The sequence below is a fragment of the Dendrobates tinctorius genome, unplaced genomic scaffold, assembly GCF_039654945.1.
Source record: "Dendrobates tinctorius isolate UK_male_01 unplaced genomic scaffold, ASM3965494v1 ptg000055l, whole genome shotgun sequence".
Taxonomy (NCBI): Eukaryota; Metazoa; Chordata; class Amphibia; order Anura; family Dendrobatidae; genus Dendrobates; species Dendrobates tinctorius.
The window spans coordinates 2,642,752-2,786,930 of record NW_027361723.1 but is presented as its reverse complement, the minus strand read 5'-3'; the positions used below and the strand labels follow the sequence as shown (position 1 = coordinate 2,786,930).

General features: G+C 48.7%; 8 protein-coding genes, 1 long non-coding RNA gene and 1 pseudogene across 9 annotated transcripts; 3 read left to right on the top strand and 7 right to left on the bottom strand.

The window, feature by feature from the left end:
* Positions 1-2,715: 2,715 nt before the first annotated feature.
* Positions 2,716-3,058, bottom strand: LOC141091722 (histone H4-like). The gene has a single exon (XM_073577412.1). The coding sequence runs from the start codon at positions 3,025-3,027 to the stop codon at positions 2,716-2,718; it is 312 nt and encodes a 103-aa protein (XP_073433513.1). The 5' UTR covers positions 3,028-3,058.
* A 54,745-nt stretch (positions 3,059-57,803) lies between these two features.
* LOC141091620 (histone H2A type 1-like) lies at positions 57,804-59,122 on the bottom strand. The gene is made up of 2 exons (XM_073577305.1): positions 59,019-59,122; positions 57,804-58,260 (listed from the first exon to the last, which is right to left on the bottom strand). Exon 2 carries the CDS (start codon positions 58,247-58,249, stop codon positions 57,857-57,859), a length of 393 nt encoding a protein of 130 aa, XP_073433406.1. The 5' UTR covers positions 58,250-58,260; positions 59,019-59,122; the 3' UTR covers positions 57,804-57,856.
* On the top strand, positions 58,550-59,007 carry LOC141091621 (histone H2B 1.1). The gene has a single exon (XM_073577306.1). The coding sequence runs from the start codon at positions 58,584-58,586 to the stop codon at positions 58,962-58,964; it is 381 nt and encodes a 126-aa protein (XP_073433407.1). The 5' UTR covers positions 58,550-58,583; the 3' UTR covers positions 58,965-59,007.
* Positions 59,123-60,488: 1,366 nt separating the features above from the next.
* On the top strand, positions 60,489-60,875 carry LOC141091622 (histone H4-like; annotated as a pseudogene).
* A 437-nt stretch (positions 60,876-61,312) lies between these two features.
* On the bottom strand, positions 61,313-61,807 carry LOC141091619 (histone H3). Its single transcript, XM_073577303.1, has one exon. It carries the CDS (start codon positions 61,771-61,773, stop codon positions 61,363-61,365), a length of 411 nt encoding a protein of 136 aa, XP_073433404.1. The 5' UTR covers positions 61,774-61,807; the 3' UTR covers positions 61,313-61,362.
* A 1,399-nt stretch (positions 61,808-63,206) lies between these two features.
* On the bottom strand, positions 63,207-63,934 carry LOC141091618 (histone H1.5-like). The gene has a single exon (XM_073577302.1). It carries the CDS (start codon positions 63,877-63,879, stop codon positions 63,256-63,258), a length of 624 nt encoding a protein of 207 aa, XP_073433403.1. The 5' UTR covers positions 63,880-63,934; the 3' UTR covers positions 63,207-63,255.
* A 17,484-nt stretch (positions 63,935-81,418) lies between these two features.
* On the top strand, positions 81,419-111,950 carry LOC141091721 (uncharacterized). The gene is made up of 2 exons (XR_012232558.1): positions 81,419-81,667; positions 111,747-111,950. It is a non-coding gene; the product is annotated as an uncharacterized lncRNA (long non-coding RNA).
* A 147-nt stretch (positions 111,951-112,097) lies between these two features.
* On the bottom strand, positions 112,098-114,061 carry LOC141091615 (histone H4-like). Its single transcript, XM_073577300.1, has one exon. It carries the CDS (start codon positions 112,684-112,686, stop codon positions 112,306-112,308), a length of 381 nt encoding a protein of 126 aa, XP_073433401.1. The 5' UTR covers positions 112,687-114,061; the 3' UTR covers positions 112,098-112,305.
* Positions 114,062-114,194: 133 nt separating this feature from the next.
* LOC141091617 (histone H2B 1.1-like) lies at positions 114,195-114,647 on the bottom strand. Its single transcript, XM_073577301.1, has one exon. It carries the CDS (start codon positions 114,613-114,615, stop codon positions 114,238-114,240), a length of 378 nt encoding a protein of 125 aa, XP_073433402.1. The 5' UTR covers positions 114,616-114,647; the 3' UTR covers positions 114,195-114,237.
* Positions 114,648-123,721: 9,074 nt separating this feature from the next.
* Positions 123,722-124,033, bottom strand: LOC141091720 (histone H4-like). The gene has a single exon (XM_073577410.1). It carries the CDS (start codon positions 124,031-124,033, stop codon positions 123,722-123,724), a length of 312 nt encoding a protein of 103 aa, XP_073433511.1.
* Positions 124,034-144,179: the final 20,146 nt, after the last annotated feature.

Sequence of the window (144,179 nt, the reverse complement as noted above, 5' to 3'; positions counted from 1 at the left end):
TTTCCAATCTTCTACTGTCCAATTTCGATGAGCTTGTGCAAATTGTAGCCTCAGTTTCCTGTTCTTAGCTGAGAGGAGTGGTACCCAGTGTGGTCTTCTGCTGCTGTAGCCCATCTGCCTCAAAGTTCGACGCACTGTGCGTTCAGAGATGCTCTTCTGCCTACCTTGGTTGTAACGGGTGGCAATTTGAGTCACTGTTGCCTTTCTATCAGCTCGAACCAGTCTGCCCATTCTCCTCTGACCTCTGGCATCAACATGGCATTTCCGGCCACAGAACTGCCGCTCACTGGATTATTTTTTCTTTTTCGGACCATTCTCTGTAAACCCTAGAGATGGTTGTGCGTGAAAATCCCAGTAGATCAGCAGTTTCTGAAATTCTCAGACCAGCCCTTCTGGCACCAACAATCATGCCACGTTCAAAGGCACTCAAATCACCTTTCTTCCCCATACTGATGCTCGGTTTGAACTGCAGGAGATTGTCTTGACCATGTCTACATGCCTAAATGCACTGAGTTGCCGCCATGTGATTGGCTGATTAGAAATTAAGTCTTAACACACAGTTGGACAGGTGTACCTAATAAAGTGGCCAGTGAGTGTATGTCTTCTGTAGGGAAAGGCCAAATTAAGAATAAATGCCCAAGGGAGACCTTGCTGGAGGCAATACCTTCCCTACAGAAGGCAGCGGAATTCCTGGCGGACGCCGCAGTAGACTCCGTCCATGGTGCCGCCCGTGCATGCGTCCTTTGAAATTCAGGCCGCAGAGCACTTTGGTTAAAAAAACTGGTCGGCAGACTTCCAGTCAAAAGTTAAACTCTGTGCCGTTCCTTGTGAGGGTCCATACTTGTTTGGGAAAGCATTGGATGAAATTTTAGAAAAAGCGTCAGATAAGAAAAAACGGTTTCCACCCCCCTTCCCTAGGCGCCGGTGGACTGAAGCTCGCTCATCCTTTCGTGGGAACAGGGAACAGAGGGAGCCGAGGGCAGCCATACGATAGGACCACGCGGGGCAGACCCTGGAGGGGAAGAGAGAAGGGATTCCTCTTTAGTAAAACCACCCCGAGACCCGATACTAAGCAATGACGCCAGGGCGTTCGGAGGAAGGCTTCGGTTCTTTTTGTCCATCAGTGGGTAGCATTGCTCACCTCAAAGTGGGTAACCGACCTGTTAGCCGGGGGCCTACGACTCAGTTTTCTAAGCCTTCCACCCCAAAGACTAAAAGTGACCCGGGTAGCCAAAAAGAATCAGGCTACGCTAGAAAAGGAGATCCAGCTCCTCCTTCAAAAAGAGGTACTAATAAAAGTCCCGTCTCATCAAGAAGGGAAAGGGTACAGGACTCTGTTCCTCACGCCAAAACCAGATGGGTCACTAAGAACAATATTCAATCTCAAAGCCCTGAACCAATACATCAGAACAGATAAATTCAAAATGGAGACCTTGGGGTCAGCAGTTAAGCTACTCGACCCAGGTTGCTACATGGCAGTAATAGATCTTACCGACGCCTATTACCATGTCCCAATATGGGGAGAGCACCAACAATATCTAAGACTGGTGGTAGAGGAGAGCTCAAATTCCCACTCCACTACAGTACCAGTACCTACCCTTCGGGTTATCAGTGGCCCCTCATATTTACAAAAATCAGGGAAATAGCGTCCTTTATAAGAAGGGAGAATAACCTGCTAGTACCCTATCTAGACGATTTCCTGGTCATAGCAAATGACAAGCAAAATTGCGAAGATGCAGTTACAAAGGTACTGGAAATATTAACCAGGTTGGGCTGGATGATCAATCTGAGAAAATCCAAATTAACTCCAGTGCAGTCACAAGAATTCCTTGGAATTCAATTGGACTCATTAAAACAGCAGTGCATTCTTCCAGAAAGAAAAATTGGGGCTATCCAACAAAAAACACAACGGATACAATCCGGTCGAGCCATATCAGTAAGTGAGGCGATGTCGCTCCTGAGCATGTTAACAGCAACAATCCCAGCGGTCCGGTGGGCACAAGCCCATACGAGAGAGCTACAGTAGCAGATCCTATCCAAGCAGGAGAAGGGTCCTTCCAATTTAAACTGGGAGATCATTCTCTCCCCTCAAGTGCAGGAGTCGCTAAAATGGTGGCTGAGCACCGAAAATTTAACCAGATCAGTGCCCTTGACTACTCAAAACTCGGTGGTATTAACCACGGACGCAAGTCTGAGTGGTTGGGGGGGCACACACAGAGAAACGAACCCTACAGGGCCAGTGGGAACCCGGAATGAGGGATGCATCCTCAAATCTTAAAGAACTGGTGGCTGTAAGGCGAGCCCTTCCCCTGGTAAAGCAAGAAGTACAAGGGAGACATGTCACCATATTATCAGACAACAACACGGTCATAGCATACATAAACAGACAAGGGGGTACAAGGTCGGCAACCCTTATGGCAGAGGCCAGGGAATTATTCGCATGGGCGGAAAACAATCTTCTGTCCTTATCGGGTACACATTTTAAAGGGGGCAGACAATTATCTGGCCGATTATTTAAGCCGCCATGTACTACTCCAGGGAGAATGGACCCTAAGTCAAAAAATATTTGGAGAAATCTGCGCTGCCTGGGGCACACCAGAAGTAGACCTGTTTGCCACCACCAGGGAAAATCGGAAAGTGGACAGGTTCTACTCCCTAAATCCAAGAGCGCAACCAGAGGGGGTGGATTCGCTACTACACCGGTGCGGAGACGCATTAACCTCCGAAGCCGTAGAGAGTGCGGCCCTGGCGCTTGAGCGCGTACAACACGTCCATGGCGGTGACGGTCTTCCTCTTGACGTGCTCAGTGTAGGTGACGGCGTCACGGATCACGTTCTCCAGGAAGACTTTCAGGACGCCGCGAGTCTCCTCATAGATGAGGCCGGAGATGCGCGTGACTCCTCCCCTGCGAGCGAGACGGCGGATAGCAGGCTTGGTGATGCCCTGGATGTTATCACGGAGAACCTTCCTGTGCCTCTTGGCGCCACCCTTCCCGGGACCTTTCCCTCCTTTACCGCGACCAGACATCTTCCCGTAGTCAGAAGAACACGATGACTGATGAGCGCAGAGTCCTTTACTAAAAAACACTCGGTGTGGCAGAACTAACTGGAGAGGCGGCACCAGGACCCAGTGGATAAAAATAAGAATCAGCTGAAAAGGAGTCCATGAATTCCCTCTCTTCATCAGTTGGAGCATATGGATCTGAGAGTGACAGAGAATCCTCTTATAGACCGGGACCTGTTACAAGATATGCTTATCAAAATAATAAAAAATCAATTCAACCTTTTAAAAATCAAAGGAAAGAGAGAAATTATGAGAATGATAAGAGTAAGGTCATTAATTTGTCTTCTCATGTACTCACTTTGCCTCAAATTGAGGTATTAGAAAAAGGTTTAACCTTTTCACCATCCCGTTCTATAGATCTGCTTCTAACGATTAAGGACATCCACCTGTTTGAAACTTTTTCAAGAGAACTTTACGGGCATTGTAAAACGGTGGTGTTATGGTCGGCAGAACGCACCAGATATAAAATAATAAGAGGTGCGTTCGCCGCCCGGGGTCCACCGTGCGGTAGTTGGTAAGACCGCTGCTGGGTAATGGCAGATGCATCAGAAGGTGACGTAGTGCGCACGGGTTAACTTCACCCGAACGCTAGGAGCGGCTCTGTTCAGACAGAGTCGCTTGCCAGAAATATATGTAAAGGCGCTGGCCCTGTTAACGTCACAGGAGTCAGTGTGTGGCGTCGCAGCCGCGAACACCAATAGCTGCTGTTAATGCAGCGCAGCGGCAACTATAGCCGCAAGCGTCGGCGCCGAGAACCGGGCACCGACAGACGCTAGTGTAGGCGAGGAAGCACTGTGGCGTAGCTTGCCACTGCCTGGTGCTGACATAAGAACACACTGTCACCAATCGTATTATCCGAGGGAAGGGGTTTCATAATGAGTCAGCCACCGGTCCATGCATCCGTCACCATTAACACACATAGCAAGATAAATCTACACTAGCGCATCGCCGAGCCGCCCTGCGGGCTTTTTATAGCGATGCGCTTCCGGGACCTTCCATTAGATTGGGAAGGACCAATCAGATCCGACGCAGGACCTGAGCATGTGACCCCTGCTCTCCAGTGAGAGGTCAAGTTGCGGGTAAGCCCAGTAGCACGGCATGAGGACTTATCCTCAGGAGCGGTTCCCTGCAAAGCAGGTTGCGCTACCATTGCTGCACCAGAGGTGACAGCAACATCCAGGCTGTCAGAGCGAGTCTGAGCAGCAAGCCTGGCTCGCTGTGTTTGCTGAGCAACACCCGGAGCGGTCGAGGAAGAGTGGGAGACCGCAGGATGTCTGCCTCTGGATTCCTGCTGTGCAGTGCCAGGAATCCGACGCCTAACAGGTGGAGGGTCTTAACACTAGAGAGGAGCAGGAGGCCCTTCAAGTGTTGGAATCCTTGGCGGAGGAAAATGACAATTCGTCTGAGGTAAGCAATTTCCCTTAAAAATCTATTTTGTAAATCTAAAAAATTCCCTGCATTGAGTGAATCATAGAATCGTAGAGTTGGAAGGGGCCATCTGGTCCAACCCCCTGCTCAAAGCAAGATTCGCTAAATCATCCCAGTCAGATGTCTGTCCAGCCTCTGTTTGAAGACTTCCATTGAAGGAGAACTCACCACTTCTTGTGGCAGCCTGTTCCACTCATTGATCACTCTAACTGTCAAAAAGTTTTTTCTAATATCTAATCTGTCTCCTCCCATTCAGTTTCATCCCATTGCTTCTAGTCTTTCCTTGTGTTTGTCCTGCAGTGGAATTTTTTACAAAAATTGTGTCTAATGATATTGAGAAATTGTCTGAGGCCAAGAAGAAAAAATTTAATTTAACATATAAACAACAAAAAGCCTTAGAGGAGATGCAAAAATGGAAAGACGTTGTCTTTAAGGCTGCGGATAAGGGGGGCAACCTTGTGATATGGCCTAATGAGCTATATGAAAATCAGGCATATAGACTCTTGAATAGTGTTGAGCATTCCGATACCGCAAGTATCGGGTATCAGCCGATTTTAGCTGTATCAGAATTCCGATACTGACTTCCGATACTTTTTTCATATCGGATACCGTAATCGGAAGTTCCCATAATGCTAGGAGCTCGCTCGCTTTGATTCAGCCAATGGGAATCCTCAGAAGTGTGGGCACATCCTGTTAGGCATGTAGGCATGTTAACTATTGGCATGGCTGTGATTGGCTGCTGAAATGACGTCATGATGCACTATAAAAGCCACCGCCGCCGCCATTTCTGGTCACTCTGCTGTGAATTCAGTTAGGGACAGGCTGCTGTTGAAGACTGTGAGGGACAGTTAGAAATAGCGATTCTCAAAACAATATTGTGCTTTACCCAGGCTACATAAACCACCACTGTAGCCTTCTTTTCCCTAGCAGCAGTGTTCACAGCTGTCTGCAAGGGCTGTGTGAGTGCAGCTCACGCTGTGGAGTGGGTCCTGCAGCCATGTCTGGTTGTAGGCCGCCCAGCTTGCCTCACCGCTGCCTCATACATATTTTTCTTTTTGAGCTGCTTATTTTTAAAAAATTCTATCTAGTGTGCTTCCATCCGTATCCATATACGTTGGTTGCAAACACTAGTACCGTGTTTCCCCGAAAGTAAGACCCTGTCTTACATTAATTTTACCCCAAAAAGTCCCACCCTGTCTTACTTTCGGGGGAGGTCTTACATTAGCCGAAAAAAAATGACCATTTCTTTTTAACCAATAAATTAACATTTATTAACATGCTGAAGAGTCGGTCATCACCAAACAGTAGAATAAAACAAATGTAGCGTATCAAGAATATCTTGTTACTACCGTGTTACCGTATGACGGTATTTCCATGTATAACATGTAAAACAACAAACAGTCTGAATGAGTTATACTGGAAGATAAAACAAGATTTATTCCATCACAACCAGGTCATCATCTTCAGGAACATCATCATAAACATCAACACTCTGAGGTTCCTCTGGATTTTCTTGGGGCTCCATTTCCGCCTGGATCATTGGCCCATACCTGTCATGTGTTGCAACGGCACTGTCCTGAAATGAGCAGGTCTTGTCCAGGTAGCCAGCTCGCAGTGCATTAGCAACGCAAGTGTCAGTTATCTTTCCCCATGAGTTCTTCACCCAGTTAACTATCTCAGGCAGTTTTGGCTTAACAAAGTTCCCACGGACGTTCCTCTCCATACGGTTTTCAATGTAATCATTGATTTCTGCACGGAGATTGTCCTTGAAGGGCTTGTTAATGGCGATATCCAGAGTCTGGAGATAAGCCGTCATCCCTGCCGGAATCATGATCTGGTCGATTCTTCGCTCATGAAGGAAGTTCATGTCCTTGGCGCGGTGTGTGCTGGCTGCATCCCAGATCAGCATCCCTCTTTTGTTCCCGCGCATAACAAGCGGCAGCATTAAATCAAGCCACTTCCTTATAACCGCTTGTGTGGCCCAAGCTTTTTCAGTTTCCAGCACATAAATGCCAGACACCCTCTCAATCTTGTCCTTCTTGCCCTTCGCAATGAGTAAAGGTGGGACTTTACTACCATCCAAACGAATCGCCAAAATGCAGGTGACACGTGCACTTTCATAAGCGGTGGAGGGAACGTACACAGAGGAGGCACCTCGTTGGTCAATGGTGGTTTGAGCTGCTTGGCCCATGAACACTGCAGTTTCATCCATGGCAATCATGTTGGAGAGACCGTACTTTGAGAAGTCAGTGTCATCCACAAACTTCTTGTATGCAAATGCACGCTTAACAATCTCCGCATCTTCCAGCCTAAAGAGGGTCGTGGATCTTCTCAACGACAGGTCATTGCGCTCAAGAAAGTTATCCACCCAGTGCTGTGATGCCTTGAATTCCTCTGGGGAAATTTCAAACTCGGGTGCCACAGCAAGGGCATATTCCTGAATCTGAGCCCTGGTCACCACCAATGTCTTCGCTCTCCTGTCAGCAACCCACTCACAGACCAGGCTTTCCAGCTCGGTATACATTGGTTGCTGACCACATCCAACCTTGCGCTTTTTAGCCATGCCGCTCTCCACTTGCTCACTGAGGTGACCGTAATCTGCTCGCCATTTACGCACCAATCGTTCACTCAACATTTTTTCCTTGCAGAATTCTGCCATATTTTTGCCCCAAGACTCTTCCACTATTCCTTTTTTATACTCCACAGAGTAGCTCTTTCTTTTACCGCTCCCGGAAGCGCTCATGTCTAGGGGTAAAAATATACGGTACCGTATCAGCATTGTTTATCATTCAGTATCTCTTTTACAGTACAGTACTTAACGTTACACCGTTCAACTGGAAAGCAGACAACAAATCAAAGTACGGTAACAGTAACACAGTACGGTACGGTAATTGCCGTATACCCTCTGCCTGCATACCATAACAGTGCCGTATCCCACTGCACACGGCCCCATGCCCCATAACAGTGCCGTATCCCACTGCACACAGCCCCACACCCCATAACAGTGCCGTATCCCACTGCACACAGCCCCATACCCTATACAGTACATGTTTCCCTACTTGGTTTTTAAATGCTGGACGTTTTCCTCTGCGGTGCGGCTGTGGGTGCGGAAGGCGCTGCAGGGAACGCTGTGCCAATCAGCAGGGAAACAGCGGTGACGTGGGGCTGGGGCGGCCAATTACAGCCCGAGCTGCTGGACCAATCAGTGCTCGAGCCGGGGGCCGGCGGTGACGTGGGGAACAGGGGCGGCCAATGAGCTGTTGAGCTGGGTGGATTGCGGGGTTAACACGGCGAGTTAACCCCATGAGCGCTGGACCCGCCCAGCTGCACCTGAGGACACCTCTGGAGCCTGGGGACCCAATGGGGGACAGCGGCGGCCCAAAGGTAAGGGCCTTACATTTCTCAGCGGCCCCCAACCCTGCCTTACATTCGGGGGAGGCCTTACATTGAAGGACCCCCCCGTAACTCCCACCCTGTCTTACTTTCGGGGGGGTCCTACTTTCGGGGAAACACGGTAGTAGACAGCGGAGCCTTTCTGCAGCCTGTCAGTGCTAGTGCCCACTTAGCTGCACTGTTCACGGCTGTCTGAGAGGTCTCTGACTGTGTGTGAGTGCAGCTCACGCTGAGTAGTGTGTCCTGCAGCTACGTCTGGTTGTAGGCCGCTCAGCGTGCGTCACTGCCTCACACATTTTTCTTTTATTGCAGCTCATTTTTTCTTCTCCTATTAGTGTGCATCCATCCCTATCCATCTACATTGGTTGGTTGCAAACACTATATAGGAGTAGATAGAGGAGCCTTTTTTCTGGCTTGTGCCCTTCAGCTGCAGCCAGATTAGTATTACCCAATTTTTTTGGAGCCTCATCTTTTGCATTGTAGGTTACCTTCCTGCATTGTAATAGCTCCAGAAAATTGGTGATACTCTGACTTTCAAATCTTTGGTCACATCCTTTTAGTTTCCCCCCCCCCCCCCCCCCCAAAAAAAAAAAAAAAACAGCAAAGTTCAACAAACACTACATTTGAAAGTTGTGTAGGCCACATTAACTCCCATTAAAGTGTAGTCGACACACACACTTCATAAAATTAGTGTTTCTTATACCTGTAACCAGCTGTTCAGGAATAAGCACACTAAGGCCCCCCTTTGTACTTTTCTGCCTATCTTTATCAGTCTAGCAAGATGAAGAAGGCAGGGAGTAAGGAACGTTGGCGTGGAGATTCTGCAGGGAGAGGACGTGGGGATTCTGCAGGGAGAGGACGTGGGGATTCTGTGCCTGCTGCTGGCACCAGTGAGTCAGCATCCCCCAGTTTTAGCAGGCAACAGTCCTTTATGCGCAGCTTTTAGGACCTCGCCGTACCCCACTGCTACGGGAGGAACAAATTGAAGCCGTTGTCGGATGGATGGCAGCTAACGCATCGACTTCAATTACTTCGACATCCTCTCAGGGCCAGAGCATCGAAGAGCAACCATCTGACTCTTCACCACCTGCCAACGTGCCCAGGCAGTCAGAGAGCCCTGGACAGGAGCCATCACAGTCTCTACTTCTGTTCTCGGAATCTGTTGGTTTGGAAAGAGGGGGCCAGCCAAGCAGCATTCCAGAATGTGAAGAAGAGGGAGTATGCAGTGATGCGCAACTTCTTTGTCCCTCTGAATCTGAAGAGGCGGGTGGGCCAGTGCCTATGGTCAGCACACCTCAGTACGCATCAGATGATGACGAGACTCAGTTACCACTTTCTGGTGCGAACGGTGCTGGCAAGACAATCCAGGAGAAGCAGGTGTTTGAAGAGGGGAGTGTAGATGATGAGGTCCTTGACCCATCAAGGCGTGAGGAACAGGAAGGTGGTGGGAGCAGCTCTGAGGAAGAGATTCCCCGAAAGGCCAAAACCGGAGGGAGAGGGAGGGGGGCAGACTTGGTTGCCTGTAGCCTCCACTTCGGCACCCGTTAGGAGCATTCCAATTTCAAAAGGCAAGGATCGCCAAGGAAGAACCTCTGGCACTGTTGTCCGGTGACCCTGTGACATTCCACCCACAACACCACGTTCCAAGTCATCCTCACACTCCCAGGCCACTCGGCAGCCATCGGTAGCACAGGCATGGGAGAAAAGACGGCCATACTCGGCAAACCATCCCCGAGCACAGGCTTTGAATGCTGGCATTGCCAAACTACTGGCCCTTGAAATGCTGTCATTCAGGCTGGTGGAGACTGACACCTTCCGGGACTTCATGGTATTGGCAGTCCCACAATACACTGTGCCCAGCCGCTTTTATTTCAGCAGGCGAGCCGTCCCTGCCCTGCAGAAACATGTGGAGGCAAACATAAAACATGCGCTACTAAACGCCGTCAGTAGCAAGGTCCACCTGACCACTGATGCGTGGACCAGTAACCATGGACAGGGACGATACCTTTCCCTCACTGCCAATTGGGTCAATGTTGTGGAGCCGGGTACAGATCTGGAGAGTGGCGCTCTACGTGTTCTGCCAACTCCACGGATTGCAGGAATCCAGTCTGTACATATTGACTCCTCCTCCTACTCAAGTGAAACAGCGCAGCAGGAACCTGTTACGACCGATATGAGCACAGCCGCGGCCAAACGTCCACAGGCCGTACTGAATTTAATTTCTTTGGGGAATCGAAGCCACACAGCGCAGGAGCTCTGGAATGCCATCAAGCAGGAGAGCGACGTGTGGTTTGTGCCAGCGAATCTCCAGCCGGGCTTGGTAGTGTGTGACAATGGCCGAAATCTGGTGGCAGCTCTTGGCCTAGGCAACCTCACTCACATCCCATGTCTGGCACATGTGCTGAACTTGGTCGTGCAGAGCTTTCTGATGGACTATCCGGATCTTGATGCACTGCTGCACAAGGTCCGCATAGAGTGCGCTCACTTGCGTCGTTCCAGCACGGCAAGATCGCGCCTTGCTGCTCTGCAGCGCCGATTACGCCTTCCGGAACATCGCATCATATGTGACCTACCCACCAGGTGGAATTCAACGTTACATATGTTGGAGCGGTTGTGTGATAAGCAGGCAGCAGTCATGGAGTTCCAGCTGCATCAGGCGCAAACAAGTCGTAATGTAGGACATCTGCCTCATTTTGCATGCCTTCGATGATTCCACGCGGATGGCGAGTGCAGATGATGCACTAGTCAGCATGACTGTCCCCCTTATCTGCCTGCTTCAAAAAACACTGCAAGCACGAAGAGGTGGAGGATGAGGAGTCCCAAATGCCATCTGCTTCTGGACATTCTGCGCTACGTGCTTCCTCACCAAGGTCTAGGCAGGGGACACTTTGTGAGGAGGATGAGGAGGAGTCGATGAAGGAGGAAGACATCTCTCCACAGGAGGGGGGTACACAAAGCTCTAGTCAGTATGTACAGCGAGGGTGGGGTGATGCAGAGCAGGCAGAGATCACGCCTCAAGCAGGGGACAGCGGTTCTTTGGCAGTTGGGAGTCTGCAGCACATGGTTGACTTCATGCTGCAGTGCCTGAGAAACGACCGCCGCATCGCCCACATTCTCAACACGGCTGATTAATGGGTGTACACCCTCCTAGATCCTTGCTACCGGGACAACTTTCAAACCCTCATACCAACGTTGAACCAGGAGCGTAAAATGCGGGAGTACCAAGACACACTGGTGCATTCCATTATGTTCTCCATTCCACCCGAGAGCAGTGCTGCTAGTGCTTTACAAAGCAGCTCTGTGCGTCGAGGCAGTGGAGGAAGCTCTGCACAAAGAGGGAGCAGAGGCAGCGCCTCAGCACAAGGCAAGACCAGTATGGCCCAAATGTGGCAAAGTTTTGTGTGCCCGCCACAAATGTCTACACCATCACAGACGGCTCCAGTCAGCAGGAGGCAACGTTTCCGTCAGATGGTGACAGACTACTTGTCTTGCCCTGTCAGTGTACTCCCAGACGGCTCTTCCCCCTTCAAGTTTTGGGTCTCTAAGCTGGATACATGGCCAGAGCTTAGCCAGTATGCATTGGAGGTGCTGGCTTGCCCTGCTGCCAGTGTATTATTGGAACGTGTCTTTAGTGCCGCAGGTGGTGTACTAACAGACCGTCGCACGTGACTATCCTCCAATAACGTTGACGGGATTACTTTTCTGAAAATGAACAAGGCCTAGATCGCGCCGGAATTTGCCGGTCCTCTTCCAGATTAAATAATTGGTTGGCAAAAGTATCCAGGTCTCCTGTTGTGTTCATGTTTCTACCACCTGAACTGATTGACCCTGGGCTCCAACACCGCCAGTTGCTGCTCAGAAGTGCAGTCTGCACAAAGAAAAACACTAGCTCCTGTGTTAGTGGGGTTCAGTAACGCCAGCTGCTCCCCTGCTGTGTGTCCGGCAACATCTCCTGCTCCCTCCACATTCACACAACATCAGATATTAAACTTGTTCCATTTAGGCCTCAGCCTACAACCTGATTGACCCTGGGCTCCAACACCGCCAGTTGCTGCTCAGAAGTGCCGTCTACACAGAGAAAAACACTAGCTCCTGTGTTGGTGGGGTTCATTAATGTCAGCTGCTCCCCTGTTGTGTGTCCGGCAATATCTCCAGCTCCGTCCACATTTAAACAACATCATATATTAAACTTGCTCCAATTAGGCCTCAGCCTACACCCTGATTGACCCTGGGCTCCAACACCGCCAGTTGCTGCTCAGAAGTGCAGTCTGCACAGAGAAAAACACTAGCTTCTGTGTTAGTGGGGTTCAGTAACTCCAGCTGCTCCCCTGCTGTGTGTCCGGCAATGTCTCCTGCTCTGTCCACATTCACACTACTACTGATTTTAAACTTGCTCCAATTAGGCCTCTGTCTCTAGTATTTATACACATTGTATAACGGACTACATTAATTTCTGTGTAGACAACACGGTACCCACAAAAGTAGTGAGGTGCTTCTCTAACAATAAACCATGGATCAGCCCTGGAATAAAGGCTCTTCTCAAAGAGAAGTTGGCCTTCAGATCAGGTGACAAGGGCTGGCTGAGAGAGGTGCAGAAAGATCTGAAGAATCTAATCAGGCAGGGAAAGGCTAATTATAAGAGAAAGATTGAACTGAAATTGTCACAGAAAAGGATTCATGAAGTCTGGGAGGGTCTAAAGTCTATATCTGGGCATAGACAGACTGTCACCAGGATGGTTGTAGATAAAGAGGGGCTTAATGAACTTAATCTATTCTTTAACAGATTTAATCACACACTGGCTGCTCCTGCCCCTGCATACCATTCACACCTCTTTGCTACAATAACCTCACCCCCTGCTGCAACTTGTCAATTGAGCCAGAGTCTGTTCTTCACAAGTACCCAGTTTGCAAAAGAACTGGATAAGATCAAAGGTTTGAAGGCTTCAGGTCCTGACGGCATCAGTGCAAGGCTAATCAAAACCTGCGGGCACCAGCTGAGTGAGATCATTACATATCTGTTCAATATGAGCCTGAGAATAGATATAGTGCCACAACTGTGGAAATTTTCGTGTGTGGTACCAGTTCCGAAGAAACCTTATCCGAAAGACCTTAATGACTATAGACCTGTAGCATTGACTTCACACCTGATGAAGGTACTGGAGAGATTGGTTCTCGCACGTCTCCGTCCTCTAGTGAGCTTGGATATGGACCCTCTCCAGTTTGCCTACAGGCCGGGCATTGGTGTGGATGATGCCATTATCCACCTTCTAGATAGGACTCTCTCTCACCTAGAGAAACCTGGGAACACTGTGAGAATAATATTCTTCGATTTCTCTAGTGCTTTAAATACCATACAGCCAGGTCTACTGAGAGACAAGCTGGGCCTTGTTGGCGTGGACCTCCATCTCTTCACCTGGATCCTTAACTACCTCACGAACCGACCTCAGTTTGTAAAGGTTCGGGACAGTGTGTCAGACACGGTGATCTGCAATACAGGGGCACCTCAAGGTACAGTTCTTGCCCCTTTTCTCTTCACACTGTACACTGCGAATTTTAAGTGCAACTCATCTAGCTGCTACTTGCAGAAGTGTTCTGATGACTCTACAATAGTAGGCCTCATCACAGAAGGAGATGAAAGAGAGTACAGAGATACTAACCAAGCTTTTGTGGGGTGGTGTCAGAGGAACCACCTTAGGATTAATTCCGGGAAGACCAAGGAATTGGTGGTGGACTTTTGCAAGGGAAAAAATCCACCAGTAGTGGTGAACATTCAGGGAAATGACATTGAGATAGTCGACACCTATAAGTACCTTGGTGTCATCCTCAAAAATAAGCTTGACTGGGCCCATCACTTGGATGCAGTGTACAGGAAGGGCCAAAGTAGGCTTTTTCTGCTCAGAAGGCTGAGAGCCTTCGGAGTTAGGGGGGCACTCCTTGCATCCTTCTTCAACTCTGTTGTGGCATCAGTCATCTTCTTTGGTGTGGCGTGCTGGGGTAGTGGCATATCAACAAGGGATAGGAATAGGCTGGACAAACTGATTAGAAGGGCCAGCTTCAGTTCAGGAAGTAGGCGACAGGAGGATACTGGCCAAGGTGAGCTACATGGTGCAGAATGATTCCCATCCCATGCATGAGACCGTGACAAAGATGTGCAGTACTGTCAGTGACCGGCTACTTCATCCTAAATGTGAGAGGGAGCACTATCGAAAGTCCTTCCTTCCTGCTGCAGTTAGGCTGTATAACCAGCACTGTCCAAAATGGAGAACGACCCAAACAGTGAACTGATAGATCCAAAAGTTGTGATAGTCCGGTTATATCTTTTTTTTTTTTTTTTTTCCCGTTTATGTACCTACCTACTGTCAATGTAATGCCTTTATGCATCTGTATCTGTACTTGTTCCTGCCTTGCTGCTGTAATGCTCTGAATTTCCCCATGGTGGGACGATTAAAGGATTATCTTATCTTATTTACCCTGGGCTCCAACACCACCAGTTGCTGCTCAGAAGTGCCATCTGCACAATCAACATTTGCTCCTGTGTTACTGCTGTTATGTAAAGTCAGCTGATCCCCAGCTGTGTGTCTGGCAATTTCTCCTGCTCTGTCCACATTCCCCTACTAGAGTGGAGCCAGAGGCCTAATTGGAGCAAGTTTAAAATCAGTAGTAGTCTACAACAGATATCAATCTTGATCCAATTAGGCCTCTGGCTCCACTATGTTTGTAGTATTAACCCTGGGCTCCAACACTGCCAGTTGCTGCTCAGAAGTGCCGTCTGCACAGTCAACATATGCTCCAGTGTTATTGGGGTTCTGTAATGTCAGCTGATCCCCAGCTGTGTGTCCGGCAGTTTCTCCTGCTCTGTCCACACTCACACAACTACAGATTTTAAACTTGCTCTAATTAGGCCTCTGTCTCCACTCTGTTTGTAGTATTTACCCTGGGTTCCAGCACCGCCAGCTGGTTCTCGGCAGTGTCTTTGGCACGGGTACTCCCTCCTGCCAAGCCTGGGTCCAGCACGCCGACTGTTTCCGGGTAGTGTCAACGTCACTTTGCCACCAATACGTTGTGCTGTCCTGTTGCGGTCGGGTTAGCCGACTCTATGTTGCCTGCAGTTTAGGTGCTTCCTATGTGGGCTGCGGGATCTGGCAATAAAGGCTGGTTCCGTAGTGCCAATAGGACAAGCACCCCCTGTAGGACTGTGGGTTTCGGTAACTGCGGCCGGCTCTCGGCCTTGCAACTTTGTTTTTCGTGGGTACCTTCTGCTACCCAACCGGGTTCCAGTAACGTCAGCTGGTTCTCGGCAGTGCCTTTGGCTTAGGTGCCTCTTTCTCGGTATCCGAGTTCCAGCAACGTCTGCTGGTCCTTTGTAGTGCTTTCTGGCACAAGTACCTCCTGCTTAGTAACCGGGTTCCAGTACCATCAGCTGGTCCTCGGTAGTGCCAATGGCTATTGTTCCTTCTGCTTCCCATCCGGGTTCCAGTACTGTCAGCTGGTTCTCCGCAGTTCCTCAGCCTTCTTGTACCTTCTGCTACATTTCCAAGTTCAAGCTTTTTGAAATGGTTTTTGGTAATCAATCTGGATCTCCCTGACGACCACCCCGAAGACGACCACCCCGAAGACGACCACCCCGAAGACGACCACCCCGAAGACGACCACCCCGAAGACGACCACCATGAAGACCACCCCAAACAAGACCAAAAAGATGACCCTGAAGAAGATGACCAAGAGGACAAAGAACATGAAGACAACCACCAAGATACAGAACAACAAGAGACAGAAGACCAAGAAGCAGAAGAACAAAAAGCAGAACAAAAATCAGAAGAACATTAAGCATAAGACTAAAAATCAGAGCAAAAGATATTATTTAAATTATAAGAAGAAGAAGAAGATTAAGCAGTGTATGGGGGTGAGTCCGTTCCTCCTCGTGGTGCCCCTGGAAAATGCCTGCTACTGCAGGCCGAACTGAACGCGGACAAATCCTGTTGTAAATCTTTTGTGACAGGCAGAACGGCTGGTGTAATCTCCAAACTTTTATAGATAACAACTACAGGAATGCCTGTCACAAATAAGAATATGATGAAGAAGAAGAATAGGAAGAAGATGAAGAATGTAACATAAAAAGAATAATAGGAAGAAAGTGAAGAAAAAGAAGATGAATAAGGTGAAGAAGAAGTTGATGAAAAAGATGCTGCTGCTGAGGATCATGAAGGAGAAAGTGTGGGAGAAGTAAAAAAAAAAAGGTGAAGAGCATGGAAGTAGTGAAACATACATATCTGACAAAATATTAAAAAGGTTAACATAGTCAATATCTTTAACTCCGAACGTCTTAAAAAAAAAAAAAAAAAATCCTGCGATTCCCTTTGATTGGGCTAAATCTCTATGGCTTTAATGTCTCCTCCACCTCCCCCAATACATTCTACATTATTCTTGGTTGTTTTCCTTCTTGTAGAATTAACCTACAGGGAAAGAAAGGGTTTATTTTAATTCCGATATTTCTGTCCCATTGACTTGCATTGGTTTCCGGTATCGGAATCGGCGATACCCAAACAGTATCGGATATCGGTCCGATCTGATCCGATATTTCCCTATATCGGAAGGTATCGCTCAACACTACTCAGCAGTCAGTATCACACAGGAGAGGATTAGATGCATGGCTCAACACACAGTAGGATTAGATACACGGCTCAGCAGTCAGTATCACACAGGAGAGGATTAGATACACGGCTCAGAAGTCAGTATCACACAGGAGAGGATTAGATACACGGCTCAGCAGACAGTATCACACAAGAGAGGATTAGATACACTGCTCAGCAGTCAGTATCACACAGGAGAGGATTAGATGCACGGCTCAGCAGACAGTATCACACAGGATAGGATTAGGTACACCCAGAGAGGGGAGCGAACATCATAAGCCCCTTGTATAACCTGCACTCTCCCATTGGACCTGTAGGCAGAGTTGTCCTGTGCTCCGTGGAGCCTGTGGATCACTGTTACTGTTTCTGCCCTCCATGCTAGATTTGCAGAGGTATAGATGTCTATAGGTGAGCCCACGTAGATGCCGGGAGCAGCTGCTAGGGAGGCCGCTCCTCTGTGCCTACACTGGAAGGTGATGTACGTCCGCTGTAATGTTTCCCCTTCTGCCCGCAGCTTAGGCCTCTTTCACACTTCAGGTTTTCGCCGTCAGGCGCGATCCGGCGCTTTTGACAGAAACCGGATCCGGCGAAATGCAATGCCGGATCCGGTTCCCCCCCCCCCCCCATTGACTTGCATTTGCGCCGGATCGCGCCGGATGGCCATGCGTTTCATCCGGTTTTCGCCGGATCCGGCAATGTGTCGCGATCCGGCGTCTGGAAAAAACGGTGACTAACGTTTTTTGTCTCCGGCGAAAAAGCCGGATCCGGCGCGTCCGGCTTTTTCACACAATGCAAGCCTATGAGCGCCGCAATGCGCCGGATCCGGCGAAAGCCGGATCCGGCGGCCGGATCCGGTTTCTTGGTCTGAGCATGCTCAGTAGCTCTGCCCACAAGACAGTGGGACCCACAGCCACACCCAACATGCCACCCAAGACAGCAACCAGGCGCAGGATAAGGCAGGAGACCACTGCAGCACCATCCGCACCACCACCACCCCAAATGGAGCAGCAAATAGAACATGCTGAGGAGGGGAGGCCAGCAGCAGATGAGAGACGGTAATTATCAAATAACCCATTCCTCCAAACTAGGGCTATTTAATATCAAGATATTCATTGGCCCTTTGTTTCTCTTTATTCAACAGCCGCCCAATAGATGCAGCAGCAGCAATGGCAGCAGCTGGAACACCACCCACAGGCATGGAGTGTGGCCACCAGGAAGACAGCACATCATCTTCTGGGAGCCCTCCCTCGCATCGTCAGCGTTTGACGGTAAGTTTTTATTTCCAAAATCCATCATCTCTGGAATATATGTCTATTCATTGCCTTTTATTTCAAAACAGGAATCACAAGATGAAGAGGAGCTCCCAGAAGAAGAAGGATGGGGTGGACAGACACCTGGAGTGGGCTCACAATTGGTAAGTTTTTTGCATCAAACGCAGAAACACAACATCACACTACACACAACACATAGAAAACAATGTTCTGCAGACCACACACAGCAAACAAATGCCTACATACAAAGACATAACATTTTTTGTTTTCTTCTCTAGTCTTCCCAATCTGGTGCTTGGCCAAGAGGTCCTCGCAGTGCCTCCCAGGGTCGTCGGCGACAGCAACGCGGCGGTCACTAGCGTGTAAGTATAAATATTTTTGCTTTGGTTTTTTGCACTTTTTATTTCATTTCTTTTGGGGCTAATTATGTTATTTTTGTCTTTTTCTTTAACAGCCTTCACAGCGTGCTCCCGACTCTGACGGTGAGGATGGAGGGATTGATGTGGACCGCCTCATCGATCTCGTCAGAGAAAGGGAGCCGCTCTGGAATATGGCTGACCGCCGCCACGCTGACCTGATCGTTACCCGACGACTCTGGGAGGAAATCTGTTCGCTCCTTGTTGGCCGCTGGGAGGACCTCGAAGCTCGGGCCCAGATTAAAGAGCGTAAGTATATACAGTACCGGTTGCTTGATGTAAACCAGTGTTTCCCGAACTCCAGTCCTCGTGGTCCCCACGGATCGTGTTCAGGATTTCTATTTACTATAGAAATCCTGAAAACATGACCCCTGGGGACCATGAGGACTGGAGTTTGGGAAACACTGATGTTGTATACTAACCACTCCTTTCTCGTTTCAGGGAACAGAATTGTGAATCGGTGGCGGTCTGTGAGAGATCGTTTCAAGAAGGAGTTCAATAAAGAGATGCGGGTCCCGAGTGGATCTGGAGGACGCAGGAGCAAGTACAAGTACGCAGAAGCCCTGTCGTTCCTCCGGGAAACAATGGTCACCAGAAGGTAAATATTACACACCACATGTGAAAAAAAATGTTATATGTAAATTTTTTTTTCAGCCAGGGCCATACCATGTCAGTATTTTAATTGTTTTTTTTCTCTTTATTCCACAGCACGGTGAGCAGCACTCGGGAGCCGGCACGATTGGACCCTTCTAAGGCGATCCCTGAGGAGACCGGCACCGAGGGACACTTCGACCGCCCCGGTACATCTGCACCTTCCCAGCCTTCCCACACATTCGACCCATCTGTCCCATCCACCAGCACAGGAGCATCGTGGCCGCCTACATTACATGAAGCTGCTGGTGAGGAGATCGCTTTCCCTTTACCCCACCCTTCTGCCCCTGCCACCTCTAGTACACCTGCGGGTACTGGGCGGCAGAGGGGTCAGGAAAAGACTTATGCGCCAGAGTTCTTGCATCTGAATGCATCTTTCCAGAACTGTCTAAAAGTCTTGTCAGAGCAAATCTCCGCAGGCTATCAGCAGATCAACTCCAGCATTCTGGAGGTGAAGACACTTCTGCAAACCATGCATTCAGAAGCAAGATCTTCGCCAAACCACACCTTTTTCAGGTCTGTTGTGGAGCGCATGGAAACGCTCTCTCCTGCCCAGCAGATGCATGTAATGCATTCATGCCACGCTGCTCTCCAGCAAGTTACCTCCCAACCTCCTCCTCCTCCCACCACAGTAGTTCCTCCACCTGCACCCCCTCCAGCCACTTTCCATCCTCCCCCTCCTATTACATCTACACCCCCTCCAGCCACTTTCCATCCTCCCCCTCCTATTACATACCATCCACCTCCAGCCACTTTCCATCCTCCCCCTCCTATTACATACCATCCACCTCCCCAGCACCATCCACCTCCCCAGCACCAGCAAACTCCCCAGTACCAGACATCTCCCCACTTCCAGCAACCTTCCCCAGTACCAGACATCTCCCCACTTCCAGCAACCTTCCCCAGTACCAGACATCTCCCCACTTCCAGCAACCTGCCCCGTACCAGACATCTCCCCACTTCCAGCAACCTGCCCCGTACCAGACATCTCCCCACTTCCAGCAACCTGCCCCGTACCAAACTCCTTCCCCATACAACTTGCCATCAACATCATCTGCTCCTACAGTCCCTGCCCAACCCTCCACTCCACCACCCACCACCTCTTCTGCTTCCCACATGTCCACCCATTCTGTAGTTTTTTCCACACCTTCACCTCTAACTGTTCCTTCCCCACCACGATCCCAGTCCTCTCTCCACACTCCCAGTGTCGAAGTGTCCCGCAGCCCCTACAGCAGTATTTCCACCACACACTACACAGAATTATAATGTGTGTATTTAAATAAAAATGACCAGTTTTATGGTTTCAGTTTTATAGTTTCAAAGTTTTATTAAACAAGTTTACTAAAAAAAACATTTTTCAATAAAAGATAAATTATTTTACACTGGTTGTCTGTCATTTCTTTCTGCGGCGAAAAAGGTTAAATACAGGGTATTTAAAAGGTGAAATGGTATTCAAAACTAGGTATATAACTGTGGGTAAATTTTAGCTTTTTGCCACAGTTGTGTTCCTGGTTGTGTTTGAAGCAAAGTATTTCACCTGAAAAGTTGTGTTTATTGTTGGTGATTTCCTAACAATGTACACAACTTTTGTTAAAAGGTGAAATACTTTGCATAAAACACAACCAGGTACACACCTGTGGCCTAAAGCTAAAAATAGAGACCATGACAAGATAGCCAACTTTGGTTGGCAAAGGTATATACTGTTGGTACAGAAGGTACACAAGTTTGGTTAGGGCACAAATCTTTCACACTCTGTCATCCTGCCAGTGTACTCTGCCTTGAGGTGACATAAAGTATAGTGCAAAATTGTCCCTCATTACTGAAACCGTCACAGAACTTCTAGTGGTAATGTCATGGTAATCTTGCAAGGTGGTTTCTTCAGAGGTGTCCTCAATGGAAATGGGTTCCTTGCAGATAACAAAATTGTGGAGTACCACGCACGCTTTGATCACCTCGTCCACAGTTTCTGTCTTGAGGTTGATCGCAGTCAATAGGACCCGCCATTTGGCTGTCAGAATACCAAAGGTACATTCAACCATTCTTCTTGCTCTTGTGAGGCGGTAATTAAAAATGCGTTTTGGTCTTGTCAATCCTCTGCTAGAGTACGGTTTCAAAAGGTGTTCTGACAGCTGGAAGGCTTCATCCCCTACACAGACAAATGGCATAGGTGGACCAGATGTTTGCGGCAGCGGTCTAGGTGGTGGGAACTGGAAGGTGTTTCCATACAGTTTACGCCCCATGGCAGACAGTTTGAAAACTTGAGAGTCATTGGAGCGGCCATAGGCCCCAATATCAACCGCAATAAATTTGTATTCCGCGTCAGCGATGGCCATGAGGACAATTGAAAAATATTTCTTGTTATTGAAATATTCCGATCCCGATCCAGCTGGCTTTACAATGCGGATATGTTTCCCGTCCACAGCGCCCAAGCAGTTTGGAAACTGACATATCTGTTGAAACTTGTCAGCAATTTCAATCCACCTCTCTGTTGTGGGCTCTGGTAAAAACTCTTCAGCTAAGGAGTCCCACAGTGCACGGCATGTGTACTTCACAATTCCAGATATGGTGGAAATCCCGAGTCTGTATTGGAAATGCAGTGACGAAAGGGATTCTCCAGTTGCAAGAAATCTGTGGGGAATTAAAAAACAATAAATTAGTTTTAAATCACAGCATTACATACCAAAACTGACCTATAACACTTGGAGATACAAACTACCACCAACACGATTGCAGTGAAAGTGTGCTCTGATGCGATCATATCCAATAAATGTGGCTTACCTTAAAGTCACCATCAGACGCTCTGCGGGTGAAACAGAGAAGCGGCAATAGGTGTCCGCTTTTCTTATGAGGTGTGCAATGCGCTCCACCAAGTAATCAAAATTCTCCATTTTCATCCTAACATATCCAAAAAATTTATCCGGGTTTCGTCGAAGGTCCATGCATAGTGTAGAATAGACCCCACGCGTCATTCTCTTGGCTGTGATGGGGTGGATCCACAAACGTCGTCTACGATGCCTGATGCGCTGCTGTCTCGCTCTCTCCTTCTCCAGAACAATCGCCCTCAAACGATTTGCCTCCGCTGTAAAATCCGCCAAATTCTTCAAAATATTTCCAATGACAACATCCATCTTCGCCAGTAACTTGCTCTTCTCTCCAACTTGACAAAGAAGGGCTGTAGGAACATGCTATATATAGTTTTCCAGTAGCCAATCCCGTTCGGAAGGCCACAAGGGTCAATTTTAAAAACCGGATCCGGCGTAATCCGTCGAAAAACGGATAGAAAACCGGATGAGACGGATCCGGTTTTGTCTGTCCAGAAAAAGACGGATCCACCAGAAAACCGGATCCGTCACATCCGGTTTTATGAAACATTTGCCGGATCCGGCGTTCCGGCACGACGCCGGATCGCACCTGACGCCGAAAACCTGATGTGTGAAAGTAGCCTTACTCTCTGAAATGCTACGTCTGCACAGCAGCAAGTTCCAGCTCCAATTGTCAGACTGCGGCAAACTGCACGAATGGAGAAACATATTGTCGGACGGTGGAGGCGTCAGCCGGAGTCGGTGAGCTCAGCATTTTGGTTTTCTGGTCGTAGTCCCGTACATTCAGCTCCAGCCAGCACCGGTCTACACTGACTGTACATGTGTAACCATTTTATATCACCTGGTTATAACATGTTACAGCAGAAACGTATACAGTCACCCTGCTCTTACAGTAAAGAATCCAGAGGCTCACTGCTTGTACAGTAAATAATCAGCAGAGTTCCTGTTCATACAGTGAAGAATCCATCGTGTCTTTGCTTGTACAGTAAGGAATCCATAGTCACATTGCTGGTGCAATAAAGAATCTCATCTGTGATGATGAAAGCTTCTTTCTCCTAGAGGTAGAGGTTGCCCCCTAGTCATAGAATCATAGAATCGTAGAGTTGGAAGGGACCTCCTGGGCCATCTGGTCCAACCCCCTGCTCAAAGCAGGATTCGCTAAATCATCCCAGTCAGATGTCTGTCCAGCCTCTGTTTGAAGACTTCCATTGAAGGAGAACTCACCACTTCTCGTGGCAGCCTGTTCCACTCATTGATCACTCTAACTGTCAAAAAGTTTTTTCTAATATCTAATCTGTGTCTCTTCCCATTCAGTTTCATCCCATTGCTTCTAGTCTTTCCTTGTGCAAATGAGAATAAAGTTGATCCTTCTACAATGTGACAGCCCTTTAGATATTTGTAGACAGCTATTAAGTCTCCTCTCAGTCTTCTCTTTTGCAAACTAAACATTCCCAAATCCTGCAACCTTTCCTCATAAGACAGGGTTTGCAGACCGGTCACCATTCTGGTCGCTCTTTTCTGAACTTGCTCCAGTTTGTTGATGTCTTTTTTAAAATGTGGTGCCCAAAACTGGACACAATATTCCAGATGAGGTCTGACCAAAGAGGAGTAGAGGGAAATAATGACTTCACGTGATCTAGACTGTATGCTTCTGTTAATACATCCTAGAATTGCATTTGCCTTTTTTGCTGCTGCATCACACTGTTGACTCATATTCAGTCTGTGATCTATTAGTATACCCAAGTCTTTTTCACATGTGCTGTCACTTAGCCCTATTCCTCCCATTCTATATATGCTTTTTTCATTTTTATTGCCAGATGTAGTACTTTGCATTTCTCCCTGTTAAAAACCATTCTGTTAGTTGCTGCCCACTTCTCCAGTTTATTTAAATCTTTTTGAATCCTCTCTCTCTCTTCTCTAGTATTAGCTATCCCTCCTAGCTTTGTGTCATCAGCAAATTTAATCAGTTTACCCTCAATTCCTTCATCTAAATCGTTGATAAAGATGTTGAACAATACAGGGCCCAGGACAGAGCCCTGTGGTACCCCACTTGAGACATTCTTCCAACTGGATGTGCAGCCATTTACGACCACTCTTTGGGTCCGATCACTAAGCCAGTTATGAATCCACCTAACAGTTGCCTTGTCCATTCCATACTTAGTCATTTTTTCAATAAGGATTGTATGAGAGACTTTGTCAAATGCTTTGCTGAAGTCAAGATATACTATATCTACAGCATTTCCTTGATCCACCCAATCAGTGATACCGTCATAGAAGGAAATTAAGTTAGTCTGACATGACTTATTAGTTAGAAACCCATGCTGACTCTGTTTAATCACTTCATTCTTATCCAGGTATTGACATACATGTTGTTTAATAATTTGTTCAAAGATCTTTCCTGGTATAGAAGTCAGACTCACCGGCCTATAGTTGCCTGGGTCCACCTTCTTCCCCTTTTTGAAGATAGGAACAACATAGTCCTCTGTGTACACCGGTGCCAGGTACCGCACGCAGCCTTCTGCCGGTGACTTGTACTGAGGATAAACCACATTCTTGTTGCGAGCAGCTTTTAACCCTTCCCATCCCGGTCAGCTCATCAGATTTGCTTTTCTCCGCTGTAGGTGCGATCTTGGTTACTTCCATCACTAAGTCGTGTGCATTGTCTTGCACTCCGTGCAGCAGCGGTATTTCCGGGGCTTCTACTTCCACCTCCTGCTGCACCACCGACCTGTGTAACGGCGGCGCCAGCGTCAAGGCCAGCTCTGCCGCCACCATCCTGGCGCTGGGATCCCTCCTGACTAGAGTTGAGCGAAACGGGTCAAAAAATTTCAAAAGTCGCCGACTTTTGGCAAAGTCGGGTTTCATGAAACGAAACCAGACCCTAGGATGAGGTCGGCCACGAGCTCGGCGACTTAAGCGCCAAAGTCGCTTTTCAAAAGTTTGTTTTGCTCTCTTTTTCAGCCAATCAGGATCCACGGACACTGTGGGCAACATGATGACATAGGCAGGGGTCACCACCATCTTTGAGAAGGGCATGCAAGTGATTGGCTTGCTTTGTGGGGCGTCACAGGGGGTATAAAAGGGCGTGCACGCCGACCGCCATGTTACTCATGCTGATCTCAGAATAGGGAGAGCTGCTGCTGATGATGATTTTATAGGGAGAGCGTTAGGCAGGGAAGAAGACACCAAAAACTGCTTCTGCTGCTAGCGATTTTGCCTGTACAACACACCAGTCACTGTGTGTGCAGTGCAAGTGGAGGCTATATTTTGCTGGATCAGTGGTGTTGGTTGTTAGGCTGCCTTCTAAGGCTTCCTCACGGCTGCATTGCTGTTTACCCACTGCTCTGCAAACTGCTTTTTTAAAAGCAATCCCAATTTTTTTTTTTTGTCCTGGTGAGGTACTGAGCGTGCATTTTTTCACACCATACAGCGGTGCACACTCCTCAGACAGTACCGTGTAACGGCTGTTATCACAGCCACAGTGAAGCCATCTGTGTGTCACTCTGTAAGGATAAGTCGAGGACATGTTGCGTTCTTACAGACCTGCGCCTTCTAGTTTTGTCTAGCTTTCAAACAGTTAAATATATTTGCTGTTTGATCACATTCAAAACTATAGAGAGACAGCGTGTGTCAGTCCGTATACTTAAAAAACACGGAGCTTGGCAATTTTACGTACACCGGACAGCCGTGTACGTGCACGCTCTCTCTCAGTACCGTGTAACGACTGTTATCACGGCCACAGTGAAGCTATCTGTGTGTCGCTCTGTAAGGATAAGTCGAGGACATCCATTGGGGGAAGAGGGTGCTGCTTCCAATAGCTCAGATGAGGAGGAGGAGCATCCACAGCAGACATCGACATCGCAACAGCTGTTATCTGGCAGGCCCGGAGCACTCCAAAGACACGTTCCAAAAATCAAAAGAGTTGCTGGACAGCTTGTCCAGACGGTCAAAATATCACAGCGTGCTAGGCCGCAAAATGTCTGCCAAAGTAGGAAGAGTGCAGTGTGGCACTTTTTTGAACAAAATCCTCATGATCAGGTCAAGGTTATCTGTAAGAAGTGCGCAAAGACCTTTAGTCTGAAAAATCTGAAAAATTTGAATACCAGTTGCATGCTTAGACATTTAACCAGCATGCATTTGCAAGCGTGGACACAACACCAAACCTCAAGTACCACATGTGCAACTGATCACAAAGAAGGTAGTCAGCAACGCTACATTGTTTCCCCCACTGTAAGCCCACAGGTTAGCACAGCAGCAAATGTTGAGGTGTCGTTGCAAGGCCACAGCAGTCAGGGAATCCCACAGTTATATCAACGAAAGACTGATTCTAGGCCATCAGAAAGAACACCAACTCCATCACCATCATCAACCCTCTCTCAGTCCGCCCTGTCCACCGCTACTTCCACCATATGCAGCTCTCAAGTCCAGCTCACCCTCCCAGACACTAAGAGTAGGTCAAGAAAGTACTCAGTCTCTCATCCGCGTACACTGGGTTTGAACGCCCACATTGCCAAACTAATCTCGTTAGAGCTGATGCCCTATCAGTTGGTGGAAAGCGCAGCTTTCCGCGAACTCATGGCCTATGCAGTACCACGCTATGACCTACCCAGTCGCCACTTCTTCTCTCGCAAAGCCATCCCAGCCCTCCACCATCATGTGAAAGACCGCATTGTCCATGCACTCAAGCAGTCAGTGAGTGGAAAGGTGCACCTCCCAACTGATGCATGGTCCAGTCGCCATTGCCAGGGCCGTTACGTGTCCATCGCTGCGCACTGGGTTAATGTGGTGGATGCAGGGTCCACAGGGGACAGCGGTGGTGGGACTGTGCTGCTTAGCCCACGGTATAGGAAACAGTTGGCTGTAGGCGTTCGACCCTCCTCCTCTTCCTCCTCCTCCTCCAGAAGCGAAAGCTGGTCCACAGAGCGCAGTCGTACGAGCACTCCATCTGCAGCTGCCACTGTTGCACACGCGGTGTCCCCCCTATCAAGCAGCTAGTGGAAAGCGTCAGCAGGCTGTGTTGTAGATGATGTGTTTGGGCGACAGACACACCGCGGAGGTGCTGGCCGAGTACTTGAAGCGACAAACTGAGTCATGGCTGGGCAGTGTACATCTTGAGGCTGGCAAGGTAGTTAGTGATAACGGCCGTAATTTTGTGGCAGCCATAGTCCTTTCAAAACTCAGCCACATACCTTGCTTGGCTCACACCTTGAACCTGGTGGTGCAGTGCTTCCTCAATAATTATCCGGAGATAACAGCCCTGCTCCAGAAGGTGCAAAGACTGTGCGCGCACATCCGCCGGTCGCCTGTACACTCCGTTCGTATGCAGAAGCTGCAGCGATTGCTCCACCTTCCCAACCACCGCCTCATTATCGACATTGCAACAAGGTGGAACTCCACCCTGCACATGGTTGAGAGGCTGTGCGAGCAGAGGCAGGCCATAATGCATTTGTGGGAGGATACACGGACAGGCACTTTGAGAGCAGACATGGAGTTGACAGGTGTGCAGTGGTCGAAGCTGAAAGACCTCTGTAAAGTCCTTCAGTGTTTTGAGGAATGCACACGGCTGGTAAGCGCAGACGACGCCATCCTAAGCATGAGCATCCCACTTATGCGTCTGCTCATGCAAACTTTGACGCACCTTAAGGAGCAGGCGTCTGCAGCCAATGTTGACGAGGAGGAAGAGGTGAAGGGAATCCTTGATGACATTCAGCCATTGTCTGCTCAGGGAACTGTCCTGGACGAGGTGGAGGAAGAAGAGGAGGAGGAGGATGATGATGGGGATGATTACTTAGGGGAGGAGGATGCATCTCATGGGGAAAGTGAAAATGTTGGCGTGGCAAGGTCTGGTACAGGGTTTGTGCGTGACTGGAGGGATGTGGATTTGCAAGAAAGTGCTCCTCCACCCAGCACTCGCAGTGCATCATTGACACCGGGAACATTGGCCCACATGTCAGATTATGCCTTGCAGATCCTAAAAAGGGACCCCCGCATTGCCAAAATGATGAACGATGACGACTACTGGTTGGCCAGCATCCTGGATCCACGCTATAAAGGCAAATTACAAAACATCATGCCACAGGAGAACCTTGATCTAATATTGGCTAACAAACAAGCAACTCTGGTAAACCGGTTGGTTGAGGCATTCCCAGCACACAGCAGCGGTGATGGTTCTCACACGAGCCGTACGGGCCGGGGGCAGCTTGGCAGAGGTGTTCGTGGTGCACACAGCAGAAGTGGCGTTGGAGACAGGGGTTTCATGACAATGTTGTGGACTGATTTTTCAAGTACCGCTCACACAACTGGTAATACTGCATCGATGGAAAGTGACAGGCGACAGCATTTGTCAACTATGGTTACAAACTACTTTTCCTCCCATATCGATGTTCTCCCGCACAGGTCATTCCCCTTTGACTATTGGGCCGCTAAACTGGACACCTGGCCTGAATTGGCCCAATATGCCTTACAGGAGCTCGCTTGCCCAGCTGCATGTGTGCTATCGGAAAGAGTCTTCAGTGCAGCTGGATCAATCCTGACAGAAAAAAGGACCCGTCTGTCAACCCAAAATGTGGATGATCTAACCTTCATTAAAATGAACCATGCATGGGTTTCCAAGGATTTTGTCCCACCTTCCCATGATGACACATAGGTTGCCAGAAAAATGGCTCGCTTTGGTCCTCCTCTTCCTGGGACTTGAACAATTTCGCCTTTTGCATCAGCTGAATGTCCAACATCAACATATGCCACTTTCTAAAACTCCCTAACTGTGCTGCCCCCCCCCCCCCATGGCCGGGGTCACCACCTAGCGCACGAAACCGTGCGAGTGCCGTTGCCCTGGACAGGTGGGTAGGCCGACTCTTGGGCGCGGGCACTGGCACAGGGTCCCTCATAGTGCAATCAAGTGTCTCTGACGGTGGTGGTGCACACCCGCCGTCAGACACCGCCGTACTATGAGGGGCCCAGTGCCAGTACCGATGCCCACAAGTGGGCCCTCCTTGCTTGGGCAGGGCCCCAGCATTTGCAATCTTTACCTCTCCCTGCTCCTCCGCTGTGTAGTCTGGGCCGTCAAATCCATACTGTGCCTGACACCGTCTGAGCCTGCCTCCTGATGTATAGACATATATTTTGAATGTGTACACTATGCTATCCATACGTGTTAACCGGGGATACGGTACCCTTTCTCACCTCTGTGCAATCACATGTAATCCATACTGGGCCTGACACCATCTGAGCCTGCCTCCTGATCTATAGACATATATTTTGAATGTGTACACTATGCTTTCCATACATGTTATCCGGGGATACGGTACCCTTTCTCACCTTTGTGCAATCACGTGTAATCCATACTGGGCCTGACACCGTCTGAGCTTGCCTCCTGATGTATTGACATATATTTTGAATGTGTACGCTATCCATACATGTTATCCTGGGATACGGTACCCTTTCTCACCTTTGTGCAATCACGTGTAATCCATACTGGGCGTGAGAACGGCTGGCGAGCTGTTAAGCAAGCTACAGCACCTGTGGTTTGCACACGTAAGTTTTTCATTTTTTCAGGAATGACGGTTAGGCCTAATTCCGGAACTGCGGTTGACCTGCACTTACTGGGAAATCATCGTTCGCGGGTAATAATAGTAATCATAGATCCCCATTACTAACGTTGTTCAGCGGGTTATCTGCACCTGTAAGCGACAAACGCTGGCCTTTTCAGTGTAGCGCACATGCAGCCACGGACATGTAAGGGCATGACACACCAGTTATTGGCCAATCTCATGTGCCAGAGCCTCGCGTGTCCCTCTAGTAAGCCGGACTCGGACCGCGGGGCATGACGAAGTCTCGTTCGTTAACGGAATTAAGCTTGCAATGTGTGCATCTTTCTGTAGCTGGCATGGTTGAGGTTTCCCAGGTGGAGTCGAATTTAACCGTAGGCTCCACTCCTGGTGGTGCCCTTCTGGACATTCCTTTAAAGTTCAGCTTTGCAACCATACTGCCCACGTAAAACAAACACTTTGCCTTCATGAACGCTGTTTGGAGGGTCGTGACTCGTGGGAATAACGCCGCCCAATCAGTTAACCTGCTAGAGAGATCCTTCGTTGCTCCCAAGCATGACATCACACTCCCTAGGAGGAAGGTAATGCCACTGTGGCGACCGTACTCCTGGGGGCGACACAAGTGCACTGATGCCCAGCCACTGTTCGATGAATCTGCTGGTACATTGACCCAGACCACTACATTCCCCTCGCACGCTACACGGCCTGAATCTGACCCTGATGAAACTCAGGCTACCCTTCCCATATACAGTTCCATCTTACACGGTGACAAAGAGGAAGCTGCAGATGAAAGTGCAGGTTCGGCCCACCCGCCGTCAGACACACCACCGTACTATCAGGGGCCCTGTGCCAGTGCCGTCGCCAATGAGTGGGCCCCCCCTGCTTGCCCAGGATCACAGCACTTGCAAGGTTGAAATACTGTGCAGTGAGATGGAAGATGGGGATGACGAGGAGTCCAGACTAGTACAGGGATTCCCTAGCGAGGAGACTTATTTGATTGTTTTCAATGTTGGGACAGCAATTTTTGGGGAGCACTATACTCTGGAGAATGATAGATGGGGCCCACCATACACTGGAACATTCCAAAGGTGGACATCAGACACTGGAGCAGCATTTACAGGGCCCATTATACACTAGAGCATTAGAAATGGGGCCCATTATATATGGAGCGTTATTTGGGCCCATAAGACAGTGGAGCTTCATCCATGGGGACCAACATATACTGTAGCATTATGTGGAGCTCATATACTGTTTCAAACATTATATGGGACCAATGATTCTGTATGGAGAAATAGATGGGCCTCGTCATGAGATGTAAAAAGTGAGGTATTTTTCATTGTACTATACCGCTATTTCTCTGCCGTATCGGAGCATGATGAGTTGTGGTATTTGTTAAAGGGGCGCTCTTTCACCCAGGGCACATGAAAACCTGGAGCCAGCCCTACCCCCCCACAACTTTAGCCAAATAACCCCCATTTTTCAGTGCGTAACTTGTATTATGAAGTAAATTAAGGTTGACAAGCTTAAGTAAGAAGAATTGATGCATTTGGCATTCAAATGGGCACTGTCGGTGTGTTTCCTGTCCTCCTCTCACTGCCAACTTTAATTCCCCATTGACTTACATTGGGTTTCGTGTTTCGGTCGGACACCGACTTTTCCCTATAGTCAGCCGATTTTGCTCGACCCGACTTTTGGAAAAGTCGGGTTTCATGAAAAGAAACTCGACCCTAAAAAAGCAAAAGTCGCTCAACTCTACTCAACACTACTCAGCAGTCAGTATCACACAGGATAGGATTAGATGCACGGCTCAGCACACAGTAGGATTAGATACACTGCTCAGCAGTCAGTATCACACAGGATAGGATTAGATGCACGGCTCAGCACACAGTAGGATTAGATACACAGCTCAGCAGTCAGTATCACACAGGATAGGATTAGATGCACGGCTCAGCACACAGTAGGATTAGATACACAGCTCAGCAATCAGTATCACACAGGATAGGATTAGATACACGGCTCAGCAGACAGTATCACACAGGAGAGGATTAGATACACAGCTCAGCAGACAGTATCACACAAGAGAGGATTAGATACACTGCTCAGCAGTCAGTATCACACAGGAGAGGATTAGATACACAGCTCAGCAGACAGTATCACACAAGAGAGGATTAGATACACTGCTCAGCAGTCAGTATCACACTGGATAGGATTAGATACACTGCTCAGCAGTCAGTATCACACAGGATAGGATTAGATACACAGCTCAGCAGACAGTATCACACAAGAGAGGATTAGATACACAGCTCAGCAGTCAGTATCACACAGGATAGGATTAGGTACACCCAGAGAGGGGAGCGAACATCATAAGCCCCTTGTATAACCTGCACTCTCCCATTGGAGCTGTAGGCAGAGTTGTCCTGTGCTCCGTGGAGCCCGTGGATCACTGTTACTGTCTCTGCCCTCCATGCTAGATTTGCAGAGGTATAGATGTCTATAGGTGAGCCCACGTAGATGCCGGGAGCAGCTGCTAGGGAGGCCGCTCCTCTGTGCCTACACTGGAAGGTGATGTACGTCCGCTGTAATGTTTCCCCTTCTGCCCGCAGCTTACTCTCTGAAATGCTACGTCTGCACAGCAGCAAGTTCCAGCTCCAATTGTCAGACTGCGGCAAACTGCACGAATGGAGAAACGTATTGTCGGACGGTGGAGGCATCAGCCGGAGTCGGTGAGCTCAGCATTTTGGTTTTCTGGTCGTAGTCCCGTACATTCAGCTCCAGCCAGCACCGGTCTACACTGACTGTACATGTGTAACCATTTTATATCACCTGGTTATAACATGTTACAGCAGAAACGTCTACAGTCACCCTGCTCTTACAGTAAAGAATCCAGAGGCTCACTGCTTGTACAGTAAATAATCAGCAGAGTTCCTGTTCATACAGTGAAGAATCCATCGTGTCTTTGCTTGTACAGTAAGGAATCCATAGTCACATTGCTGGTGCCATAAAGAATCTCATCTGTGATGAAGATGAAAGCTTCTTTCTCCTAGAGGTAGAGGTTGCCCCCTAGTCCTCTGTGTACACCGGTGCCAGGTACCGCACGCAGCCTTCTGCCGGTGACTTGTACTGAGGATAAACCACATTCTTGTTGCGAGCAGCTTTTAACCCTTCCCATCCCGGTCAGCTCATCAGATTTGCTTTTCTCCGCTGTAGGTGCGATCTCGGTTACTTCCATCACTAAGTCGTGTGCATTGTCTTGCACACCGAGCAGCAGCGGTATTTCCGGGGCTTCTACTTCCACCTCCTGCTGCACCACCGACCTGTGTAACGGCGGCGCCAGCGTCAAGGCCAGCTCTGCCGCCACCATCCTGGCGCTGGGATCCCTCCTGACTAGAGTTGAGCGAAACGGGTCAAAAAATTTCAAAAGTCGCCGACTTTTGGCAAAGTCGGGTTTCATGAAACGAAACCAGACCCTAGGATGAGGTCGGCAACGAGCTCGGCGACTTAAGCGCCAAAGTCGCGTTTCAAAAGTTTGTTTTGCTCTCTTTTTCAGCCAATCAGGATCCACGGACACTGTGGGCAACATGATGACATAGGCAGGGGTCACCACCATCTTTGAGAAGGGCATGCAAGTGATTGGCTTGCTTTGTGGGGCGTCACAGGGGGTATAAAAGGGCGTGCACGCCAACCGCCATATTACTCATGCTGATCTCAGAATAGGGAGAGCTGCTGCTGATGATGATTTTATAGGGAGAGCGTTAGGCAGGGAAGAAGACACCAAAAACTGCTTCTGCTGCTAGCGATTTTGCCTGTACAACACACCAGTCACTGTGTGTGCAGTGCAAGTGGAGGCTATATTTTGCTGGATCAGTGGTGTTGGTTGTTAGGCTGCCTTCTAAGGCTTCCTCACGGCTGCATTGCTGTTTACCCACTGCTCTGCAAACTGCTTTTTTAAAAGCAATCCCAATTTTTTTTTTTGTCCTGGTGAGGTACTGAGCGTGCATTTTTTCACACCTTACAGCGGTGCACAACCAGTTGACGGTGCTGGAACCCGGATGGGTAGCAGAAGGTACCCATGATCAACAAAGTTGCAATGCCGCGAGCAGGACGCAGTTTCCGAAACCCACAGTCCTACAGGGGGTGCTTGTCCTATTGTCACTATGGAACCAACTTTATTACCAGAACCCGCAGCCCACATAGGAAGCACCAAAACTGCAGGCACCATAGACTCGGCTAACCCGACCGCAACACGACAGGACAACGTATTGGTGGCAAAGTGACGTTGACACTACCCGGAAACAGCAGGCATGCTGGAACCAGGCTGGGCAGGAAGGAGTACCCGTGCCAAAGACACTGTCGAGAACCAGCTGATGGTGCTGGAACCTGAATGGGTAGCAGAAGCTACAATACTCTATGGCACTACCGAGAACCAGCTGACGGTGCTGGAACCCAGAGTGGCAGCAGAAGGAACAAAAGCCAATGGCACAACCGTGGATCAGCTGATGGTGCTGGAACACGGTTTCTAAGCAGAAGGTACCTGTGCTAAAAAGCACTACCAAGGAACAGCAGACGTTGCTGGAACTCGGATACCGATAAGGAGGCACCTAGGCCAAAGGTTCTGCCGAGAACCAGCTGACGGTACTGAAACCCGGAGGAGCAGCAGAAGGAACAAGAGCCAATGGCACAACCGTGGACCAGCTGACGGTGCTGGAACACGGTTACTAAGCAGGAGGTACCTGTGCTCCAAAGCACTACCAAGGACCAGCAGACGTTGCTGGAACTCGGATACCAAGAAGGTGGCACCTAGGCCAAAGGCACTGCCGAGAACCAGCTGACGTTGCTGGAACTCAGATACCGAGAAGGAGGCACCTAGGCCAAAGGCTCTACCGAGAACAAGCTGACGGTGCTGGAACCCGGATGGGTAGCAGAAGCTGCAAGAGCAAATGACACTAGCGAGGACCAGCTGACGGTGCTGGAACCCGGAGGGGCAGCAGAAGGAACAAGAGCCAATGGGACAACCGTGGACCAGCTGACGGTGCTGGAACACTGTTTCTAAGCAGGAGGTACATGTGCTAAAAAGCACTACCAAGGAACAGCAGACGTTGCTGGAACTCGGATACCGAGAAGGAGGCACCTAGGCCAAAGGCTCTGCCGAGAACCAGCTGACGGTGCTGGAACCTGGATGGGTAGCAGAAGGTACCCAGGAAAAAAACTAAGTTGCAAGGCCGTGAGCCGGCCGCAGTTACCAAAACCCACAGTCCTACAGGGGGTGCTTGTCCTATTGGCACTACGGAACCAGCCTTTATTACCAGAACAAGCAGCCCACCTAGGAAGCACCACAACTGCAGGCACCATAGACTCGGCTAACCCGACCGCAACACGACAGGACAACGTATTGGTGGCAAAGTGACGTTGACACTACCCGGAAACAGCAGGCGTGCTGGAACCAGGCTGCGCAGGAGGGAGTGCCCGTGCCAAAGACACTTCTGAGCTGCAACTGGCGATGTTGGAGCTCAGGGGTCAATCATGCAGCAGGCTGAGGCCTACTTGGAACGAGTTTTATATTGGTTGTACACAACTGCTGATTTTAACCGGGCTCCACTTAGGCCTCTGGCTCTACTGTCTCTAGTATTTCCCCTGGCCTCCAACCCCGCCAGTCGCTGCTCTGAAGTGGCGTCTGCACTATCCACTCTTGTTCCTGTGTTACTGTGGCTCAGGCACATCAGTTGATCCACTGATGTGTGTTCGGCAATGTCTCCTGCTCTGTCCACATTCCCACTACTAGTAATGGGAATGTGGACAAAGCGGGAGACATTGCCGGACACACATCAGTGGATCAACTGATGTGCCTGAGCCACAGTAACACAGGAACAAGAGTGGATTGTGCAGACGCCACTTCAGAGCAGCGTCTGGTGTGGTTGGAGGCCAAGGGAAATAATAGGCCTCTGGCTCTACTGTCTCTATTATTTCCCTTGGCCTCCAACCACACCAGACGCTGCTCTGAAGTGGCGTCTGCACAATCCACTCTTGTTCCTGTGTTACTGTGGCTCAGGCACATCAGTTGATCCACTGATGTGTGTCCGGCAATGTCTCCCGCTTTGTCCACATTCCCATTACTAGTAGTGGGAATGTGGACAGAGCAGGAGACCTTGCCGAACACACATCAGTGGATCAACTGATGTGCCTGAGCCACAGTAACACAGGAACAAGAGTGGATTGTGCAGACGCCACTTCAGAGCAGCGTCTGGTGTGGTTGGAGGCCAAGGGAAATAATAGAGACAGTAGAGCCAGAGGCCTAAGTGGAGCACGGTTAAAAATCACTAGAAGTGTGAGTTTGGAGGCAGCAGGAGACTTTGCCATCCACACAGCAAGGGAACAGCTGGCGTTACTGAACCCCACAGACACCGGAGCGAGTGTTTCAATCTGTGCGGACGGCACTTCCAGGCTACAACTGGCTGTGTTGTAGCCCAGGATCAATGCTCCGAGCAGGCTGAGGCCTACTTGGAGCGAGGAGAAAATACGATGTAGTGTGAGTTTGGAGGCAGCAGGAGACTTTGCCATCCACACAGCAGGGGAACAGCTGGCGTTACAGAACCCCACAGACACAGGAGCGAGTGTTTCAATCTGTGTGGACGGCACTTCCAGGCTACAACTGGCTGTTGTGTAGCCCAGGATGAAGCATGCAGCAGGCGGAGGCCAACTTGCAGCTGGTTTTATACAGGTTGTAGACTACTACTGATTGTAACCGTGCTCCACTATGGCCTCCGGCTCCACTGTCTCTAGTATTTCCCCTGGCCTCCAACCCCGCCAGTTCCTGCTCTGAAGTGGAGTCTGCACAATCCACACTTGTTCCTGTGTAACTGTGGCTCAGTCACGTCAGTTGATCCCCTGATGTGTGTCTGGCAAGGTCTCCTGCTCAGTCCTCATTCACACTACTAGTAATGGGAATGTGGACAGAGCAGGAGAACTTGCCGGACACACAACAGGGAATCAACTGACGTGTCTCAGGAACAAGTGTGGATTGTGCAGACGCCACTTCAGAGCAGGAACTGGCGGGGTTGTTGGCCAGGGGAAAAACTAGACACAGTGGAGCCAGAGGCCTAAGTGGAGCACAGTTACAAATCTGTAGTAGTTTGCATGTGGATGGAGCAGGAGACTTTGCCATCTACACAGCAGGGGAACAGCTGGCATTACTGAACCCCACAGACACAGTAGCGAGTGTGTTTTTCTCTGCGAAGACGGCACTTCTGAACACCAACTGGCGTTGTTGGAGCACAGGATGAAGCATGGAGCAGGCTGAGGCCTGATTGTTTTGGCATGTGGAGGCAGCAGGAGACATTGCCGTCCACACAGCAGGGGAACAGATGACGTTACTGAACCCCACTAACACAGGAGCTAGTGTGTGTTTTGCTCTGTGAAGACAGCACTTCTGAACACCAACTAGCGGTGTTGGAGCCCAGGTTGAGGCATGGAGCAGGCTGAGGCCTGATGTTCTTGGCATGTGGATGGAGCAGGAGACTTTGCCGTCTACACAGCAGGGGAACAGCTGGCATTACTGAACCCCACTAACACATGAGCTAGTGTGTGTTTCTCTGCGAAGACGACACTTCTGAGCACCAACTGGCGTTGTTGGAGCCCAGGATGAGGCATGGAGCAGGCTCAGGCCTGATGTTGTTGGCATGTGGAGGCAGCACTAGACTTTGTCGTCTACACAGCAGGGGAACAGCTGGCATTACTGAACCCCACAGACACAGTAGCGAGTGTGTTTTTCTCTGCGAAGATGGCACATCTGAACACCAACTGGCGTTGTTGGAGCCCAGGATGAGGCATGGAGCAGGCTGAGGCCAACTTGCAGCACGTTTTATAGAGGTTGTAGACTACTACTGATTGTAACCGTGCTCCACTTAGGCCTCAGTCTCCACTGTCTCTAGTATTTCCCCTGGCCTCCAACCCCGCCAGAGACAGCTCTGAAGTGGCGTCAGCACAATCCACACTTGTTCCTGTGTTACTTGGGCTCAGTCATGTCAGTTGATCGCCTGATGTGTGTCCGGCAAGGTCTCCTGCTCTGTCCTCATTCACACTACTAGTAATGGGAATGTGGACAGACCAGGAGACCTTGCTGGACACACATCAGGGGATCAACTGACATGACTGAGGCCAAGTAACACTGGAACAAGTGTGGATTGTGCAGACGCCACTTAAGAGCTGTCACTGGTGGGGTTGGAGGCCAGGGGAAATACTAGAGACAGTGGAGCCAGAGGCCTAAGTGGAGCAGGGTTAAAAATCAGTAGTAGTTTGAATGTGGATGGCGCAGGAGACTTTGCCGTCCACACAGCAGGGGAGCAGCTGGCGTTACTGAACCCCAATAACACAGGAGCTAGTGTTTTTCTCTGTGCAGACGACACATCTGAGCGACAACTGGCTGTGTTGAAGCCCAGGGATTATAGTTCAGGTGGTAGAAACATGAACACAACAGGAGACCTGGATACAGTTGCCAACCAATTATTTAGTCGGGAAGAGGACTGGCAAATTCTGGGGAGATCCAGGCCTTGTTCATTTTCAGAAAAGTAAGTCGGTCGACGTTATCGGAAGAAATTTGCGTGCGACGGTATGTTAGTACACCACCTGCGGCACTAAAGACGCGTTCCGATAAGACACTGGCAGCAGGGCAAGCCAGCACCACCAATGCATACTGGCTAAGCTCTGGCCATGTATCCAGCTTAGAGACCCAAAACTTGAAGGGGGAAGAGCCATCTTGGAGTACAGTCACAGGGCAAGACATGTAGTTTGTCACCATCTGACGGAAACGTTGCCTCCTGCTGACTGGAGCCGTCAGTGATGGTGTAGACAATTGTGGCGGACACACAAAACTTTGCCACATTTGGGCCATAGTGGTCTTGCCTTGTGCTGAGGCGCTGCCTCTGCTCCCTCTTTGTGCAGAGTTTCCTCCACTGGCTCGACGCACAGAGGTGCTTTGTAAAGCACTAGCACCACTGCTGTCGGGTGGAATGGAAAACATGATGGACTGCACCAGTGTGTCTTGGTACTCCCGCAGTTTACGCTCCCGGTTCAACGTTGGTATGAGGGTTTGCAAGTTGTCCCGGTAGCGAGGATCTAGGAGGGTGTACACCCAATAATTAGCCGAGTAGAGAATGTGGGCGATGCGGCGGTCGTTTCTCAGGTACTGCAGCATGAAGTCAACCATGTGCTGCAGACTCCCAACTGCCAAAGAACCGCTGTCCCCTGCTTGAGGCGTGATCTCTGCCTGCTCTGCATCACCCCACCCTCGCTGTACATACTGACTAGAGCTTTGTGTACCTCCCTCCTCTGGAGAGATGTCTTCCTCCTCCATCGACTCCTCCTCATCCTCCTCACAAAGTGTCCCCGCCTAGGCCTTTGTGAGGAAGCACGTAGCTCAGACTGTCCAGAAGCAGATGGCATTTGGGACTCCTCATCCTCCACCTCTTCCAAAACCTCATCCCTTAGTGCTTGCAGTGTTTTTTGAAGCAGGCAGATAAGGGGGACAGTCATGCTGACTAGTGCATCATCTCCACTCGCCATCCTCGTGTAATCATCGAAGGCACGCAAAACGAGGCAGATGTCCTTCATAGAGGCCCACTCAGTGGTGCTGAAGTGTGACCGGCGCACAGTGCGACTTGTTTGCGCCTGATGCAGCTGGTACTCCGTGACTGCTGCCTGCTGCTCACACAACCGCTCCAACATATGATAAGTAGAATTCCACCTGGTGGGTAGGTCACATATGATGCGATGTTCCGGAAGGCGTAATCGGCGCTGCAGAGCAGCAAGGCGCGACCTTGCCGTGCTGGAACGCCGCAAGTGAGCGCACTCTATGCGGACCTTGTGCAGCAGTGCATCACGATCCGGATAGTCCCTCAGAAAGCTCTGCACGACCAAGTTGAGCACATGTGCCAGACATGGGATGTGAGTGAGGTTGCCTAGGCCAAGAGCTGCCACCAGATTTCGTCCATTGTCACACACTACCAAGCCCGGCTGGAGATTCGCTGGCAGAAACCACACGTCGCTCTCCTGCTTGATGGCATTCCAGAGCTCCTGCGCTGTGTGGCTTCGATTCCCCAAATAAATTATTTCAGTACGGCCTGTTGACGTTTGGCCACGGCTGAGCTCATATCGGTCGTAACAGGCTCCTGCTGCGCTGTTTCAGAGGAACTTGAGAAGGAGGAGGAGTCAATGTGTACAGACTGGATTCCTGCAATCCGTGGAGTTGGCAGAACACGTAGAGCACCACTCTCCAGATCTGTACCCGGCTCCACAACATTGACCCAATGGCAGTGAGGGAAAGGTATCATCCCTGTCCATGGTTACTGGTCCACGCATCGGTGGTCAGGTAGACCTTGCTACTGATGGCGTTTAGTAGCGCATGTTTTATGATTGCCTCCACATGTTTCTCCAGGGCAGGGACGGCTCGCCTGCTGAAATAAAAGCAGCTGGGCACGGTGTATTGTGGGATTGCCAATGCCATGAAGTCCCAGAAGGTGTCAGTCTCCACCAGCCTGAATGAGAGCATTTCAAGTGCCAGTAGTTTGACAATGCCAGCATTCAGAGCCTGTGCTCGGGGATGGTTAGCCGAGTATGGCCGCCTTTTCTCCCATGCCTGTGCTACCGATGGCTGTCGAGTGGCCTGGGAGTGTGAGGAAGACTTGTAACGTGGTACTGTGGGTGGAATGTCACAGGGTCTCCGGACAACAGTGCCAGAGGTTCTTCCTTGGCGATCCTGTGAGGAAGCCGAACCAGCTGTGTGTGAGCTGGAGGAAGAGGCCCCAACACGAGCTGAATAGGTGGTAGGTGCTGCTGTACGTTGGCCTACGTCTTCAGTGTGTCTGTGTAACTCCACCTCGTGCTTGGCCTGCACATGTTTCCACATATTAGTGGTATTGAGGTTGCTGACATTTTTCCCTCTTTTGACTCTCTGATGACACAGCTTGCATTTGACAAAGCAAATGTCATCTGCAACTGTGTCAAAAAAGGACCACGCCCGTTTTCCCTTTTGAAAGTGTAATGCTCCTAACGGGTGTTGAAGTGGAGGCTACAGGCAACCAAGTCTGCCCCCTCCCTCTCCCTCCGGTTTTGGCCGTTAGGGGAATCTCTTCCTCAGAGCTGCTCCCACCACCTTCCTGTTCCTCACGCCATGATGGGTCAAGGACCTCATCATCTACACTCCCCTCTTCAAACACCTGCTTCTCCTGGATTGTCTCGCCAGCACCGTACGCAACAGAAAGTGGCACCTGTGTCTCGTCATCATCTGATGCGTACGGAGGTGTGCTGACCATAGGCACTGGCCCACCCGCCTCTTCAGATTCAGAGGGACAAAGAAGTTGCGCATCACTGCATACTCCCTCTTCTTCACATTCTGGAATGCTGCTTGGCGGGCCCCCTCTTTCCAAACCAACAGATTCCGAGAACAGAAGTAGAGACCGTGATGGCTCCTGTCCAGGGCTCTGTGACTGCCTGGGCACTTTGGCAGGTGGTGAAGAGACAGATGGTTGCTCTTCGGTGCTCTGGCCCTGAGAGGATGTGGAAGTAATTGAAGTCGATGCGTTAGCTGCCATCCATCCGAAAACGGCTTCAATTTGTTCCTCCCGCAGCAGTGGGGTACGGTGAGGTCCTACAAAGCTGCGCATAAAGGACTGTTGCCTGCTAAAACTGGGAGATGCTGAGTCACTGGTGCCAACAGCAGGCACAGAATCCCCACGTCCTCTCCCTGCAGAATCCCCACGTCCTCTCCCTGCAGAATCCCCACGTCCTCTCCCTGTTGAAACTCCACGCCCACGTGCCTTACTCCCTGCCTTCTTCATCTTGCTAGACTGATAAAGATAGGCAGAAAAGTACAAAGGGGGCCTTAGTGTGCTTATTCCTGAACAGCTGGTTACAGGTATAAGAAACACTAATTGTATGCAGTGCGTGTGTCGACTACACTTTAATGGGAGCTAATGTGGCCTACACAACTTTCAAATGTAGTGTTTGGTGAACTTTGTTGTTTTTTTTGTTTTTTTTTTGGGGGGGGGAACTAAAAGGATGTGACCAAAGATTTGAAAGTGAGAGTATCACCAACTTTCTGGAGCTATTACAATGCAGGCAGGTAACCTACAATGCAAAAGATGAGGCTCCAAAAAAATTGGGTAATACTAATCTGGCTGCAGCTGAAGGGCACAAGCCAGAAAAAAGGCTCCTCTATCTACTCCTATATAGTGTTTTCAACCAACCAATGTAGATGGATAGGGATGGATGCACACTAATAGGAGAAGAAAAAATGAGCTGCAATTAGAGTTGAGCGACTTTTGGTTTTTTAGGGTCGCGTTTCGTTTCGTGAAACCCGACTTTTCCAAAAGTCGGGTTGAGCAAGATCGTCCGATTATAGGGAAAAGTCGGGGTCGTCCCGAAACACGAAACCCAATGTAAGTCAATGGGGAATAAAAGTCGGCAGTGAGAGGAGGACAGGAAACACACCTACAGTGCCCATTTGAATGCCAAAAGCATCAATTCTTCTTACTTAAGCTTGTCAACCTTAATTAACTTCATAATACAAGTTACGCACTGAAAAATGGGGGTTATTTGGCTAAAGTTGTGGGGGGGGGGAGGGCTGGCTGCAGGTTTTCATGTGCCCTGGGCGAAAGAGCACCCCTTTAACACATACCACAACTCATCATGCTCCGATACGGCAGATAAATAGCGGTATAGTACAATGAAAAATACCTCACTTTTTACATCTCATGACGAGGCCCATCTATTTCTCCATACAGAATCATTGGTCCCATATAATGTATGAAACAGTATATGATGAGCTCCACATAATGCTACAGTATATGTTGGTCCCCATGGATGAAGCTCCACTGTCTTATCGGCCCAAATAATGCTCCAAACATAATGGGCCCCATTTCTAATGCTCTAGTGTATAATGGGCTCTGTAAATGCTGCTCCAGTGTCTGATGTCCACCTTTGGAATGTTCCAGTGTATGGTGGGCCCCATCTATCATTCTCCAGAGTATAGTGCTCCCCAAAAATTGCTGTCCCAACATTGAAAACAATCAAATAAGTCTCCTCGCTAGGGAATCCCTGTACTTGTCTGGACAGGTGCTGTAGCTTGCTTAACAGCTCGCCAGCCGTTCTCACGCCCAGTATGGATTGCACGTGATTGCACAAAGGTTAGAAAGGGTACCGTATCCCCGGATAACATGTATGGATAGCGTACACATTCAAAATATATGTCTCAGGAGGCAGGCTCAGACGGTGTCAGGTACAGTATGGATTGCACGTGATTGCACAAAGGTTAGAAAGGGTACCGTATCCCCGGATAACATGTATGGATAGCGTACACATTCAAAATATATGTCTCAGGAGGCAGGCTCAGACGGTGTTAGGCCCAGTATGAATTGCACGTGATTGCACAAAGGTTAGAAAGGGTACCGTATCCCCGGATAACATGTATGGATAGTGTACACATTTAAAATATATGTCTCAGGAGGCAGGCTCAGACGGTGTTAGGCCCAGTATGGATTGCACGTGATTGCACAAAGGTTAGAAAGGGTACCGTATCCCTGGATAACATGTATGGATAGCGTACACATTCAAAATATATGTCTCAGGAGGCAGGCTCAGACGGTGTCAAGCACAGTATGGATTGCACGTGATTGCACAAAGGTTAGAAAGGGTAACGTATCCCCGGATAACATGTATGGATAGCGTACACATTCAAAATATATGTCTCAGGAGGCAGGCTCAGACGGTGTTAGGCCCAGTATGGATTGCACGTGATTGCACAAAGGTTAGAAAGGGTACCGTATCCCCGGATAACATGTATGGATAGCGTACACATTCAAAATATGTGTCTCAGGAGGCAGGCTCAGACGGCGTTAGGCCCAGTATGGATTGCACGTGATTGCACAAAGGTTAGAAAGGGTACCGTATCCCCGGATAACATGTATGGATAGCGTACACATTCAAAATATATGTCTCAGGAGGCAGGCTCAGACGGTGGCAGGCCCAGTATGGATTGCACGTGATTGCACAAAGGTTAGAAAGGGTACCGTATCCCTGGATAACATGTATGGATAGCGTACACATTCAAAATATATGTCTCAGGAGGCAGGCTCAGACGGTGTCAGGCACAGTATGGATTGCACGTGATTGCACAAAGGTTAGAAAGGGTACCGTATCCCCGGATAACATGTATGGATAGCGTACACATTCAAAATATATGTCTCAGGAGGAAGGCTCAGACGGTGTCAGGCACAGTATGGATTGCACGTTATTGCACAAAGGTTAGAAAGGGTACCGTATCCCCGGATAACATGTATGGATAGCGTACACATTCAAAATATATGTCTCAGGAGGCAGGCTCAGACGGTGTCAGGCACAGTATGGATTTGACGGCCCAGATTACACAGCGGAGGAGCAGGGAGAGGTAAAGATTGCAAATGCTGGGGCCCTGCCCAAGCAAGGGGGGCCCACTCGTGGGCGTCGGTACTGGCACTGGGTCCCTCATAGTACAGCGGTGTGTCTGACGGCGGGTGTGCACCACCACCGTCAGAGACACTTGATTGCACTATGAGGGACCCTGTGCCAGTGCCCGCACCCAAGTGTCGGCCTACCCACCTGTCCAGGGCAACGGCACTCGCACGGTGTCGTGCGGTAGGTGGTGACCCCGGCCATGGGGGGGAGGCAGCACAGTTAGGGAGTTTTAGAAAGTGGCATATGTTGATGTTGGACATTCAGCTGATGCAAAATGCAAAATAGGTGAAGTACCAGGAAGAGGTGGACCAAAGCAAGCCATTTTTCTGTCACCCTATGTGTCATCAGGGGAGGGTGGGACAAAATCCTTGGAAACCCATGCGTGGTTCATTTTAATGAAGGTTAGATCATCCACATTTTGGGTTGACAGACGGGTCCTTTTTTCTGTCAGGATTGATCCAGCTGCACTGAAGACTCTTTCCGATAGCACACTTGCAGCTGGGCAAGCGAGCTCCTGTAAGGCATATTGGGCCAATTCAGGCCAGGTGTCCAGTTTAGCGGCCCAATAGTCAAAGGGGAATGACCTGTGTGGGAGAACATCGATATGAGAGGAAAAGTAGTTTGTAACCATAGTTGACAACTGCTGTCTCCTGTCACTTTCCATCGATGCAGTATTACCAGTTGTGTGAGCGGTATTTGAAAAATCAGTCCACAACATTGTCATGAAACCCCTGTCTACAACGCCACTTCTGCTGTGTGCACCACGAACACCTCTGCCAAGCTGCCCCCGGCCCGTACGGCTCGTGTGAGAACCATCACCGCTGCTGTGTGCTGGGAATGCCTCAAGCAACCGATTTACCAGAGTTGCTTGTTTATTAGCCAATATTAGGTCAAGGTTCTCCTGTGGCATGATGTTTTGTAATTTGCCTTTATAGCGTGGATCCAGGATGCTGGCCAACCAGTAGTCGTCATCGTTCATCATTTTGGCAATGCGGGGGTCCCTTTTTAGGATCCGCAAGGCATAATCTGACATGTGGGCCAATGTTCCCGGTGTCAATGATGCACTGCGAGTGCTGGGTGGAGGAGCACTTTCTGGCAAATCCACATCCCTCCAGTCACGCACAAACCCTGTACCAGACCTTGCCACGCCAACATTTTCACTTGCCCCACGAGATGCATCCTCCTCCCCTAAGTAATCATCCCCATCATCCTCCTCCTCCACCTCCTCTTCTTCCTCCACCTCGTCCAGGAGAGGTCCCTGAGCAGACAATGGCTGAATGTCATCAAGGATTCCCTCCTCCTCTTCCTCCTCATCAACATTGGCTGCAGACGCCTGCTCCTTAAGGTGCGTCAAAGTTTGCATGAGCAGACACATAAGTGGGATGCTCATGCTTAGGATGGCGTCGTCTGCGCTTACCAGCCGTGTGCATTCCTCAAAACACTGAAGGACTTTACAAAGGTCTTTCAGCTTCGACCACTGCACGCCTGTCAACTCCATGTCTGCTCTCAAAGTGCCTGGCCGTGTATCCTCCCACAAATGCATTATGGCCTGCCTCTGCTCGCACAGCCGCTCCACCATGTGCAGGGTGGAGTTCCACCTTGTTGCAATGTCGATAATGAGGCGGTGTTTGGGAAGGTGTAGCAATCGCTGCAGCTTCTGCATACGAACGGAGTGTACAGGCGACCGGCGGATGTGCGCGCACAGTCTTCGCACCTTCTGGAGCAGGGCTGTTAACTCCGGATAATTTTTGAGGAAGCACTGCACCACCAGGTTCAAGGTGTGAGCCAAGCAAGGTATGTGGCTGAGTTTTGAAAGGGCTATGGCTGCCACAAAATTACGGCCGTTATCACTAACTACCTTGCCTGCCTCAAGATGTACACTGCCCAGCCATGACTCAGTTTGTCGCTTCAAGTACTCGGCCAGCACCTCGGCGGTGTGTCTGTCGCCCAAACACATCATCTGCAACACAGCCTGCTGAAGCTTTCCACTAGCTGCTCGATAGGGGGACACATCGTGTGCAACAGTGGCAGCTGCAGATGGAGTGCTCGTACGACTGCTGACTGATATAACAGTGGGATTCCCTGACTGCTGTGGTCTTGCAACGACACCTCAACATTTGCTGCTGTGCTAACCGGTGGGCTTACAGTGGGGGAAACAATGTAGCGTTGCTGACTACCTTCGTTGTGATCAGTTGGACATGTGGCACTTGAGGTTTGGTGTTGTGTCCACGCTTGCAAGTGCATGCTGGTTAAATGTCTAAGCATGCAACTGGTATTCAAATTTTTCAGATTTTTCCCTCGGCTAAAGGTCTTTGCGCACTTCTTACAGATAACCTTGGCCTGATCATGAGGATTTTGTTCAAAAAAGTGCCACACTGCACTCTTCCTACTTTGGCAGACATTTTGCGGCCTAGCACGCTGTGATCTTTTGACCCTCTGTACAAGCTGTCCAGCAACTCTTTTGATGTTTGGAACCTGTCTTTGGAGTGCTCCGGGCCTGCCAGATAACAGCTGTTGCGATGTCGATGTCTGCTGTGGATGCTCCTCATCTGAGCTATTGGAAGCAGCACCGTCTTCCCCCAATGGATGCCAATCTGGGTCAACAACTGGGTCATCCATCACCTCCTCTTCTATGTCATGTGCACCTTTCTCTGTGTCACCGTGTATGGTGTTATAGTGTGCGGGAAGGGGCACCTGAGTCTCATCAGGGTCAAAATCTGGCTCTGTACACTGCGAGGACAATGTAGTGCTCTGAGTGAATGTACCAGCAGAATCATCCATCAGCGGCTGTGCATCAGTGCACTCCATGTCAGATTCATCTTGGCCTGGGTAATTCACCATTTCACTTGATAATCCAGGCATGGTATGTGAAAACAGCTCCATGGAGTAATCAGTAGTATGGCCTGCGTCATCCTTCAATCTTGGTTGGGGTGAAGGACACAAGGAAAGGTGTGGTTCATGAAAATGAGCCTCCAATGATGACTCAGTGCTTTTACTTTTTACAACTGAAGAAGAGGAGGCGATAGAGCTGGAGGCTGAGTCAGCAATGTAAGACAAAACTTTTTCCTGATGCTCTGCCTTTAAAAGCGGTTTGCCAACTCCTAGAAAACTAAGCGTTCGAGGCCTTATGTAGCCAGACGATGACGCAGGGTCAGCACCTCCTGCATTCGGTCCTATTTTGCTCTTGCCACTACCATCAGATCCACCACCAACACCATCATTACCAGCTGCCAACCCCCGCCCAATTCCACGGCCTCTTCCACCAGCCTTCCTCATTTTTGGTAGAAATGTAGACAAAATCCAACAAACTATATAGTAATGTAAAACAAGGTACAAGGTGTCTATAGGACAGGGGAGATTTAGAATTTCTGCACACACTTGTGGACAGTGGACACTTTTGGATTGTGTAAGGCCCACTGATATCTGAGCGCTATGTGACAGGCTCGATGGCACAGCTGCCTGTGACCAAAGTGACGAGAGGATAATGGAGATTTTGAATCTCTGCGCACACTTTTGGACACTGGACACTTGTGGATTGTGTGAGGCCCACTGATATCTGAGCGCTATGTGACAGGCTCGATGGCACAGCTGCCTGTGACCAAAGTGACGAGAGGATAATGGAGATTTTGAATCTCTGCGCACACTTTTGGACACTGGACACTTGTGGATTGTGTGAGGCCCACTGATATCTGAGCGCTATGTGACACGCTCGATGGCACAGCTGCCTGTGACCAAAGTGACGAGAGGATAATGGAGATTTTGAATCTCTGCGCACACTTTTGGACACTGGACACTTGTGGATTGTGTGAGGCCCACTGATATCTGAGCACTATGTGACACGCTCGATGGCACAGCTGCCTGTGACCAAAGTCACGAGAGGATAATGGAGATGTTGAATCTCTGCGCACACTTTTGGACACTGGACACTTGTGGATTGTGTGAGGCCCACTGATATCTGAGCACTATGTGACACGCTCGATGGCACAGCTGCCTGTGACCAAAGTGACGAGAGGATAATGGAGATTTTGAATCTCTGCACACACTTTTGGACACTGGACACTTGTGGATTGTGTGAGGCCCACTGATATCTGAGCGCTATGTGACACGCTCGATGGCACAGCTGCCTGTGACCAAAGTGACGAGAGGATAATGGAGATTTTGAATCTCTGCGCACACTTTTGGACACTTGTGGATTGTGTGAGGCCCACTGATATCTGAGCGCTATGTGACACGCTCGATGGCACAGCTGCCTGTGACCAAAGTGACGAGAGGATAATGGAGATTTTGAATCTCTGTGCACACTTTTGGACACTGGACACTTGTGGATTGTGTGAGGCCCACTGATATCTGAGCGCTATGTGACAGGCTCGATGGCACAGCTGTGACCAAAGTGACTAGAGGATAAGGGAGATTTTGAATTTCTGCAGACACTTTTGGACACTGGACACTTTTGGATTGTGTGAGGCCCAATGAATATCTGAGCGCTATGTGACAGGCTCGATGGCACAGCTGTGACCAAAGTGACTAGAGGATAAGGGAGATTTTGAATCTCTGCACACACTTTTGGACACTGGACACTTTTGGATTGTGTGAGGCCCACTGATATCTGAGCGCTATGTCACAGGCTCGATGGCACAGCTGTGACCAAAGTGACTAGAGGATAAGGGAGATTTTGAATCTCTGCACACACTTTTGGACACTGGACACTTTTGGATTGTGTGAGGCCCACTGATATCTGAGCGCTATGTCACAGGCTCGATGGCACAGCTGTGACAAAAGTGACTAGAGGATAAGGGAGATTTTGAATCTCTGCACACACTTTTGGACACTGGACACTTTTGGATTGTGTGAGGCCCAATGAATATCTGAGCGCTATGTGACAGGCTCGATGGCACAGCTGTGACCAAAGTGACTAGAGGATAAGGGAGATTTTGAATCTCTGCACACACTTTTGGACACTGGACACTTTTGGATTGTGTGAGGCCCACTGATATCTGAGCGCTATGTCACAGGCTCGATGGCACAGCTGAGACCATAGTGACTAGAGGATAAGGGAGATTTTGAATTTCTGCAGACACTTTTGGACACTGGACACTTTTGGATTGTGTGAGGCCCAATGAATATCTGAGCGCTATGTGACAGGCTCGATGGCACAGCTGTGACCAAAGTGACTAGAGGATAAGGGAGATTTTGAATCTCTGCACACACTTTTGGACACTGGACACTTTTGGATTGTGTGAGGCCCACTGATATCTGAGCGCTATGTCACAGGCTCGATGGCACAGCTGTGACCAAAGTGACTAGAGGATAAGGGAGATTTTGAATCTCTGCACACACTTTTGGACACTGGACACTTTTGGATTGTGTGAGGCCCAATGAATATCTGAGCGCTATGTGACAGGCTCGATGGCACGGCTGTGACCAAAGTGACTAGAGGATAAGGGAGATTTTGAATCTCTGCACACACTTTTGGACACTGGACACTTTTGGATTGTGTGAGGCCCAATGAATATCTGAGCGCTATGTGACAGGCTTGATGGCACAGCTGTGACCAAAGTGACTAGAGGATAAGGGAGATTTTGAATCTCTGCACACACTTTTGGACACTGGACACTTTTGGATTGTGTGAGGCCCAATGAATATCTGAGCGCTATGTGACAGGCTCGATGGCACAGCTGTGACCAAAGTGACTAGAGGATAAGGGAGATTTTGAATCTCTGCACACACTTTTGGACACTGGACACTTTTGGATTGTGTGAGGCCCACTGATATCTGAGCGCTATGTGACAGGCTCGATGGCACAGCTGTGACCAAAGTGACTAGAGGATAAGGGAGATTTTGAATCTCTGCACACACTTTTGGACACTGGACACTTTTGGATTGTGTGAGGCCCAATGAATATCTGAGCGCTATGTGACAGGCTCGATGGCACAGCTGTGACCAAAGTGACTAGAGGATAAGGGAGATTTTGAATCTCTGCACACACTTTTGGACACTGGACACTTTTGGATTGTGTGAGGCCCACTGGTATCTGAGCGCTATGTCACAGGCTCGATGGCACATCTGTGACCAAAGTGACTAGAGGATAAGGGAGATTTTGAATCTCTGCACATACTTTTGGACACTGGACACTTTTGGATTGTGTGAGGCCCACTGATATCTGAGCGCTATGTCACAGGCTCGATGGCACAGCTGTGACCAAAGTGACTAGATGATAAGGGAGATTTTGAATCTCTGCACACACTTTTGGACACTGGACACTTTTGGATTGTGTGAGGCCCAATGAATATCTGAGCGCTATGTGACAGGCTCGATGGCACAGCTGTGACCAAAGTGACTAGAGGATAAGGGAGATTTTGAATCTCTGCACACACTTTTGGACACTGGACACTTTTGGATTGTGTGAGGCCCACTGATATCTGAGCACTATGTCACAGGCTCGATGGCACAGCTGTGACCAAAGTGACTAGAGGATAAGGGAGATTTTGAATCTCTGCACACACTTTTGGACACTGGAAACTTTTGGATTGTGTGAGGCCCAATGAATATCTGAGCGCTATGTGACAGGCTCGATGGCACAGCTGTGACCAAAGTGATTAGAGGATAAGGGAGATTTTCAATCTCTGCACACACTTTTGGACACTGGACACTTTTGGATTGTGTGAGGCCCACTGATATCTGAGCGCTATGTGACAGGCTCGATGGCACAGCTGTGACCAAAGTGACTAGAGGATAAGGGAGATTTTGAATCTCTGCACACACTTTTGGACACTGGACACTTTTGGATTGTGTGAGGCCCAATGAATATCTGAGCGCTATGTGACAGGCTCGATGGCACAGCTGTGACCAAAGTGACTAGAGGATAAGTGAAGAGTCTCCGCGAGCTCAACGATCACTGGGTTTTGGCGGTTGCAGCTGAAAAGAGGAAATCGGAAAACCAGGGGAAGAGTCTTGAGGAGATCATTTGCATATTCCCAGTGCCTTCTGGGATAAGTGAAGAGTCTCCGTGAGCTCAACGATCACTGGGTTTTGGCGGTTGCAGCTGAAAAGAGGAAATCGGAAAACCAGGGGAAGAGTCTTGAGGAGATCATTTGCATATTCCCAGTGCCTTCTGGGATAAGTGAAGAGTCTCCGCGAGCTCAACGATCACTGGGTTTTGGCGCGCAAAGTTTGGCTCATCTTTCATCGTTTTTAAGAAATCTCAAGATGGAAGAGGCCAGGAGCCATTTGGTGAGCTGCATTTCTTGCTACATGTTCACAGATTTACCAGTGGAAAAGCCAAACTTCACATGCCACAAATGCAAGCTTGTGTCCCTGTTGGAGGAAAAGTTGCAAAATCTCGAAGAGAGGTTAGCTACGTTGAAGATCATTAAGGAAGGTGAAGAGTTCTTGGACAGAGCAGAATTATCTCTTCATGTTACAGAAAGAGAAGAAATTCTAAGTGCACCTGAAGAAACAGAGGAATGGAGACATGTGACCCAGAGAAGCAGGAGGATCAGGAGGCAGTCAGCACCCATACTGCTCAGAAACCAGTACCAGGCTCTCACGCAGGAAAACGATGAAGAAATACATCAGGATAAGACTTTGCCAACAAACAGCAACCTTGTACGCCTTCAGAGTCCTCCTGGATGGAGAAAGAAAAATGTTGTGAAGAAGAAACGGAGAGTGGTGGTCATGGGGGATTCCCTGCTGAGAGGAACTGAGGCCGCTATCTGCAGACCGGATATAACTTCAAGAGAAATGTGCTGTCTTCCAGGTGCAAAAATTAAAGATGTGTCTGACAGGATATCAGGACTCTTCAGACCTACAGATGACTACCCATTCCTGCTACTACATGTGGGGACAAATGACACCGCAAGAAACGACCTGGAAACCATCTGCAGAGACTTTGAAGACTTAGGCAAGAAAGTGAAAGAACTGGGAGTGCAGGTGGTCTTCTCTTCCATCCTCCCAGTGGATGGCCATGGAACAAGGAGGTGGAATAAGATTCTGCAGGTGAACAACTGGCTACGTCGATGGTGCCGTCAGCAACGATTTGGATTTCTGGATCACGGAGTGAACTACTTATACGATGGACTACTTGCTAGAGATGGGGTGCACCTTACGAAGACTGGAAAGCATGTATTTGGAAGTCGCCTTGCTACACTTGTAAGGAGAGCTTTAAACTAGAACAACATGGGAAGGGAAGCAAAAGACCAGAAAAAGCCATACACCTGACAAATGCTATTGAGAACTCTGCTATTAGAAGTGGAAAGGAAGAACAAAGACGAAAGAATCTAATTAATAAAAATATTGGAGAAAGAGAAACCAATCACAAACTAAAATGTTTCTATACTAATGCACAAAGCATGGGCAACAAACAAGGAGAATTGGAACTACTAACACAGGAAAAGAAATATGATGTAATTGGAATCACTGAAACTTGGTGGGACAATACACATGATTGGAATACAAGACTAGAAGGATACAACTTATTTGCAAGAAACAGACTTGATAAACGAGGAGGGGGTGTCGCATTGTATGTTCGAAACGCGTATATCTGCACAGAGATTGAAGCTTCAGAGACTGGAAGTTCTGTGGAAACTGTTTGGGTAAGAATACAAGGACGGAACAATGGAAAGGACACCATTGTAGGCATTTACTACAGGCCGCCTGTGCAAGCCGAAGATATAGATGAACTCTTTATGCATCAGATGGCCAAGTTCTCCAAAAAATATGACATAGTTGTCATGGGAGATTTCAACTATCCAGACATTTGTTGGGAATCTCTCTCAGGCAAAACTAACAGGTCAAGGAAATTCTTATCCTCTCTTGCTGACAACTTTATCTTCCAAAAGGTAGGGGAGAAAACAAGGGGAACTGCTACCTTGGATCTAATCCTTATAAACAGGGAGGAAATGGTTGAGGAGGTAAAAGTGGCTGGGACCCTAGGAGGTAGCGACCATGCTATTTTAGAATTTTGGATAACTAGAGGTGGAAGACCTGTGAAGACTCAGACGTCAAGGTTAGATTTCAGAAAGGCAGATTTTAAGGGATTCAGAAAGAGAATTGGAGGGATCCAATGGCTGGATATCCTTAAAGACAAAAATGTCCAGGAAGGATGGGAAATCTTGAAAAATGAAATTCTCAAAGCACAGTTGTTAACAATTCCGAAAAGAGGGAAGAATAGGAAGCATTTAAGGAAACCAGGATGGATGAACACAGAACTTAAGCACATGCTAAAAAGGAAGAAAAAAATGTTTATAAAATGGAAAGAGGGAGGCATATCTAAAGAAGAATATAATGCTGTCTGCAGAACCTGCAGGGCACAAATCAGATTATCTAAAGCTGAACATGAACTGAGGCTTGCAAGAGATGTCAAAAGCAATAATAAAGGATTTTGGGGATATGTCAAAAGTAAAAGAAAAGTCAAAGATGCTATAGGATTTTTACAGGATGAAAATGATGAAATGGTAAGACAGGATGTTGAGAAGGCTGAACTTTTAAATTCCTATTTTGCATCTGTTTTCTCTCAGAAAGGAAATGCAACATCAACTGTTATTCACTGTCCTATTAAGGGAATAGAAGAATCCAGGATATCTATAAACAGAAAGATAGTGAGGAAACACTTAGCTAACCTAAATGAATTCAAGTCTCCAGGTCCAGATGAATTACACCCCAGAGTACTGAAGGAGATAGCAGAAGAAATTTTTGAACCCCTCTCCATAATCTTTGAAAATTCTTGGAGAACAGGAGAAGTGCCAGAAGACTGGAGAAGAGCAAATGTTGTTCCTATCTTCAAAAAGGGGAAGAAGGTGGACCCAGGCAACTATAGGCCGGTGAGTCTGACTTCTATACCAGGAAAGATCTTTGAACAAATTATTACACAACATGTATGTCAATACCTGGATAAGAATGAAGTGATTAAACAGAGTCAGCATGGGTTTCTAACTAATAAGTCATGTCAGACTAACTTAATTTCCTTCTATGACGGTATCACTGATTGGGTGGATCAAGGAAATGCTGTAGATATAGTATATCTTGACTTCAGCAAAGCATTTGACAAAGTCTCTCATACAATCCTTATTGAAAAAATGACTAAGTATGGAATGGACAAGGCAACTGTTAGGTGGATTCATAACTGGCTTAGTGATCGGACCCAAAGAGTGGTCGTAAATGGCTGCACATCCAGTTGGAAGAATGTCTCAAGTGGGGTACCACAGGGCTCTGTCCTGGGCCCTGTATTGTTCAACATCTTTATCAACGATTTAGATGAAGGAATTGAGGGTAAACTGATTAAATTTGCTGATGACACAAAGCTAGGAGGGATAGCTAATACTAGAGAAGAGAGAGAGAGGATTCAAAAAGATTTAAATAAACTGGAGAAGTGGGCAGCAACTAACAGAATGGTTTTTAACAGGGAGAAATGCAAAGTACTACATCTGGGCAATAAAAATGAAAAAAGCATATATAGAATGGGAGGAATAGGGCTAAGTGACAGCACATGTGAAAAAGACTTGGGTATACTAATAGATCACAGACTGAATATGAGTCAACAGTGTGATGCAGCAGCAAAAAAGGCAAATGCAATTCTAGGATGTATTAACAGAAGCATACAGTCTAGATCACGTGAAGTCATTATTTCCCTCTACTCCTCTTTGGTCAGACCTCATCTGGAATATTGTGTCCAGTTTTGGGCACCACATTTTAAAAAAGACATCAACAAACTGGAGCAAGTTCAGAAAAGAGCGACCAGAATGGTGACCGGTCTGCAAACCCTGTCTTATGAGGAAAGGTTGCAGGATTTGGGAATGTTTAGTTTGCAAAAGAGAAGACTGAGAGGAGACTTAATAGCTGTCTACAAATATCTAAAGGGCTGTCACATTGTAGAAGGATCAACTTTATTCTCATTTGCACAAGGAAAGACTAGAAGCAATGGGATGAAACTGAATGGGAAGAGACACAGATTAGATATTAGAAAAAACTTTTTGACAGTTAGAGTGATCAATGAGTGGAACAGGCTGCCACGAGAAGTGGTGAGTTCTCCTTCAATGGAAGTCTTCAAACAGAGGCTGGACAGACATCTGACTGGGATGATTTAGCGAATCCTGCTTTGAGCAGGAGGTTGGACCAGATGGCCCAGGAGGTCCCTTCCAACTCTACGATTCTATGATTCTATGATTTTGAATCTCTGCACACACTTTTGGACACTGGACACTCTTGGATGGTGTGAGGCCCAATGAATATCTGAGCGCTATGTCACAGGCTCGATGGCACAGCTGTGACCAAAGTGACTAGAGGATAAGGGAGATTTTGAATCTCTGCACACACTTTTGGACACTGGACACTTTTGGATTGTGTGAGGCCCACTGATATCTGAGCGCTATGTCACAGGCTCAATGGCACAGCTGTGACCAAAGTGACTAGAGGATAAGGGAGATTTTGAATTTCTGCAGACACTTTTGGACACTGGACACTTTTGTATTGTGTGAGGCCCAATGAATATCTGAGCGCTATGTGACAGGCTCGATGGCACAGCTGTGACCAAAGTGACTAGAGGATAAGGGAGATTTTGAATTTCTGCACACACTTTTGGACACTGGACACTTTTGGATTGTGTGAGGCCCACTGATATCTGAGCGCTATGTCACAGGCTCAATGGCACAGCTGTGACAAAAGTGACTAGAGGATAAGGGAGATTGGAATGCTTTTAAAAAAGCAGTTTGCAGAGCAGTGGGTAAACAGCAATGCCAGCCTGTCAGGAAGCCTTAAAAGGCAGCCCAACAACCAACACCACTGATACACCACTATATAGCCTCCCCTTGCACTGCACACACAGTGACTGGTGTGTTGTGCAGGCAAAATCGCTAGCAGCAGAAGCAGTTTTTTTTGTCTTCTTCCCTGCCTAACGCTCTCCCTACAGAATCAGCAACCTCTCCCTATACTGAGATCGGCAGAAGTAAGATGGCGGTCGGCGTGCACGCCCTTTTATACCCCCTGTGACGCCCACCAAAGCAAGCCAATCACTTGCATGCCCTTCTGAAAGATGGTGGTGACCCCTGCCTATGTCATCACGTTGCCCACAGTGTCCGTGGATCCTGATTGGCTGAAAAAGAGCGCAAAACAAACTTTTGAAACGCGACTTTGGCGCGTAAGTCGCCGACCTCGTGGCCGACCTCATCCTAGGGTCGGGTTTCGTTTCATGAAACCCGACTTTGCCAAAAGTCGGCGACTTTTGAATTTTTTAGACCCGTTTCGCTCAACTCTAGTGGTATATATGTAGTATGCATGTTGCATGCATGTGGAATATATGCAGTATGTATGTTGCATGTATGTAGCATGTATGTAGTATGTTTTTTTTTTTTTTTTTACATTCAACACATAGGCCGGATGATGGGACTACTACTGTCCCATCATTGGTTAATGTGTCAATCACCGTCATGGTAGCAGGCATCGCCCGATGGGACTTGTAGTCCCATCGGACGATCCTGCACAGACCCCCGCAGCCTGCACAGACCCCCGGACAGTCGGCACAGCCCCCCGGCAGGCCGCTCAGACCCCCGGACAGTCAGTACAGACCACCGGCAGGCCGGTACAGACCCCCGGGCAGTCGGTACAGACCCCCGGCAGGCCGGTACAGAACCCCGGGCAGTCTGCATAGACCCCCCTCCCCCGGAAGGCTCGAACTGACGGCGCATCATGATGACATCATTTCGGCAGCCAATCAGAGCCACAGCAGTGGCTCTTTGCATTATGGGAACTTCCGATTCCGACATTGAAAAAATATCGGTACTCGGTATCGGAATTCCGATACAGCGAATATCGGCCGATACCCGATATTTGCAGTATCGGAATGCTCAACACTAGTAGGGATATATTTGAAACATCCATCTTTACACTTGTCTTTCAGAGTCCCTCCTTCATAAATGAAACAAGATGTGTCTGCTAATATCACACACCACATGGCCACCTAGGGTTGGTAAATGCTACAATGATAAAGCTGTGACCTAGGAGTCAGGAATGCTTCCAGGGGTGATCCCCATGATGTCCCCTGTCATTGCAGCAGTGTTTCCATCATTTTCAGATGTTTTTAGACCTGAAAAGGACCCTTGGGGGGATCCATGTAGAAATGCTGGGGTCTCCCATAGACTTACATTGGGCTCGTTGTTCTGTCCAAGTACCTGAGTATTCAAATTTGCTCAACCCGAACGAGCACCCGAGCTCTTTACTGCTCGCTCCTCACTAGGTATGATGCTTTGATCTGTGATATTTTAGCAATGAAAGAAAAGCAGGAGGATTCGTGGTTTATTGGCTTTATTAATTCTTATTTTTCTGCGTTACTTAGTATTTGTTCAGTGAAGCCAGCGGCTGATTACACTACACTATTGTGGGGTTAACCCTTTTAGTAAGTATTATCAGGACTCCCAGTTGTGTCTGCAGTGATTACAGGGGGCTGCAAGCAGCAGATGCTCTGGAGGAGCCCGATGTGAGCGCTGCCGGGGGCTGGGGAGAAGGTGCCGCATCTGTGGACACTGCTAAATAAGGGGAGATCAGCAGCAACACGGCAAGTAAGGAGTTAAACGGAGTTGGAAAGACGTCTATGTACGTCACTGAGGACGGCGCTTTACCGAGGATTCCCGCTCATTGTCTGATCACAGGATCCGTTGGGGGATTTGAAGTTCCCGCTCTTGTTCCGCGGAGGATTACTACCGGTCACGGCTGACAGCGGAGATCACAATCCCGTCACCCGAGAACCGCGCTGAGTCCAGCCCTCCAGAGCCGCCATCACGGGATCGTCCTCCGGGAGGAGCCGCAGTCACTGATGTGGAGAATCGCCGGCAGCGGCCGCCAACTCCCCCCCGATACGTGATCACTGCGTGTTATCTCCACAGCGATGTCAGGGGCCGGAGGATCAGACACTAATGAGGGACTCCTCTCCCCCCACAGGTCTGAGGCTTCATATGATATTATCCCATTCATCTCCCGACACTCCAGTGTTTTGGGTAGAAACCGCACAACGGATTCCAGTGTGCGCAGCAACCTACAGACTGGTGGCGGCAGCCCGTGGTGTCTGGAATGTGAGGACCCGAGATCAGCGGCGTCAGCTCTGGTGGTGACGGGGTGGGTGGCTCTTAGAAGAGCCTTTGGTTGTGTAGGTGGGATCGGCGGCAGCGCTCACTTGCTCTTGCCGGACTTGCTGCTCTCGGTCTTCTTGGGCAGCAGCACGGCCTGGATGTTGGGCAGGACGCCCCCCTGGGCGATGGTCACCCCACCCAGCAGCCTGTTCAGCTCCTCGTCATTGCGCACCGCTAGCTGCAGGTGTCGGGGGATGATGCGGGTCTTCTTGTTGTCTCGGGCGGCATTACCGGCCAATTCCAGGATCTCAGCGGTCAGATACTCCAGCACAGCGGCCAGATAGACCGGAGCGCCGGCGCCCACCCTCTCGGCGTAGTTGCCTTTGCGGAGAAGCCTGTGCACACGGCCAACCGGGAACTGCAGTCCTGCCCGGGATGAGCGGGTCTTGGCTTTAGCGCGGACCTTCCCTCCTTGTTTGCCGCGTCCAGACATGGTGGTGATCGCTGATAACAAGAAGAAACAGAAAAAAAAAATCTGCGTGATATAAGGCAATAGCTGCGCGGCTGTCGCTTTTATAATCATCTGCCCCGCCCTCCTCTCCTGTCATTGGATGGATCACAAGTTACCAATGTAAATCAGACTTGTGGAGCCATCAATGAGCTGCAGTGGGCGGAGCGACTGACGGTTCCGTTGGTCACATGACTTTGTCACCCAATAGCACGGCGATCTGACAGCAGAGTCATTTGCATGGCCGGGCTATAAACTCCTCTGGGAGGAGCAGATCGTTATTCTTCTCTCTTGTGCGGAGACGTTTCTCTTTCCCATCATGCCTGATCCCGCCAAGTCTGCGCCAGCTCCCAAGAAGGGCTCCAAGAAAGCCGTGACCAAGACTCAGAAGAAGGACGGCAAGAAGCGGAGGAAGAGCAGGAAGGAGAGCTACGCCATCTACGTGTACAAGGTGCTGAAGCAGGTCCACCCCGACACCGGCATCTCCTCCAAGGCCATGGGCATCATGAACTCCTTCGTCAATGACATCTTCGAGCGCATCGCAGGGGAAGCCTCCCGCCTGGCTCACTACAACAAGCGCTCCACCATCACCTCCCGGGAGATCCAGACCGCCGTGCGCCTGCTGCTGCCCGGAGAGCTGGCCAAGCACGCCGTGTCCGAGGGCACCAAGGCCGTCACCAAGTACACCAGCGCCAAGTGAGATCTGCTCCGCCATCACCCCAAAGGCTCTTCTAAGAGCCGCCCACCCCCTCACCATAAGAGCTGCTCCTCCGCTGCCCTGTGTAGTGTCCTCATCAAGGCCGTGCATGTGCTGAGCAGCTCCTTTCCGGAGAAAACTTCTACACTGGGACCTCCTCTCTCCAATAGGTCAGTGATAATGATTGCAGGTGGTGCGTTGCACTCGGCGATAGGTCCTCGCTCTCCCGCAGCTGGTAATGATGATCTCTGCTCAGTGACATTTCCAGTAGATTATCCTCCTGGTTGGATCTCTGCTTTCTCTTTATCTCCTCTGACATTAACCCTTTCCATTCCAATATGTGAGTTTCCTGTGAATGCTGGGGGTGGTAGTAGTGAGGTGCAGACACAACACTGGATGAATCCAGGAGCCGCGCTACAGCGATCTATGAGGGCACCCGGCCGTCACTGCGCTTCACTGGAATAATACAAGTTCATGGAGTCTCGGATTCTACACACTCCTTTTCCTTCCGCTGTCCGGTTTATGTGCGTGTTCTCCCTATACGGATCGCACTCTCTCAGGAATAGATGGCGGCTGCGGTTTCTGATATCACAGGTGAGAAGTGAGATTCCAGTTATCGCTCAGCACTTTCTCTAGTCTCATCCATTGTAAGGGAGAGGGGTATGGTGTGCACAGCCGGGGTCTGCGGTGCTTGAGGCGGATTCTGTACAGAGCAGAGATTCAGCAGGAATACGGTCACTAAGGAGTTGAAAGTAAATTAAGTAGCGGGCGAATGGTCGGTTCTTTATTTCGATGTTCCGCCGTCATTTACTGAGCCGTTAGTGAACCCTAATTTCCCGCTCAGTCGCACATTGCGCTCCGGAGAAGCGTTAGCGATCACAATCTGATGTCACACGCGCTGGGTCCTGGTGCCGCCTCTCCAGTGTGTTCTGCCTATACCCGTATTTGTCCCCGGATCGGTGCTGGCGCCTTCCCACTCCCTTTTCTATATTGTCTTAGTGAACATTATTCCTGACGTTGATTGGAGCAGATCCCGTGCGCGGCGATGGTCGCTGCAGATCACATCGGTGGTTGGGGATCGTTATCTTGTATCTGATATTTCTCCTCTTCTCCGGGGATGGAGCCTCCGGGACTCGTTACATGCGGCTCCCTGCCCTGTACTGGCCGCCACCACCTGTAATGAGGAGCGACTGCCTGGGTCAGATGAGGCTTCTGGAGATCACTGTCCCTAAAGTATTTATTTACTTATTACATTTTGAAGAAGCTGGAAAATAGCAACGGAAAAATCCAAATAACGGACAGATCTAGCGGCGGCGCCGCGATGGGGAGTTTTGTTGAATATTCTTTGTAACAGAGAGGGGGGGGAATTCAAAATCACCAACAGTCCTGTATTCAGCCAATCAGAGAAGAGGAGGAGCTTAACCGCGAATTCAATACTAGAACCCCCGCCCCGGAAACGGTCATCCCTCCTGTTTTCGCTCCGGTCCGCCCCGCCTCCATGTAAAGGACCCTGCGCTCATTAGTCATCGTGTTCTGCTGACTACAGGAAGATGTCTGGTCGCGGTAAAGGAGGGAAAGGTCTCGGGAAGGGCGGTGCCAAGCGGCACAGGAAGGTGCTCCGTGATAACATCCAGGGCATCACCAAGCCTGCCATCCGCCGTCTCGCTCGCAGGGGAGGCGTCAAGCGCATCTCCGGCCTCATCTATGAGGATAATCGCGGCGTCATGAAAGTCTTCCTGGAGAACGTGATCCATGACGCCGTCACCTACACCGAGCACGCCAAGAGGAAGACCCGTCACCGCCATGGACGTGGTGTACGCGCTCAAGCGCCAGGGCCGCACTCTCTACGGCTTCGGAGGTTAATGCGTCTCCGCTCCATCCTCACCCCCCAAAGGCTCTTATCAGAGCCGCCCACATCTACTAAGAAAAAGCTATGATCTCCGCTGTGTGATGTGGCCAGGGAGGGAGATTGCGGGTATTTTGTGGTGTTATGTGACATCAGCGGTTAAAACAGATGGTTACCTGTATATACAGCGCTATATGGGTCAGGAATTACTGTATGGATGAAATATCTAGAGCGCTTTATAGAGGCTACATCACAGTATAGAAATTCACCACACTCTGAGGGTATACACACCTTACCCCTCTCCCTATATTAACCTTGGTTATGTTATAGACGCCGCATGTTTTACAATGGATGAGAATAGAGAAAGGTGAGATTTCAGTTATCGCTCAGCAATCACCTGTGATATCAGAAACCGCAGCCGCCATCTATTCCTGAGTGTGCGATCCCTATATGGAGAACACGCACATAAACCGGCAGTTCAGGACTCAGCTCGTTTTTGGGAAGATTTGGTGGCTCTGAAAAGAGCCTTTGTGTTGTGGTTGGAGCCGGGAAGATCTAAGCTCTCTCCCCACGGATCCTGCGGGCCAACTGGATGTCTTTGGGCATGATTGTTACCCTCTTGGCGTGGATGGCGCACAGGTTGGTGTCCTCGAACAGTCCCACCAGATAAGCCTCGCTGGCCTCCTGCAGGGCCATCACCGCGGAGCTCTGGAAGCGCAGATCAGTCTTGAAGTCCTGGGCGATCTCCCTCACCAGGCGCTGGAAGGGAAGCTTACGGATCAGCAGCTCAGTGGATTTCTGGTAGCGGCGGATCTCACGGAGAGCGACTGTTCCTGGGCGGTAACGATGCGGCTTCTTCACTCCACCAGTGGCAGGAGCGCTCTTCCTGGCGGCCTTCGTGGCCAGCTGCTTGCGAGGAGCCTTCCCTCCGGTGGATTTGCGGGCGGTCTGCTTCGTCCTGGCCATAGCTAGAGGTAGAGGTGAACAGATGTGATAAGCAAAGCGGCGGGAGAAGGGTATTTATGCTCCAGGGCGCGTCCTCATTGGTCTATAGGAAACACGCCCCCTGCACGCCACTGGTTGTGGCATAAATAAAAGAAGCCAATAAGGACATGATGTGTTTAACCAATCATTGTGAAGAGCAACTCCGCCTCTCGCCCAGTAACCCCGCCCCCTGTTGTCCCCGCCTCCTCCACGAGGCGGTTCACATCATCCCTTACACACGGAATATGGAGCAGACGCCACTGACGTAAATGCACGGCCGTATCCGTGTACACAGCGCTGTACAGTGCAGAGCTCGTATTAGCAACAGATCACAACTATCCATCCTGACACTGCGCCCAGCATCAATTATATAATGTACTGGCACTGATCGTACAGCTCTGCAGGGAGGAGGTGGTGGATCTCATCGTACAGCTCTGCAGGGAGGAGGTGGTGGCACTGATCATACAGCTCTGCTGAGGACAAGGTGGTGGCACTGATCATACAGCTCTGCTGAGGACAAGGTGGTGGCACTGATCGTACAGCTCTGCAGGGAGGAGGTGGTGGCACTGATCATACAGGTCTGCTGAGGACAAGGTGGTGGCACTGATCGTACAGCTCTGCAGGGAGGAGGTGGTGGCACTGATCATACAGCTCTGCTGAGGACAAGGTGGTGGCACTGATCGTACAGCTCTGCAGGGAGGAGGTGGTGGCACTGATCATACAGGTCTGCTGAGGACAAGGTGGTGGCACTGATCATACAGGTCTGCTGAGGACAAGGTGGTGGCACTGATCATACAGCTCTGCAGGGAGGTGGTGGCACTGATCATACAGCTCTGCTGAGGACAAGGTGGTGGCACTGATCATATAGTTCTGCAGGGAGGAGGTGGTGGCACTGGTCATACTGCTCTGCAGGGAGGTGGTGGCACTGATCATACAGCTCTGCTGAGGACAAGGTGGTGGCACTGATCATACAGCTCTGCAGGGAGGAGGTGGTGGCACTGATCATACAGCTCTGCTGAGGACAAGGTGGTGGCACTGATCATACAGCTCTGCAGGGAGGAGGTGGTGGCACTGATCATACAGCTCTGCAGGGAGGTGGTGGCACTGGTCATACAGCTCTGCAGGGAGGTGATGGCACGGATCATACAGCTCTGCAGGGATGAGGTGATGGCACTGATCATACAGCTCTGCTGAGGACAAGGTGGTGGCACTGATCATACAGCTCTGCAGGGAGGAGGTGGTGGCACTGATCATACAGCTCTGCGGGGAGGAGGTGGTGGCACTGATCACACAGCTCTGCAGGGAGGTGGTGGCACTGATCATACAGCTCTGCAGGGAGGTGATGGTGGCACTGATCATACAGCTCTGCAGGGAGGAGGTGGTGGCACTGATCATACAGCTCTGCAGTGAGGAGGTGGTGGCTCTGATAAGAGCCTTTGTGGGATGAGGACAGGGCGGCTTGGCTTATTTCTTGGCCGCGGGCTTCTTGGCTTTAGCCGCCTTCTTAGCCGGACTCCTGGCAGCTTTGGGTTTCGCCGCCTTCTTAGCGGGGCTCTTTGTCACCTTCTTGGGCTTCGGAGCAGCCTTCGGCTTTTTGGGGCTCTTAACTGCTTTTTTGGCCGCTGCGGGCTTCTTGGCCTTTTTCGGGCTCTTCTTGGGCTTCTTCGGGGATTTTGCAGCTTTCTTGGCTGCTGGTTTCTTGGCTTTGGCCGCAGGCGCCTGCTTCTTCTTGTCCTTGGTCTCCTGCTTCTTGTTCAGCTTGAATGACCCGGAGGCGCCGCTGCCCTTCACCTGGAGCAGGGCGCCCTTGGTGACCAGACCCCTGACGGCCAGCTTCAGGCGGCTGTTATTCCTCTCCACATCGTACCCTCCAGCAGCCAGAGCCTTCTTCAGGGCGGCCAGAGACACCCCGCTGCGCTCCTTGGAAGCAGACACGGCTTTGACGATCAGCTCGGACACGCTGGGGCCAGAGGGCTTTTTGCTCTTCTTGGCGCCCCCTGCGGAGGATTTTTTCGGCTGCTTCTTGGATTTGGTGGCCGGTTCGGCAGGAGGAGGAGGAGCGGCGGCTGGCGCAGTCTCTGCCATCATATAATCAAGAACAAACACAAAGTGCTGAAAGAAAAATTACAAAAGCCGAAGCTGGAGCCGCCTCAAATATATACAGTCACACTGCGCACTGATTGGCTGCCCCTCCTGAGCTTCTATTGGCTGACACTGGTCACATGCCCCGCCCCTTCTGTCTGAGCCAGGTGAAGCTCCGCTCTCCCCTTGTGCTTCCTTGCCCGGGATAAGCGACCATTACCGGTCAGGACCGGGCAGCAGAGCCGCTGTGTCAGTGTCCTCCTCCTCACTGACATCTCCCCCACATGTCTATAGCCGTCACTGGCGGAGGAGGCAGGAAGGAGCCGGGAAGAGCCCCGGAATCTCCCCATAGTCCTCCTGGCCGCACATCATTCTGTATCGGGGAAGATGAATCTGCTGCGGGAGCTCGCTCCTTCTGTTCCCGGCACCTGTCACTATCACAGGGATCTGTACCACAATCTGTACCGTGCAGGAAGCTGATTGGACGATGTGAGAACGACCTGGAGCTGCTGAGAGGTCGGAAGGAGACACAGACGGCGGCTCCGCTCCCTGCAGCTTCTGGCCTGTATATATATATATATATATATCCAGTGTGTGGGCTTGTGGATCAGGAGCGCGGAGTCCAGAATATCTGATGTGTGGAATATACAGCGCTATATGGAGGGTACACGTCCCTCTATGGGGGAGTACAGCCGTCAATGAGGGTGTACCCTAATATAAGGGGAGTATACAGCACTATATTCTAGACTACGATACTATATGGAGGGTTGTCAGCACTATATGGCGGTATACAATACTACTTGAAGGTTATACAGCACAATATGTCCGTATATAACAGTATTTGGCAGCTTACAGCACTACATGGGGGTATACAGCGATATATGATGGGATAAAGAACAATATGGAGGGCCCACAGCACTTTCTGGAGAGTATTTAGCTATATATGGGGGCATACAGCGATATATGTAGGTATCAGCACTACCTTATCCTCAGTTACTATATGGAGGGTATCCAGCACTATATGCGGGTGTTCTGTAGATGACACAGGTTTATAGAGGAGAAATGCAGCACTAGATGGGGAGTATACAGCACATGTAGCCTTTGTAGTGCTGTATACCACCTAGTAGGGAGGATGGTGGATGTACAGCACCGTAGTGGGGGTGTATATTTTTGCAATCCTAGTGCCCGCAGCTCCAGGGCTGATCTGTGTCAACTCCGCTTCCAGCAGTGATCGGAGCGGACGCCACACGGAGAACTGGTAACCTTATACAAGGGCGGCTCCGTGTGGGCTCCGCATCCAGCACAGATCGGATGATACAATCCGCACATGTTCTACCAGGAGGAGCCCGATGTGCTGAGCACGGGGAAATGACGAGCAGCAGACACAGGAGCAATAAGGGGTTAAACGGAGGATAAAGCACGGTGATTGGTCGATTCCTGTGGGCGGGGCTTTAGATCCGTTTGATAATTTGAATCTCCCGCTCAGTCGTGTTCTCGGCGCTCGATCATTAACCCTTCAGTGACTGTGCTCTGCTTGTGGAAGAGACACCATTTCCCGATCACCGTCAGGAGTGAGCGGCCATTATTCCTGTGGACCTTGCGGTAAAGTGAGACTGTATTAACCCCTCACTCCCCAGACCGGTGCCGGCTGCTCATTATCTCACCAATCACAGTTATGGATATTTTATGTAGGCATCTTGTATGCGAGACGTCTCCTCCTCTGGAGGATGGAGCTCCCACACTCCGCAATACACCGGCTCCGGACCTGCGTCATCTCCAGTCCTCTCTCCGGTCCGCCGGGCTCGGATGACGGCGCTGTACACTACGGCGGCAGATTTCCCCTCTGTTCTCTCTTCAGGCTCCGGTTACTGATAAATAAGAAAAGACACAAGCAGCCTCCCCGGTCATGAGGGGAACGAGCCGCTAATGTCCGGCTGCATCCATCAGCCCCAGCACAGGAGAGCGCTGCCGGCTGGAGCCGCACAGTCCTCGGTATTAGGAGCAGTCAGGAAGTCACGGTCAGTGTCCACATGTAGATGGTAAATGAGGAGGGAGACAGTGATGAGATGCAGGCGCTGGACACCGGGAAGCCGCCACTAATAAGGGGGCGCAGAGTCACCGGTACAGGATGTGACCGCTCCGCACTGGATTTACACCGATCCTGAGAAATAGGATCTGACCCAACTCCCTCACCTCAATCATCCGATACCAGGAATTGTCGCTTCTCCAGGACACATGTGGGCGGCTCTGAGAAGAGCCTGAGGGGTGAGGATGGAGCGGAGAATCATTAACACCCCCTATAGTGCTGTATTCATCTAAATAGCGCTGTGAAGCTCGATATACCCCTAGTGGCAGATCTGAGGATCAGAAACAAAATCTCGCCCCTCACCCGTCTTTGAGAGGGTCCTTTCCCCCAGATACAGTTGGTGTGTGACGTCACGGGACATTTTGTCTTCCTCTGTATCCTGGTGATCCACAGTTCATTATGTTGCCTTGGTCAATAATGCCCCTGTGATCAGTGCTGTACAGTGACCCAGGGGCAGACACTTTCAGCTCGCGGCCCCTCCCTGTCCCACATGAGGCTTATGATGGGGACAATCTGGCCATGGGACCCTGGAGCCTTGGGCTCTGAGTAGGGTCATAGTGGGGCCCACCCTACAGTAATAGGCAAATGCATGTAAGCTGTTATCCCTGTTAGGGTGAGTGCACACGCTGCGGAATGCTCTGTGGATTTGTCCGCACAGATTTATTGCGGATTGCTCTGTGGTTTATCATCTCTACAATGGAGCAAATGGCAAACCGCAGCAGAATCCGCAGCGTGTGCACACAGCCTTATAGTGAAGCGTCAACTGTAATACACATCTACTGTGCGCCCCCTGAACTGGGGTCAGAATTACGGTAGTTTGCATTAAAGGGGTTCTTTTGTCAAAACAAGTTGTCACTGATCCATGGGTTAGTACAGCAGAAAGGGGTCAGCAGTGCTCACCTGCCCAGGTCTCTGAGCAAATGCACTACAGGGTGCAGCAGACCCATATAGCAAAGATGGCGGCAACACAGGTCCTGATGAGACAACCACTCCCAATCCTTGGAGGGGGGATTGCTTAGTTTTACATTGCACAGAATCTGCTTGTACCGGGCTCTGGTCACACACAGGTAATGCACAGTGTCCGGATTAGAGCCCATTAGTGACGCCCCGACTATTAGATCAGGCGGCTGCCCAGCACTATCTACATGCATCCCAAGTGAACAGACACCACAGTTTACAAGGCCAAAAATTCTGGGCCTTGCCGCACCCGGAAAAATAAGGTGCAAAAAATACAAAGAAATTTTTCGTCCTCTTTTTGTGGCTTTGCTTTTAAGTTTAGTGTTAGGACTCGCGAGCGTGAGGAGCCCTGACGTGGCTGCGAGCTTGTATATCTTGGCCAAAATATCGGCCAATACCTCACATGTTTCTGTGTATTTTTTGCACCTCATTTTTCCGGGTTCAGCCGCCTGATCTAATAGTAGGGGCGTCACTAATATGCTGTAAGCCGGACACCATGCATTACCTGTGTGTGACCAGCGCCCTGTACAAGCAGATTCTGTGCAATCTAATACTAACAATCCCCCCTCCATGGGTTGGGAGTGGTCTCATCAGTATTCTGCACCTGTGTTGCCGCCATCTTAACTACAAGGGTCTGCTGCATCCTGAGAGGGAGTTTGTTCTGAGACCTGGGCAGGTAAGTACTGATGACCATTTTCTCCTGTATTCTTGAATTTTTGGAGGATTTTCAATCCTCTTTTTGTGGCTTTGCTGTTAAGTTCACTGATCCCTAGGCTCCACAGGATAGGTGATCACTTCTGTCCGACCATTAGAAACTGCACCGATTGGAAGAATGAGGACGTTTTTTCCCCATTTGAAAATGCAGCAGCAGGTGAGATGTCTGACCGCACCTCCATTCATTCTTTTTGGGGCATTAAGAAAAAACAAGTGCAGTCACTGAGACAATGAATATGGATCAGTGATCAAGTTTCACATGAGATCCAATCTAATGGGGATCAAAGCTCCACATTTTGTCGATCGGTGTCAGTCCAAGCAGTCAGACCCCATCAATCAGTATGTTATCGCTTATCCTGTTGAATTTATTACTTTTTTCACTGGAGAAATTCTATAAGTGCATCTCAGCCTCTGTGTACCAATTGCCATTAGTGATTATATACTTTAAAATTCTTCTTCTAATCAACATCTGAGAGAAAAAATGACCGCCATATATAACACAGTCCACTATACCGAGACCAATAATGCCACATACAAGAAGAAATATCACCACCTCCAGACCACATACTGATCATGAATGCAAACCATGACACTAGCAGCACTGTTATTACCACCAGTGACATTATACACAGGAGCTCTATATATAGTGTCAGTGTACAGGTAATACAGTGATCACTGGTGACACTGTACACAGGAGCTCTGTATATAGTGTCAGTGTACAGATAATACAGTGATCACTGGTGACATTATACACAGGAGCTCTGTGTATAGTGTCAGTGTACAGGTAATACAGTGATCACTGGTGACACTGTACACAGGAGCTCTGTATATAGTGTCAGTGTACAGATAATACAGTGATCACTGGTGACATTATACACAGGAGCTCTGTATATAGTGTCAGTGTACAGGTAATACAGTGATCACCAGTAACATTACATAGTAACATAGTTTTGAAGGCTGAAGGAAGACCTTATGTCCCTCTAGTTCAGCCTATTTTTACTGCATTGTTGATCCTGGGGAAGGCAAAAAACCCACAGAGTAGAAGCCAATTTTCTCCATAGGGAAAAAAATTCCTTCCCCTAAGCTGGGTCAACCATCTACCTGTAATATTCTGTTATTTGTAACCTTCTATACTGTTACTCACAAGAAAAGCCTCCATTCCTTTCTTACATTCATTCAGTGAGTTGGCCATCACCACTTCCTCAGGAAGAGAATTCCAGAGCCTCACTGCTCTTACCGTGAAGAACCCTCTTCTATGCTGGTGCAGAAATTGTCTTTCCTCCAAACGAAGAGAATGCCCCCTTGTTCTTGTCACAGTCCTTGGTACAAACAGTTCATTGGAGAGATCTCTGTATTGCCCTCTGATATACTTGTACATATATATTAAGTCTCCCCTAAGTCTTCTCTTTTCTAGAGTAAATAGACCTAATTTTGATAACCTTTCTGGGTATTGTAGTGAACCAACTCCATTTATCATTTTAGTTGCCGCCTTTGAACCCTTTCAAGTTCAGTAATGTCTTTCTTGAGCACCGGCGTCCAAAATTGCACACAATCCTCAAAGTGTGGTCTGACGAGTGATTTGTACAGAGGGAGAATTATGTTTTCATCTCGTGTCCCCAGACCTCTTCTAATGCCTCCCATGACCCTATTTGCTTTGGTGGCAGCTGCCTGACACTGGGCACTCCAATTTAGCTTCTTAATGACTTAGATGCCTAAGTCTTTTTCCATGTCTGATTTCCCCAGCAGTTTCCCATTTAGTAAGTAATTGTAGCATCTGTTTCTCCTTCCCATGTGCATAACCTTACACTTATCTGTGTTAAACCTCATTTGCCATTTTTCAGCCCAATTCTCCAATTTACTCAAATCTGTCTGTAGTTGCAAACTTTCCTCCTTTGTGTTAACTCCCTTACATATTTTTGTATCATCTGCAAATACTGATATGTTACTGTGTAAGCCATCCACTAGATCATTAATAAATATATTAAATAGTAGGGGGCCCAATACAGACCCCTGTGGTCCCCCACTAGTAACCCTGGCCCAATCTGAGGATGCCCCATTAATAACCACTCTTTGTTTTCTATCACTGAGCCAGCTACCTACCCATCTACACACATTTTCCCCTAGCCCAAGCTTTCTCCTCTTACTTACCAATCTTTTATGTGGGACAGTGTCAGATGCTTTAGAGAAGTCGAGATAAATGACATCCAATGATTCTCCTGGGTCCATTTGAGAGCTTACATCCTCATAGGAGCTGATCAGGTTAGTCTGACAGGAGCGATCCTTCATAAATCCATGTTGCTATGGAGTTAAACATTTATTAACATTGAGATATTCCATAATGGTTTCCCTTAGAAACCCTTCAAACATTTTACCCACAACAGATGTTCAGCTTACCGGCCTATAGTTTCCAGGTTCCCTTTTACACCCCTTTTTGAATATTGGTACCACATTTGCTTGCCGCCAATCAAAAGGAACAGACCCTGCTTCTATAGAGTCTTTAAATATAAGGAATAGAGGCCTGTCTATCACATTACTTAACTCCCTTAATACCCGAGGGTGAATGCCATCAGGGCCTGGTGATTTGTCCGTTTTAATCTTACTAAGGCGGTTCTGCACTTCTTTCTGGGTTAGGCAGGTAATACTTAATGGGGAGTTTACATTATCACTCTGCATTTCCCCTGGCAAATCCTTTTCCTGTGTAAACACTGTTGAGAAAAAAGTATTTAAAACATTTGCTTTTCCCACATCGCTCTCTATGATTTCACCCTCATTGTTCTTTAAAGGGCCGACACCATCAATTTTAATCTTTTTACTGTTTATATAATTAAATAATAGTTTGGGATTTGTTTTACTTTCCTTAGCAATGAGTCTCTCAGTTTCCACTTTTGCTAAATGTTTTTGTTTTTTACACATTTTATTTTTTCTCTATAACTTTTTAATGCTTCTTCATTGCCTTCTTGTTTTAGCTTCTTAAATGCCTTGTTCTTGTTCTTTATTGCCCTTTTTACATCCTTATTTAGCCACATTGGTGTTCTCCTGTTCCTAGCCCTTTTATTTCTGTACGGTATGGCTAGCTCGCAGTGGGTGTGTAAAACGGATTTAAATGTTTCCCATTTTTTTTCTGTGCTCCTATTTTTGAGGACATTGTCCCAATCAATTCGGTGAAGGTCCTCTCTAAGCTGCTCACACTTTGCTTTCCTGAAATTCAGCGTTTTCGTAGCCCCCTTCCAGGGCGCCTTACTGAAGGACAAGTGGCATTGTGTTATATTGTGGTCACTGTTCCCTCGGTGTCATCGGCTCGGACTTCTGTTATTCTATCTGGCCTGTGGCTTTACACTAAGTCCAGAAGGGCCGTCCCTCTAGTTGGGCCCTGCACAAGTGGTGACAGATAATTATCCTCGGTCACTGACAGAAATTGGTTTCCTTTCTGAGATCCGCAGGTTTCAGTTTCCCGGTCTGTGTCGGGGTAGTTGAAGTCCTCCATAATAATCACCTCATTGGGATTTGCTCAGTAGCGTAGCTACCGGGGGGGCAGAGGGGGCAGTGGCCCCGAACTCTGAGGGGCCCACTGAGCTATGCTACTGTAACTGTATCGGCGTGCACAGCGCACCCATACAGTTACATTCTGCAGCAGAGCAGGGAGAATCGATCTCCCTACACTGGTGCCCGGCCGCTGAGGGACCTGGTGCCAGCAGTGCGCCCCCCACCTCACAGCCAGCAATGTCGTCCTGAGCTTTTCTGTGCGCACAGGACCTGTGATGAGGTCACAAGAGGGGCGGAGTCAGGGGGTCACATGATCACGGGCTTCAGCACAGGGCTCTGCTGTGCTGGTTGTCATGGTGCTGGATGAGGTGAAGTTTCTGTGTGGGCTCAGGATTGATTTACAGGGTGGATGTAGCAGAGCCGTGTGTGTATGAGGTGTACGGAGGAGCGGAGCTGTTTGTGTACGGAGTGGAGCCGTGTGTGCAAGGTGTACGGATTTGAGCCGTATGTGTACGAGCAGCGTCGGACTGGAACACCTTGGGCCCACCAGAGAAAATCATTCTTGGGGCCCACTATGTAGCTGCATAGAGTTAAATACCAGACCACCAATTATGCGGTAAAACACGCTAATATCCGGGTATAATATAAGGTTGTACATGTCTTAATTATGTAGCAGGAGTTGGGGTAGCCCCCTCATAGAATATAAAGCAGCCCCCTCACATAGTATAATACAGCCATCTCATAGAATATAATGCAGCCATCTCATAGAATACAATACTGCCCCCCTCATAGGGTATAATGCACCCCCTCATAGGGTATAATGCACCCCCTCATAGGGTATAATGCACCCCCTCATAGGGTATAATACTGCCCTCCTCATAGGGTATAATGATAGGGTATAATGCACCCCCTCATAGGGTATAATACTGCCCTCCTCATAGGGTATAATACTGCCCCCCTCATAGGGTATAATGCTGCCTCCTCATAGGGAATAATGCACCCCCTCATAGGGTATAATGCTGCCCCCTCATAGGGTATAATGCACCCCCTCATAGGGAATAATGCACCCCCTCATAGGGTATAATGCTGCCCCCTCATAGGGTATAATGCTGCCCCCTCATAGGGTATAATGCTGCCCTCCTCATAGGGTATAATGCTGCCCTCCTCATAGGGTATAATACTGCCCCCCTCATAGGGAATAATGCACCCCCTCATAGGGAATAATGCACCCCCTCATAGGGAATAATGCACCCCCTCATAGGGAATAATGCTGCCCTCCTCATAGGGTATAATACTGCCCCCCTCATAGGGAATAATGCACCCCCTCATAGGGAATAATGCACCCCCTCATAGGGTATAATGCTGCCCTCCTCATAGGGTATAATGCTGCCCTCCTCATAGGGTATAATACTGCCCCCCTCATAGGGAATAATGCACCCCCTCATAGGGAATAATGCACCCCCTCATAGGGAATAATGCACCCCCTCATAGGGTATAATGCACCCCCTCATAGGGTATAATGCACCCCCTCATAGGGAATAATGCTGCCCTCCTCATAGGGTATAATGCTGCCCCCTCATAGGGAATAATGCACCCTCTCATAGGGTATAATGCTATATAGATATATAGATATAGAGTTAGATAGATATAGATAGAAAGATAGATGTAGAAATAGATAGATATAGAGATAGATAGCAGATAATGGATAGAAAGTAGATAATGGATAGATATAGATAGAAAGATTCATAGAGATAGATATAGATATAAAGATAGATATAGAAAGATAGATCGATAGGTAGATAGATATAGAGATAGATAGAAAATAGATAATGGATAGATAGATAGCTATAGATAGAAAGATATAGAGATAGATAATAGATAGAGATATACAGATATAATAATATAATATAGACATATATAGATATAGAGATAAATATATATAGATACATGGCTATAAATAAAAATAGATATAGAGATATATAGATATAGAGACAGATAGATATAGAAAGATAGATATAGAGATAATAGCTAGATATAGAGATATGTATAGAGATAGATAGATATAGAGTTAGAAAGAGAGATATAGAGAGATATAGAGATAGATAGACAGATATAGATAATAGAGATAATAGATAGATATAATAGATATAGAGATAGATGGATAGATAGATAGATAAAGAGAGATAGAGATAGAGATTGATAGATAATGAGATATAGAGATAGATATAGAGATATAGTGTTAGATAGAAAGATAGCTATAGAGAGAGATAGATATGGATATAGAGATAGATATGGATATAGAGATAGATATGGATATAGAGATAGATATGGATATAGAGATAATATATAGATAGCTATAGAGATAGATATAGAGAGAAACAGATATATATATATAGTTATAGATATAGAGATAGATAGGTAGATAGATATAGAGATAGATAGATATAAAGATAGATAGAGAGAGCGGTAGATAGAGAGATAGATACAGAGATCGATAAATAGATAGAGAGATAGATATAGATAATAGATAGAGATAGATAGATAAAGATAGATAATAAATATAGAGATAGAGTAAGATAGAAAGATATAGAGATAGGTAGATATAGATAATAGAGATAGCTGGATAGATAGTAATAATAGATATAGATATAGATAGATTTAGATAGAAAGATAGATATAGAGATATATGTAGAGATAGAAAGATAGAGCGATAGATAGAGAAAGATAGATAGATATAGAGATGGATATAGAGATAGAAAGATAGATAGATATAGAGATAAATAGATAGATATAGAGAGAAATAGATATAGATATATAGAGATAGATATAGAGATAGAGCGATAGATATACAGAGAGATAGAGATAGAGATATAGAGATAGATATAGAGAGAAATAGAGATAGATATATAGATATAGAGAGAGAGCGATAGATAGCGAGAGATATAGATATAGAGATAGATAGATACAGAGAAAAGATATAGAGATAGATAACGGATAGATAAATAGATAGATAGGTATAGAGATAGATAGATATAGATATTAGATAGAGATATATATAGATAAAGATAGATAGATATAGATGGTAGCTAGATAGATAATAAATATAGAGATAATAGATATAGAGATAGATAGAGTAAGATAGATATAGAGATAGATAGACATAATAGATAGATATAGAGATATATAGAGATAGATGTAGAGATAGAAAGATAGATATAAAGATAGAGCGATAGAGATAGAAAGATAGATATAAGAGAGATAGAGAGAGAGAGAGAGATATATATAGAGAAATAGAGATAGATAGATAGAGACAGATAGAGAGAGCGAGAGAGATATAAAAAAAAAAAAAAAAAAAAACACAATACTCACCTCTCCTCCTCGCTCCCACGCTGATCCCGGCTTCAGTGTCAGGAGCTCCCCCTCTGCCAGACACACAGCGGGTGCGCGATGTAGTGACGTCATCGCGCACTGGCTGTGAGCCAGGAGCAGAGAGGACTGAGGACGGCGCCGGCCCTGATGCAGAGCAGCTTATTGGGCTGGTGGCCGTAGCCTCTGGGGGTGGAGACTGTGAAATGATATTCACTGCTTCGCAGTGAATATTCATTTCTCTTTAGCAGCGGGGACATGGGCTCCTGCCTCCTGACACCCGCTGCTGCTCCGCTGGCAGGGGCCCCCATAGCAGCTGCATGGTGTGCGACACACCACTGGCTGGGGGCCCCTGGAGCAGCGGGGGCCCTAGGCAACTGCTGGCCCTGTATGCCAGCAGGTGCCAGGGCCCACCAGATGCCAGGGCCCACCGGAGAATCCACCGGTTCCCCGGTGGGCCAGTCCGACGCTGTGTACGAGGTGTATGGAGCAGGCCGTGTGTGTATAGGGGGTATCAGGTGCAGTAATAGGGACACATACGGCAGTGGCTCAGCATTGGGGTATCAGGTGCAGTAATAGGGACACATACGGCAGCGGCTCAGCATTGGGGTATCAGGTGCAGTAATAGGGACACATACATAGTAACATAGTTATTAAGGTTGAAGGGAGACTTTAAGTCCATCTAGTTCAACCCATATCCTATCCTAACTTGCCCTAACATGTTGATCCAGAGGAAGGCAAAAAAACCCCATGTGGCAACAGTAGGCTTCACATTGGGGAAAAAAATTCCTTCCCGACTCCACATACGGCAATCAGACTAGCTCCCTGGATCAACGCAATATTAAGGAGACTAGTGTATATACCCTGTAATATTATACTTTTCAAGAAAGGCATCCAGTCCCTTCTTAAATTTTAGTAGTGAATCACTCATTACAACATCATATGGCAGAGAGTTCCATAGTCTCACTGCTCTTACAGTAAAGAATCCGCGTCTGTGAGTATGCTTAAACCTTCTTTCCTCCAGACGTAGAGGATGCCCCCTTGTCCCCGTCACAGGTCTAAGAGTAAAAAGATCATTAGAAAGGTTTTTGTATTGTCCCCGCATATATTTATACATTGTAATAAGATCACCCCTAAGTAGAGTTGAGCGATACCGTCCGATACTTCAAAGTATCGTATCGGATGGTATCGGCCGATCTTTAAAAAAAGTATCGGTATCGCCGATTCCGATACCGGAAGTCCATTCAAGTCTATGGGACTTCCGGTATCGGAATAAGAAAAACCCTTTCCTGCCCTTGTACAGCCTCTCTGGGGTCTGTGCCGGCCTGCCAGGGGGTCTGTGCCGGCCTGCCAGGGGGTCTGTGCCGGCCTGCCAGGGGGTCTGTGCCGGCCTGCCAGGGGGTCTGTGCCGGCCTGCCAGGGGGTCTGTGCCGGCCTGCCAGGGGGTCTGTGCCGGCCTGCCAGGGGGTCTGTGCCGGCCTGCCAGGGGGTCTGTGCCGGCCTGCCAGGGGGTCTGTGCCGGCCTGCCAGGGGGTCTGTGCCGGCCTGCCAGGGGGTCTGTGCCGGCCTGCCAGGGGGTCTGTGCCGGCCTGCCAGGGGGTCTGTGCCGGCCTGCCAGGGGGTCTGTGCCGGCCTGCCAGGGGGTCTGTGCCGGCCTGCCAGGGGGTCTGTGCCGGCCTGCCAGGGGGTCTGTGCCGGCCTGCCGGGGGTCTGTGCCGGCCTGCCGGTGGTCTGTGCTGGCCTGCCGGTGGTCTGTGCAGGCTTCGGGGGTCTGTGCAGGCATCGTCCGATGGGACTACAAGTCCCATCGGGCGATGCCTGCTACCATGACAGTGATTGACACATTAGCCAATGATGGGACAGTAATAGTCCTATCATCCGGCTAATGTGTTGAATGTAAAAAAAAAAAAAAAAAAATTACATGCTACATACATACAACATACATGCTACATTCATACTACATACTACATACATGCTACATACATGCTACATTCATACTAAATAAATACTACATGCAACATACATACTACATATATACTACATACATACTACATATATACTATACTGCATGCTACATACATACTACATGCTACATACATACCACATATATACTACATACATACTACATGCATGCTACATGCATGCTACATACATAACACATATATACTACATGCATGCTACATACATAGTGCATGCTACATACTGTACATACTACATATATACTACATGCATGCTACATACATACTACATGCTACATACATACTACATACATACTACATGCTACATACATACTACATATATACTACATGCTACATATATACTACATGCATGCTACATACATACTACATATATACTACATGCATGCTACATACATACTACATGCTACATACATACTACGTATATACTACATGCATGCTACATACATACTACATGCTACATACATACCACATACATGCTACATATATACTACATATATACTACATGCATGCTACATACATACTACATGCTACATATATACTACATATATACTACATACATACTACATACTACATATATACTACATGCATGCTACATGCATGCTACATACATGCTACATACATACTACATATATACTACATGCATGCTACATACATGCTACATACATGCTACATATATACTACATATATACTACATGCATGCTACATACATGCTACATACATGCTACATATATACTACATATATACTACATGCATGCTACATACATGCTACATATATACTACATATATACTACATGCATACTACATGCATACTACATGCATACTACATACATACTACATGCTACATACATACCACATACATACTACATACATACTACATGCTACATACATTCACACATATATACTACATGCATGCTACATACATACTACATATATACTACATGCATGCTACATACATACTGCATGCTACATGCATGCTACATACATACTACATACATACTACATGCTACATACATACCACATATATACTACATACATACAATACATTCATACAATACATACATAGACATACAGTACATATAACATAGAGTAACATACTTACCAATACTTGTCACATTGTTCCCCGAAGCCATTGTCTTTTCCGGAATAAATATTAACATAACAAACCACAAAAATACTCACCCACGATCCGAAGCAGTCCACGAGTGTGTCCCACGACGATCTTGGGTAGAGAACTGCAGCATCAGCTGATGCTGCCGTTCTCTACGGGCTGCAGGAATCAATGACGGAAGGTAGGTATCCTTCTGCACTGTATTCCTCCGCCACTTAAAAAAAAAAAAAAAAGTCCCTAGTCTCACTTTATGCCATTGCTGTGTGGGAATTTCCCACACAGCAATGGCATAAAGTGAGACTAGGGACTTTTTTTTTTTTATGCCATTGCTGTGTGGGAAATTCCCACACAGCAATGGCATAAAGTGAGACTAGGGACTTTTTTTTTTTTTAAGTGGCGGAGGAATACAGTGCGGAAGGATACCTACCTTCCGTCATTGGATTCCTGCAGCCCGTAGAGAACGGCAGCATCATCTGATGCTGCAGTTCTCTACCCAAGATCATCGTGGGACACACTCGTGGACTGCTTCGGATCGTGGGTGAGTATTTTTGTGGTTTGTTATGTTAATATTTATTCCGGAAAAGACAATGGCTTCGGGGAACAATGTGACAAGTATTGGTAAGTATGTTACTCTATGTTATATGTATTGTATGTATGTGGTATGTATGTAGTATGTATGTAGCATGCATGTAGCATGCAGTATGTATGTAGCATGCATGTAGTATATATGTAGTATGTAGTATGTATGTAGTATGTATGTAGTATGTATGTGGTAAGTATGTAGTATGTATGTAGCATGTATGTGGTATGTATGTAGCATGTAGTATGTATGTAGCATGCATGTAGTATATATGTAGTATGTATGTAGCATGTAGTATGTAGTATGTATGTAGCATGCATGTAGTATGTAGTATATATGTAGTATGTATGTGGTATGTATGTATGTGGTATGTATGTGGTATGTATGTGGTATGTATGTAGCATGCATGTAGTATGTATGTAGCATGCATGTAGTATGTATGTAGCATGTAGTATGTATGTAGCATGCATGTAGCATGTAGTATGTATGTAGCATGCAGCATGTATGTAGTATGTATGTAGCATGTAGTATGTATGTAGTATTTTTTTTTTTTTTAACATTTAACACATTAGCCGGATGATGGGACTACTACTGTCCCATCATTGGCTAATGTGTCAATCACTGTCATGGTAGCAGGCATCGCCAGATGGGACTTGTAGTCCCATCGGACGATGCTTGCACAGCCCCCCGGACATCAGCACAGCCCCCCGGCAGGCCGGCACAGCCCCCCGGCAGGCCGGTACAGACCCCGGGCAGTCCACACAGCCCCCCGGCAGGCCGGCAGAGACCCCCGGAAGGCCCGAAATGACGGCGCATCATGATGCGCACACACCGCGCATCATGATGACGTCAGGCTGTCAATCAACTGAACTTCCGATTCCGATGCCGAATTCCGATATTGAAAAAATATCGGAAGTCGGTATCGGAATTCCGATACAGCAAGTATCGGCCGATACCCGATACTTGCGGTATCGGAATGCTCAACACTACCACTAAGCCTTCGATTCTCCAAACTAAATAACCCCAAGTGTAATAACCTGTCTTGGTATTGCAGACCCCCTAGTTCCCTAATAACCTTGGTCGCTCTTCTCTGCACCCGCTCCAGTTCAGCTATGTCTTTCTTATACACCGGAGACCAGAACTGTACACAGTATTCTAAGTGTGGTCGCACTAGTGACTTATATAGAGGTAAAATTATGTTCTATACGGCAGTAGTGGCTCAGTATTGGGGAATCGGGTGCAGTAATAGAGACACATACGGCAGCAGCGGCTCAGCATTGGGGTGTCAGGTGCAGTAATAGGGACACATACGGCAGTAGTGGCTCAGTATTGGGGTGTCAGGTGCAGTAATAGGGACACATACGGCAGTAGTGGCTCAGTATTGGGGTATCAGGTGCAGTAACAGGGACACATACGGCAGCAGAGGCTCAGTATTGGGGTATCAGGTGCAGTAATAGGGACACATACGGCAGCAGTGGCTCAGTATTGGGGTATCAGGTGCAGTAATAGGGACACATACGGCAGTAGTGGCTCAGTATTGGGGTATCAGGTGCAGTAATAGGGACACATACGGCAGTGGCTCAGCATTGGGGTATCAGGTGCAGTAATAGGGACACATACGGCAGCGGCTCAGCATTGGGGTATCAGGTGCAGTAATAGGGACACATACGGCAGTAGTGGCTCAGTATTGGGGAATCGGGTGCAGTAATAGAGACACATACGGCAGCAGCGGCTCAGTATTGGGGTATCAGGTGCAGTAATAGGGACACATACGGCAGTAGTGGCTCAGTATTGGGGTGTCAGGTGCAGTAATAGGGACACATACGGCAGCAGCAGCTCAGCATTGGGGTATCAGGTGCAGTAATAGGGACACATACGGCAGCAGAGGCTCAGTATTGGGGTGTCAGGTGCAGTAATAGGGACACATAAGGCAGCAGTGGCTCAGCATTGGGGTATCAGGTGCAGTAATAGGGACACATACGGCAGTAGTGGCTCAGTATTGGGGTGTCAGGTGCAGTAATAGACACATATGGCAGCGGCTCAGCATTGGGGTATCAGGTGCAGTAATGGAGACACATACGGCAGCAGATGCTCAGTATTGGGGTATCAAGTGCAGTAATAGGGACACATACGGCAGCAGTGGCTCAGTATTGGGGTATCAGGTGCAGTAATAGAGACAAATACGGCAGCAGTGGCTCAGTATTGGGGTATCATGTGCAGTAATAGACACATATGGCAGCAGCGGCTCAGTATTGGGGTATCAGGTGCAGTAATAGACACATTTGGCAGCGGCTCAGCATTGGGGTATCAGGTGCAGTAATAGGGACACATACGGCAGCAGCAGCTCAGTATTGGGGTATCAGGTGCAGTAATAGGGACACACATGGCAGCAGCGGCTCAGCTTTGGGGTATCAGGTGCAGTAAATAGACACATGCAGCAGCAGCTCAGTATTGGTGTATCAGCTGCAGTAATAGAGACACATACGGCAGCAGCGGCTCAGCATTGGGGTATCAGGTGCAGTAATAGAGACACATATGGCAGCAGCGGCTCAGCATTGGGGTATCAGGTGCAGTAATAGAGACACATACTGCAGCAGCAGCTTAGCATTGGGGTATCAGGTGCAGTAATAGAGACACATGCAGCAGCAGCTCAGCATTGGGGTATCAGCTGCAGTAATAGAGACACATACGGCAGCAGCGGCTCAGTATTGGGGTATCAGGTGCAGTAATAGGGACACATACGGCAGTAGTGGCTCAGTATTGGGGTATCAGGTGCAGTAATAGAGACACATACGGCAGTAGTGGCTCAGTATTGGGGTATCAGGTGCAGTAATAGAGACACATATGGCAGCAGCGGCTCAGCATTGGGGTATGAGGCGCAGTAATAGAGACACATGCAGCAGCGGCTCAGCATTGGGGTATCAGGTGCAGTAATAGAGACACATATGGCAGCAGCGGCTCAGTATTGGGGTATCAGGCGCAGTAATAGAGACACATATGGCAGCAGCGGCTCAGTATTGGGGTATCAGGTGCAGTAATAGAGACACATATGGCAGCGGCGGCTCAGTATTGGGGTATCAGGTGCAGTAATAGAGACACATATGGCAGCGGCGGCTCAGTATTGGGGTATCAGGTGCAGTAATAGAGACACATATGGCAGCAGCGGCTCAGTATTGGGGTATCAGGTGCAGTAATAGAGACACATATGGCAGCGGCGGCTCAGTATTGAGGTATCAGGTGCAGTAATAGGGACACATAAGGCAGCAGCGGCTCAGTATTGGGGTATCAGGTGCAGTAATAGGGACACATACGGTAGCAGCGGCTCAGTATTGAGGTATCAGCAGGATGAGGGGTTTGTGCAGGTTGGGAATAGATGGTGATGGGGCGGGAATATGAGAGGTGAAACATGTCGTTGTTGTATTCTCTGTAGCCGAGTCTTGGCTGGAGGAGTTGTCATGTCGGTCTGGGCCAGATGGAAAAGACGTGAAAAGTGAACGATTCCATCAGAAAGAACGTCAGCGGTAAGACACCAACTATACCTGTGCAGTAATCACATATGTTTTGTAGGAATGGTATTTACCACTGACGATATTGCGGTAATATCCACGTTGGCCTTTATATAGGGATTATTTTCAGTAACAGCGCAGTCATCGCCTACATCCACTATTAGGGTGCGTTACCTAGTTAGGGGCCCACTCAGAAGTTTTGCCCCCCTCGAACCGAAACCCTAGCTACACCTCTGGATTTGCTGCTTTGTCTATTTGCTTCAATAATACATTCTCAGTGGTTTCTGTTATATTTGGTGGCTTATTACAAACCCCTATGAGGATTTTATTACTTTTCCCTCCTTGTATCTCCACCCATAGAGACTCCACCTCTTCATTTCCCTCTTGTAGATCTTCTCTTAGTGTGGGCTTTATATATAGACAGACTCCACCCCCTTTCCTTTTTTTACGATCCCTCCTAAACAAATCATATCCTTGCAAGTTAGCCGCCCAGTCATAGCTGTCGTCTAACCATGTCTCAGTTATTCCTACTAGGTCGTATTTTTCCCTTCCCCATGACAGCACCGCAGACATGAGTAGGTATCCGCCCCCCAGGAAACAGGAAACCTGTAGCAGAGACATAAGAAGGGGGCGGCACCTCTCTCCCCAGTTTGGTTTCCTGCAGCCGGAATGCTTGGGGCAGAGCCTGTACCTCCGGAGGGATCCCCCTCTGATGTCCGGTCAGGAGGCCGAGGTCCACGGGGAGAGGACGGCAGCGGGGCGCGGTGGCGCGCGCCTGTCAGCCCAGCTCGGTGGGCGCTGTGAGCGGTGTCCTCCTCGTGTGACTCCCCGGCGGCCGCTCCAGTGGGAGGCAGAGCCGGGGGAGGCCTGGCACCGACTGTGTGGCGACGGCTTCCGGGGTTGCACTGGAAGTGACTTCACATGCCGGGGGAGCGGTGTAATGGGCACTTCCGGGCGGGAGCAGTCCCAGAAGCGCGCACCGCTCCTCCATAAAAAGGGAGACGAGGCAAGCGCCAATGGTCCCTGAGAGGCTGCACACGGACTCCAGTGTTATAGAGCCAGACCAGCAGCAGAAGGAAAATGGATCCTAAAGTTGAGAGGAACGCGCAGGATGAAGAGCTACCGGGGTACCTAGGAAAGGGGCCGGGTGAGTGCCTTTGTAAGGCAGCACAATATATTAACAATTGCCCTATATATGTCTTCTGTAGGGAAAGGCCAAATTAAGAATAAATGCCGAAGGGAGACATTGCTGGAGGCAATACCTTCCCTACAGAAGGCAGCGGAATTCCTGGTGGACGCCGCAGTAGATTCCGTCCATGGTGCCGCCCGTGCATGAGCCCTTTCAAATTCAGGCTGCAGAGCACTTTGGTTAAAAAAAACTGGTCGGAAGACTTCCAGTCAAAAGTTAAACTCTGTGCCGTCCCTTGTGAGGGTCAATACTTGTTTGGGAAAGCATTGGATGAAATTTTAGAAAAGGCGTCAGATAAGAAAAAATGGTTTCCACCCCCCTTCCCTAGGCGCCGGTGGACTGAAGCTCTCTCATCCTTTCGTGGGAACAGGGAACAGAGGGAGCCAAGGGCGGCCAGACGATAGGACCACACGGGGCAGACCATGGAGGGGAAGAGAGAAGGGATTCCTCTTTAGTAAAACCACCCCGAGACCCGATACTAAGCAATGACGCCAGGGTGGTCGGGGGAAGGCTTCAGTTCTTTGTCCATCAGTGGGTAGCATTGCACACCTCAAAGTGGGTAACCGACCTGTTAGCCGGGGGCCTACGACTAAGTTTTCCAAGCCTTCCACCCCAAAGACTAAAAGTGACCCGGGTAGCCAAAAAGAATCAGGCTATGCTAGAAAAGGAGATCCAGCTCCTCCTTCAAAAAGAGGTACTAATAAAAGTCCCGTCTCATCAAGAAGGGAAAGGGTATTACAGCACTCTGTTCCTCACGCCAAAACCAGATGGGTTACTAAGAACAATATTCAATCTCAAAGCCCTGAACCAATACATCAGAACATAGAAATTCAAAATGGAGACCTTGGGGTCAGCAGTGAAGCTACTCGACCCAGGTTGCTACATGGCAGTAATAGATCTTACGACGCCTATTACCATGTCCCAATATGGGGAGAACGCCAACAATATCGAAGACTGGTGGTAGAGAGAGCTCAAATTCACACTCGTCTACTGTACCAGTACCTACCCTTCAGGGTATCAGTAGCCCCTCATATATTTACAACAATCATCGGGGAAGTAGCGTCCTTTATAAGAAGGGAGAATAACCTGCTAGTACCCTATCTAGACGATTTCCTGGTCATAGCAAACGACAAGCAAAATTGCGAAGATGCAGTTAAAGGTCCTGGAAATATTAACCAGGTTGGGCTGGAGGATCAATCTGAGAAAATCCAAATTAACTCCAGTACAGTCACAAGAATTCCTTGGAATTCAATTGGACTCATTAAAACAGCAGTGCATTCTTCCAGAAAGGAAAAATTGGGGCTATCCAACAAAAAACACAACGGATACAATCCGGTCGAGCCATATCAGTAAGTGAGGCAATGTCGCTCCTGAGCATGATAACAGCAACAATCCCAGCGGTCCGGTGGGCACAAGCCCATACGAGAGAGCTACAGTAGCAGATCCTATCCAAGCAGGAGAAGGGTCCTTCCAATTTAAACCGGGAGATCATTCTCTCCCCTCAAGTGCGGGAGTCACTAAAATGGTGGCTGAGCACCGAAAATTTAACCAGATCAGTGCCCTGGACTACTCAAAACTCAGTAGTATTAACCACGGACGCAAGTCTGAGTGGTTGGGGGGCACACACAGAGAAACGAACCCTAGAGGGCCAGTGGGAACCCGGAATGAGGGATGCATCCTCAAATCTTAAAGAACTGGCGGCTGTAAGGCGAGCCCTTCCCCTGGTAAAGCAAGAAGTACAAGGAAGACATGTCACCATATTATCCGACAACAACACAGTCATAGCATACATAAACAGACAAGGGGGTACAAGGTCGGCAACCCTTATGGCAGAGGCCAGGGAATTATTCGCATGGGCGGAAAACAATCTTCTGTCCTTATCGGGTACACATTTAAAGGGGGCAGACAATTATCTGGCCGATTATTTAAGCCACCATGTACTACACCAGGGAGAATGGTCCCTAAGTCAAAAAATATTTGGAGAAATCTGCACTGCCTGGGGCACACCAGAAGTAGACCTGTTTGCTACCAGGGAAAAATCGGAAAGTGGACAGGTTCTACTCCCTAAATCCAAGAGAGCAACCAGAGGGGGTGGACTCGCTACTACACCGGTGGAAATTTTGTCTGGCCTATGCGTTCCCCCCCCCCCCCTTTTCCATTGACACCAGTATTCTTGAAAAAGATCCGACAAGAGAGAGCTCGAATATTCTTGATTGCACCCTTCTGGCCGAAAAGGGCATGGTTCACATGGCTCAGACGCGGATCCTCCCAGATACCCTAAATCTGCTATACCAGGGCCCAGTAGAACACCCCAGGGTTCACAGGCTGCACCTCACTGCGTGGAACTTGAAAGGGGACTCCTTCTAGCAAAAGGGTTCTCAGTCCCGTTAGTAACCACCCTGCTCGCTAGCAGAAAGGAGGTAACTTCACGCAAATACCAAAAAATTTGGGAAAAATTCTTGCAGTTCATGGGCCAACAATTGACTGGGACAGCCCAGGAAATGCCAATAAAAGAAATCCTAGAGTTCCTCCAGAAAGGACTGGAAAAAGGACTGTCCACAAGCACCTTGAAAGTGCAGGTATCGGCCCTGGGTGCATTGTTTGATCAAAAACTGGCTGATCACCCATGGGTCTATAGATTCATTCGGGCCTCCTTTACATCCAGGCCCTCAAAATTAGCATCTAAGGTAGCTCCCTGGGATCTAAATTTAGTATTTAGGGCACGAACAGCGTCTCCATTGGAACCTATTGCTTCCATCTCAATAAAGGCGCTGACGCTAAAAACAGTACTCCTGGTGGCCCTAACCTCAGCTCGTCGTGTCTGCGAGCTGCAGGCAATGTCTGTAAATCCACCATATACCACCTTTTTGGATGATGGGGTGATCATAAAAACTGATCCAGCCTTCCTACCGAAGAAGCCAGGAAGGTCCCGGACGCTCGTGGCTGTAAAAGGTTCACATGGCCGCTCGGCCATGCGCTAGGATACACTGTATTTTCAACCCTACCCTTGGTACGCATGTGTTATGCAGCCTAGCCTGCTAGCGCTTAGGCGTAGGTAGGTCAGAGTTGGCGTCAGTCTTTAGTCCACACCAGTGACTCGGCACGCCTCAGTGCAAGTGCTCCGCACTCCATAGTCAGCGTCTATAGCGGCGCTCGTGGTAGCGACGCCGCGCGCTCAGTGGGCCTAGAGGGACTCTAACCCCGTGTCCTTGAGGTAGAGTTCTGTGGCTGTTTGCTGTGCGCTCTTTGGCCGGGCTCTGTGAGCTAAACAGGCTCCGGCATCCACGTTCAGTGGTTGTGCGGCTCTGTGAATTAACAGAGTCCGCTCCTGCTCACACTGGGTGACGTAACCCACGTGTGACTGTTTTCACGCTGCTCTATTCTTCCGCCATTGTCTAGCAGCAGTGTACCACCTCTGCACAGTGGACCCCGGCTGCAAACGCACCTACTACTACTTTATCATTTGGTGCGTTCCACCAGCCCTAATAAAGGGAGAGCGTTGGGCAGGGAAGAAGAACAAAAAAACTGCTTCTGCTGGTAGCGATTTCCACTGTACAACACTGTGTGCAGTGACAGGTGAGGCTCTATTTTTGTGCATCAGCTCTGTTGGTTGTTAGGCTGCCTTACAAGGCTCCCTGATAGCTGCATTGCTGTTTGCACACTGCTGAGCAAACTGCCTTTTTAAAAGCAAAAGTACTTTTCTTCCTCTCTTCTGCACAGTTACCAAGCGTTCATTTTTCCACACTTTTGTGTGCAGCAGTCCTGCTTATTAGGCTGCCTGCTGCCATACTTGGACTGAGAGCATCATTGTCAGCCTCCTAAAATCTCTAGGGAGATTCCAATTCTCCCCAATACTATATACACCTTGTACCATATAGCTGGTGGTATTTTGGGTACATTTTTCAAAAAAATGAGGAAGTACAGTCATGGCCAAAAGTTTTGAGAATGACACAAATATTATATTTTCACATGATCTGCTGCCCTCTGGTTTTTATGTGTGTTTGTCAGATGTTTTTATCACATACAGAAATATAATTGCAATCATATGAGTAGCAAAAGGTTATATTGACAGTTAGAATGAGTTAATGCAGCAAGTCAATATTTGCAGTGTTGACCCTTCTTCAGGACCTCAGCAATTCTCCCTGGCATGCTCTCAATCAACTTCTGGATCAAATCCTGACTGATAGCAGTCCATTCTTGCAAAATCAATGCTTTAATTTTGTCTGAATTTGAAGGTTTTTGTTTGTCCACCTGTCTCTTGATGATTGACCACAAGTTCTCAATGGGATTAAGATCTGGGGAGTTTCCAGGCCATGGTCCCAAAATCTGTTTTGTTCCCTGAGCCATTTAGTTATCACCTTTGCTTTATGGCAAGGTGCTCCATCATGTTGAAAAAGGCATTGTTGATCGCCAAACTGCTCTTGGACGGTTGGGAGAAGTTGCTCTTGGAGGACATTCTGGTACCATTCTTTATTCATGGCTGTGTTTTTAGGCAAGACTGAGAGAGAGCCCATGCCCTTGGCTGAGAAGCAACCCCACACATGAATGGTTTCAGGATGCTTGACAGTTGGCATGAGACAAGACTGGTGGTAGCGCTCACCTGGTCTTCTCCGAATAAGCCGTTTTCCAGATGTCCCAAACAATCGAAAAGGGGATTCATCAGAGAAAATGACTTTACCCCAGTCCTCAGCAGTCCACTCCCTGTACCTCTTGCAGAATATTAGTCTGTCCATGATGTTTTTCCTGGAGAGAAGTGGCTTCTTTGCTGCCCTCCTTGAGACCAGGCCTTGCTCCAAGAGTCTCCGCCTCACAGTGCGTGCAGATGCACTCACACCTGCCTGCTGCCATTCCTGAGCAAGCTCTGCACTGCTGGTAGCCTGATCCCGCAGCTGAAACACTTTTAAGAGACAGTCCTGGCGCTTGCTGGTCTTTCTTGAGCGCCCTGGAGCCTTTTTGGCAACAAGGGAACCTCTCTCCTTGAAGTTCTTGATGATGCGATAGATTGTTGACTGAGGTGCAATCTTTCTAGCTGCGATACTCTTCCCTGTTAGGCCATTTTTGTGCAGTGCAATGATGACTGCACGTGTTTCTTTAGAGATAACCATGGTTAACTGAAGAGAAACAATGATGCCAAGCACCAGCCTCCTTTTAAAGTGTCCAGTGGTGTCATTCTTACTTAATCATGACAGATTGATCTCCAGCCCTGTCCTCATCAACACCCACACCTGTGTTAATGGAGCAATCACTGAAAGGATGTTAGCTGGTCTTTTTAAGGCAGGGCTGCAATGATGTTGAAATGTGTTTTGGGGGATAAAGTTCATTTTCTAGGCAAATATTGACTTTGCAAGTAATTGCTGTTAAGCTGATCACTCTTTATAACATTCTGGAGTATATGCAAATTGCCATTAGAAAAAATGAAGCAGTAGACTTTGTAAAAATTAATATTTGTGTCATTCTCAACTTTTGACCATGACTGTATGGTGGAAGTGGGCAGGGGTTGCCAGCTGGTACTGATGGGGGTGGGGGTGCATCTGCTGGTAGTGGCAAAAGCACAATAGCACCTAAGGCAGGAGGTGTTGAGCCTGCGTCATTGTCTGGCTCCACAAGGCCTCGAAGGCTCCCTTTTCTGGGAGTAGGTAAACCGCTTTTAAAGCCGGAGCTTCAGGAACAAGTTTTGGCTTACATTGCTGACTCAGCCTCCAGCTCTATCGCCTCCTCTTCTGAAGTTTCAAAAAATAAAAGCACTGAGTCGTCAGTGGAGTCTCCTGGTCAGGAACACCTTTCCTTGTGTCCTTCACCCCTACCAAAAGTGAAGGATGTGGCAGGCCACACTACAGATTACTCCATGGAGCTCTTTTCACATACCATGCCTGGGTTATCAAGTCAAATCGTGAATTCCCCAATCCACGATGAATCTGACATGGAGTGCACTGATGCACAGCCACTACTAGATTTTTCTGCTGGTACATTCACTCAGAGCACGACATTGTCCTCGCAGTGTACGGAGCCAGAATCTGACCCTGATGAAATTCAGGTGCCCCTTCCCGCATACTATACCACCTTACATGGTGACACAGAGGAAGGTGCACATGAAATTGAAGAGGAGGTGATGGATGACCCAGTTGTTGACCCAGATTGGCATCCATTGGAGGAAGAGGGTGCTGCTGCCAATAGCTCAGAAGAGGAGGAGGATCCGCAGCAGACATCGACATCGCAACAGCTGTTATCTGGCAGGCCCGGAGCAGTCCAAAAACGGGTTACAAAAACCAAGAGTTGCAGGACAGCTTGGCCAGACGGTCAAATTAGCACAGCGTGCAAGGCCTCAAAATGTCTTCCATACTAGGAAGAGTGCAGTGTGGCACTTTTTTGAACAAAATCCTAATGATCAGGCAAAGGTAATCTGTAAGAAGTGTGCAAAGACCTTTAGTCGAGGGAAAAAACTGAGAAATTTGAATACCAGTTGCATGCTTAGACATTTAACCACCATGCACTTGCAAGCGTGGACGGACTACCAAACCTCACGTACCACATGTGCACCTGCTCCGAATGAAGGTAGTCAGCAATGCTACATCACTTCCCCCACTGTAAGCCCACTGGTTAGCACACCACAAGCTGAAAATGTTGAGGTGTCGTCGCTAGAGTTGAGCGACTTTTGGTTTTTTTAGGGTCGAGTTTCGTTAAGTGAAACCCAACTTTTTCAAAAGTCGGGTCGAGCAAGATTGGCCGACTATAGGGAAAAGTCGGGGTCGTCCCGAAACACGAAACCCAATGTAAGTCAATGGGGAATAAGTCAGCAGTGAGAGGAGGACAGGAAACACACCTACAGTGCCCATTTGAATGCCAAAGGCATCAATTCTTCTTACTTAAGCTTGTCAACCTTAATTAACTTCATAATACAAGTTACGCACTGAAAAATGGGGGTTATTTGGCTAAAGTTGTGGGGGGGGAGGGCTGGCTCCAGGTTTTCATGTGCCCTGGGCGAAAGAGCGCCCCTTTAACACATAGCACAACTCATCATGCTCCGATACGGCAGAGAAATAGCGGTATAGTACAATGAAAAATACTTCACTTTTTACATCTCATGACGAGGCCCATCTATTTCTCCATACAGAATCATTGGTCCCATATAATGTTTGAAACAGTATATGATGAGCTCCACATAATGCTACAGTATATGTTGGTCCCCATGGATGAAGCTCCACTGTGTTATGGGCCCAAATAATGCTCCAAACATAATGGGCCCCATTTCTAATGCTCTAGTGTATAATAGGCCCTGTAAATGCTGCTCCAGTGTCTGATGTCCACCTTTGGAATGTTCCAGTGTATGGTGGGCCCCATCTATCATTCTCCAGAGTATAGTGCTCCCCAAAAATTGCTGTCCCAACATTGAAAACAATCAAATAAGTCTCCTCGCTAGGGAATCCCTGTACTAGTCTAGACTCCTCGTCGTCCCCATCTTCCATCTCACTGCACAGTATTTCAACCTTGCAAGTGCTGTGATCCTGAGCAAGCAGGGGGGGGGCCCACTCGTTGGCGACGGCACTGGCACAGGGCCCCTGATAGTACGGTGGTGTGTCTGATGGCGGGTGGGCCGAACCTGCACTTTCATCTGCAGCTTCCTCTTTGTCACCGTGTAAGATGGAGCTGTATATGGGAAGGGTAACCTGAGTTTCATCAGGGTCAGATTCAGGCCGTGTAGCGTGCGAGGGGAATGTAGTGGTCTGGGTCAATGTACCAGCAGATTCATCGAGCAGTGGCTGGGCATCAGTGCACTTGTGTCGCCCCCCAGGAGTACGGTCGCCACAGTGGCATTACCTTCCTCCTAGGGAGTGTGATGTCATGCTTGGGAGCAACGAAGGATCTCTCTAGCAGGTTAACTGATTGGGCGGCGTTATTCCCATGAGTCATGACCCTCCAAACAGCGTTCATGAAGGCAAAGTGTTTGTTTTACGTGGGCAGTATGGTTGCAAAGCTGAACCTTAAAGGAATGTCCAGAAGGGCACCACCAGGAGTGGAGCCTACGGTTTAATTCGACTCCACCTGGGAAACCTCAACCATGCCAGCTACAGAAAAGATGCACACATTGCAAGCTTAATTCCGTTAACGAACGAGACTCCGTCATGCCCCGCGGTCCGAGTCCGGCTTACTAGAGGGACACGTGAGGCTCTGGCACATGAGATTGGCCAATAACTGGTGTCATGCCCTTACATGTCCATGGCTGCATGTGCGCTACACTGAAAAGGCCAGCGTTTGTCGCTTACAGGTGCAGATAACCCGCTGAACAACGTTAGTGATGGGGATCTGTGATTACAATTATTACCCGCGAACGATGATTTCCCAGTAAGTGCAGGTCAACCGCAGTTACGGAATTAGGCCTAACCGTCATTCCTGAAAAATGAAAAACTTACGTGTGCAAACCACAGGTGCTGTAGCTTGCTTAACAGCTCGCCAGCCGTTCTCAGGCCCAGTATGGATTACACGTGATTACACAAAGGTGAGAAAGGGTACCGTATCCCCGGATAACATGTATGGATAGCATAGTGTACACATTCAAAATATATGTCTATACATCAGGAGGCAGGCTCAGACGGTGTCAGGCACAGTATGGATTTGACGGCCCAGACTACATAGCGGAGGAGCAGGGAGAGGTAAAGATTGCAAATGCTGGGGCCCTGCCCAAGCAAGGGGGGCCCACTCGTGGGCGTCGGTACTGGCACTGGGCCCCTCATAGTACGGCGGTGTGTCTGACGGCGGGTGTGCACCACCACCGTCAGAGACACTTGATTGCACTATGAGGGACCCTGTGCCAGTGCCCGCGCCCAAGAGTCGGCCTACCCACCTGTCCAGGGCAACGGCACTCGCACGGTGTCGTGCGCTAGGTGGTGACCCCGGCCATGGGGGGGGGGAGGCAGCACAGTTAGGGAGTTTTAGAAAGTGGCATATGTTGATGTTGGACATTCAGCTTATGCAAAAGGCGAAATAGGTGAAGTCCCAGGAAGAGGTGGACCAAAGCAAGCCATTTTTCTGTCACCCTATGTGTCATCAGGGGAAGGTGGGACAAAATCCTTGGAAACCCATGCATGGTTCATTTTAATGGTAACCTGGCCAATGGCATCGCGTGCAGAAGAGCGAAGGCTGAGGACATAAAATTATCCTCCTCTCCAGAATCCACGCAAACCTCCACCGCCAGAGTGGAGGAACCGAACTCCAGCTCCCCCTTGAAGGTTAGCTTGGAGGAAAATGGTGTAGAGTCACGTGACCCTTCTGTTGTTGCTGTGGCGCCCCTGAGGCTTCAGTTGCCACAGAGGTACTGCACCTTCTCCTAAGGTGTAGTGCCCCACTATCCAGGTAGGCTGCGAACTCCTTTCCGCCTTCCAACACCTGCACCCCACACACAGGATAGATCAGCAGGAACCCATCCATGCTTTATGCTGGAAAGGTCTGGCTTCGTAACACATGAGGTGCTGGGGAGGCGGGTGGAGTTAGATATAAAAGAGAGGGAAGAGTGAAAGTTATTAGTTAGTTGGTTAGAGGAGAAAGAAGAGAGAAGATAGGTGTCTGAGGGACATGCTGCAGCAGGCCCCAGTGATCTCGGCTGCTGGCACGAGAAAGACCAGAGAGAGAGACTGATAAGATTGATAACCTAACCTTCCATAAGAGAGAGAGAACAGATCGGAACGAAGGAGAAGAGAAGGACAGTGGGAAGCAGGTTGAGAAAGAGAGAGCACCCTTCCAGTCCAGAGAGCGCAAAGGCCGGGGCCCGGTCCCCGAGGTGGATTGGAACTTAATGTCCGGCAACAGACTTCGGAGGAGTAGTGAGCCGCTAACGGCTTGCTCCCATCATAGACTTGGGACACAACAGCAACTGAATAGAGAGGCGGGACGTAGTGAGGAGTCCCCGAGCAGGCTACAGCTGTCTGTCATACAAGTAAAGACTAGGAACACCTAGAGAGAGGCATTCCAGGGTAACTAAGTACTGGAGTGCTTCGCACCTAAAGGCGCATTGGAGGAGTCGTTCAGTGAAGGTACATGTTGGCGGAGTGTGGTAGGGAGAATCCTATCCTGCCTGGAGGTTGGCTGGAGCCCTGACCTGGAGAACACGGTACGGAGGCAGGCAGTTGTGTGAACTGCAAACAGTGAGTAAAGCTTTGGAACCGCATACTCTGGTGTCCTCCAGTTATTCCCGCACCACTACACCAGGGTACCAGCCTCCATACCATTCTGTGCCTCTCCTCATCCATTGCACCTACACTGCCCTGGGACTACAGCTCCACCTGTGGGGAGCTACACCATCTCTGCTGCACCACACCATCAGTCCCAGCGGATCTGCACGCAGTGTTGGCTAACACCTCACTTGCCAAATACCAAGGGTGGCATCACGAACTAGTCATATAAACTTTAACACCATTAACATCACCGCCATTGATATTGGGCGCCCAGGGCCACGGACCGGGTCACCGCTGCTGTGACACATTCCCGCCTTGACACCGGCCCGGTACCGAGTACCCCGCAGCCCTGGGAGAAGCGAGGGCGACCCAATTTTTGGCGTCACGAACAGGATTACGAGACCCGATGCCATGGAACAGGATGACGAGACCCGATGCCATCGGGTTCTGTGTGCCTTGGATTAACAACTTTTGAAAATGTGCAGAAGACCAAATTTAATAGACTGTAAAATGGACATTAGAAATGGCCACTGGCGCGGAGAAGAAGGGCGTGAAGAGGTGGGAGGTCCTAAGAAAAGACCGCGAAGAGTCTTGGGCTGTCCCTGCCTGAATTACTATGTGACTGATGCATGGCCCACTCCCCGAGGGGATCGTGTACTGGCTTGGTATGGAGGCGCGGGAAGAAGACGCTGCCCCCGGAAGGAGGGGCAGAGAAAGCCAGTGGCGAGCAGAAGGGTGAAGCAAGAAGAAGAACGCCAGAACGCCATTTTGGAGAGTGATGGAAGGAGGCCTGCGGAGCGCGGGGAAGTGCAAGCCCCCGGCGCCATGGCTCACGGCTCCAACCCTGAAGCTGGCATCATTTGCCGGCAGCTACAAGACGAAATCACCGAACTGACTACCCGTCTGCAGCTAAGAAGAGAAGCGCTGGAGAGGTTGAGACGGCAGCGCGCCCTGGCGGGGCCTACATCAGCGGTACCCTCTCCATCGGTACCTGCCGCTGCCGCACCAGACCACTCCCCGCCAGCGATAACTTTCACCTCCACGCTGTCCGTGCGGCTGCGTCCCGCTCGCCCAAAGAAGTCATCGGAGGACCCGGGAGCTGAGACCGTGCGCCCGCCCGGACCTGTTGTGGCTGCGCAGGTCCCGACCGAAGCCCCCGCGGACCCAGAGCTACCATCCGCTCCATCACCACCTGCACCGGAGCACAGGACGCACTGCCAGGAGGCCCCAGGTATGTCGGATGTGCCTCCACCTGGGAAGGCCCTGCGGTGTACCGCAATTGCAGCGGCTGGCCAGGTCGTCCTGGATCTGGTCTGGGACCGGGTGTTACGGCGGCGGAACACTCTTAAAAAAAAATATAAATAAACGTGTTCGCCGCCCGGGGTCCACCGTGCGGCAGATGGAAAAACCGCAGCTAGAAGACACAGAGCATTGTGGCGGTAATGTGCACAGGGTTCTATATCACCCAGGTGCAATCAAGCAGTCTCTGTTAAGTGCACAGAGCTGCTCCAGGAAAAAATAGAAAAGTAACGCTGAGCCTGTTAGCAACACAGGGACTCAGTGGCACACATGCGGTAGGCAAAAACCGGAGTAGTTAGGATTAGAGTTGAGCGAAACGGGTCGAAAAATTTCAAAAGTTGCCGACTTTTGGCAAAGTCGGGTTTCATGAAACGAAACCCGACCCTAGGATGAGGTCGGCCACGAGGTCGGCGACTTACGCGCCAAAGTCACGTTTCAAAAGTTTGTTTTGCGCTCTTCTTCAGCCAATCAGGATCCACGGACACTGTGGGCAACGTGATGACATAGGCACGGGTCACCACCATCTTTCAGAAGGGCATGCAAGTGATTGGCTTGCTTTGGTGGGCGTCACAGGGGGTATAAAAGGGCGTGCACGCCGACCGCCATCTTACTTCTGCCGATCTTAGCATAAGGAGAGGTTGCTGCTGATTCTGTAGGGAGAGCGTTAGGCAGGGAAGAAGACCAAAAAACTGCTTCTGCTGCTAGCGATTTGGCCTGCACAACACACCAGTCAATGTGTGTGCAGTGCAAGGGGAGGCTATATAGTGGTGTATCAGTGGTGTTGGTTGTTGGGCTGCGTTCTAAGGCTTCCTGACAGGCTGGCATTGCTGTTTACCCAATGCTCCGCAAACTGCTTTTTTAAAAGCAATCCAATCTCCCTTATCCTCTAGTCACTTTGGTCACAGCTGTGGCATCGAGCCTGTCACATAGCACTCAGATATTCATTGGGCCTCACACAATCCAAAAGTGTCCAGTGTCCAAAAGTGTGCAGAGATTCAAAATCTCACTTATCCTCTAGTCACTTAGGTCACAGCTGTGCCATCGAGCCTGTCACATAGCGCTCAGATAATCATTGGGCATCACACAATCCAAAAGTGTCCAGTGTCAAAGTGTGTGCAGAGATTTAAAATCTCACTTATCCTCTAGTCACTTAGGTCACAGCTGTGCCATCGAGCCTGTCACATAGCGCTCAGATATTCATTGGGCCTCACACAATCCAAAAGTGTCCAGTGTCCAAAAGTGTGTGCAGAGATTCAAAATCTCACTTATCCTCTAGTCACTTAGGTCACAGCTGTGCCATCGAGCCTGTCACATAGCGCTCAGATATTCATTGGGCCTCACACAATCCAAAAGTGTCCAGTGTCCAAAAGTGTGTGCAGAGATTCAAAATCTCACTTATCCTCTAGTCACTTAGGTCACAGCTGTGCCATCGAGCCTGTCACATAGCGCTCAGATATTCATTGGGCCTCACACAATCCAAAAGTGTCCAAAAGTGTGCAGAGATTCAAAATCTTACTTATCCTCTAGTCACTTAGATCACAGCTGTGCCATCGAGCCTGTCACATAGCGCTCAGATATTCATTGGGCCTCACACAATCCAAAAGTGTCCAGTGTCCAAAAGTGTGTGCAGAGATTCAAAATCTCACTTATCCTCTAGTCACTTAGGTCACAGCTGTGCCATCGAGCCTGTCACATAGCGCTCAGATATTCATTGGGCCTCACACAATCCAAAAGTGTCCAAAAGTGTGTGCAGAAATTCAAAATCTCCCCTGTCCTATAGACACCTTGTACCTTGTTTTACATACTATATAGTTTGTTGGATTTTGTCTACATTTCTACCAAAAATGAGGAAGGCTGGTGGAAGAGGCCGTGGAATTGGGCGGGGGTTGGCAGCTGGTAATGATGGTGTTGGTGGTGGATCTGATGGTAGTGGCAAGAGCAAAATAGGACCGAATGCAGGAGGTGTTGAGCCTGCGTCATCGTCTGGCTACATAAGGCCTCGAACGCTTAGTGTTCTAGGAGTTGGCAAACCGCTTTTAAAGCCAGAGCATCAGGAAAAAGTTTTGTCTTACATTGCTGACTCAGCCTCCAGCTCTATCGCCTCCTCTTCTTCAGTTGTAAAAAGTAAAAGCACTGAGTCGTCATTGGAGGCTCATGTTCATGAACCACACCTTTCCTTGTGTCCTTCACCCCAACCAAGATTGAAGGATGACGCAGGCCATACTACTGATTACTCCATGGAGCTGTTTTCACATACCATGCCTGGATTATCAAGTGAAATGGTGAATTACCCAGGCCAAGATGAATCTGACATGGAGTGCACTGATGCACAGCCGCTGATGGATGATTCTGCTGGTACATTCACTCAGAGCACTACATTGTCCTCGTAGTGTACAGAGCCAGATTCTGACCCTGATGAGACTCAGGTGCCCCTTCCCGCACACTATACCACCATACACGGTGACACAGAGGAAGGTGCACATGACATAGAAGAGGAGGTGATGGATGACCCAGTTGTTGACCCAGATTGGCATCCATTGGGGGAAGAGGGTGCTGCTTCCAATAGCTCAGATGAGGAGCATCCACAGCAGACATCGACATCGCAACAGCTGTTATCTGGCAGGCCCGGAGCACTCCAAAGACAGGTTCCAAACATCAAAAGAGTTGCTGGACAGCTTGTCCAGAGGGTCAAAAGATCACAGCGTGCTAGGCCGCAAAATGTCTGCCAAAGTAGGAAGAGTGCAGTGTGGCACTTTTTTGAACAAAATCCTCATGATCAGGCCAAGGTTATCTGTAAGAAGTGCGCAAAGACCTTTAGCCGAGGGAAAAAACTGAAAAATTTGAATACCAGTTGCATGCTTAGACATTTAACCAGCATGCACTTGCAAGCGTGGACACAACACCAAACCTCAAGTGCCACATGTGCAACTGATCACAACGAAGGTAGTCAGCAACGCTACATTGTTTCCCCCACTGTAAGCCCCCCGGTTAGCACAGCAGCAAATGTTGAGGTGTCGTTGCAAGGCCACAGCAGTCAGGGAATCCCACTGTTATATCAACGAAAGACTGATTCTAGGCCATCAGAAAGAACACCAACTCCATCACCATCATCAACCCTCTCTCAGTCCGCCCTGTCCACCGCTACTTCCACCATATGCAGCTCTCAAGTCCAGCTCACCCTCCCAGACACTATGAGTAGGTCAAGAAAGTACTCAGTCTCTCATCCACGTACACTGGGTTTGAACGCCCACATTGCCAAACTAATCTCGTTTGAGATGATGCCCTTTCGGTTGGTGGAAAGCACAGCTTTCCGCGAACTCATGGCCTATGCAGTACCACGCTATGACCTACCCAGTCGCCACTTCTCTCGCAAAGCCATCCCAGCCCTCCACCATCATGTGAAAGACCGCATTGTCCATGCACTCAAGCAGTCAATGAGCAGAAAGGTGCACCTCACAACTGATGCATGGTCCAGTCGGCATGGCCAGGGCCGTTACGTGTCCATCACTGCGCACTGGGTTAATGTGGTGGATGCAGGGTCCACAGGGGACAGCGGTGGTGGGACAGTGCTGCCTAGCCCACGGTATAGGAAACAGTTGGCTGTAGGCGTTCCACCCTCCTCCTCCTCCTCCTCCAGAAGCGAAAGCTCGTCCACAGAGCGCAGTCGTACGAGCACTCCATCTGCAGCTGCCACTGTTGCACACGATGTGTCCCCCTATCGAGCAGCTAGTGGAAAGCGTCAGCAGGCTGTGTTGCAGATGATGTGTTTGGGCGACAGACACACCGCCGAGGTGCTGGCCGAGTACTTGAAGCGACAAACTGAGTCATGGCTGGGCAGTGTACATCTTGAGGCAGGCAAGGTAGTTAGTGATAACGGCCGTAATTTTGTGGCAGCCATAGCCCTTTCAAAACTCAGCCACATACCTTGCTTGGCTCACACCTTGAACCTGGTGGTGCAGTGCTTCCTCAAAAATTATCCGGAGTTAACAGCCCTGCTCCAGAAGGTGCGAAGACTGTGCGCGCACATCCGCCGGTCGCCTGTACACTCCGTTCGTATGCAGAAGCTGCAGCGATTGCTCCACCTTCCCAACCACCGCCTCATTATCGACATTGCAACAAGGTGGAACTCCACCCTGCACATGGTGGAGCGGCTGTGCGAGCAGAGGCAGGCCATAATGCATTTATGGGAGGATACACGGCCAGGCACTTTGAGAGCAGACATGGAGTTGACAGGCGTGCAGTGGTCGAAGCTGAAAGACCTTTGTAAAGTCCTTCAGTGTTTTGAGGAATGCACACGGCTGGTAAGCGCAGACGACGCCATCCTAAGCATGAGCATCCCACTTATGCGTCTGCTCATGCAAACTTTGACGCACCTTAAGGACCAGGCGTCTGCAGCCAATGTTGAGGAAGAGGAGGAGGGAATCCTTGATGACATTCAGCCATTGTCTGCTCAGGGACCTCTCCTGGACAAGGTGGAGGAAGAAGAGGAGGAGGATGATGGGGATGATTACTTAGGGGAGGAGGATGCATCTCGTGGGGCAAGTGAAAATGTTGGCGTGGCAAGGTCTGGTACAGGGTTTGTGCGTGACTGGAGGGATGTGGATTTGCCAGAAAGTGCTCCTCCACCCAGCACTCGCAGTGCATCATTGACACCGGGAACATTGGCCCACATGTCAGATTATGCCTTGCGGATCCTAAAAAGGGACCCCCGCATTGCCAAAATGATGAACGATGACGACTACTGGTTGGCCAGCATCCTGGATCCACGCTATAAAGGCAAATTACAAAACATCATGCCACAGGAGAACCTTGACCTAATATTGGCTAATAAAGAAGCAACTCTGGTAAATCGGTTGCTTGAGGCATTCGCAGCACACAGCAGCGGTGATGGTTCTCACACGAGCCGTACGGGCCGGGGGCAGCTTGGCAGAGGTGTTCGTGGTGCACACAGCAGAAGTGGCGTTGGAGACAGGGGTTTCATGACAATGTTGTGGACTGATTTTTCAAATACCGCTCACACAACTGGTAATACTGCATCGATGGAAAGTGACAGGAGACAGCAGTTGTCAACTATGGTTACAAACTACTTTTCCTCCCATATCGATGTTCTCCCACACAGGTCATTCCCCTTTGACTATTGGGCCGCTAAACTGGACACCTGGCCTGAATTGGCCCAATATGCCTTACAGGAGCTCGCTTGCCCAGCTGCAAGTGTGCTATCGGAAAGAGTCTTCAGTGCAGCTGGATCAATCCTGACAGAAAAAAGGACCCGTCTGTCAACCCAAAATGTGGATGATCTAACCTTCATTAAAATGAACCACGCATGGGTTTCCAAGGATTTTGTCCCACCTTCCCCTGATGACACATAGGGTGACAGGAAAATGGCTTGCTTTGGTCCACCTCTTCCTGGTACTTCACCTATTTCGCCTTTTGCATCAGCTGAATGTCCAACATCAACATATGCCACTTTCTAAAACTCCCTAACTGTGCTGCCTCCCCCCACCATGGCCGGGGTCACCACCTACCGCACGACACCGTGCGAGTGCCGTTGCCCTGGACAGGTGGGTAGGCCGACTCTTGGGCGCGGGCACTGGCACAGGGTCCCTCATAGTGCAATCAAGTGTCTCTGACGGTGGTGGTGCACACCCGCCGTCAGACACACCGCTGTACTATGAGGGGCCCAGTGCCAGTACCGACGCCCACGAGTGGGCCCCCCTTGCTTGGGCAGGGCCCCAGCATTTGCAATCTTTACCTCTCCCTGCTCCTCCGCTGTGTAATCTGGGCCGTCAAATCCATACTGTGCCTGACACCGTCTGAGCCTGCCTCCTGAGACATATATTTTGAATGTGTACGCTATCCATACATGTTATCCGGGGATACGGTACCCTTTCTAACCTTTGTGCAATCCATACTGGGCCTGACACCGTCTGAGCCTGCCTCCTGAGACACATATTTTGAATGTGTACGCTATCCATACATGTTATCCAGGGATACGGTACCCTTTCTAACCTTTGTGCAATCACGTGCAATCCATACTGGGCCTAACACCATCTGAGCCTGCCTCCTGAGACATATATTTTGAATGTGTACGCTATCCATACATGTTATCCAGGGATACGGTACCCTTTCTAACCTTTGTGCAATCACGTGCAATCCATACTGGGCGTGAGAACGGCTGGCGAGCTGTTAAGCAAGCTACAGCACCTGTCCAGACAAGTACAGGGATACCCTAGCGAGGAGACTTATTTGATTGTTTTCAATGTTGGGACAGCAATTTTTGGGGAGCACTATACTCTGGAGAATGATAGATGGGGCCCACCATACACTGGAACATTCCAAAGGTGGACATCAGACACTGGAGCAGCATTTACAGGGCCCATTATACACTAGAGCATTAGAAATGGGGCCCATTATGTTTGGAGCATTATTTGGGCCCACAAGACAGTGGAGCTTCATCCATGGGGACCAACATATACTGTAGCATTATGTGGAGCTCATCATATACTGTTTCAAACATTATATGGGACCAATGATTCTGTATGGAGAAATAGATGGGCCTCGTCATGAGATGTAAAAAGTGAGGTATTTTTCATTGTACTATACCGCTATTTATCTGCCGTATCGGAGCATGATGAGTTGTGGTATGTGTTAAAGGGGCGCTCTTTCGCCCAGGGCACATGAAAACCTGCAGCCAGCCCTCCCCCCCCCCCCCCACAACTTTAGCCAAATAACCCCCATTTTTCAGTGCGTAACTTGTATTATGAAGTTAATTAAGGTTGACAAGCTTAAGTAAGAAGAATTGATGCTTTTGGCATTCAAATGGGCACTGTAGGTGTGTTTCCTGTCCTCCTCTCACTGCCGACTTTTATTCCCCATTGACTTGCATTGGGTTTCGGGACGACCCCGACTTTTCCCTATAATCGGACGATCTTGCTCGACCCGACTTTTGGAAAAGTCGGGTTTCACGAAACGAAACGCGACCCTAAAAAACCAAAAGTCGCTCAACTCTACTGAGCGCTATGTGACACGCTCGATGGCACAGCTGCCTGTGACCAAAGTCACGAGAGGATAATGGAGATTTTGAATCTCTGCGCACACTTTTGGACACTGGACACTTGTGGATTGTGTGAGGCCCACTGATATCTGAGCGCTATGTGACACGCTCGATGGCACAGCTGCCTGTGACCAAAGTGACGAGAGGATAATGGAGATTTTGAATCTCTGCGCACACTTTTGGACACTGGACACTTGTGGATTGTGTGAGGCCCACTGATATCTGAGCGCTATGTGACACGCTCGATGGCACAGCTGCCTGTGACCAAAGTGACGAGAGGATAATGGAGATTTTGAATCTCTGCGCACACTTTTGGACACTGGACACTTGTGGATTGTGTGAGGCCCACTGATATCTGAGCGCTATGTGACAGGCTCGATGGCACAGCTGTGACCAAAGTGACGAGAGGATAATGGAGATTTTGAATCTCTGCGCACACTTTTGGACACTGGACACTTGTGGATTGTGTGAGGCCCACTGATATCTGAGCGCTATGTGACAGGCTCGATGGCACAGCTGCCTGTGACAAAAGTGACGAGAGGATAATGGAGATTTTGAATCTCTGCGCACACTTTTGGACACTGGACACTTGTGGATTGTATGAGGCCCACTGATATCTGAGCGCTATGTGACAGGCTCGATGGCACAGCTGTGACCAAAGTGACGAGAGGATAATGGAGATTTTGAATCTCTGCGCACACTTTTGGACACTGGACACTTGTGGATTGTGTGAGGCCCACTGATATCTGAGCGCTATGTGACACGCTCGATGGCACAGCTGCCTGTGACCAAAGTGACGAGAGGATAATGGAGATTTTGAATCTCTGCGCACACTTTTGGACACTGGACACTTGTGGATTGTGTGAGGCCCACTGATATCTGAGCGCTATGTGACACGCTCGATGGCACAGCTGCCTGTGACCAAAGTGACGAGAGGATAATGGAGATTTTGAATCTCTGCGCACACTTTTGGACACTGGACACTTGTGGATTGTGTGAGGCCCACTGATATCTGAGCGCTATGTGACACGCTCGATGGCACAGCTGCCTGTGACCAAAGTGACGAGAGGATAATGGAGATTTTGAATCTCTGCGCACACTTTTGGACACTGGACACTTGTGGATTGTGTGAGGCCCACTGATATCTGAGCGCTATGTGACAGGCTCGATGGCACAGCTGCCTGTGACCAAAGTGACGAGAGGATAATGGAGATTTTGAATCTCTGCGCACACTTTTGGACACTGGACACTTGTGGATTGTGTGAGGCCCACTGATATCTGAGCGCTATGTGACACGTTCGATGGCACAGCTGCCTGTGACCAAATTGACGAGAGGATAATGGAGATTTTGAATCTCTGCGCACACTTTTGGACACTGGACACTTGTGGATTGTGTGAGGCCCACTGATATCTGAGCGCTATGTGACACGTTCGATGGCACAGCTGCCTGTGACCAAAGTGACGAGAGGATAATGGAGATTTTGAATCTCTGCGCACACTTTTGGACACTGGACACTTGTGGATTGTGTGAGGCCCACTGATATCTGAGCGCTATGTGACAGGCTCGATGGCACAGCTGTGACAAAAGTGACTAGAGGATAAGGGAGATTGGATTGCTTTTAAAAAAGCAGTTTGTGGAGCAGTGGGTAAACAGCAATGCCAGCGTGTCAGGAAGCCTTAAAAGGCAGCCCAACAACCAACACCACTGATACACCACAATATAGCCTCCCCTTGCACTGCACACACAGTGACTTGTGTGTTGTGCAGGCCAAATCGCTAGCAGCAGAAGCAGTTTTTTTGTCTTCTTCCCATCCTAACGCTCTCCCTACAGAATCAGCAGCAACCTCTCCCTATACTAAGATCGGCAGAAGTAAGATGGCGGTCGGCGTGCACGCCCTTTTATACCCCCTGTGAGGCCCACCAAAGCAAGCCAATCACTTGCATGCCCTTCTGAAAGATGGTGGTGACCCGTGCCTAGGTCATCACGTTGCCCACAGTGTCCGTGGATCCTGATTGGCTGAAAAAGAGCGCAAAACAAACTTTTGAAACGCGACTTTGGCGCGTAAGTCGCCGACCTCGTGGCCGACCTCATCCTAGGGTCGGGTTTCGTTTCATGAAACCCGACTTTGCCAAAAGTCGGCGACTTTTGAATTTTTTCGACCCGTTTCGCTCAACTCTACTCAGAAGTGCTGTCCGCACAGACAAAACACTCGGTCATGTGTAAGTGGGGTTCGGTAACGTCAGCTGATCCCCTGCTGTGTGTACGGCAAACTCTCCTGCTGCCTACAACTTCTGACTACCTCTGATTTAATATGTTCTCTGATTTGCCCTCTGTCTCCACTCTGTTTTGAGTATTTCCTCCGGCCTACAACACCGCCTGTTTCTGCTGTCAAGTGCCGTCTGCACAATCCACACTTGTTCCTGTGGTACCTGGGTCCTGTAACATCTGCTCATCTCCAGAGTTGAGCACGGCAATGTCTCCTGCTTTGTCTACATTCCCACTACTTGTAGTGGAAATGTGGACAGAGCAGGAGACATTGCCTGACTCACCTCTAGGGAGAAGCTGCTGTTACAGAACCCCAGTAACACAGGAACAAGTGTGGATGTGCAGACGGCATTTCAGAGCAGCAACTGGCGTGGTTGGAAGCCAGCGGAAATACTCGAAACAGAGTGAAGACAGAGGCCTAATTGGAGTACGTTGACAGTTAGTAGTAGTCTAGAAACAATCGCAAACTGCCACCAAGTAGGCCTCAGCCTACTACCTCATTTTCCCTGGGCTCCGACACCGCCAGTTGGTGCTCAGAAGTGCTGTCCGCACAGACAAAACACTCGCTCATGTGTAAGTGGGGTTCGGTAACGTCAGCTGATCCCCTGCTGTGTGTATGGCAAAGTGTCCTGCTCCCTCCACAGTCAAACAACCTCAGATTTACACCTGGCTCCAAGTAGGCCTCAGCCTACTACCTCATTTTCCCTGGGCTCCGACAACGCCAGTTGGTGCTCGGAAGTGCTGTCCACACAGAAAAACACACTCGTTCATGTGAAAGTGGGGTTCGGTAACGTCAGCTGATCCCCTGCTGTGTGGCGGGCAAACTGCTGCTGCCTCCAAATTTTAGCTACTTCAGATTTAAACATTCTCTGATTTGGCCTCTGTCTCCACTCTGTCTCTAGAATTTCCTCTGACCTCCAACACCGCCAGTTCCTGCTCACAGTTGCCATCCACGCAATCCACACGTGTTCCTGTATTACTGGGGTTCTGTTACGTCAGCAGATCCCCCAATGTGTGTCCGCCACTGTCTCCTGCGCTGTCCACCTTCCCACTGCAAGCGGTGGGAATGTGGACAGAGCAGGAGACAGTGGCAGACACACATCAGGGGATCTGCTGACATTACAGAATCCCAGTAACACAGGAACACGTGTGGATTGGGCAGACGGCTACTGTACGCATAAACTGGCGGTGTTGGTGGTCACGTGAAATCCTGGAAACAGAGTGGAGACAGATGCCTAATTGGAGGACGTTGACAACCTGTTGTAGCCTACAAACAATCTAAAACTGCCACCAAGTAGGCCTCGGCCTGCACCCTGGTTCTCCCTGGGCTCCAACAACGCTAGTTGGTGCTCGGAAGTGCTGTCCACACAGAAAAAGACACTTGTTCATGTGAATGTGGGGGTCAGTAATGTCAGCTGATCCCCTGCTGTGTGGAGGGCAAACTGCTGCTGCCTCCAAATTCAAACAACGTCTTATCTTAAACTGCCTCCAAGTAGGCCTCAGCCTACAAAATGACTATCCCTGGGCTCCAACATCGTCAGTTGTTGCTCGGAAGTGCCGTCCACACAGAAAAACACACTCGTTCATGTGAAAGTGGGGTTCGGTAACGTCGGCTGATCCCCCTGCTGTGTGGAGGGCAAAGTGTCCTGCTCCCTCCAAAGTCAAAATACCTCAGCTTTACACCTGGCTCCTAGTAGGCCTCGGCCTGCACCATGATTGTCACTGGGCTCCAACACCGCCTGTTGGTGCTCGGAAGTGCTGTCCACACAGAAAAACACACTCGTTCATGTGAAAGTGAGGTTCATTAACGTCAGCTGATCCCCTGCTGTGTGGAGGGCAAACTGCTGCTGCCTCCAAATTGTAACTACTTCAGATTTAAACATTCTCTGATTTGGCCTCTGTCTCCACTCTGTCTCTAGTATTTCCCCTGACCTCCAACACCGCCAGTTCCTGCTCACAGTTGCCGTCCACGCATTCCACACGTGTTCCTGTGTTACTGGGGTTCTGTTACGTCAGCAGATCCCCCAATGTGTGTCCGGCACTGTCTCCTGCGCTGTCCACCTTCCCACTGTAAGCGGTGGGAATGTGGACAGAGCAGGAGACAGTGGCAGACAAACATCAGGGGATCTGCTGACATTACAGAACACCAGTAACACAGGAACACGTGTGGATTGGGCAGACGGCTACTGTACGCATAAACTGGCGGTGTTGGTAGTCACGTGAAATCATGGAAACAGAGTGGAGACAGATGCCTAATTGGAGCACGTTGACAGTCTGTTGTAGCCTACAAGCAATCTAAAACTGCCACCAAGTAGGCCTCGGCCTGCACCCTGGTTCTCCCTGGGCTCCAACAACGCTAGTTGGTGCTCAGAAGTGCTGTCCACACAGAAAAACACACTCGTTCATGTGAAAGTGGGGGTTAGTAACGTCAGCTGATCCCCTGCTGTGTGGAGGGCAAAGTGTCCTGCTCCCTCCAAAGTCAAAATACCTCAGCTTTACACCTGGCTCCTAGTAGGCCTCGGCCTGCACCATGATTGTCCCTGTGTTCCAACAACGCTAGTTGGTGCTCGGAAGTGCTGTCCACACAGAAAAACACACTCGTTCATGTGAAAGTGGGGTTCGGTAACGTCAGCTGATCCCCTGCTGTGTGGAGGGCAAACTGCTGCTGCCTCCAAATTGTAACTACTTCAGATTTAAACATTCTCTGATTTGGCCTCTGTCTCCACTCTGTCTCTAGTATTTCCCCTGACCTCCAACACCGCCAGTTCCTGCTCACAGTTGCCGTCCACGCATTCCACACTTGTTCCTGTGTTCCTGGTGTTCTGTAACGTGAGCTGATCCCCCAATGTGTGTCCGCAGGCCCGGATTGGCAATATAACCAACCGGGCATTTTCCCGCTGGGCCGCTGTCACGTGGGCCGCTGTCACGTGGGCCGCGGGCGGCAGCGCCCAATCATCTGGCCGCTTGCCAGCTGCTGTGGCCACTGTTGCTCCTGCCGCTGGCCCTCTGCGGGCACGGGGGTGATAGTTTCCAAGTTCCTCCAGCACTGCAGGGAGATAAGCCGCCACGCCCCCCCATCCTCGCCCTAGCATGAGACCCCCTCCCCCCCGCAGCCACTCACAGCGTCGCACTCGTTTGCCTGCTCGCTCTGTTCGCAGGACCTGTGATGAGGTCACAGGAGGGGAGGAGTCAGGGGGTCACATGATCAGGAGCCTTTGTCCAGACCCCCGATCATGTCACCCCTGACTCCGCCCCTCCTGTGACCTCACCACAGGTCCTGTGCGCTCAGCCTTGCCTCTACCGTCTGCAAGACTCTGTTTTTCTGTTGTCATGGTGCTAGTTGAGGTAAGTATGTGTGGGGTCAGGATTTACAGTGTGGATGTAGCAGAGCTGTGTGTGTCTGAGGTGTACGGAGCGGAGCCGTGGGTGTACGAGGTGTGCGGAGCCGTTTGTACGAGGTGTACGGAGCGGAGCCGTGTGTACGAGGTGTACGGAGAGGAGCCGCGCGTGTACGAGGTGTACGGAGCGGAGCCGTGTGTGTACGATGTGTACGGAGCGGAGCCGTGTGTGTACGAGGTGTACGGAGAGGAGCCGCACGTATACGAGGTGTACGGAGAGGAGCCGTGTGTATGAGGTGTACGGAGAGGAGCCACGCGTGTACGAGGTGGACAGAGTGGAGCCGTGTGTGTACGGAGTGGAGCCATATGTGTACGGGATGTACGGAGCGGAGCCAAGTGTGTACAAAGCATACAAAGCGGGCTTTTCCCACGGACACAGGAGTACACGGCGGAGCCCCGAGGAGCATTTTAAAACACACACATGACGTTCCACCTGAAGTGATGTGCTGGAAGCTGACCGGAAATGAGATAATTTCTTGAGGAGATTGTGACGGAACTAGGAATGCTTCAGATCCATCACCGTGTCCTCCTCCGACAGCACAGACAGCAGGATCGCCTTGGAATCGGGGATGCCGGCCATGTGAGCGGATCATGATAGGTCCTGCACCGGGAGGCTCAGGTGGGCACTACAATGGGAGCCAGGCTGCTATAGTATCTTTGTAGAATCTTTCTTTATTTCTTTCTCTCTCTGTTCTTTTTTCTCTCTGTTCTTTCTTCCCCTCTTTCTTTCTTTTTCTTTCCTCTCTTTCTCTCTGTTCTTTCTTTCTCTCTCTGTTCTTTCTCTGTCTCTCTCTGTTCTTTCTTTCTTTCCCCTCTTTCTTTCTCTCTCTGTTCTTTCTCTGTCTCTCTCTGTTCTTTCTTTCTTTCCCCTTTCTTTCTCGCTCTCTCTGTTTTCTTTTTTCTCTCTCTCTCTGTTTTCTCTCTTCCTTAGTGCCAGTCAGTGTGCCCATAATGCCAGCCACTGTGCCCTCAGTACCAGTCAGTGTGATCAGCAGTGCTAAATGGGTGCGATTAGGTGTGCACATGGGTGTGACTAGTTGTGAAATGGGTGTGGCTGGGCGTGGCCAAAATTTGCAGCGGCGCGCTGAGCGCGCCGCAGTCTTTGTCCATCTTTCCCTTCTTCAAAAGTTGGGACATATGATAGGGACGGCTATGACCAGGGGGTCTGGTTGCCCAATAGAGAGCAGTTCTGCCAGGAATTCTGTAATCATGCATACAAAAGGGGACAGAGCTTAGGGAGGAGTACTGTACCTAAAAGCAATAAATAGGACTGAGCTGAAATACTGGGCACAGCTATGACTACATGTTATATAGTCGTGTTAATCTCCTCTCACTTCTTGTAAACTACAAGTGTACAAAGATATTATATAGTCACCATGTGACTAGTGGGCCTGTGTAACTTCAAATGCCAGGGCTGAATTTTAGTCCCAGTCCGGCCCTGTGTGTCCGGCACTGTCTCCTGCGCTGTCCACCTTCCCACTGCAAGTGGTGGGAATGTGGACAGAGCAGGAGACATTGGCAGACAAACATCAGGGGATCTGCTGACATTACAGAACACCAGTAACACAGGAACACGTGTGGATTGGGCAGACGGCTACTGTACGCATAAACTGGCGGTGTTGGTAGTCACGTGAAATCCTGGAAACAGAGTGGAGACAGATGCCTAATTGGAGCACGTTGACAGTCTGTTGTAGCCTACAAACAATCTAAAACTACCACCAAGTAGGCCTCGGCCTACACCATGATTGTCCCTGGGCTCCAACAACACCAGTTGGTGCTCGGCAGTGTCTTTGGCACGGGGACTCCCTGTTGCCCAGCCTGGTTCCAGCACGCCTGCTGTTTCCGGGTAGTGTCAAGGTCACTATGCCACCAATCCGTTGTCCTGTCGTCTTGCGGCCGGGTTAGCCGACTCTACGGTGCCTGCAGTTTAGGTGACTCCTATGTGGGCTGCGGGAACTGGCACTGAAGGCTGGATCCGTAGTGCCAATGGGACATGGACCCCCTGTAGGACTGTGGGTTTCGGTAACTGCGGCCTGGCTACTTTGCTTTCAATGGGTACCTTCTGCTACCCACCCGGGTTCCAGCACTGTCTGCTGGTTCTCGCCAGAGCCTTTGGCCTAGGTGCCTCCATCTCGGTATCCGAGGTCCAGCACCGTCAGCTGGTCCTTGGTAGTGCTTTCTAGCACAGGTACCTCCTGCCTAGTAACCGTGGTCCAGCACCGTCAGCTGTTCCTCGGTAGTGCCATTGGCTCTTGTACTTTTGCTGCCCATCTGGGTTCCAGCACAGTCAGCTGGTTGTCTTCAGTGCCTTTGGCACGGGGACTCCCTGTTGCCCAGCCTGGTTCCAGCACGCCTGCTGTTTCCGGGTAGTGTCAAGGTCACTATGCCACCAATCTGTTGTCCTGTCGTCTTGCGGCCGGGTTAGCCGACTCTACGGTGCCTGCAGTTTAGGTGACTCCTATGTGGGCTGCGGGAACTGGCACTGAAGGCTGGATCCGTAGTGCCAATGGGACATGGACCCCCTGTAGGACTGTGGGTTTCGGTAACTGCGGCCTGGCTACTTTGCTTTCAATGGGTACCTTCTGCTACCCACCCGGGTTCCAGCACTGTCTGCTGGTTCTCGCCAGAGCCTTTGGCCTAGGTGCCTCCATCTCGGTATCCGAGGTCCAGCACCGTCAGCTGGTCCTTGGTAGTGCTTTTTAGCACAGGTACCTTCTGCTTAGTAACCGTGGTCCAGCACCGTCAGTTGGTCCTCGGTAGTGCCATTGGCTCTTGTTCCTTCTGCTACCCATCCGGGTGCCAGCACTGTCTGCTGGTTCTCGCCACAGCCTTTGGCCTAGGTGCCTCCATCTCGGTATCCGAGGTCCAGCACAGTCAGCTGGTCCTTGGTAGTACTTTTTAGCACAGGTACCTTCTGCTTAGTAACCGTGGTCCAGCACCGTCAGTTGGTCCTCGGTAGTGCCATTGGCTCTTGTTCCTTCTGCTACCCATCCGGGTGCCAGCACTGTCTGCTGGTTCTCGCCACAGCCTTTGGCCTAGGTGCCTCCATCTCGGTATCCGAGGTCCAGCACCGTCAGCTTGTCCTTGGTAGTGCTTTTTAGCACAGGTACCTTCTGCTTAGTAACCGTGGTCCAGCACCGTCAGTTGGTCCTCGGTAGTGCCATTGGCTCTTGTTCCTTCTGCTACCCATCCGGGTGCCAGCACTGTCTGCTGGTTCTCGCCACAGCCTTTGGCCTAGGTGCCTCCATCTCGGTATCCGAGGTCCAGCACCGTCAGCTGGTCCTTGGTAGTGCTTTTTAGCACAGGTACCTTCTGCTTAGTAACCGTGGTCCAGCACCGTCAGTTGGTCCTCAGTAGTGCCATTGGCTCTTGTTCCTTCTGCTACCCATCCGGGTGCCAGCACTGTCTGCTGGTTCTCGCCAGTTTCTCAGCCTTCTTGTACCTTCTGCTACATTTCCAAGATCAAGCTTTTTGAAATTGTCTTTGGTAATCCTTATTGATCTCCATGACGATGACCCTGATGATGATGACGACGACCCTGAAGACCACACCAAAGAAGACCAGAAATATGACCCTAAATAATAAGACCAAGAGGACAAAGAACATGAAGACAACCACCAAGATACAGAAGAACAAGAAGCAAAAGCAGAACAACAGAAAGCAGAAGAACATTAAGCATAAGACAAAAAATCAGCATAGAAGAAATCAAAATTATAAGCAGAAGACTAAGCAGTAAATGGGGGTGAGTCTGTTCCTCCTCGTGGTGCCCCTGGAAAATGCCTGCTGCTGCAGGCCAAACTGAACGCGGACAAATCCTTTTGTAAATCTTTTGTGACAGGCAGAACGTAAGGTGTAATCTTATAACTTTTATAGATAAGTACTACAGGAATGCCTGTCACCATAAGAAAATGAAGAAAAAGAAGAATAGGAAGAAGATGAAGAAATAGCATATGAAAATTAATAATAGCTGAATAAGAAGAATATGAAGAATGGAAAAAAAAATTAATGGGGAGAAGATGAAGAAGAAGAAGATGAATAAGGTGAAGAAACAGTTGATGAAAAAAATGCTACTGCTGCGGATCATGAAGGAGAAAGTGTGGGAGAAGTACAAAAGAAGGTGAAGAGCAAGGAAGTTGTGAAACACACATATCTGACTAAATATAAAAAAGGTTAACATAGTCAATATCTTTTTAACTCCGAACGTCTTGAAAAAAAAAATTGGATTTAATGCTGTGCCATGTGATTTGAATAAACCACTATGCCGTTAATGTCTCCTCCACCGCCCACAATACATTCTACATGATTCTTATTTGTTTTCAATTATGTAGAATTAGCCAACAAGGAAATAAAGGCCTTTTTTTAATTCCGATACCGGAAGTCCCATTGACTTGAATGGGACTTCCGGTATCGGAATCGGCGATACCAGCCGATACGATATTTTTGGGTATCGAACGGTATCGCTCAACACTAGTAGTAACCAGAGGTAGGCCAGAAAGCAAATTCACAACATTCTCGGTATTCTGGGGTCTTATATACGATCCCATTATTCTGGTGTTTTATATACATTCCCGTACTTTTGAGTCGTTATATACGGTCTCAGTATTCTGGGGTGTTTGTTCTTTACTATGTGATATGCAGTGGTATGAAAAAGTGTTTGCCCCCTTCCTGATTTCCAATTCTTTTGTCACACTTAACCCCTTAACAACTGATCTGCGCTTCCAGAGCTCCGCGGTGATGGCCCTGCAGGAGGCCAGCGAGGCTTATCTGGTGGGACTGTTCGAGGACACCAACCTGTGCGCCATCCACGCCAAGAGGGTAACAATCATGCCCAAAGACATCCAGTTGGCCCGCAGGATCCGTGGGGAGAGAGCTTAGATCTTCCCGGGCTCCAACCACAACACAAAGGCTCTTTTCAGAGCCACCAAATCTTCCCAAAAACGAGCTGAGTCCTGAACTGCCGGTTTATGTGCGTGTTCTCCATATAGGGATCGCACTCTCAGGAATAGATGGCGGCTGCGGTTTCGGATATCACAGGTGATTGCTGAGCGATAACTGAAATCTCACCTTTCTCTATTCTCATCCATTGTAAAACATGCGGCGTCTATAACATAACCAACGTTAATATAGGGAGAGGGGTAAGGTGTGTGTACCCTCAGAGTGTGGTGAATGCCTATACTGTGATGTAGCCTCTATAAAGCGCTCTAGATATTTCATCCATACAGGAATTCATGACCCATATAGTATATCCAGATAACCATTTGGCCACATCACACAGCGGAGATCATAGCTTTTTCGTAGATGTGGGCGGCTCTGATAAGAGCCTTGGGGGGGTGAGGATGGAGCGGAGACGCATTAACCTCCGAAGCCGTAGAGTGCGGCCCTGGCGCTTGAGCGCGTACACCACGTCCATGGCGGTGACGGTCTTCCTCTTGGCGTGCTCGGTGTAGGTGACGGCGTCACGGATCACGTTCTCCAGGAAGACTTTCAGGACGCCGCGAGTCTCCTCATAGATGAGGCCGGAGATGCGCTTGACGCCTCCCCTGCGAGCGAGACGGCGGATGGCAGGCTTGGTGATGCCCTGGATGTTATCACGGAGCACCTTCCTGTGCCGCTTGGCACCGCCCTTCCCGAGACCTTTCCCTCCTTTACCGCGACCAGACATCTTCCTGTAGTGAGCAGAACACTAAGACTGATGAGCGCAGAGTCCTTTACTTTACATGGAGGAGGTGCGGACCGGAGCGAGAACAGGAGGGATGACGGTTTCCGGGGCGGGGGTTCTAGTATTGAATTCGCAGTTAAGCTCCTCCTCTTCTCTGATTGGCTGAATACAGGACTGTTGGTGATTTTGAATTTCCCGCCTCTAAGTTACAAAGAATATTCAACAAAACTCCCCATCGCGGCGCCGCCGCTAGATCTGTCCGTTATTTGGATTTTTCCGTTGCTATTTTCCAGCTTCTTCAAAATGTAATAAGTAAATAAATACTTTAGGGACAGTGATCTCCAGAAGCCTCATCTGACCCAGGCAGTCGCTCCTCATTACAGGTGGTGGCGGCCAGTACAGGGCAGGGAGCCGCATGTAACGAGTCCCGGAGGCTCCATCCCCGGAGAAGAGGAGAAATATCAGATACAAGATAACGATCCCCAACCACCGATGTGATCTGCAGCGACCATCGCCGCGCACGGGATCTGCTCCAATCAACGTCAGGAATAATGTTCACTAAGACAATATAGAAAAGGGAGTGGGAAGGCGCCAGCACCGATCCGGGGACAAATACGGGTATAGGCAGAACACACTGGAGAGGCGGCACCAGGACCCAGCGCGTGTGACATCAGATTGTGATCGCTAACGCTTCTCCGGAGCGCAATGTGCGACTGAGCGGGAAATTAGGGTTCACTAACGGCTCAGTAAATGACGGCGGAACATCGAAATAAAGAACCGACCATTCGCCCGCTACTTAATTTACTTTCAACTCCTTAGTGACCGTATTCCTGCTGAATCTCTGCTCTGTACAGAATCCGCCTCAAGCACCGCAGACCCCGGCTGTGCACACCATACCCCTCTCCCTTACAATGGATGAGACTAGAGAAAGTGCTGAGCGATAACTGGAATCTCACTTCTCACCTGTGATATCAGAAACCGCAGCCGCCATCTATTCCTGAGAGAGTGCGATCCGTATAGGGAGAACCCGCACATAAACCGGACAGCGGAAGGAAAAGGAGTGTGTAGAATCCGAGACTCCATGAACTTGTATTATTCCAGTGAAGCGCAGTGACGGCCGGGTGCCCTCATAGATCGCTGTAGCGCGGCTCCTGGATTCATCCAGTGTTGTGTCTGCACCTCACTACTACCACCCCCAGCATTCACAGGAAACTCACAAATTGGAATGGAAAGGGTTAATGTCAGAGGAGATAAAGAGAAAGCAGAGATCCAACCAGGAGGATAATCTACTGGAAATGTCACTGAGCAGAGATCATCATTACCAGCTGCGGGAGAGCGAGGACCTATCGCCGAGTGCAACGCACCACCTGCAATCATTATCACTGACCTATTGGAGAGAGGAGGTCCCAGTGTAGACGTTTTCTCCGGAAAGGAGCTGCTCAGCACATGCACGGCCTTGATGAGGACACTACACAGGGCAGCGGAGGAGCAGCTCTTATGGTGAGGGGGTGGGCGGCTCTTAGAAGAGCCTTTGGGGTGATGGCGGAGCAGATCTCACTTGGCGCTGGTGTACTTGGTGACGGCCTTGGTGCCCTCGGACACGGCGTGCTTGGCCAGCTCTCCGGGCAGCAGCAGGCGCACGGCGGTCTGGATCTCCCGGGAGGTGATGGTGGAGCGCTTGTTGTAGTGAGCCAGGCGGGAGGCTTCCCCTGCGATGCGCTCGAAGATGTCATTGACGAAGGAGTTCATGATGCCCATGGCCTTGGAGGAGATGCCGGTGTCGGGGTGGACCTGCTTCAGCACCTTGTACACGTAGATGGCGTAGCTCTCCTTCCTGCTCTTCCTCCGCTTCTTGCCGTCCTTCTTCTGAGTCTTGGTCACGGCTTTCTTGGAGCCCTTCTTGGGAGCTGGAGCAGACTTGGGATCAGCCATAACAAAAGTAAAGCAGCCTCCTCCGTCACAAAGCAGAATAATAACGATCCTGCTCCTCCCAGAGCGGAGGTATTTATAGCCCGGCCATGCAAATGAGCACTGCTGCGAGATCGCCGTGCTATTGGGTGACAAAGTCATGTGACCAACGGAACCGTCACTCGCTCCGCCCACTGCTGCTCATTGGTGGCTCCACAAGTCTTTATACAGCACTATATGGGGGATGCAGTGCAGCTTTATATACCGCCGTGTACCCCCATATAGTGCTGTATACATCTAAATAGCACAGTGAAGCTCCATATACTGCAGCGTACCCTCTTATTGTGCTGTATGCCTCCTATCTATCATGCAAAACCCCCCACGCACAGCTGTAAACCTTCCATATAGAAATAGACACCTCCAGGTAGTAATGTAGCCTTCAAAGTAGTTCTCCGGATGCCATATAGCGCTATTTGCGGCCATTTAATGCTCATACCCAATACTAGAGTTGAGCGAAATGGGTCGAAAAATTTCAAAAGTCGCCGACTTTTGGCAAAGTCGGGTTTCATGAAACGAAACCCGACCCTAGGATGAGGTCGGCCACGAGGTCAGCGACTTACGCGCCAAAGTCGCGTTTCAAAAGTTTGTTTTGCGCTCTTTTTCAGCCAATCAGGATCCACGGACACTGTGGGCAACGTGATAACATAGGCACGGGTCACCACCATCTTTCAGAAGGGCATGCAAGTGATTGGCTTGCTTTGGTGGGCGTCACAGGGGGTATAAAAGGGCGTGCACGCCAACCGCCATCTTACTTCTGCCGATCTTAGCATAGGGAGAGGTTGCTGCTGATGATTCTGTAGGGAGAGCGTTAGGCAGGGAAGAAGAAAAAAAAAACTGATTCTGCTGCTAGCGATTTTGCCTGTACAACACACCAGTCACTGTGTGTGCGGTGCAAGGGGAGGCTATATTTTGGTGGATCAGGGGTGTTGGTTGTTACGCTGCCTTCTAAGGCTTCCTGACGGCTGCATTGCTGTTTACCCACTGCTCTGCAAACTGCTTTTTTAAAAGCAATCCCAATTTTTTTTTTTTTGTCCTGCTGAGGTACTGAGCGTGCATTTTTTCACACCATACAGCGGTGCACACTCCTCACACAGTACCGTGTAACGGCTGTTATCACAGCCACAGTGAAGCCATCTGTGTGTCACTCTGTGAGAATAAGTGGAGGACATGTTCCGTTCTTTCAGACCTGCACCTACTAGTTTTGTCTAGCTTTCAAACAGTTAAATATATTTGCTGTTTGATTACATTCAAAACTATAGAGAGACAGCGTGTGTCAGTCCGTATACTTAAAAAACACGGAGCTTGACAATTTTACGTACACCGGACAGCCGTGTACGTGCACGCTCCTCTCAGTACCGTGTAACGGCTGTTATCACGGCCACAGTGAAGCTATCTGTGTGTCACTGTGGAAGGATAAGTGGAGGACTTGTTCCGTTCTTACAGACCTACACTCTAGGGAGATTCCTATTCTGCCCAATTCTATATACACCTTGTAGTTTGTGATACACTAGCCAATTTCTGCCTTTGACATAGCGCTCTGATATTCAGTGGGCCTCACACAATCCATAAGTGTCCAGTGTCCACAAGTGTGTGCAGAAATTCAAAATCTCCCTTATCCTGTAGTCAATTTTTTCACACCTGTGCCATCGAGCCTGTGACATAGCGCTCTGATATTCAGTGGGCCTCACACAATCCATAAGTGTCCAGTGTCCACAAGTGTGTGCAGAAATTCAAAATCTCCCTTATCCTGTAGTCACTTTTTTCACACCTGTGCCATCAAGCCTGTGACATAGCGCTCTGATATTCAGTGGGCCTCACACAATCCATAAGTGTCCAGTGTCCACAAGTGTGTGCAGAAATTCAAAATCTCCGTGATCCTGTAGTCACTTTTTTCACACATGTGCCATCGAGCCTGTGACATAGCGCTCTGATATTCAGTGGGCCTCACACAATCCATAAGTGTCCAGTGTCCCCAAGTGTGTGCAGAAATTCAAAATCTCCGTGATCCTGTAGTCACTTTTTTCACACCTGTGCCATCGAGCCTGTGACATAGCGCTCTGATATTCAGTGGGCCTCACACAATCCATAAGTGTCCAGTGTCCACAAGTGTGTGCAGAAATTCAAAATCTCCCTTATCCTGTAGTCACTTTTTTCACACCTGTGCCATCGAGCCTGTGACATAGCGCTCTGATATTCAGTGGGCCTCACACAATCCATAAGTGTCCAGTGTCCACAAGTGTGTGCAGAAATTCAAAATCTCCCTTATCCTGTAGTCACTTTTTTCACACCTGTGCCATCAAGCCTGTGACATAGCGCTCTGATATTCAGTGGGCCTCACACAATCCATAAGTGTCCAGTGTCCCCAAGTGTGTGCAGAAATTCAAAATCTCCGTGATCCTGTAGTCACTTTTTTCACACCTGTGCCATCGAGCCTGTGACATAGCGCTCTGATATTCAGTGGGCCTCACACAATCCATAAGTGTCCAGTGTCCACAAGTGTGTGCAGAAATTCAAAATCTCCCTTATCCTGTAGTCACTTTTTTCACACCTGTGCCATCGAGCCTGTGACATAGTGCTCTGATATTCAGTGGGCCTCACACAATCCATAAGTGTCCAGTGTCCCCAAGTGTGTGCAGAAATTCAAAATCTCCCTTATCCTGTAGTCACTTTTTTCACACCTGTGCCATCAAGCCTGTGACATAGCGCTCTGATATTCAGTGGGCCTCACACAATCCATAAGTGTCCAGTGTCCACAAGTGTGTGCAGAAATTCAAAATCTCCCCTGTCCTATAGACACCTTGTACCTTGTTTTACATTACTATATAGTTTGTTGGATTTTGTCTACATTTCTACCAAAAATGAGGAAGGCTGGTGGAAGAGGCCGTGGAATTGGGCGGGGGTTGGCAGCTGGTAATGATGGTGTTGGTGGTGGATCTGATGGTAGTGGCAAGAGCAAAATAGGACCGAATGCAGGAGGTGTTGAGCCTGCGTCATCGTCTGGCTCCACAAGGCCTCGAAGGCTTACTTTTCTAGGAGTTGGCAAACCGCTTTTAAAGCCAGAGCTGCAGGAAAAAGTTTTGGCTTACATTGCTGACTCAGCCTCCAGCTCTATCGCCTCCTCTTATTCAGTTGTAAAAAGTAAAAGCACTGAGTCATCATTGGAGGCTCATGTTCATGAACCACACCTTTCCTTGTGTCCTTCACCCCAACCAAGATTGAAGGATGACGCAGGCCATACTACTGATTACTCCATGGAGCTGTTTTCACATACCACGCCTGGATTATCAAGTGAAATGGTGAATTACCCAGGCCAAGATGAATCTGACATGGAGTGCACTGATGCACAGCCACTGATAGATGATTCTGCTGGTACATTCACTCAGAGCACTACATTGTCCTCGCAGTGTACAGAGCCAGATTCTGACCCTGATGAGACTCAGGTGCCCCTTCCCGCACACTATACCACCATACACGGTGACACAGGGGAAGGTGCACATGACATTGAAGAGGAGGTGATGGATGACCCAGTTGTTGACCCAGATTGGCATCCATTGGGGGAAGAGGGTGCTGCTTCCAATAGCTCAGATGAGGAGCATCCACAGCAGACATCGACATCGCAACAGCTGTTATCTGGCAGGCACGGAGCACTCCAAAGACAGGTTCCAAAAATCAAAAGAGTTGTTGGACAGCTTGTCCAGAGGGTCAAAATATCACAGCGTGCTAGGCCGCAAAATGTCTGCCAAAGTAGGAAGAGTGCAGTGTGGCACTTTTTTGAACAAAATCCTCATGATCAGGCCAAGGTTATCTGTAAGAAGTGCGCAAAGACTTTTAGCCGAGGGAAAAATCTGAAAAATGTGAATACCAGTTGCATGCTTAGACATTTAACCACCATGCACTTGCAAGCGTGGACACAACACCAAACCTCAAGTACCACATGTGCAACTGATCACAAAGAAGGTAGTCAGCAATGCTACATTGTTTCCCCCACTGTAAGCCCACCGGTCAGCACAGCAGCAAATGTTGAGGTGTCGTTGCAAGGCCACAGCAGTCAGGGAATCCCACTGTTATATCAACGAAATACTGAATCTAGGCCATCAGAAAGAACACCAACTCCATCACCATCATCAACCCTCTCTCAGTCCGCCCTGTCCACCGCTACTTCCACCATATGCAGCTCTCAAGTCCAGCTCACCCTCCCAGACACTATGAGTAGGTCAAGAAAGTACTCAGTCTCTCATCCGCGTACACTGGGTTTGAACGCCCACATTGCCAAACTAATCTCGTTTGAGATGATGCCCTTTCGGTTGGTGGAAAGCGCAGCTTTCCGCGAACTCATGGCCTATGCAGTACCACGCTATGACCTACCCAGTAGCCACTTCTTCTCTCGCAAAGCCATCCCAGCCCTCCACCATCATGTGAAAGACCGCATTGTCCATGCACTCAAGCAGTCAGTGAGTGGAAAGGTGCACCTCACAACTGATGCATGGTCCAGTCGGCATGGCCAGGGCCGTTACGTGTCCATCACTGCGCACTGGGTTAATGTGGTGGATGCAGGGTCCACAGAGGACAGCGGTGGTGGGACAGTGCTGCCTAGCCCACGGTATAGGAAACAGTTGGCTGTAGGCGTTCCACCCTCCTCCTCCTCCTCCTCCAGAAGCGAAAGCTCGTCCACAGAGCGCAGTCGTACGAGCACTCCATCTGCAGCTGCCACTGTTGCACACGAGGTGTCCCCCTATTGAGCATCTAGTGGAAAGCGTCAGCAGGCTGTGTTGCAGATGATGTGTTTGGGCGACAGACACACCGCCGAGGTGCTGGCCGAGTACTTTCAGCGACAAACTGAGTCATGGCTGGGCAGTGTACATCTTGAGGCAGGCAAGGTAGTTAGTGATAACGGCCGTAATTTTGTGGCAGCCATAGCCCTTTCAAAACTACCTTGCTTGGCTCACACCTTGAACCTGGTGGTGCAGTGCTTCCTCAAAAATTATCCGGAGTTAACAGCCCTGCTCCAGAAGGTGCGAAGACTGTGCGCGCACATCCGCCGGTCGCCTGTACACTCCATTCGTATGCAGAAGCTGCAGCGATTGCTCCACCTTCCCAACCACCGCCTCATTATCGACATTGCAACAAGGTGGAACTCCACCCTGCACATGGTTGAGCGGCTGTGCGAGCAGAGGCAGGCCATAATGCATTTGTGGGAGGATACACGGCCAGGCACTTTGAGAGCAGACATGGAGTTGACAGGTGTGCTATGGTCGAAGCTGAAAGACCTCTGTAAAGTCCTTCAGTGTTTTGAGTAATGCACAACGGCTGGTAAGCGCAGAAGACGCCATCCTAAGCATGAGCATCCCACTTATGCTTCTGCTCATGCAAACTTTGACGCACCTTAAGGAGCAGGCGTCTGCAGCCAATGTTGACGAGGAGGGAATCCTTGATGACATTCAGCCATTGTCTGCTCAGGGACCTCTCCTGGACGAGGTGGAGGAAGAAGAGGAGGAAGAGGATGATGATGGGGATGATTACTTAGGGGAGGAGGATGCATCTCGTGGGGCAAGTGAAAATGTTGGCGTGGCAAGGTCTGGTACAGGGTTTGTGCGTGACTGGAGGGATGTGGATTTGCCAGAAAGTGCTCCTCCAACCAGCACTCGCAGTGCATCATTGACACCGGGAACATTGGCCCACATGTCAGATTATGCCTTGCAGATCCTAAAAAGGGACCCCCGCATTGCCAAAATGATGAACGATGACGACTACTGGTTGGCCAGCATCCTGGATCCACGCTATAAAGACAAATTACAAAACATCATGCCACAGGAGAACCTTGACCTAATATTGGCTAACAAACAAGCAACTCTGGTAAATCGGTTGCTTGAGGCATTCCCAGCACACAGCAGCGGTGATGGTTCTCACACGAGCCGTACGGGCCGGGGGCAGCTTGGCAGAGGTGTTCGTGGTGCACACAGCAGAAGTGGCGTTGGAGACAGGGGTTTCATGACAATGTTGTGGACTGATTTTTCAAGTACTGCTCACACAACTGGTAATACTGCATTGATGGAAAGTGACAGGAGACAGCAGTTGTCAACTATGGTTACAAACTACTTTTCCTCCCATATCGATGTTCTTCCACACAGGTCATTCCCCTTTGACTATTGGGCCGCTAAACTGGACACCTGGCCTGAATTGGCCCAATATGCCTTACAGGGGCTCGCTTGCCCAGCTGCAAGTGTGCTATCGGAAAGAGTCTTCAGTGCAGCTGGATCAATCCTGACAGAAAAAAGGACCCGTCTGTCAACCCAAAATGTGGATGATCTAACCTTCATTAAAATGAACCATGCATGGGTTTCCAAGGATTTTGTCCCACCTTCCCCTGATGACACATAGAGTGACAGAAAAATGGCTTGCGTTGGTTCACCTGTTCCTGGTACTTCACCTATTTCGCCTTTTGCATCAGCTGAATGTCCAACATCAACATATGCCACTTTCTAAAACTCCCTAACTGTGCTGCCTCCCCCCCCCCATGGCCGGGGTCACCACCTAGCGCACGACACCGTGCGAGTGCCGTTGCCCTGGACAGGTGGGTAGGCCGACTCTTGGGCGCGGGCACTGGCACAGGGTCCCTCATAGTGCAATCAAGTGTCTCTGACGGTGGTGGTGCACACCCGCCGTCAGACACACCGCCGTACTATGAGGGGCCCAGTGCCAATACCGACGCCCACGAGTGGGCCCCCCTTGCTTGGGCAGGGCCCCAGCATTTGCAATCTTTACCTCTCCCTGCTCCTCCGCTGTGTAGTCTGGGCCGTCAAATCCATACTGTGCCTGACACCGTCTGAGCCTGCCTCCTGATGTATAGACATATATTTTGAATGTGTACACTTTGCTATCCATACATGTTATCCGGGGATACGGTACCCTTTCTCACCTTTGTGCAATCACGTGTAATCCATACTGGGCGTGAGAATGGCTGGCGAGCTGTTAAGCAAGCTACAGCACCTGTAGTTTGCACACGTAAGTTTTTCATTTTTTCAGGAATGATGGTTAGGCCTAATTCCGGAACGGCAGTTGACCTGCACTTACTGGGAAATCATTGTTCGCGGGTAATAATTGTAATCACAGATCCCCATCACTAACGCTGTTCAGCGGGTTATCTGCACCTGTAAGCGACAAACGCTGGCCTTTTCAGTGTAGCGCACATGCAGCCACGGACATGTAAGGGCATGACACACCAGTTATTGGCCAATCTCATGTGCCAGAGCCTCACGTGTCCCTCTAGTAAGCCGGACTCGGACCGCGGGGCATGACGGAGTCTCGTTCGTTAACAGAATTAAGATTGCAATGTGTGCATCTTTTCTGTAGCTTGCATGGTTGAGGTTTCCCAGGTGGAGTCGAATTAAACCGTAGGCTCCACTCCTGGTGGTGCCCTTCTGGACATTTCTTTAAGGTTCAGCTTTGCAACCATACTGCCCACGTAAAACAAACACTTTGCCTTCATGAACGCTGTTTGGAGGGTCATGACTCGTGGGAATAACGCCGCCCAATCAGTTAACCTGCTAGAGAGATCCTTCGTTGCTCCCAAGCATGACATCACACTCCCTAGGAGGAAGGTAATGCCACTGTGGCGACCGTACTCCTGGGGGCGACACAAGTGCACTGATGCCCAGCCACTGCTCGATGAATCTGCTGGTACATTGACCCAGACCACTACATTCCCCTCGCACGCTACACGACCTTAATCTGACCCTGATGAAACTCAGGTTACCCTTCCCATATACAGTTCCATCTTACACGGTGACAAAGAGGAAGCTGCAGATGAAAGTGCAGGTTCGGCCCACCCGCCATCAGACACACCACCGTACTATCAGGGGCCCTGTGTCAGTGCCGTCGCCAACAAGTGGGCCCCCCCTGCTTGCTCAGGATCACAGCACTTGCAAGGTTGAAATACTGTGCAGTGAGATGGAAGATGGGGACGACGAGGAGTCCAGACTAGTACAGGGATTCCCTAGCGAGGAGACTTATTTCATTGTTTTCAATGTTGGGACAGCAATTTTTGGGGAGCACTATACTCTGGAGAATGATAGATGGGGCCCACCATACACTGGAACATTCCAAAGGTGGACATCAGACACTGGAGCAGCATTTACAGGGCCCATTATACACTAGAGCATTAGAAATGGGGCCCATTATGTTTGGAGCATTATTTGGGCCCATAAGACAGTGGAGCTTCATCCATGGGGACCAACATATACTGTAGCAGGATGTGGAGCTCATCATATACTGTTTCAAACATTATATGGGACCAATGATTCTGTATGGAGAAATAGATGGGCCTTGTCATGAGATGTAAAAAGTGAAGTATTTTTCATTGTACTATACCGCTATTTCTCTGCCGTATCGGAGCATGATGAGTTGTGGTATGTGTTAAAGGGGCGCTCTTTCGCCCAGGGCACATGAAAACCTGGAGCCAGCCCTACCCCCCCACAACTTTAGCCAAATAACCCCCATTTTTCGGTGCGTAACTTGTATTATGAAGTTAATTAAGGTTGACAAGCTTAAGTAAGAAGAATTGATGCTTTTGGCATTCAAATGGGCACTGTAGGTGTGTTTCCTGTCCTCCTCTCACTGCCGACTTTTATTCCCCATTGACTTACATTGGGTTTCGTGTTTCAGGACGACCCAGACTTTTCCCTATAGCCGGCCGATCTTGCTCTTCCCGACTTTTGGAAAAGTCGGGTTTCACGAAACGAAACTCGACCCTAAAAAAACAAAAGTCGCTCAACTCTACCCAATACCATTAATACACTGCAGTGTACCCTCATAGAGTGCAGTAAATGTATATACTTTGATGTAATCTCTATAAAGCGCTCTAGATATTTCATCCATACAGTAATTCCCGACCCATATAGCGCTGTATATCCAGGTAACCATCTGTTTTAACCGCTGATGTCACATAACACCGCAAAATACCCGCAATCTCCCTCTGTGGCCACATCACACAGCGGAGATCATAGCTTTTTCTTAGTAGATGTGGGCGGCTCTGATAAGAGCCTTTGGGGGGTGAGGATGGAGAGGAGACGCATTAACCTCTGAAGCTGTAGAGAGTGCGGCCCTGGCGCTTGAGCGCGTACACCACGTCCATGGCGGTGACGGTCTTCCTCTTGGCGTGCTCAGTGTATGTGACGGCGTCACGGATCACGTTCTCCAGGAAGACTTTCAGGACGCCGCGAGTCTCCTCATAGATGAGGCCGGAGATGCGCGTGACGCCTCCCCTGCGAGCGAGACGGCGGTTGGCAGGCTTGGTGATGCCCTGGATGTTATCACGGAGCACCTTCCTGTGCCGCTTGGCGCCGCCCTTCCCGAGACCTTTCCCTCTTTTACCGCGACCAGACATCTTCCCGTAGTCAGCAGAACACGATGACTGATGAGCACAGAGTCCTTTACTAAAAAAACTCGGTGTGGCAGAACTAACTGGAGAGGCGGCACCAGGACCCAGTGGATAAAAATAAGAATCAGCCGAAAAGAAGTGAGTCCGTGAATTCCCTCTCTTCATCAGTTGGAGCATATGGATCTGAGAGTGACAGAGAATCCTCTTATAGATCGGGACCTGTTACAAGATATGCTTATCAAAATAATAATAAATCAATTCAACCTTTTAAAAATCAAAGGAAAGAGAGAAATTATGAGAATGATAAGAGTAAGGTCATTAATTTGCCTTCTCATGTACTCACTTTGCCTCAAATTGAGGTATTAGAAAAAGGTTTAACCTTTTCACCATCCCGTTCTATAGATCCGCTTCTAACGATTAAGGACGTCCACCTGTTTGCCCGTAAAGTCCTCTTGAAAAAGTTTCATTGTAAAACGGTGGAGGGTCTTAACACTAGAGAGGAGCAGGAGGCCCTTCAAGTGTTGGAATCCTTGGCGGAGGAAAATGACAATTCGTCTGAGGTAAGCAATTTCCCTTAAAAAACTATTTTGTAAATCTAAAAAATTCCCTGTATTGAGTGTTTGTCCTGCAGTGGAATTTTTTACAAAAATTGTGTCTAATGATATTGAGAAATTGGCTGAGACCAAAAAGAAAAAATTTAATTTAACATATGAACAACAAAAAGCCTTAGAGGAGATGCAAAAATGGAAAGACGTTGTCTTTAAGGCTGCGGATAAGGGGGGGCAACCTTGTGATATGGCCTAATGAGCTATATGAAAATCAGGCATATAGACTCTTGAATAGTGTTGAGCATTCCGATACCGCAAGTATCAGGTATCGGCCGATATTAGCTGTATCGGAATTCCGATACTGACTTCCGATACTTTTTTCATATCGGATACCGGAATCGGAAGTTCCCATAATGCTAGGAAATTAAAATAAAATAACTCAAGGAAAGTGCAGTATAAAATTCACCTAAATATCATCGTTATGCACCCATGGAAAATATTAAAAAGACAACTCGGACAAATAAGATAAAACAAACGAAAAAACCGAGGAAAATGTCCAATAATTAAAATTTCTTTATTTTATTATTTAACAAACAAATGTATACATTATATATATAATTAAAATAAATTAATAAGGGGAGGTCAATGCCAAAATGAAGGCACAGCCAGGGGACAGCTGTAAATACTTAGTAAAAAATGCACCCACAATAATGTCATACAAAATCTAGTGAAAACAAAAATGTATAATTAATGTATAATATATAAATATATAAACATATATATCAAGTGCAAAACTACAGATGATAAGTGCAAGCAAGAAAGAACTGTGTAAAAAAAACTGTGTAAAAAAAAAAAAAACTGTGTAAAAAAATATATATATATATTAAAAAATGTAATATAAAAATAAATATAACTAAAATAAATATACAATAAAAAAGATTAATTAATAATAAATAATAAATATATTACCACAAATAAAGTGCAATGTGTTGAAAAAAAGTGAATAAAAAAGTGTACAAAAAATCCCTGTATAAATATATATATATACACACATATATTTAAGACCAAGTGCTGAAATAATTAATAATAAAATAAAAAATAAATAAACTAATAAGCTGCCGCACATAAAGTGACGAAGGTACGCCGAAACGCGCGTCGGGGCTGGCACATCCTGGGGACAGAAGCAGCAGAAAGGTATCCACACTGTGCTCACTTCTTTTATTATTTATTTTTTACTATAAGCGCTGATTTACCGCATCACCTCATCACCGCAGCACATCGCACTTTATGTGCGGCAGCTTATTAGTTTATTTATTTATTTTTTATTTTATTATTAATTATTTCAGCACTTGGTCTTAAATATATGTGTGTATATATATATATTTATACAGGGATTTTTTGTACACTTTTTTATTCACTTTTTTTCAACACATTGCACTTTATTTGTGGTAATATATTTATTATTTATTATTAATTAATCTTTTTTATTGTATATTTATTTTAGTTATATTTATTTTTATATTACATTTTTTAATATATATATATATTTTTTTACACAGTTTTTTTTACACAGTTTTTTTTACACAGTTCTTTCTTGCTTGCACTTATCATCTGTAGTTTTGCACTTGATATATATGTTTATATATTTATATATTATACATTAATTATACATTTTTGTTTTCACTAGATTTTGTATGACATTATTGTGGGTGCATTTTTTACTAAGTATTTACAGCTGTCCCCTGGCTGTGCCTTCATTTTGGCATTGACCTCCCCTTATTAATTTATTTTAATTATATATATAATGTATACATTTGTTTGTTAAATAATAAAATAAAGAAATTTTAATTATTGGACATTTTCCTCGGTTTTTTCGTTTGTTTTACCATAATGCTAGGAGCCCGCTCGCTTTGATTCAGCCAATGGGAATCCTCAGAAGTGTGGGCACATCCTGTTAGGCATGTAGGCATGTTAACTATTGGCATGGCTGTGATTGGCTGCTGAAATGATGTCATGATGCACTATAAAAGCCACCGCCGCTGCCATTTCTGGTCACTCTGCTGTGAATTCAGTTAGGGACTGGCTGCTGTTGAAGACTGTGAGGGACAGTTAGAAATAGCGATTCTCAAAACAATATTGTGCTTTACCCAGGCTACATAAACCACCACTGTAGCCTTCTTTTCCCTAGCAGCAGTGTTCACAGCTGTCTGCAAGGGCTGTGTGAGTGCAGCTCACGCTGTGGAGTGGGTCCTGCAGCCATGTCTGGTGGTAGGCCGCCCAGCGTGCCTCACTGCTGCCTCATACATATTTTTCTTTTTGAGCTGCTTATTTTTAAAAAATTCTATCTAGTGTGCTTCCATCCGTATCCATATACGTTGGTTGCAAACACTAGTAGTAGACAGCGGAGCCTTTCTGCAGCCTTTCAGTGCTAGTGCCCACTTTGCTGCACTGTTCACGGCTGTCTGAGAGGTGACTGTGTGTGAGTGCAGCTCACGCTGAGTAGTGTGTCCTGCAGCCACGTCTGGTTGTAGGCCGCTCAGCGTGCGTCACTGCCTCACACATATTTTTCTTTAATTGCAGCTCATTTTTTGTTCTCCTATTAGTGTGCATCCATCCCTATCCATTTACAGTGGTTGGTTGCAAACACTATATAGGAGTAGATAGAGGAGCCTTTTTCTGGCTTGTGCCCTTCAGCTGCAGCCAGATTAGTATTACCCAATTTTTTTGGAGCCTCATCTTTTGCATTGTAGGTTACCTGCCTTCATTGTAATAGCTCCAGAAAGTTGGTGATACTCTGACTTTCAAATCTTTGGTCACATCCTTTTAGTTTCCCCCCCCCAAAAAAAAACAACAAAGTTCAACAAACACTACATTTGAAAGTTGTGTAGGCCACATTAGCTCCCATTAAAGTGTAGTCGACACACACACTTCATAAAATTAGTGTTTCTTATACCTGTAACCAGCTGTTCAGGAATAAGCACACTAAGGCTACTTTCACACATCAGGTTTTCGGCGTCAGGCGCGATCCGGCGTCGTGTCGGAACGCCGGATCCGGCAAATGTTTCGTAAAACCGGATGTGACGGATCCGGTTTTCTGCCGGATCCGTCTTTTTCTTGACAGACAAAACCGGATCCGTCTCATCCGGTTCATCCGTTTTTCTATCCGTTTTTCGACGGATTACGCCGGATCCGGTTTTTAAAATTGACCCTTGTGGCCTTCCGAACGGGATTGGCTACTGGAAAACTATATATAGCATGTTCCTACAGCCCTTCTTTGACAGGTTGTAGAGGAGAAAGTGCAGGTTGGAGAGAAGAGCAAGTTACTGGCGAAGATGGATGTTGTGATTGGAAATATTTTGAAGAATTTGGCGGATTTTATAGCGGAGGCGAATCGTTTGAGGGTGATTGTTCTGGAGAAGGAGAGAGCGAGACAGCAGCGCATCAGGCATCGTAGACGACGTTTGTGGATCCACCCCATCACAGCCAAGAGAATGACGCGTGGGGTCTATTCTACACTCTGCATGGACCTTCGACGAAACCCGGAGAAATTTTTTGGATATGTTAGGATGAAAATGGAGAATTTTGATTACTTGGTGGAGCGCATTGCACACCTCATAAGAAAAGCGGACACCTATTGCCGCTTCTCTGTTTCACCCGCAGAGCGTCTGATGGTGACTTTAAGGTAAGCCACATTTATTGGATGTGATCGCATCAGAGCACACTTTCACTGCAATCTTGTTGGTGGTAGTTTGTATCTCCAAGTGTTATAGCTCAGTTTTGGTATGTAATGCTGTGATTTAAAACTAATTTATTGTTTTTTAATTCCCCACAGATTTCTTGCAACTGGAGAATCCCTTTCGTCACTGCATTTCCAGTACAGACTCGGGATTTCCACCATATCTGGAATTGTGAAGTACACATGCCGTGCACTGTGGGACTCCTTAGCTGAAGAGTTTTTACCAGAGCCCACAACAGAGAGGTGGATTGAAATTGCTGACAAGTTTCAACAGATATGTCAGTTTCCAAACTGCTTGGGCGCTGTGGACGGGAAACATATCCGCATTGTAAAGCCAGCTGGATCGGGATCGGAATATTTAAATTACAAGAAATATTTTTCAATTGTCCTCATGGCCATCGCTGACGCGGAATACAAATTTATTGCGGTTGATATTGGGGCCTATGGCCGCTCCAATGACTCTCAAGTTTTCAAACTGTCTGCCATGGGGCGTAAACTGTATGGAAACACCTTCCAGTTCCCACCACCTAGACCGCTGCCGCAAACATCTGGTCCACCTATGCCATTTGTCTGTGTAGGGGATGAAGCCTTCCAGCTGTCAGAACACCTTTTGAAACCGTACTCTAGCAGAGGATTGACAAGACCAAAACGCATTTTTAATTACCACCTCACAAGAGCAAGAAGAATGGTTGAATGTACCTTTGGTATTCTGACAGCCAAATGGCGGGTCCTATTGACTGCGATCAACCTCAAGACAGAAACTGTGGACGAGGTGATCAAAGCGTGCGTGGTACTCCACAATTTTGTTATCTGCAAGGAACCCATTTCCATTGAGGACACCTCTGAAGAAACCACCTTGCAAGATTACCATGACATTACCACTAGAAGTTCTGTGACGGTTTCAGTAATGAGGGACAATTTTGCAATATACTTTATGTCACCTCAAGGCAGAGTACACTGGCAGGATGACAGAGTGTGAAAGATTTGTGCCCTAACCAAACTTGTGTACCTTCTGGACCAACAGTATATACCTTTGCCAACCAAAGTTGGCTATCTTGTCATGGTCTTACTATTTTTAGCTTTAGGCCACAGGTGTGTACCTGGTTGTGTTTTATGCAAAGTATTTCACCTTTTAACAAAAGTTGTGTACATTGTTAGGAAATCACCAACAATAAACACAACTTTTTAGGTGAAATACTTTGCTTCAAACACAACCAGGAACACAACTGTGGCAAAAAGCTAAAATTTACCCACAGTTATATACCTAGTTTTGAATACCATTTCACCTTTTAAATACCCTGTATTTAACCTTTTTCGCCGCAGAAAGAAATGACAGACAACCAGTGTAAAATAATTTAACTTTTATTGAAAAATGTTTTTTTTAGTAATCTTTTTTAAAATTTTAATAAACTTGTTTAATAAAGCTTTGAAACCATAAAACTGGTCATTTTTATTTAAATACACACATTATAAATCTGTGTAGTGTGTGGTGGAAATACTGCTGGAGGGGCTGCGGGACACTTCGACACTGGGAGTGTGGAGAGAGGACTGGGATCGTGGTGGGGAAGGAACAGTTAGAGGTGAAGGTGTGGAAAAAACTACAGAATGGGTGGACATGTGGGAAGCAGAAGAGGTGGTGGGTGGTGGAGTGGAGGGTTGGGCAGGGACTGTAGGAGCAGATGATGTTGATGGCAAGTTGTATGGGGAATGAGTTTGGTACGGGGCAGGTTGCTGGAAGTGGGGAGATGTCTGGTACGGGGCAGGTTGCTGGAAGTGGGGAGATGTCTGGTACGGGGCAGGTTGCTGGAAGTGGGGAGATGTCTGGTACTGGGGAGGTTGCTGGTACTGGGGAGTTTGCAGGTACTGGGGAGGTTGCTGGTACTGGGGAGCTTGCTGGTACTGGGGAGGTTGCTGGTGCTGGGGAGGTTGCTGGTGCTGGGGAGGTTGCTGGTGCTGGGGAGGTGAATGGTGCTGGGGAGGTGGATGGTGCTGGGGAGGTGGATGGTATGTAATAGGAGGGGGAGGATGGAAAGTGGCTGGAGGGGGTGTAGATGTAATAGGAGGGGGAGGATGGAAAGTGGCTGGAGGGGGTGTAGATGTAATAGGAGGGGGAGGATGGAAAGTGGCTGGAGGGGGTGCAGGTGGAGGAACTACTGTGGTGGGAGGAGGAGGTTGGGAGGTAAGTTGCTGGAGAGCAGCGTGGCATGAATGCATTACATGCATCTGCTGGGCAGGAGAGAGCGTTTCCATGCGCTCCACAACAGACCTGAAAAAGGTGTGGTTTGGCGAAGATCTTGCTTCTGAATGCATGGTTTGCAGAAGTGTCTTCACCTCCAGAATGCTGGAGTTGATCTGCTGAAAGCCTGCGGAGATTTGCTCTGACAAGACTTTTAGACAGTTCTGGAAAGATGCATTCAGATGCAAGAACTCTGGCGCATAAGTCTTTTCCTGACCCCTCTGCCGCTGCCGCCCAGTACCCGCAGGTGTACTAGAGGTGGCAGGGGCAGAAGGGTGGGGTAAAGGGAAAGCGATCTCCTCACCAGCAGCTTCATGTAATGTAGGCGGCCACGATGCTCCTGTGCTGGTGGATGGGACAGATGGGTCGAATGTGTGGGAAGGCTGGGAAGGTGCAGATGTACCGGGGCGGTCGAAGTGTCCCTCGGTGCCGGTCTCCTCAGGGATCGCCTCAGAAGGGTCCAATCGTGCAGGCTCCCGAGTGCTGCTCACCGTGCTGTGGAATAAAGAGAAAAAAAAACTATTAAAATACTGACATGGTATGGCCCTGGCTGAAAAAAAAAATTTACATCTAACATTTTTTTTCACATGTGGTGTGTAATATTTACCTTCTAGTGACCATTGTTTCCCGGAGGAACGACAGGGCTTCTGCAGACTTGTACTTGCTCCTGCGTCCTCCAGATCCACTCGGGGCCCGCATCTCTTTATTGAACTCCTTCTTGAAACGATCCCTCACAGACCGCCACCGATTCACAATTCTGTTCCCTGAAACGAGAAAGGAGTGGTTAGTATACAACATCAGTGTTTCCCAAACTCCAGTCCTCATGGTCCCCAGGGGTCATGTTTTCAGGATTTCCATAGTAAATAGAAATCCTGAACACATGATCCGTGGGGACCACGAGGACTGGAGTTCGGGAAACACTGGTTTACATCAAGCAACCGGTACTGTATATACTTACGCTCTTTAATCTGGGCCCGAGCATCGAGGTCCTCCCAGCCGTCCTCAAGGAGCGAACAGATTTCCTCCCAGAGTCGTCGGGTAACGATAAGGTCAGCGTGGCGGCGGTCAGCCATATTCCAGAGCGGCTCCCTTTCTCTGACGAGATCGATGAGGTGGTCCACATCGAGTCCTCCATCCTCACCGTCAGAGTCGGGAGCACGCTGTGAAGGCTGTTAAAGAAAAAGACAAAAATAACATAATTAGCCTCCACAAAAGAAATGAAATAAAAAGTGCAAAAAAACAAAGCAAAAATATTTATACTTACACGCTGGTGACCGCCGCGTTGCTGTCGCCGACGACCCTGGGAGGCACTGCGAGGACCTCTTGGCCGAGCACCAGATTGGGAAGACTAGAGAAGAAAACAAAAAATGTTATGTCTTTGGATGTAGGCATTTGTTTGCTGTGTGTGGTCTGCAGAACATTGTTTTCTATGTGTTGTGTGAAGTGTGATGTTGTGTTTCTGCGTTTGATGCAAAAAACTTACCAATTGTGAGCCCACTCCAAGTGTCTGCCCACCCCTTCCTTCTTCTTCTGGGAGCTCCTCTTCATCTTGTGAATCCTGTTTTGAAATAAAAGGCAATGAATAGACATATATTACAGAGATGATGGATTTTGGAAATAAAAACTTACCGTCAAACGCTGACGATGCGAGGGAGGGCTCCCAGAAGATGATGTGCTGTCTTCCTGGTGGCCACACTCCATGCCTGTGAGTGGTGTTCCACCTGCTGCCATTGCTGCTGCTGCTGCTGCTGCTGCATCTATTGGGCGGCTGTTGAATAAAGAGAAACAAAGGGCCAATGAATATCTTGATATTCCATAGTCCTAGTTTGGAGGAATGGGGGATTTGATAATTACCGTCTCTCATCTGCTGCTGGCCTCCCCTCCTCAGCATGTTCCATTTGCTGCTCCATTTGGGGTGGTGGTGGTGCTGATGGTGCTGCAGTGGTCTCCTGCCTTCTCCTGCTGCGCTTGGTTGCTTTCTTGGGTGGCATGTTGGGTGTGGCTGTGGGTCCCACTGTCTTGCTTTTATATATGTCTTGTGGGCAGAGCTACTGAGCATGCTCAGACCCAAAAACCGGATCCGGCCACCGGATCCGGCTTTCGCCGGATCCGGCGCATTGCGGCGCTCATAGGCTTTCATTGTGTGAAAAAGCCGGACGCGCCGGATCCGGCGTGTCCGGCTTTTACGCCGGAGACAAAAAACGTTACAGTAGCCGTTTTTTCCAGACGCCGGATCGCGACACATTGCCGGATCCGGCGAAAACCGGATGAAACGCATGGCCATCCGGCGCGATCCAGCGCAAATGCAAGTCAATGGGGGGGAAACCGGATCCGGCATTGCATTTCGCCGGATCCGGTTTCTGTCAAAAGCGTCGGATCGCGCCTGACGGCGAAAACCTGATGTGTGAAAGAGGCCTTAGGCCCCCCTTTGTACTTTTCTGCCTATCTTTCTCAGTCTAGCAAGATGAAGAAGGCAGGGAGTAAGGCACGTGGTCGTGGAGTTTCAGCAGGGAGAGGACATGGGGATTCTGCAGAGAGAGGACGTGGGGATTCTGCAGGGAGAGGACGTGGGGATTCTGTGCCTGCTGCTGGCACCAGTGAGTCAGCATCCCCCAGTTTTACCAGGCAACAGTCCTTTACGCACAGCTTTGTAGGACCTCGCCGTACCCCACTGCTACGGGAGGAACAAATTGAAGCCGTTGTCGGATGGATGGCAGCTAACGCATCGACTTCAATTACTTCCACATCCTCTCAGGGCCAAAGCATCAAAGAGCAACCATCTGTCTCTTCACCACCTGCCAACGTGCCCAGGCAGTCAGAGAGCCCTGGACAGGAGCCATCACAGTCTCTACTTCTGTTCTCGGAATCTGTTGGTTTGGAAAGAGGGGGCCAGCCAAGCAGCATTCCAGAATGAGAAGAGGGAGTATGCAGTGATGCGCAACTTCTTTGTCCCTCTGAATCTGAAGAGGCGGGTGGGCCAGTGCCTATGGTCAGCACACCTCAGTACGCATCAGATGATGACGAGACTCAGTTACCACTTTCTGGTGCGTACGGTGCTGGCGAGACAACCCAGGAGAAGCAGGTGTTTGAAGAGGGGAGTGTAGATGATGAGGTCCTTGACCCATCATGGCGTGAGGAACAGGAAGGTGGTGGGAGCAGCTCTGAGGAAGAGATTCCCCGAAAGGCCAAAACCGGAGGGAGAGGGAGGGGGCAGACTTGGTTGCCTGTAGCCTCCACTTCGGCACCCATTAGGAGCATTCCACTTTCAAAAGGCATAACGGGCGCTCCCAAGACTTGCAGTGCGTGGTCCTTTTTTGACACAGTTGCAGATGACATTTGCTTTGTCAAATGCAAGCTGTGTCATCAGAGAGTCAAAAGAGGGAAAACTGTCAGCAACCTCAATACCACTAATATGTGGAAACATGTGCGGACCAAGCACGAGGTGGAGTTACATAGACACACTGATGACGTAGGCCAACGTACAGCAGCACCTACCACCTCTTCAGCTCGTGTTGGGGCCTCTTCCTCCAGCTCACACACAGCTGGTTTGACTTACTCACAGGATCGCCAAGGAAGAACCTCTGGCACTGTTGTCCGGAGACCCTGTGACATTCCACCCACAGCACCACGTTCCAAGTCATCCTCACACTCCCAGGCCACTCGGCAGCCGTCGGTAGCACAGGCATGGGAGAAAAGGTGGCCATACTCGGCAAACCATCCCCGAGCACAGGCTCTGAATGCTGGCATTGCCAAACTACTGGCCCTTGAAATGCTGTCATTCAGGCTGGTGGAGACTGACACCTTCCGGGACTTCATGGCATTGGCAGTCCCACAATACACTGTGCCCAGCCGCTTTGATTTCAGCAGGCGAGCCGTCCCTGCCCTGCAGAAACATATGGAGGCAAACATAAAACATGCGCTACTGAACGCTGTCAGTAGCAAGGTCCACCTGACCACTGATGCGTGGACCAGTAACCATGGACAGGGACGATACCTTTCCCTCACTGCCCATTGGGTCAATGTTGAGGAGCCGGGTACAGATCTGGAGAGTGGCATTCTACGTGTTCTGCCAACTCCACGGATTGCAGGAATCCAGTCTGTTCATATTGACTCCTCCTCCTACTCTAGTTCCTCTGAAACAGCGCAGCAGGAGCCTGTTACGACCGATATGAGCACAGCCGCGGCCAAACGTCAACAGGCCGTACTGAAATTAATTTCTTTGGGGAATCGAAGCCACACAGCGCAGGAGCTCTGGAATGCCATCAAGCAGGAGAGCGACGTGTGGTTTGTGCCAGCGAATCTCCAGCCGGGCTTGGTAGTGTGTGACAATGGCCGAAATCTGGTGGCAGCTCTTGGCCTAAGAAACCTCACTCACATCCCATGTCTGGCACATGTGCTCAACTTGGTCGTGCAGAGCTTTCTGAGGGACTATCCGGATCTTGATGCACTGCTGCACAAGGTCCGCATAGAGTGCGCTCACTTGCGTCGTTCCAGCACGGCAAGATCGCGCATTGCATCTCTGCAGCGCCGATTACGCCTTCCGGAATATCGCATCATATGTGACCTACCCACTAGGTGGAATTCAACGTTACATATGTTGGAGCGGTTGTGTGAGCAGCAGGCAGCAGTCATGGAGTACCAGCTGCATCAGGTGCAAACAAGTCGCAATGTGCGCCGGTCACACTTCAGCACCACTGAGTGGGCCTCTATGAAGGACATCTGCCTCGTTTTGCGTGCCTTCGATGATTCCACGCGGATGGCGAGTGCAGATGATGCACTAGTCAGCATGACTGTCCCCCTTATCTGCCTGCTTCAAAAAACACTGCAAGCACTAAGGGAGGAGGTTTTGGAAGAGGTGGAGGATGAGGAGTCACAAATGCCATCTGCTTCTGGACAGTCTGCGCTACGTGTTTCCTCACAAAGGCCTAGGCAGGGGACACTTTGTGAGGAGGAGTCGATGGAGGAGGAAGACATCTCTCCACAGGAGGGGGGTACACAAAGCTCTAGTCAGTATGTACAGCGAGGGTGGGGTGATGCAGAGCAGGCAGAGATCACGCCTCAAGCAGGGGACAGCGGTTCTTTGGTAGTTGGGAGTCTGCAGCACATGGTTGATTTCATGCTGCAGTGCCTGAGAAACGACCGCCGCATCGCCCACATTCTCAACGCGGCTGATTATTGGGTGTACACCCTCCTAGATCCTCGCTACCGGGACAACTTTCAAACCCTCATACCAACGTTGAACCGGGAGCGTAAAATGCGGGAATACCAAGACACACTGGTGCATTCCATCATGTTCTCCATTCCACCCGAGAGCAGTGCTGCTAGTGCTTTACAAAGCAGCTCTGTGCGTCGAGGCAGTGGAGGAAGCTCTGCACGAAGAGGGAGCAGAGGCAGCGCCTCAGCACAAGGCAAGACCAGTATGGCCCAAATGTGTCAAAGTTTTGTGTGCCCGCCACAAATGTCTACACCATTACAGACGGCTCCAGTCAGCAGGAGGCAACGTTTCCGTCAGATGGTGACAGACTACTTGTCTTGCCCTGTCAGTGTACTCCCAGACGGCTCTTCCCCCTTCAAGTTTTGGGTCTCTAAGCTGGATACATGGCCAGAGCTTAGCCAGTATGCATTGGAGGTGCTGGCTTGCCCAGCTGCCAGTGTATTATCGGAACGTGTCTTTAGTGCCGCAGGTGGTGTACTAACAGACCGTCGCACGCGACTAACGTTGACGGGATTACTTTTCTGAAAATGAGCAAGGCCTAGATAGCGCCGGAATTTGCCAGTCCTCTTCCAGATTAAATAATTGGTTGGCAAAAGTATCCAGGTCTCCTGTTGAGTTCATGTTTCTACCACCTGAACTGATTGACCCTGGGCTCCAACACCGCCACTTGCTGCTCAGAAGTGCAGTCTGCACAAAGAAAAACACTAGCTCCTGTGTTAGTGGGGTTCAGTAACGCCAGCTGCTCCCTTGCTGTGTGTCCGGCAACATCTCCTGCTCCCTCCACATTCACACTGCATCAGATATTAAACTTGTTCCAATTAGGCCTCAGCCTACACCCTGATTTACCCTGGCTCCAACACTGCCAGTTGCTGCTCAGAAGTGCCGTCTGCACAGAGAAAAACACTAGCTCCTGTGTTAGTGGGGTTCAGTAACTCCAGCTGCTCCCCTGCTGTGTGTCCGGCAATGTCTCCTGCTCTGTCCACATTCACACTACTACTGATTTTAAACTTGCTCCAATTAGGCCTCTGTCTCTAGTATTTATACACATTGTATAACGGACTACATTAATTTCCGTGTAGACAACACGGTACCCACAAAAGTAGTGAGGTGCTTCTCTAACAATAAACCATCGATCAGCCCCGGAATAAAGGCTCTTCTCAAAGAGAAGAAGTTGGCCTTCAGATCAGGTGACAAGGGCAGGCTGAGAGAGGTGCAGAAAGATCTGAATAATCTAATCAGGCAGGGAAAGGCTAATTATAAGAGAAAGATTGAACTGAAATTGTCACAGAAAAGGATTCATGAAGTCTGGGAGGGTCTAAAGTCTATAACTGGGCATAGACAGACTGTCACCAGGATGGTTGTAGATAAAGAGGGGCTTAATGAACTTAGTCTATTCTTTAACAGATTTAATCACACACTGGCTGCTCCTGCCCCTGCATTTCATTCACACCTCTCTGCTACAATAACCTCACCCCCCTGCTGCAACTTGTCAATTGAGCCAGGGTCTGTTCTTCACAAGTACCCAGGTTGCAAAAGAACTGGATAAGATCAAAGTTTTGAAGGCTGCAGGTCCTGACGGCATCAGTGCAAGGCTAATCAAAACCTGCGGGCACCAGCTGAGTGAGATCATTACATATCTGTTCAATATGAGCCTGAGAATAGGTATAGTACCACAACTGTGGAAATTTTCGTGTGTGGTACCAGTTCCGAAGAAACCTTATCCGAAAGACCTTAATGACTATAGACCTGTAGCATTGACTTCACACCTGATGAAGGTACTAGAGAGATTGGTTCTCAAACGTCTCCGTCCTCTAGTGAGCTCGGATATGGACCCTCTCCAGTTTGCCTACAGGCTGGGCATTGCTGTGGATGATGCCATTATCCACCTTCTAGATAGGACTCTCTCACCTGGAGAAACCTGGGAACACTGTGAGAATAATGTTCTTTGATTTCTCTAGTGCTTTTAATACCATGCAGCCAGGTCTACTGAGAGACAAGCTGGGCCTTGTTGGCGTGGACCTCCAACTCTTCACCTGGATCCTTAACTACCTCACGAACCGACCTCAGTTTGTAAAGGTTCGGGACAGTGTGTCAGACACGGTGATCTGCAATACAGGGGCACCTCAAGGTACAGTTCTTGCCCCTTTTCTCTTCACACTGTACACTGCGAATTTTAAGTGCAACTCATCTAGCTGCTACTTGCAGAAGTGTTCTGATGACTCTGCAATAGTAGGCCTCATCACAGGAGGAGATGAAAGAGAGTACAGAGATACTAACCAAGCTTTTGTGGAGTGGTGTCAGAGGAACCACCTTAGGATTAATTCCGGGAAGACCAAGGAATTGGTGGTGGACTTTCGCAAGGGAAAAAATCCACCAGTAGTGGTGAACATTCAGGGAAATGACATTGAGATAGTCGACACCTATAAGTACCTTGGTGTCATCCTCAATAATAAGCTTGACTGGGCCCATCACTTGGATGCAGTGTACAGGAAGGGCCAAAGTAGGCTTTTTCTGCTCAGAAGGCTGAGAGCCTTCGGAGTTAGGGGGGGCACTCCTTGCATCCTTCTTCAACTCTGTTGTGGCATCAGTCATCTTCTTTGGTGTGGCGTGCTGGGGTAGTGGCATATCAACTAGGGACAGGAATAGGCTGGACAAACTGATTAGAAGGGTCAGCTCTGTCCTGGGATGCCCCCTTGATCCAGTTCAGGAAGTAGGCGACAGGAGGATACTGGCCAAGGTGAGCTACATGGTGCAGAATGATTCCCATCCCATGCATGAGACCGTGACAAAGATGTGCAGTACTGTCAGTGACGGCTACTTCATCCTAAATGTGAGAGGGAGCACTATCGAAAGTCCTTCCTTCCTGCTGCAGTTAGGCTGTATAACCAGCACTGTCCAAAACGGAGAACGACCCAAACAGTGAACTGATAGATCCAAAAGTTGTGATAGTCCGGTTATATCTTTTTTTTTTTTTTCCCGTATATGTACCTACCTACTGTCAATGTGATGCCTTTATGCATCTGTATCTGTACTTGTTCCTGCCTTGCTGCTGTAATGCTCTGAATTTCCCCATGGTGGGACGATTAAAGGATTATCTTATATTATTTACCCTGGGCTCCAACACCACCAGTTGCTGCTCAGAAGTGCCATCTGCACAATCAACATTTGCTCCTGTGTTACTGGGGTTATGTAACGTCAGCTGATCCCCAGCTGTGTGTCCGGCAATTTCTCCTGCTCTGTCCACATTCCCCTACTAGAGTGGAGCCAGAGGCCTAATTGGAGCAAGTTTAAAATCAGTAGTAGTCTACAACAGATATTAATCTTGATCCAATTAGGCCTCTGGCTCCACTATGTTTGTAGTATTAACCCTGGGCTCCAACACCGCCAGTAGCTGCTCAGAAGTGCCGTCTGCACAGTCAACATATGCTCCAGTGTTATTGGGGTTCTGTAATGTCAGCTGATCCCCAGATGTGTGTCCTGCAATTTCTCTTGCTCTGTCCACACTCACACAACTACAGATTTTAAACTTGCTCCAAATAGGCCTCTGCCTCCACTCTGTTTGTACTATTGACCCTGGGCTCCAACACCACCAGTTGCTGCTCAGAAGTGCCGTCTGCACAGTCAACATATGCTCCAGTGTTATTGGGGTTCTGTAATGTCAGCTGATCCCCAGCTGTGTGTCCGGCAGTTTCTCCTGCTCTGTCCACACTCACACAACTACAGATTTTAAACTTGCTCTAATTAGGCCTCTGTCTCCACTCTGTTTGTAGTATTTACCCTGGGTTCCAGCACCACCAGCTGGTTCCTGGCAGTGTCTTTGGCACGGGTACTCTCTCCTACCAAGCCTGGTTCCAGCACGCCGGCTGTTTCCGGGTAGTGTCAACGTCGCTTTGCCACTAATACGTTGTCCTGTCGTGTTGCGGTCGGGTTAGCCGACTCTATGTTGCCTGCAGTTTAGGTGCTTCCTATGTGGGCTGCGGGATCTGTCAATAAAGGCTGGTTCCGTAGTGCCAATAGGACAAGCACCCCCTGTAGGACTGTGGGTTTCGGTAACTGCGGCCGGCTCTAGGCCTTGCAACTTTGTTTTTCATGGGTACCTTCTGCTACCCATCCGGGTTCCAGTACCGTCAGCTGGTTCTCGGCAGTGCCTTTAGCTTTGGTGCCTCTTTCTCGGTATCCAAGTTCCAGCAACGTCTGCTGGTCCTTTTTAGTGCTTTCTGGCACAAGTACCTCCTGCTTAGTAACCGGGTTCCAGTAACATCAGCTGGTCCTCGGTAGTGCTATTGGCTCTTGTTCCTTCTGCTGCCCCTCCGGGTTCCAGCACCGTCAGTTGGTCCTCGGTAGTTCCATTGGCTCTTGTAGCTTCTGCTACCCATCCGTGTTCCAGCACCGTCAGCTGGTTCTCGGCCGTGCCTTTTGGCTTAGGTGCCTCCTTTTCAGTATCCGAGATCCAGCAACGTCTGCTGGTCCTTGGTAGTGCTTTCTAGCACAGGTACCTCCTGCTTAGTAACCGGGTTCCAGTACCATCAGCTGGTCCTCGGTAGTGCCAATGGCTCTTGTTCCTTCTGCTTCCCATCCGGGTTCCAGTACTGTCAGCTGGTTCTCCGCAGTTCCTCAGCCTTCTTGTACCTTCTGCTACATTTCCAAGTTCAAGCTTTTTGAAATGGTTTTTGGTAATCAATCTGGATCTCCCTGACGATGACCCTGAAACGACAACCCTGAAGACCACCTTGAAGAAGAGGAAAACCCCGAAGACGATGACCCTGAAGACGACGACCCTGAAGACCACCCCGAAGAAGACGACGACCCCAAAGATGACAACCCTGAAGACGACCACCATGAAGACCACCCCAAACAAGACCAAAAAGATGACCCTGAAGAAGATGACCAAGAGGACAAAGAACATGAAGACAACCACCAAGATACAGAACAACAAGAGACAGAAGACCAAGAAGCAGAAGAACAAAAAGCAGAACAAAAATCAGAAGAACATTAAGCATAAGACTAAAAATCAGAGCAACAGATATTATCTAAATTATAAGCAGAAGAAGATTAAGCAGTGTATGGGGGTGAGTCCGTTCCTCCTTGTGGTGCCCCTGGAAAATGCCTGCTGCTGCAGGCCGAACTGAACGCGGACAAATCCTGTTGTAAATCTTTTGTGACAGGCAGAACGGCTGGTGTAATCTCCAAACTTTTATAGATAACAACTACAGGAATGCCTGTCACAAATAAGAATATGATGAAGAAGAAGAATAGGAAGAAGATGAAGAATGTAACATAAAAAGAATAATAGGAAGAAAGTGAAGAAAAAGAAGATGAATAAGGTGAAGAAGAAGTTGATGAAAAAGATGCTGCTGCTGAGGATCATGAAGGAGAAAGTGTGGGAGAAGTAAAAAAGAAGGAGAAGAGCATAGAAGTAGTGAAACATACATATCTGACAAAATATTAAAAAGGTTAACATAGTCAATATCTTTGTAACTCTGAACGTCTTAAAAAAAAAAAATTCCTGCTATTCCATTTGATTGGGCTAAATCTCTATGGCTTTAATGTCTCCTCCACCTCCCCCAATACATTCTACATTATTATTAGTTGTTTTCCTTCATGTAGAATTAACCTACAAGGAAAGAAAGGGTTTATTTTAATTCCGATATTTCTGTCCCATTGACTTGCATTGGTTTCCGGTATCGGAATCGGCGATATCCGATACTTTGTGGGTATCAGTCCGATCCGATATTTCCCTATATCGGAAGGTATCGCTCAACACTACTCAGCAGTCAGTATCACACAGGAGAGGATTAGATGCACGGCTCAGCACACAGTAGGATTAGATACACGGCTCAGCAGTCAGTATCACACAGGAGAGGATTAGATACACGGCTCAGCAGTCAGTATCACACAGGAGAGGATTAGATACACGGCTCAGCAGTCAGTATCACACAGGAGAGGATTAGATACACGGCTCAGCAGTCAGTATCACATAGGAGAGGATTAGATACACGGCTGAGCAGTCAATATCACACAGGAGAGGATTAGATACACGGCTCAGCAGTCAGTATCACACAGGAGAGGATTAGATACACAGCTCAGCAGTCAGTATCATAGAATCATAGAATCGTAGAGTTGGAAGGGACCTCCTGGGCCATCTGGTCCAACCCCCTGCTCAAAGCAGGATTCGCTAAATCATCCCAGTCAGATGTCTGTCCAGCCTCTGTTTGAAGACTTCCATTGAAGGAGAACTCACCACTTCTTGTGGCAGCTTGTTCCACTCATTGATCACTCTAACTGTCAAAAAGTTTTTTCTAATATCTAATCTGTGTCTCCTCCCATTCAGTTTCATCCCATTGCTTCTAGTCTTTCCTTGTGCAAATGAGAATAAAGTTGATCCTTCTACAATGTGACAGCCCTTTAGATATTTGTAGACAGCTATTAAGTCTCCTCTCAGTCTTCTCTTTTGCAAACTAAACATTCCCAAATCCTACAACCTTTCCTCATAAGACAGGGTTTGCAGACCGGTCACCATTCTGGTCGCTCTTTTCTGAACTTGCTCCAGTTTGTTGATGTCTTTTTTAAAATGTGGTGCCCAAAACTGGACACAATATTCCAGATGAGGTCTGACCAAAGAGGAGTAGAGGGAAATAATGACTTCACGTGATCTAGACTGTATGCTTCTGTTAATACATCCTAGAATTGCATTTGCCTTTTTTGCTGCTGCATCACACTGTTGACTCATATTCAGTCTGTGATCTATTAGTATGCCCAAGTCTTTTTCACATGTGCTGTTGCTTAGCCCTATTCCTCCTATTCTGTATATGCTTTTTTCATTTTTATTGCCCAGATGTAGTACTTTGCATTTTTCCCTGTTAAAAACCATTCTGTTTGTTGCTGCCCACTTCTCCAGTTTATTTATAGCTTTTTGAATCCTCTCTCTCTCTTCTCTAGTATTAGCTATCCCTCCTAGCTTTGTGTCATCAGCAAATTTAATCAGTTTACCCTCAATTCCTTCATCTAAATCGTTGATAAAGATGTTGAACAATACAGGGCCCAGGGCAGAGCCCTGTGGTACCCCACTTGAGACATTCTTCCAACTGGATGTGCAGCCATTTACGACCACTCTTTGGGTCCGATCACTAAGCCAGTTATGAATCCACCTAACAGTTGCCTTGTCCATTCCATACTTAGTCATTTTTTCAATAAGGATTGTATGAGATACTTTATCAAATGCTTTGCTGAAGTCAAGATACACTATATCTACAGCATTTCCTTGATCCACCCAATCAGTGATTCCATCATAGAAGGAAATTAAGTTAGTCTGACATGACTTATTAGTTACAAACCCATGCTGACTCTGTTTAATCACTTCATTCTTATCCAGGTACTGACATACATGTTGTTTAATAATTTGTTCAAAGATCTTTCCTGGTATAGAAGTCAGACTCACCGGCTTATAGTTGCCTGGGTCCACCTTCTTCCCCTTTTTGAAGATAGGAACAACATTTGCTCTTCTCCAGTCTTCTGGGACTTCTCCTGTTCTCCAAGAATTTTCAAAGATTATGGAGAGGGGTTCAGAAATTTCTTCTGCTATCTCCTTCAGTACTCTGGGGTGTAGGGGTGTAATTCATCTGGACCTGGTGACTTGAATTCATTTAGGTTAGCTAAGTGTTTCCTCACTATCTTTCTGTTTATAGATATCCTGGATTCTTCTATTCCCTTAATAGGACAGTGAAGAACAGTTGATGTTACATTTCCTTTCTGAGAGAAAACAGATGCAAAATAGGAATTTAAAAGTTCAGCCTTCTCAACATCCTGTCTTACCATTTCATCATTTTCATCCTGTAAAAATCCTATAGCATCTTTGACTTTTCTTTTACTTTTGACATATCCCCAAAATCCTTTATTATTGCTTTTGACATCTCTTGCAAGCCTCAATTCATTGTCAGCTTTAGCTAATCTGATTTGTTCCCTGCAGGTTCTGCAGACAGCATTATATTCTTCTTTAGATATGCCTCCCTCTTTCCATTTTATAAACATTTTTTTCTTCCTTTTTAGCATGTGCTTAAGTTCTGTGTTCATCCATCCTGGCTTCCTTAAATGCTTCCTATTCTTCCCTCTTTTCAGAATTGTTAACAATTGTGCTTTGAGAATTTCATTTTTCAAGATTTCCCATCCTTCCTGGACATTTTTGTCTTTAAGGATATCCAGCCATTGGATCCCTCCAATTCTCTTTTTTATCACACAGGAGAGGATTAGATACACGGCTCAGCAGACAGTATCACGCAAGAGAGGATTAGATACACGGCTCAGCAGTCAGTATCACACAGGAAAGGATTAGATACACGGCTCAGCAGTCAGTATCACACAGGAGAGGATTAGATGCACGGCTCAGCACACAGTAGGATTAGATACACGGCTCAGCAGTC

Excerpts from the sequence above, each read along its gene's own strand:
- LOC141091618 (XM_073577302.1), bottom strand. The coding sequence starts at position 63,879 with ATGATGGCAGAGACTGCGCCAGCCGCCGCTCCTCCTCCTCCTGCCGAA.
- LOC141091615 (XM_073577300.1), bottom strand. The coding sequence starts at position 112,686 with ATGTCTGGTCGCGGTAAAGGAGGGAAAGGTCTCGGGAAGGGCGGTGCC.
- LOC141091722 (XM_073577412.1), bottom strand. The coding sequence starts at position 3,027 with ATGTCTGGTCGCGGTAAAGGAGGGAAAGGTCCCGGGAAGGGTGGCGCC.
- LOC141091621 (XM_073577306.1), top strand. The coding sequence starts at position 58,584 with ATGCCTGATCCCGCCAAGTCTGCGCCAGCTCCCAAGAAGGGCTCCAAG.
- LOC141091619 (XM_073577303.1), bottom strand. The coding sequence starts at position 61,773 with ATGGCCAGGACGAAGCAGACCGCCCGCAAATCCACCGGAGGGAAGGCT.
- LOC141091620 (XM_073577305.1), bottom strand. The coding sequence starts at position 58,249 with ATGTCTGGACGCGGCAAACAAGGAGGGAAGGTCCGCGCTAAAGCCAAG.
- LOC141091617 (XM_073577301.1), bottom strand. The coding sequence starts at position 114,615 with ATGGCTGATCCCAAGTCTGCTCCAGCTCCCAAGAAGGGCTCCAAGAAA.
- LOC141091720 (XM_073577410.1), bottom strand. The coding sequence starts at position 124,033 with ATGTCTGGTCGCGGTAAAAGAGGGAAAGGTCTCGGGAAGGGCGGCGCC.